Source organism: Odocoileus virginianus, chromosome 17 (genome assembly GCF_023699985.2).
Source record: "Odocoileus virginianus isolate 20LAN1187 ecotype Illinois chromosome 17, Ovbor_1.2, whole genome shotgun sequence".
Classification (NCBI taxonomy): Eukaryota; Metazoa; Chordata; class Mammalia; order Artiodactyla; family Cervidae; genus Odocoileus; species Odocoileus virginianus.
Genome location: NC_069690.1, coordinates 38,362,125 through 38,481,834, shown reverse-complemented (window position 1 = coordinate 38,481,834; position 119,710 = coordinate 38,362,125). Strand labels below are relative to the sequence as shown.

The 119,710-nt window shown below is 39.8% G+C and overlaps 2 protein-coding genes and 1 pseudogene across 10 annotated transcripts; 2 read left to right on the top strand and 1 right to left on the bottom strand.

The window, feature by feature from the left end:
• Positions 1-7,297: 7,297 nt before the first annotated feature.
• ZPBP2 (zona pellucida binding protein 2) lies at positions 7,298-16,604 on the bottom strand. 5 transcript variants are annotated; one of them, XM_020890061.2, is made up of 8 exons: positions 16,353-16,604; positions 16,154-16,219; positions 14,875-15,000; positions 14,067-14,228; positions 12,064-12,282; positions 11,455-11,537; positions 10,030-10,210; positions 7,298-9,328 (listed from the first exon to the last, which is right to left on the bottom strand). In XM_020890061.2, exons 1-8 carry the CDS (start codon positions 16,399-16,401, stop codon positions 9,234-9,236), a joined length of 981 nt encoding a protein of 326 aa, XP_020745720.2. In that variant the 5' UTR covers positions 16,402-16,604; the 3' UTR covers positions 7,298-9,233. The 5 variants fall into 5 exon arrangements, 4 of the variants coding, with proteins under 4 accessions (XP_020745720.2, XP_070335513.1, XP_020745721.2 ...); XM_070479412.1 differs by having other exon boundaries at positions 10,103-10,210; XM_020890062.2 differs by having other exon boundaries at positions 16,462-16,603.
• Positions 16,605-20,161: 3,557 nt separating this feature from the next.
• On the top strand, positions 20,162-110,597 carry IKZF3 (IKAROS family zinc finger 3). 5 transcript variants are annotated; one of them, XM_020898190.2, is made up of 8 exons: positions 20,162-20,382; positions 41,828-41,881; positions 43,879-43,980; positions 81,859-82,119; positions 83,029-83,196; positions 85,213-85,329; positions 94,819-94,935; positions 104,333-110,597. In XM_020898190.2, the coding sequence occupies exons 1-8, from the start codon at positions 20,376-20,378 to the stop codon at positions 105,034-105,036; spliced, it is 1,530 nt and encodes a 509-aa protein (XP_020753849.1). In that variant the 5' UTR covers positions 20,162-20,375; the 3' UTR covers positions 105,037-110,597. The 5 variants fall into 5 exon arrangements, with proteins under 5 accessions (XP_020753849.1, XP_070335510.1, XP_020753851.1 ...); XM_070479409.1 differs by having other exon boundaries at positions 20,227-20,382; positions 43,882-43,980; XM_020898192.2 differs by lacking the exons at positions 81,859-82,119; positions 83,029-83,196; positions 85,213-85,329 and having other exon boundaries at positions 20,241-20,382.
• On the top strand, positions 75,775-75,981 carry LOC139039342 (U2 spliceosomal RNA; annotated as a pseudogene).
• Positions 110,598-119,710: the final 9,113 nt, after the last annotated feature.

The following is a 119,710-nucleotide window of genomic DNA, read 5'->3' as shown; positions in this document are numbered from 1 at the left end:
GCTTAACAGTAAGAAATCAATTTATGGAATCATCACATTAAAAGCTTAAGAAGAAAGATGACATAACCACCTCAATAGATACATAAAAAGCACTTGATAAAATTCAATTTTCATTCTTGATAAAAATTCATAAAATGGACCTAGAGATTATCAAAGTGAAGTAAGTCAGGCAAAGACAAATATCATATACTATCACTTATATGTGGATTCTAAAAAAAAATGATACAAATGAAGTAATTTACAAAACAGAAATACACTCACACACATAGGAAATAAATTTATGGTTACCAAAGGAGGAAGGAGTGGGGGAGGATAAATTAGGAGTTTGGGATTAGGAGTAGATACATACTACTACATATAAAACAACAAGGACCTACTATATAGCACAGGGAACTATATTCAATATTTTGTAATAACCTATAATGGGATAGAATCTGTAAAGAGTAGATATATATTTCTGGAATATATATAACTGAATCACTTTCCTGTATATCTGAAACTAATATAATATTGCATATCAACTAGACTTCAATAAAAAGTTGTTTGCTTTAACACCATATACTATCACTTATATGTGGACTCTGAAATATGACACAAGTGAACTTATCTACGAAATATTCATGGACACAGAGGACAGACTTGGCGGTTGCCAAGGGGGAGGAAGGGATAGGAGAGGGATAGATCGGGAGTTTGGGATTAGCAGATGCAAACTGTTATATAGAGAATGGATGAACGACAAGGTCCTACTCTATAGCATAGGGAACTATATTCAATATCCTGTGATAAACCATAATAGGAAAGCATATGAAAAAGGATGTACATATGTGTGTGTGTATATATATACATACGTATATATATAACTGAATCCCTTTGTTGTACAGCAGAAACTAATACAACACTGTAAGTCAACTATACTTGAATAAAATTTTTAAAAAGTTGTTTGTTTTGAAGGAAAGAAGTGCAAAAAAATTCCTACTAGAAAAACAAGAATAAAAGAGATGTCTTTAATCTGATACACATATTATAAAATACCTACAGTTAATATCATATTTAATGGAGTGAAATGTTATAAGTTTTTTCTGTCAATCAGAAGAAGGACAAGGATGCCTACTGCCACTGCCTTTATTGATTTGACATTACATAGATGGTCTAGCAAGTATAGGAAGCCAAAAGAGAAACAAAATATGTAAGGTTACTGTTTTAAAAAGAAAATTGCCAAAAAAGAAAATTGTATTACTTGCAGATGATCTAATTTAAGTCCCAAAGAGTCTGTAGATTATTAAAAGGAGTAAGATAATTTAGTAATTTGCTAAAATATATATATATAAACCAACTGTATTCTTATATAAGCAACAAAAGACATGAAATTTAAAAATACCAATTATAATAGCACCAAAAATGTGAAATACCTAGGAATATATCTAACAAAAAGCCTGAAAGACACATTAAGTTATAAACTCTTATTGAGAGACCTAGGGGACTTAAAGAAGGAATACTATGTTGAAGAGTTAGAAGCCACTATATTGTAAAAATGTGAAATCTTCCCAAATAATTTATGGATTCAATGCAATCTCAACAAAAATCCCAACATTTCTGTGCATATAGCTTAATAAGTTATCCACTTCCACTTATACGGAAGTGCAAAGAGGCAAAAATAGCCATGATACTCTTGAAGAACAAGGTGGAAAAACTTGCTCTACCAGATAAAAACTGTAATATTTTGGTGCAGCATTAGAGCAGGGAGAGACAAATAGAAAAATAGAAGAGACATCTCAGATTCTCATGCATAAACAGACACCTGCTATATGAGAGAAGTATTGCAGAGTACTGGGGAAAGGCTAGATTTTAAGTGGTGTCAGTACAATTGAGTAACCACATAGATAAAAAACTATAAACTATGCCTAGCACACAGCATATATAAAATTAATTCCAGTTAGAATTTAGATCTAAATGTGAATTTAGATAAATAGGTCTAAATAGAATTTAGATCCAAGGCAAGTCCATAACTATATTAACATTAAAAATGCTTGTTCATGGGAATTCCCTGGCAGTCCAATGGTTAGGACTCTGCACTTTGTCAATGGCACAGGTTCAATTCCTGGTCAGGGAATTAAGATCCCACAAGTTGATCTGTGAAGCACAGCACCCCCCCCCCCCAAAAAAAGAAAAATCAAAACCCCAAACAAACAAAACAAAAACATTTGTTTATCAAAGGATATCACAAAGAGGTGAAAAGACAAACTCTAGCATGGAGAAGATATTTAAAACATGTAACTTACAAAATAGTAAGATCCAGTATAAGGAGCATGTACCAATCAATAAAAAAGATGACTCAATACAAAGAGAGTCAAAAGTGTTCTGAAGAATATTTGGAAAAAGAATCCTAATGGCTAACAAGCATGAAATGATGATTAACCTGATTAGTAATCAGGAAACATAAATTAAAACCTCCAGGAGATACTATTACTCAATTACCAGTCTGGAAAAGGATCAAAGGTCTGACAATACCAAATGTTGGTGAGTATCTGAAACAATGAGAACTTCGACACACTACCATTGGGAAGATAAATTAGTACAAACTCTTTGAATAACAGTTCATTACAAATGAAACACTGACATACCCTATAACCCCCAAGTTTGACTGCTAGGTATAAACTCTAGAAAAACTTGTGCACATATGCATCACATGGTATATACTTTAAAGAATTTTACTTAGTAGGATGTTGTAACAGTCAAAACCAGAAACAACTTGAGTGTTCCCCAAGAATAGAATGGATAAACAAACTGTGGTATATTTATATAATGGGTATACTATACAGCAATGAGTATAAATGAACTAATTCTATGTGAGAGTAATCTTCAGAAAGAATCAAGGCACAAAGGAGTATATACATTATGATTCCATTATGTTCAAACACAGAGAAACTTTACAGTTTAGGGATCCAACTTAGGTGGTAAAACTCTAAGAAAAGGCAGGAAATAATTATCATTCATCCTCTTTGGAGGAGGGATGATAAGATCAGGGACAGGCACATGGGAAAGGGGTGGGTTTTGAGGATGGTAGAAATATTTTATTTCTTCACTGGGAGGTGGGTAGTTCAGATGTTTATTTGATAATTATGTTAAACAGTAAATTAGTGTTTAATGCACTTTTCTGTATGCATGTTATATTTCACAGTAACAGTGGTGAAAAAAAAGGAGAATGGTGATGCTTGTTTCATTTTAAGCTTTTTGTGTGTTGAGGCAGTATAATCCTTCCTCTTCCTGTCTTCTGAAATCTTCCCTCAAATCTACCACCTAAACATCCAAAGGACACAACTGCTATCTAAGTCACAACGGCACTTAATTGCAGTGCTTTTTTGTCTCAGACACTGGTCTGTGCCCTCCCTGGTGATAGAGACCAAGACTACTGAACACTGGACCTGTAGTAAATAAAAGCTTATTGATAGAATGTATGCAAATTACCAGTCAATGCTAAAGGAAATCAACCCTGAATATTCATTGGAAGGACTGACGCTGAAGCTGAAGCTTCAAAACTTTGGCCCCCTGATGCAAAAAGCTGACTCATTGGAAAAGACCCTGATGCTGGGAAAGATTGAAGGCAGGAGAAGGGGACGACAGAGGATGAGATGGTTGGATGGCATCACCGACTCTATGGACATGAGTTCGAGCAAACTCCGGGAGATGGTGAAGGACACGGAAGCCTGGCGTGTTGCAGTGCGTGGTGTCACAAAGAATCGGACACAACTGAGTGACTGAAGAACAATAATGCAAATTATGGTGAAAGCTCTAGATTCCTAGCTGTGTGGAATTACTTCATTGTTTATCACAGGCCCACAAAGGAGTGACGGAGCAACAACCACCACCACAAAGCTAATACAGAGCCTTAAAACTGTTGGTGTTTTATGGTCTACATAGCTGTTTCATATAAAGTTATATTTTAAGAGAGGCTGAATCTGGTATTAATTTCCCCACAGCAGGGATGAGAAAATGGTCTTTGCCAAGATACAAAATGATGAGTCAGGACTAGAATCAAAAAGCCAGGGTCTTTCCATTGTAACCTGTAGACATCTTTCTCACTTGCTTTCTGTCACTCAAGGGAGACATAATTTGCAAGATGCTTTGGAGATTGGATATTAGACTTCATCATCTGGGCCATAGGAAAGAAGAGGGAGGCAAACACATATACCTCCACCCTCAGTTTCGTCTTTCCTCTGCATTTACAAATTTGGTTGACTTTCTTCTGCTTGAGTCACATTCCAAATAACTCCCACAGAAATGAGGTAGGGTCGAGGTGCCGAAATTAGAGCTCTCCAGTCCAAGTTTTATGCTTAAAGCACAAAACTTTTTTTTCTTTTTGCTTCCCAATTTCCTTACCGTCTTTGTTTTCCAAATACCCTCACTGTGGTCTATTTGTTTCCAGATTCTGATACTAGGTATCAATGTGTTACCCTGGGATGACCCAAAGTGATAGTACTGTATCTGTTTATCCTTCACGGATCTTCAACTCACATATCTAGCAGTCTTCAAAACAAACACTGCCACTTGGCAACCATACTTTGGCACCAATCATGTTTCTGCAACCTTAGGGTCCTTCAGACCTACATAATTCATTACTGTGCAAGAGCAAGTTATATTACTTTGTGATAGTTAAAATCTCTGGCCCAGTAGGAATTACAAAAATTCTTTCTTTGGCTACTTAATTTTCAATTCTGAGGAATGGGTTATTAGTGAAATAATAAGCCTGCTGTGATAGAAAATAACTTCCACTCTAGGCCACTGACACCTGCACAAACCTGGTAGTGATATGTTTTTCCCCATTACTGTAACTTAAAAATTAATGTTTCTTGAGATCAGGTTTTGCTTTTGACTATTAACATTATTTCTACTCATAGAGGTAATCATACTAATCTGTCAGTTTATCTATGTTCTTCCTTTTGAGGGGATGAAGAAGCTTCTGAAACTGAAGGAGGAAATCAAGAAGTGCCTCAGAAACATTTATCAGATGCATGAACTATGGGGTAAGGGAAGCCTGCTAACGGTGAACACAGTTAAGAAGCAAATACAGCAGCAACCTGAAGAGGACAGGGGCACTGGAGGATGTAAAACATAATATAAAAGAGAAAACTGCTTTCTGGCTTAGGGAAAAAAAAGAAATTCACAAACGCAAGAGCAGTGGCTACACACTGCAGGATTTTCTAAGGAGAGGGAAGGAAAAGCCAAGCTGAGCTGCCATCAAACAGCAGGAGGTTGTTCCCTTGACAGGGCCCTGCAGCATGTGCATGTCTCCCCTGGCCGCAGCCTGCAGTGCATGGGGCCAGCAGCTTCACCAGCAGCCCTTCTTCCTTGTGTGGTTTTGCAGCAGAGTCTTTAGGGTTCTCTACATCTTATTATCCAATTCCTTATTATTCTAATCCCGTTATGGTTAACAATTCTTTATATTAAAATTTCCCTGTTCAAAATGCTTTATGTTTTCTGTCTGTTTGGACCCGACTGGCACACATACTTACAATGTTAACACTAACAAAAAATAACCCTAATACTAAAACACAGATAATGATATCATAAGGAAGGAAAACTGCAGACTAATATGTCTCATAAAATAAATGCAAATTTCCTCAACAGAATATTAGCAAATCAAATTCAACAATGTATAAGATAACTGTACATTATGACTAAAAATTGATGCTTTTGAACTGTGGTGTTGGAGAAGACTCTTTGAGAGTCCTTGGACTGAAGGAGATTAAACCAGTCAATCCTAAAGGAAACCAGTCCTGAATATTCACTGAAAGGACTGATGTTGAAGCTGAAAGCCCAATACTTTGGCCACGTGATGCAAAGAACTGACTCACTGGAAAACATCCTGATGCTGGGAAAGATTGAAGGCAGGAGGAGAAGGGGATGACAGAGGATGAGATGGTTGGATGGCATCACCGGCTCCATGGACATGAGTTTGAGTAAACTCCGGGAGTTGGTGATGGATAGGGAGGCCTGGCATTCTGCAATCCATGGGGTCACAGAGAGTCGGACACGACTGAACACTGAACTAAAGTGATGGCTAAAAACAATTTATTCTGAATATAGAAGAATAGTTCCAACATTTGAAAATCAATTTATCTATCACAACAACAGACTAAAGATGAAAATATCATATGATCGTATCAATCAAATAGAGGAATAGAGAACTTCCTCAACAAACATATATTAAAAAAAAACTATACCTAACATCACATGTAATAGTGAGAAACTAGATGCTTTCTCTCTAAGATTAGAAACAAGACAAGGATGTGCCCACTCACTGTTACTATTCAATGTCATACTGGAAGTGCTAGCTATTACAGTAAGACTAGATCAGGAAATAATAGATATACAGATTGGAAGGAAGAAATAAAACTCTTTTGTTTGCAGATGACATGGTTGTCTAAGTAGAAAATCTCAAAGAATCTACAAAAAAACCTCCTGGAATTAATAGCATTAGAGAAAGATCACAGGATGTAAGGTTAATATACAAAAGTTAATTGCCTTCCTAAATAACCAGCAATTAAACACTTGGAATTTGAAATTAAAAATACAAGACCATAGATTTCCCTTGTCCAGTGGTTAAGAAGCCACCTGCCCAGGCAGGGGACAGGGGTTCAACCCCTGGTCCAAGAAGATCCTACAAGCCACAGAGCAACTACACCTGTGTGCCACAACTACTGAGCCTGTGTGCCTGGAGCCTATGCTTTGGGAATGAGAAGCCCAAGCATCACAACTGGCGAGCAGCCCCCACTTACTGCAACTAGAGAAAACCTGTGTGAAGCAATGAAGATCCAGCACAGTCAAATAATAAATTTTTTTAAAAGTTTATATAAAAAGGCAAAAGACCCAGGATAACTAACACCATACTGAAGAAGAACTAAGTCAGGGGACTGATACCAACCAAATGTAAGCCTTACTATACAGTAATCAAGGTAGTACCATACTGAGGAAAGATTACGTGAATTAATAAATAGGGAACCCAGACATAGACCCACACAAATGTAGTCAACTGACCTTTGGCAAAGGAGCAAAGGCAGTTCAATGGAGGAAGGACAGTCTTTTCAACAAATGGTGCTGGAACCATCCATAGGCAAAAAAAAAAAAAAAAAAAAAATCATCTAAACATACAACTTACATTTTTCACAAAAACTAATTCATCTTAGACTAAATGTAAATCATGAAACTAAATAACTTCTTGAATACAACAGGAGCAAACTACATGACTTTGGGCCTGGTGATGAGTTTGTAGACATAAAAAGCGTGATCCATGGAAAAGTACTGGTAAACTATAATTTTATTTATCTTTGGCTACACTGGGTCTTCCTTGTTGCCCAGGCTTTCTTCTAGTTGTGGCGAGCGGGGGCTGCTCTCCGGTTGCAGTGTGTAGGCTTCTCACTGCAGCAGCTTCTCCTGTTGCTGAACGTGGGCTCCAGGGCGCACAGGCTTCTGTGGGTGCAGCGCGAGGGCTCAGCAGTTGCAGGTCCCTGGCTCTGGAGCACAGGCTCAGTAGTTGGGGTGCATGCACTTAGTTGCTCCACAGCATGTAGGATCTTCCCAGACTAGGGGCTGAACCAGTGTCTCCTGCATTGGCAGGGGGATTCTTTACCAGTGAGCTACTAGGGAAGCCCAAAATTGGTAAACTGGATTTTACTAAACTTAAAAACTTCTGCTCAGCGAAAGACATTGTGAGAAGAGACAAACCACAAAATTGGAGAAAATATTTGCAAAACACATATCTGATAAGAATTTGTATCTAAAATATACAAAGAACTCTTGGAACTCAACAATATGAGTGAAAAATTCAATAAAAACAAGGAGAAAGATCTAAATGACAGATACACAGATGGCAAATAAACACATGAAATAATGCACAGACATTATGGGATTTAAAATTAAAACAGTAACGAACTATCACTACATACCTAATAGAATAGCCCAAAAAAAAAAAAAAAACTTAAAATACCAAAAGCTGGTGAAGATGAGGAACAAGAAACACATCCATTGTGGTAGGAATGTAAAATGGTAAACCAATTTGGAACACAGGTTGGAAATTTCTTACAAAACTAGACATTATCTTACCACACAACCCAGAAATCATGCTCCTAGGTATTTACGCCATTGATTTGAAAACTCATGTCCATACAAAAACCTGTACACAAATATTTATAGCAATTTTATTCATAATCATCAAAAACTGGGAGCAATCAAGATGTCCTTTATACACCCATGATATGGAATATTAGTCAGCAATAAAAAAATGCTCTATCAAAGCCATACAGTGACATGGAGGAATCTTAAATGAATATTGGTAAGTGAAAGAAGCCAGTCTGGAAAGTCTACATACTGTATGGTTCCAAGTTTAATCCACTTTGGGAAAGGCAAAACTGTAGAGACAGTAACAAGATTAGTGGTTGTCAAGGACTGTGGGGTAAGAGAGAGAGAAGAACAGATTAAACACAGGGCATTTTAAGGGTGGTGAAACTATTCTGTATGAACTGTAGGGGTGGACACATCAATATGCACTTGTCAAAACCCACAGAACCGTACGACATGCAGAATGAACCTTAATATAAACTATTAACTGTAGTTAATAATAATGTATCAACATTGGTCCATTAATGATAACAAATGTATCACGCTAATGCAAGATGATACTAATAGGGGAAACTTGGGAGGGGTGAGGGTGTGGGCTGAAGCGGGTATATGGAACTCTGTAATAGCTGCTCAATTTTTCTGCAACCCTAAAACTATACTAAAAAATAAAGCCTGTTATTCTAAAATAAATAGACTAAAAGCAAAGAGACTAAAAGAAACAACTTTTTTGGTTCTAATTATAAAGGTAATGTATTATGATAGATCATATGAGTGATATCAAACAAATTAATATATGGAAAGTATAAAATTTTATTATATTATACTTGCCTACTCTTCTTGACCTTAACATAGTTTTAAGTACAAAGAAACAAGATTGTTTGTAAGCAACAAAACATATTTCATTAAAAATCATCCACTGAGATTAAATGCCTTCTTAGAAATACCATGTTGACTATCTTTTTATGGTTTTTAAAATGTATGTTTTCCAATGTTTAGGTCTTACTGATCTTCCTTAATAAAAATATCTATGACACTTTGGGATGTGAACAAATCATCTTATGTCCTCCACCTCCACAAGCAAGTAATGATGCTTTCACCCCTAGTCTTCATGTTGAAATTTACTGGCATGATTTAGCTCCGTAGATTTGGACGGAAATGCAGGTCTGACATGTAACATCAACATCAGGACTAAAAGTCCCAGGACTACAAACCACTGCAGAGGAAAATACAATGGAGTAGATTATTATAATTTCAGTTAAAGGTATTTTATACCAATAATACAAATTGCCATCAATGTCACACCACTGACATTCTATATCTATGTTCTACTACCAGTAATGTGCAACCAATTATACTGTGGAAGATTATTTATGAGTTTTTTTTTTCTTGGCTCCGCTGAGCAGGTTGCAGGATCTTAGTTCCCCAGCCACGGATTAAACCTGGAGCCATGGCAGTCAAAGTGGAGTCCTAACCACTGGACTGCCAGGGAACTCCCCATTTATGAGTTTGAAATATTGTTATCTGATGACCTTAGATAGTACTGTAAAAGAAAGCTACTTTTTCCTTTAATAGCATCTTCCAGTAACTTCTGCATTGCTCCATTTATGAGTTCCTATTTCTTGTTTTCTAGTTCCTATTTCTAATTTCTAGGCAGGACCATTTTGTTTCCTTTCATAGTATAGTATCTCAAGTCAGAACACTATAGAGATATTTTGTAATACAAAAGATTATACTAGGTAGAATTAATATACATGAAGATAACTATGTTTAGAAATTTGAGCTTCGAATTTTTACTTCCCTTTAACTAAATACATTTCTTTGGTAAGAAAATCACTATAAATATTCAATTCAATTATGCTAAGAGAACTCTGACTAGATAACCTAAATAACTAGATACATGTATTTTATAATTACCACAACAGGTAGCGCAATTGCTGTGTAGACCTTCATTTTTTCCAAAGCCTGGACGACAGCTATCCATACGTACTATTTGAAAACTGTGATCCACAAAATGCATGGCTGGTAGAGTTTTATTTAGATCATGGTTGAAAATATATGCTTGGCTCCGGAAAAATTCTTCTATTCGATCTCTTGCCTAAGATTTTAAAACACCAGAGAGAAGTATAATTACTAAACTGTGAACCAAATTTCTTCTCCTATATCAGAGGCAATGAAATGTAACAAGCATGGCCCTGCTTTACACAACAGATGAATTCCTGAAAAGTTGCATGTTAATACCAAAATTAGTTTAGCCTGAACTTATCAATTATTGTCAATTTTTAGGTACAACAGTTAAGAATTAAAATGAGGTTAAAAAGCACTTGTTTTGAATTATTTGCAGCATGTCTATTCCATATGTAGATAACTGGGAGTTGATTGTTTCTAACTCTAAGGAGCCAAGCAAGATGGAAACCAAAACTTTAATTAGCATTACAGACTAATGGTGTAAATTTTATTTTTTGAGCACAGGGCTTAAATAGTAACTAATAATAACCCATAAACCATGCACAATGTTAAGGGTATGGACTTAGGGACTAGAGGAGGAGAATGAAGGTATTTTTTTAGACTATGCCCTGAGCCTCAAATAAGGCAGAGGAGAGAGCAACTATTATGATCAGTAAAGACACAGTTTTGGAAAAACCAATGTTTTAACCTAGAATGACATGATTATAAGGCTGTTCATTATTTATTAGTTTTTATAAGGCTGTTTTCATTTTTTAAAATGAATGAATTTATTTTTGGCTGTGCTGGGTCCTCATTGCTGGGCAGTCTTTTCTCCAGCTGCAGAGAGTGGAGGCTCCTCTCTAGTTGCAGGGCATGGGTTTCTCATTGTGGTGGCTTGTCTTGTTGCGGTGCTTGGGCTCGAGGGCGCACGGGCTCCAGTAGTTGCAGCAAGTGAGCTAAGTAGTTGCGGCTCCTAAGCTCTAGAGCACAGGCTCAGCAACTGTGGTGCAGAGGCCTAGTTGCTCCACAGCATGTGGGGGTCTTCCTGGATCAAGGATCAAACCTCTGTCTCCACTATTGGCAGGTGAATTCTTTACCAGTGAGCCACCAGGGAAGCCCTGTAAGGCTGTTTTTCAAGCTGCTGCTTGGTTACATTTGGAGAACAAAGACCAGTGATCCGTCCTTCTTCTATCACAGGAAAAATACATAATATTAACCCAGGGAGTTATATAATATTCCAAACATACTATTCCAAGACAAAACATTTTAAAATAGCTAAGACTTTCACAATCTCAGTTTATAAAACTGAAACCAATATCAGTAATATTTCATGCTTACATTTTAAACAGCTTTGTTTACTATTCAAATACATTCCCCCTACACTGAAATTCTCACCTGGAGGATATTATGATTAGTGGTATCTTCACAGTCAATAGACTCATTGCATGTACCTTTCCACCCTGGTGCAAAAGGATTAACTGGAGGGGAGGAAAAATGACATCTTCACAAAACGATTCCAAAAAGTTCCAAACATTCCAATAAAGTTCCAAATGCTGAATTCAGTATACATGTGTGCAGGTGTTTAATTTATGTAATCCTAGAAAGGTGCGCAATTTGAATAATTTATACATTATGATTTCACTCCATCTGGGGGCTAATGGAGGTAACTACAAGGCTTTAAAATGAATAGAAATAAATTTGGTTTGGTTTCCCCCTTTTGTTAAGTTCTCAAAAATACAATTTAAAATTCTATAGGAAGTTATAACTTAAATATTAGCTGCATAGTTAAAGGCCATATTTATAAAATGCTATTGACTTCTCAAAAATAGGCAAGGCAAATAATTAATGTGTCAATTTTTAAAACCACAGTCAGGCTAAGAACAACAACATATTTTAGTCCCTAACAAGCATTTAACGCCTACTACTTATTTCTCATGTTAATATGGCAATTAATTCTGTAATAAGATTAAACTCATAAATTTAAAGAATATTAAAAATTTTTACCTTGAAAGGCTATAAATAGCTCATGAATGAGGCCATGTTTTGGAACTTTAACAAAATGGCATTTATATGATGGTTCTATTATATGGCATGACAAATCAAAGATTAAATTATCCAAGATTTTCTTCAGGACTCGAAAAAGCAGATCGTTGTATTTTCCTACACAAGATTTTGTGGTAAAACGTACAGCCATCTGATATGAATAGTCAGGTTCCCGATAGGCTTTAAAAAAAAAGATGAGAATAAAACAATTGTGCCTAGCATCATTTCCAAATAACACGTAATATTAAATACCATCAATCTTGCAATCCACCACAGAAACTTAATTTATCTAATAAAATGTTTTAAGAGCTTCTCAGGTGGCACAGTGCAGGAGTGGCCAATGTGGGAGACACAAGAAGACGCAGGTCTGATCCCTGGGTAAGGAAGATTCCCCTGGAGAAGGAAATGGCAACCCACTCCAGTATTCTTGCCTAGAGAATCCCATGGACAGAGGAGCCTGGTGGGCTACAGTCAATGGGATGTCCAAGGGTCAGACATGACTGAACAACTGAGCACAAAATGTTTTAACAATTTGTCCTCATGAAAAGATGTAAAACTAATGACTTTAATGAAAAAGGTTATTTTGTCTGATACATTATCTACTCAGTACAAGAGAAGAGATAGGTTTTGTGGGTGCCCTATATATGTAATTTAAAGTATCAAGAAAAAAATAAGATTCTGGTGGGGAGAGTCTTAGTTTATAGAAGTATCACGGGTGTTAGCACAGTACAGTGAAAAGGATCATTAATTTGCTTTTATGGAATTAAACATCAATTTTTAAATTACCTAGCAAAACTGTGATAATGCAGATTGTGCCTGCATATCTATACAGTGAGAAGTGGGAGGCTGAAAGAGGATTATTTAGGACACACTATTTTGATGCCAATTTGAGGTTCCTTGGTCACATTTCAATTCAGTTCAGTCGCTCAGTTGTGTCCGACTCTTTGCGATCCCATGAACTGCAGCACACCAGGCCTCCCTATCCATCACCAACTCCCAGAGTTCACCCAAACCCACGTCCACTGAGTCGGTGATGCCATCCAACCATCTCATCCTCTGTTGTCCCCTTCTCCTACTGCCCTCAATCTTTCCCAGCATCAGGGTCTTTTCAAATGAGTCAGCTCTTTGCAGCAGGTGGCCAAAATATTGGTGTTTCAGCTTCAATATCAGTCCTTCCAATCAGGAGATCAGGACCCAGGACTGATCTCCTTTTAGGATGGACTGGTTGGATCTCCTTGCAGTCTAAGGGACTCTCAAGAGTCTTCTCCAACACCACAGTTCAAAAGCATCAATTCTTCCATGCTCAGCCTTCTTTATAGTCCAACTCTCACATCCATACATGACCACTGGAAAAACCATAGCCTTGACTAGATGGACCTTTGTTGGCAAAGTAATGTCTCTACTTTTTAATATGCTGCTTAGGTTGGTCATAACTTTCCAAGGAGTAAGCGTCTTTTAATCTCATGGCTGCAATCACCATCTGCAGTCATTTTGGAGCCCCAAAAATAAAGTCAGTCACTGTTTCCACTGTCTCCCCATCTATTTGCCATGAAGTGATGGGACTGTATGCCATGATCTTAGTTTTTTGAATGTTGAGTTTTAAGCCAACTTTTTCACTCTCCTCTTTCATCAAGAGGCTCTTTAGTTCTTCACTTTCTGCCATAAGGGTGGTGTCATCTGCACATCTGAAGTCATTGATATTTCTCCCGGAAATCTTGATTCCCGCCTGTGCTTCCTCCAGCCCAGCGTTTCTCATGATGTACTCTGCATATAAGTTAAATGAGCAGGGTGACAATATACAGCCTTGACATACTCCTTTTCCTATTTGGAACCAGCCACATTTAAAATACTCTACAAGCCATACCAATTATATATAACAGATTCATTTACACTAAATGAAGAAATCATATACTTAATTCTTATCCAAACAAAATGTATAAGTGAAAATGTGCCTATATTCTTACCAAAAATCATAAAGTCATATCTCTGCTTTACTACCTTTTCTTCTTGGGTTTCTGCTTTGATAGTCTTATAAGAAAAACTGCATGTATAAAGTCCAGACAAAGGCTCCAGAAAGTCTTTCACTGTCAGCTTTCCTGTATTAGTTATATTTATTCTATTACTTCCTAAACAGAAAGAGTAAATGAGTTGGTTATTTAACATGTAACAATTCAAACACTATTTAGTAAACTTGGGGTTACAAATACATACAAAAATTTATAAATTAATAGACAATTTTAACTTCAAGAATTCAACAAAGTCTTAATTCTGCTGTATTAGTCAATGGAAAACCACATAAGTATACTTTTGAAATATATTTTGGTTTTCTTTAATTCAATTCTTGGCATCTAATTTCAATTGATTTATACCAGTAATTCAGTAAATGAGATTATAGTACCTTATAGTACAATGCAATTTCTTCACATAAGACAGAAATTAATAATCCTTACATTCTAAGACACCCTTCTAATGTCATGAAAAATTACAAATTAGTTACCTCATTTCCTATCACAGATAATGCAAAGATAAATTTTAGGTTTTATAAAAACTTCTGAACTAATAAGGCTTTGGGAGGAAAGGTACAAAAATTATTGCTTCAGTTTTTTGCATAAGAAGAAAATAAGGTACAGACTAGGTTATGATTGTCTAAATACTGAGTAAGTGAAACTGCAGTTAAAAGTAAATTACAACTTTTTCATTCTCATAAATAATAGTGCTTTTCTAAAAGTTTGCATCATTTAAAAAAGAAGATATTAAAATCAAATAACTTACCTGTTAATGGCTTTTCATTAGGCCCAACCCATAAGTAGGTGGGGTCCACCGTTTCTTTTTCAGCGAGTTTAAAGTCCATACAGACAAGGACTGGGCTGTTGTGATGTAATTTTACATACACTTTCACTATGACAAAATAAAACAGTATATAACTACATTTTATAGCAAAATTTAACACACTTTCTACCATTGTGTCCCAAAGTTACTTTGATTAGTTCTCTTTGTATTTAACGGTTTTAAAAATCAGCATATCATTATAACATTTGTAAAACTAAAGTCCTTTTTACTTCTCATAGACTTTTAAAACTCTAGACTAGCCGAGAGTCATTATTTTTTTTCTGTGATAGTATAGTATTTATAATAATGTACATAATACACATTTTAGTGTACAGATTCAGAACTAGAATAAAAAAAATTGAAGCGATGGTAGAATCAATTTAAAGATCAGAAAAGGATCTGTTTGCTTGCAAAACTATTTTAAAGATGATCATTATCATCCCCCAGGCAAATGTGATATTTAGCTGTAAGTGTCCTCTGTTAGGAACAATAATTCAGTCTATGTGGGACACATAAGGAAGATTTTCTGCAATTCCTAGTCTATTTCGGATTTGATGGAAGCAGCAACAATGTGCTTGGAACAATACTGTCCCACAAGATACTAATTTTAAAGCCTGCTGAACACCAGGCTCTGAACCTATAAAGAAGATACTGTACCACAATTCGGTGGTGGCACGCAGGGGGAGGGGCTCCAAAAACGGAGCGATTCCAAATCTAACCAACGCTACGAACCGGCCCAAAGTCATCTAAAGTTAGCCGTATGACTAATTTTCCTTGGGGAGTGTGTGAAAGTTTTATCCAGGGACAAATGACATTTGAGCTGAGCCGGAAATGATGTGTAGGGGTTCTAGTTAATGAAGGGATAAGGACATTCCAAACAGAGGGACTTCCAGGCCGGGAAATCACTCCTCTGAGCTGGCCTCGCAGGTTGCAAAGCAGCAGGGACATCCTGAAGAGAGGTGGTATCAGAAAAAGACCTATAAATTGAATCTTAGCTCCTCACGAGCCGTGCTTCTTTAGGCAAGATTCTTCTTTACGCAACTGAGGCGCAGTGGCGTCGCTCTAAGGATGAAACGATGCAACAACCTCCAGGAAGTGCAGAGCACACAGTTGACGTTCTATAAACTTTTGCTCCATTTCCCTGTTCGGGAAAAAACCTCAGCAGAGACACGGGGCCCCCGGCTCTTCGGATGGACTCTGCGGGTGAAGAGATCCTCATTACCTGGGTGTCCCGGCTTGCCATAAATGAAGCCTTTCTCAGTGCGTTCGGAATTACGCTGCCATCCAACTGCGGAGGGAAAAAAAACCACTGACCAAATGGAAGAGGAGCCGGAGCTCAGACTGGGGCGGGGCGGGGCAAAGCGAGGAGGCTGGACCGGGAAGCTGCGGGAAGCCTAGGGGCCGGGCGGGAGGAGCCCCACCTCCTGTGAGGTACCAGAGCACCGCGGAGAGTAGGACCCACGCTCGCATCACGGCTCAGGGGCTAGCGTCGCGGGAGGGTTAGGCGTCGAAGGGCGGGCTCCTTCCTACCTCAGCCCCAGCGCCACGCCTCCCCATCTCTCCTCCACCGAGCGGAGCAAACCGCCAGGGTCCGCTCCCCTACCGTGCGTAGCTACAAAGGGAGAGGACGCGCAGGAGAGCGCGAGCGTGCTCCGCGGCCTGTCGCGCGTGGGTGGGGCTGGGGGCGGGGCGTGTGCAGAGGGCCGGGCCCTGGCAGGTGCACGGGAGGCGAGCGCCCCGCCCCTCGCGCGCACGCGGTCGCCGTCATGTGGATGCTTCCGGTGCTTCGCGCCTCGAGTCTGGCGCCATTTTCTCGCGCTCTTGTCCGCTTAGTTCTCTGGGCAGTCGGTGAGAGAAGAAAAGCCTTGGCGTTTTAGTCATTTCCTTAGTCTAGGAGCTGAAGAGATCGACGAGAGGAACACGGTGGGCACAATGGGATAGGGCGGATAGGGGATGAGATTACATTAGGATCTGAGGAAAGAGAAGCTTCCACTTCACAGGAAGCAGAGAGCCCTGCGTGTGAATTCCCTATGCCTTTCTTATGAATTGTCTGGAACTGTGTGCACAATCTTTATCAAATTCTTAACTTCCAGTTTTCACCCAACTGTGTTCTAATCCACAGAACGAAGAACCTGAAGAACTAGTGCACCAACGAGGTGTCTCTAGGCCTTTTGTTTAACCTTCATTTTCAACTTCCAGTATCATACGATGTTGAGAGACTCCACTTGCAAATGTATCCAGGGTTGTGAAGTAAGCCTGCTTTAACACGGGCCCAGTTGAAAGGCAAGATCTCCAAATGCTTTTTTTGCAGGGTGGATGCTCAGTCAAGATCAGCGAGCTCCAAAAGAGACCAGGCTAGTGTCTTTCATGGTTCCTTCTTGGCTACTCATTTAGTGGCCTGGAAAGCCCTGTGTATTGTCTGTTTCTTAGCAGCGGGACACCCTCAGTCGTGGTTTTGAGTAGGCTGGTGGGTAGAGAGCCCAAGGTTCAGACAGGGTGCAGAATGATTATTTGGGGGTGAGATCAAGAGTTTTCGGTTTTATTTCCTTTGAGCCGAGTCAGTACTTGGACTATCTCATATGGTCCAGGAGCAGCCTTTGTCAGTGATTTCAGTTTTAGTCACTGTTAATTTTACCTACATAGCATAAGCCATGAAATGTGATTTAGTGAGTCAGATCCACCCTTGTCAGTTACCAAGTCTAGATTCATGGTTTAGTCTCAACTGTTACCTTCTGAAAGTAATGATAATGAAGACAAATTTAGGCATTATCTCTGATTCCCTGGAAGTTTATCATTAAATCCACAGTGTTTTATTAGCTTCCCAGTTACAAGTAATTGATCCTTGTAAACCCTTTGATCAACTTTGAATAGTATAAGAAGAGACTTAACCAAATGAGTAGTGATTTGTTCAAAGAATCCATCTACCCTTTAAAAAAAAACAATTTTAGAATAGTTTTAGATTTACAAAAAAATTGTGAAGATAGTACCAAGTTCTCGTGTATTTCTTATTTCCTGACAATTAACACCTTACATTTGTTATGGTATCTTTCTCACAAGTAATGACCAATATTGATACCTTATTAAATAAAGTTCATACTTGATTCAGATTTCCTTTGTTTTTACCTAATGGCGTTTTTCTGCTCCAGGATCCCAATCAGGATCCCTTGTTATATTTAGTCATCAAGTCTCCTTAGTGGTGACAGTTTCTCAGACATTTCTTGGTTTTGATGACCTTGACAGTTAATGAGTTTTGAGATGACATTGACTTGATCTGAATTGGTCAGGCCCTTTGCAGAATGCCTCTAGGTTAGACTGGAGCTTAACCAGTCTAAGTTAACCCTCTAGGTTAGGGTTTATGGATGGAAGGCTATGGAGGTGAAGTACCATATTCAAGTATATATCACTGGCACATACTGTCACATGCCTTATATCATTGTTTTTGTTAACTTGATCATCTGCCTGAGGTAGTATTTGTCTGGTTTCTGTGATATAAATACCTTTTGATACTGTAATCTTTGGAAGGATGTCACTATGTGAATCCCACTCATTTTTTAAAAAAAACTTTTTTGGGGGGTGGGGTCCTTTGTGTGGCTTGTGGGATCTCAGTTCCCTGACCAGGGATTGAACCTAGGCATGGCAGTGAAAGCCCAGAATCCTAATCACTAGGCCACTAGAAACACGCAGAAGTGAATTGCACTTAAGGAGTGGGGATTTATGCTCTACCTCCTTGAGGGTGAAATAGCTGCATGAATTATTTTACCCACTTACTTTTGATCTATCCCATTAAGTATCACGTTTTTGAGTCTGAAATACTCAATACTGAGCTAATTATTCACAGAGTAGTAACACATTCCATTGATAAGTATAAAGAACATTGTAATGGAAGCTAAACACCTTCTAAAACTTTTAATAACCAAATAACTATTCATCCTTACACCATCCCTGTGAAATTTTACAGTTCCTCTTCTGCTACTTTTGATGTGCTATTTTTGCCTTTAGAAACTAACAAACAACAAATTTCCCCTTTCGATACTAAAATTAGACCTAGTGTTTAGAGTATTTCTCCGAAATTGTTATTATCCTGTAGAACTCCAACCCATACAAGTTATAGAGATGCTGTCATGGTGCCATAATGGTAAAACAAAACCATTACAAGTTATTAACTCATTTAAAAATTATATACCTATATCTATATATATATATATATATCTCCTATACCAAGGCATATTTAAAATAAACTAAAATTCATAAAATTACAATATGTATTCTTTAACTTGATAAGAGCGGGTTTACTCTGGTATGGCCTTCTGATGCATGAACTCCCAACGTTAAGTCTCAAATATACTTGTATATACCAACAACATACGTCTCTCACAAAGGCAAAAATGGTCTTTTTGAGAATCATTTACATATTTAACATACTGGGTAACTTTAAGAGGATTCACCTGAACAATGTCCCTTCAACCTCAGTGTGAAGAAAAATTCTGTTTTGTAAAAATTATGTGTTCACTTCCCCTTCCCTCTCCCTATAGTCAAATGTGTGCTTGATCTCTATAACGTGGGAAGGATGTTGGGAAAAGATGTTCACTCTGTGTACAACTAACATCTTTGAGTCAATTTTACTGTCTTAGTGTATCTTCCCCTTCCCACCCCAATCTCTTAGCACTAATACATTATATATGTATTTTTGTAAGCTGTCTCAGATCCTGTTTGGAAGAAGGTAAGGTAGTAGAAAATAAACACACATAAATACAGTGTGTAGTGTTCTGTGAATGGTGGCAAATCAAGCAGTTTCCAAAAGGGAAAATAAAGTGAGAATATTGCTTCCAGTTGAAAAAGTTGAGTTGATTAAAGTGCCAACACTCTTTAGAACTGTCTTAGAACTTCCTGAAAACTTGGATCAGGGACTTTTATTAAGTGAAATGAAAAGTTGAAGAAAAACATATTTAATGGAGTGCTCATTGATGGCATTCATGGCTATCATCCCTGAATCTAGACCAGAAGTTGCAGATTTTGCTCAAGACAAACCTCCTTTGAACTTAGACTTGCAAGAAAGCAATCCAGATCCTCCTTCCCACCATGTGATATTACTGTCTTATCCACTATCCTTCTAAAATAGACATTTGGAGACAATTTACTGTCTTGCCATTTCCTTCCTATTGGGGTTCTCGGCTTTGACATTCAAAAGGCTGCTGGAGGCGCGGTAGATACCTCGGCGGTGAGCGTCCTTTAAAGCCGCCGCCAGCCAGCGCCGCTGTAACCCCGCGCACCGTCCGGTCGCTGGCTCCTGCCCCTTTCTATCTGCGCCGACGCGGCGGCCGGATCCCGGGGACTCCCCGCGCTGGGAATCTCCCGCCAGCTGCGCGCTGCGTCCCGGCGACGGCAGGAGCACGTGGAGCGGCTGGTTATCCAGAGCAGCAGCTCCAGCCCAGCCCGGCGGCGAGATGGAAGGTGAGCCTCCAGCCTGCTTCTTTTCTAAGGGGTCTTTGAAATATGCTCAACCGGTGCACGCAGCAGAGAGAGTTCCTTCTGAATCTCGGTTTTGCTTCTATTTATTTCTTTTGTCAAAAGTAAATAGGCATTTCAGAGGGCAAAGCGTGTCGGTTTTCATACATCTCTCATTTGCTACCTTACCCCCCACCCCCAACCTAACTTTGGACAGCGATAATTTCTCTGCACTTTTACCTTTTAGGGGTTGTCAGGGGTCAACTCTGATTCTGCAGAGGAGGAGTACTTATGGGGTGTCCCTGAAATGGCAGCAAACCTAAGGTGGAATAACTAATCCTTTTGCATGATTTTTTCGTCCATGGCTTCAATGTCCATTGGAATTGGGCTAACCTGAGTGATTTCTTTAGGATGAAAGGTGACTTTTCCCCCCGCCAAGGGTAAATGCTGTCATGTGGCAAGGTAAATTTTTAAGTAATGGCATTTGTGCTTCCCTTGGTACTCAGTGTTCTAATAACTTATTTACTCAAAGCAAAAAATCAGGCTTACATGAAGAGTTTCATTTGAATTAATTTTGAAAGTCATTAAACTATCCTCACTTCCCCCCAAATTTTCAGTATTATTGGGATATATATACTTCCTTGGGATAACTAAAATTTCATATTATTTTAAACTTTTCAACAGTCTTTTCAACAAGTGTTTTTAAAACCTTGAAAATGGCAGGTGCATCTCAAGTTGGAGGAGGTGGTGATAGAAAATCAGAATTTGTGAGAAATGTATTAATTCTATTAGTAAATGAGATACTGACACCTGATTGAAATGTTAATTTGATAAATAATTATCAATAGCCTGGATATTTTCTTCATAATGATTGAAGGCTCTCTTACTGCCAGTATACTTTGATTTTTGGCAGCTTTAGGTCTAGGGTCTATGAAGTTATTAAAACTTGATTGAATATGTCAGGAAACAAAATAAATTTTGTTTCGTGTATAATTGAGCACAGTACTGTGGTTGTAAATCTTTAATTTGCACATGAGTATGTTTATAATTTTAAACTGACTTGGCGCTTATACGTGTTTTTTTTTTCTCTAGGTAGAGCGCCAAATGATAAGTCAGTGCACAGTACATATTTAGTATTCTGTTAAAAAAAAATTAATGATCATTATTGAAAAATATTTCAAGGGTTTTCTCTTATGAAAAACTTTTTGCTTTAAATTTATAAAAATAATCAAGGTTTAAAAGTCAATCTAAAAATTTACACTTTGAATATTTGAAAAATGGTTTATGATGTGTAATTTTTATCATGCAAAGATTTCATTGGCCAAGAACAGGAAAAAATTAGGTTGTTGTACACTAGAAAAAATAATTAAAAAACACTCAGTCTTTAATTATTTCAAATGAATTCCTGAATTTATTTTTGTGAAGTGATAGATCAATACTACAACACTATTTTTTCCTAGTCTTAATCGTTGCTTTCTTAAGAATAACATATGAATTAGTGTAAGACAGTGGAAACTGTGATGTTTCTCTATAAATGCTAATACTCCTGAATTCATTTATTTAATGTGAAATAAAGAAATTATTAACTAAGTAGCGTAATTTAGGATATTAAAGCCCTAACAGTGACTTTTTGATAAGCTGAATAAAAAGGGAATGAAAACCTGTGTAGAATTTTATTTGGAATGTACAGACTATAAATGGAAAGAGAATACAGAATTGAATCACTAGGTGAGTTTAGACGAGTAGATTATATTCATAATCCATGGAGATGGATGTTATATGGTATGCTTAATGCAAAGATTTCACACTTAAATAAAAAACTAAGATTAACAGAAAGGTTAGTGATGTGAATTTGGCTATTCTAACATCACGTCCCTGAGAATCAGAGTATTTGGTGTAGTAAAATATCTGGTTTATTATAGCCACTCAAGATTGGCTAATCTGGCCCATGTGTTTGATATTTAAATAAAGTACTTTTATATTATTTTGGTATTTTGGTCCCAGTTTAAAATTTGACCTATAGTGTATACTCTCATGTCTTGGCACTGCAAGCAAGTAGAGTACTTGATGAAGTGCTTTTATTTTCTGCCTAATTTGGGGGTCAAATTAATATGCTATGGTTTATTGTGAAATGCGAAACTATATGGTCAATATTTCTTCAACATATAAAATCTTTTTAAAAAGTTATTCATTTTTTCATTGATTACCAGACATTTATTGAGAATTTCTGTGTGTGAAGATGTCAGATGAAATAAGCTTTTGAAATAGAAAGTTTGTCATATAAAATGAAGAGTTAACGCATGTAATAAATCAAGAACTAAAATTGTTTTCTTTTCTCCCAGTTTGTGATCCTGAATATTTTCTACACAGAGATTCTTTATGTTACTGAATTTTGTTATTTGTGCTGTAATAATACCCCTTCTGTCTGATGGTTGAGAAATGGGTGGTTCACAAATATGAATTTTACAAGTATTGGCATATTTCTTATTTACTATAAAACTTTTGGGATTTCCATGGTGGTCTGGTGGCTAAGAATCCCCCTTCCAATGCTGGCAATACAGGTTCGATCCCAGGTCTGGGAATGAAGATCCCACATACCATGAGAAAAGCCCATGTGCCACAACTGAGACCCAGTGCAGCTAAATAAATAAATATTTTAAAAAACCTTTTTTATGTCAACATTATTGGGTAGAAATCTTTCTAAGAATATTTGTTACACAGTATTTGTTACACAGACCCCTTATAAGTGAGGTCCACAAGAGAAAACTTTATCTTAGGGACCCAGGCTCAGTATTGTGACCATCAGATAATGTATTGTTCTGTAGTGTATTCTCATGGGGTTTTGAACTGTGCAGAGCTGAATGCCCTTACACTAAATATTCCCAGGTTATTGTGTAATTTTTGTCTCCTTCTTGATGTCAGCTTCCCACCACATGGCTTTTGTGGTAGCCATTTTTTTTCGTTTCTAGCTCCCTTTCTCTGTTCTGGATGGATGGTATTTACATAGATACAGCCTCCAGATGGTGGTTTACTAGCCTTCCATTATGAACATGTGAAGGTTGAACTGATAAAATATAAAGGAACAAAAGCCACAGGAAGGTCATGGGGTCCTGGTAGAACATAATTTTAGAAAATTTCTGGTTGTGTTTCCTACAATCTCATATGCTGTTTCACACTTCCATGTCTTTGCTGAAATTTTCATCCCATTCTTTACCTTGTTATGCCTACTCATCTTTTCATGCCTTGTCACCATGAGGACCTCCTTCTCATGACTCTCCCTGGTGCTTTCTGGTGGTCATTCTATCCAGCCCCTCACCTCCATCCAGCTGGGCTAAGGCCTTTCCTTACTATGCGTACTTCTCCCAATTATATTGAAACTATTTACCGATTTAAGTGTTTATTCCCCCACTGGTCTTTAAGCTTCTGAAGGCAGAAACTATGTCTTATTTTTGTATACTCAGTGCAAAGAACAGTTCCTGGTTCATAAAAGATCCTCAGAGTTTGTTGCACTCAAGTTTCAAAATGGTGCCTAAAAGGGACTTCGCTGGTGGTGGTCCAGTGGTTAAGACTTTGCCTTCCAGTGCAGGGGTGCAGGTTTGATCGCTGGTCAGGGAGCTAAGATCCCATATGCCTCACAGTCAAAAAACCAAAACATGAAACAGAAGCATTATTGTAACAAATCTAATAAAGAATTTAAGAAAATGGTCCACATAAAGAAACTTTGAAAAAATAGTGCTGAAAAGTCATTTTCATTAACTTTATTATGATGCCTTTTATTAATTACTCTTTGTGAGTAAGGGATTGGTGCTAGCAAATTCCTTGTTAGAACTCAGAAAAATTTTAAAGTATTTAAAGTGGTATAACAGAAAGGAAAACTTAAAAAACATAATTGTTATTGGTTTTTTGACTAGCATATTACTTAATGCTAAACCTTACCTTTTAACTTTACATGAGCAGATTTTAGGATCACTATTAGTCCATTAAAATATGGATCAAATATGAGGGGAAATTTACTTTCTCAGTCAGTAAGATACATGGATGGTACCATAAAATTATCATACATTTTCCTGGTGATACCTTAATATGGTGTCATAAGTTTGTCATCAGTGTATACATTTACACTTATGACTAAAAGATTATCAGTAGGTCTTTTATCAGATAACCAGTATGAATTGGCTCCTAAGTCAAGCTGTAGTTCTAGACAATGTGTGAGAAAGGAGTGATTAACACAGAAGCTGCCTATAGTAAGTACCCAATAAATGCTTTTTGAATGTGTTAAACATTCATTGGTTATTGTGGAAAAATATTCTAACCATCACAAGAACATCGAGTAGGCTGCTGTTAAGCCTTTTGAAAATACAACTCTCCCATTAACTGGCACATTCATAATAATTAGAAATCATAAGGATGACCCTAAGGCCTTCTGAATCACTTTTTAAAAAAAGAGGAAATAATGAAACAATGATTATATTTCTATTATAGGGGGATTATTTGAAAAGTGGCATATATATATAACTGTTAATTATTATTGCTGTAAAATCTGTCAAAATAATCCCTAATGATCCTGAATGAGATAATTTTTTCAGCCTTAATTGAAATCTGCTTTTGCATCCAGAATTAAATTTCTTAGAGTACAAAGTGATGTAGAGTAAATCAATATAATTTGGAGTCGATACTGTATTATATTGGACTTGTAGCCCATCTAGAAGACAGAAAAAACTAAATGTTTAATAATAGATATGAAAAAAATAATATAAAACAGAATAAAAGCATTTATGAAGCAGTGCTTTTTATGCATCAAAAATTCAAAAGCAGCTTACCTCCTGACTTATTAATCAATGGAATTGGCAACATATCACAAATTGTATTTATTAGCAACTGTTCTTAGAGATAACATTTTTGGTACATCAGGTTATTTGTGGATTTATAAAGAAAACTTTTTTAAATAAGAGAAATGGAAAACATTTCAATAGTATCACTGATGAAGCAGTGCAAAACTGTTTTTTACTCTTAACTCTTAAAGGTTATTTAATTAGATTTCTTGCATATTTTGGTCATTAGTACACCTGTTGCCCCGTCTAAACTGTCAGATTCCAAAGTGTAGGGATCTTTTTTATCACCAGTGATAACTAGTACCCAGCCTAGTCCCTAGCGCATAGTAGGACTGCAGTCATATTTATTAAATAAATCAACTAATAAACTGCGTGTGTTTGGTCATTTGACTATTTGTTCAACTTTTATGGTAAGGATAGTAAAGAAAATAGTGACATGAAAGCTAGTTAATTTTGCTGGTTAATTTGTCAGAGGTGCTATTAAAGGTTTGACAGAAGAGCTTCGAATGTTGGCTGAATTTAACAGGATGAATACTATTTTTTTTTCTAATCCAATACTGGCTTAACTTTGGGCAAAATAACGTAGTGAAATCTAATCCTTGGCTTTGCTACATTTTTTGCAGTGTTTCAGCAAGCCACAATAAACTAATTCTTCACAACAAATGTTTTGCTTTTTAAATTTGAGAATACCATATTTTACTTCATTTGATTTCTCTAATGTTTGCAAAGTATTATTTGCAAAGTATTATCAGTTTGAGAGACTGTTAACATAGCAGAATATTTAGAACATCAGAACAATTTTATATGAGCAAATATGCACAGGAAAAAAATTCCAGTGCACAACCACAATCTTACTTGTGTCACATAAATTTTTAATATTTTCAAAGAGCTGGTTAAAAAGTTTTATTTTGAGGTCAGAATATAAATTTTACAGGGATAATCTTCAATGCATTAATATTTGGTAAATGATACACATGAAAGTCAAATCGAGCCTCTGATATATATATTTGTGCTACTGTCTACACTGTGCACAAGTGTATAACAAATGATCTTCAATTGCAGAGATAAAGGCAGATGATGGCAAAAATGATTAGTTGTTAAATATTACAAAAACCATTTTTTTCAGAGCGGAGCTATTACATTTTACATCAGCTATGATATAACTCCACATTCATAAAAAAGTTGATTATTGAGCATGCTCGTTTTTTATCCACAGAATATTTTTTTCCTCTGCATATGTGCTCATGTAAAGTTATTTAGGTAATATAGGGACCACTGCTAGATCTACTTAGCTATTGACCCTGTCCCTCTGCCACAGATCAGCACCTGGAAGTCTTTTAGGAAGCTGTTCCTTATTCTAGGTTGGAATCTCTTGCTTTTCTGAAACTTAGTAATATTTTATGTCATCTAATGACTGCTAGAACCTAACTATATTTTATGCATAAAGTATTCTTGCATGGTTTTAATGCAATCTAAATTGTTTAAGAATGAAACTACTGTCTACTGGGTTGGCCAAAAAGTTAGTTTGGGTTCCTTTTGACCAATCCAATAAATTAAAGGAAGATCATTCTTTCTTTAGTTTGGAGCCAAGACTTTTGCCATTATTGATGCAAGCTATATCTTGCATATTTTGTCTCTTGCATTCATGATGATTCTATAAACACATCTGACTACCTTCTTATTATGTATTCTATAATAATTTACTAGTACATTTACATATTAAAACAAATTATCTTATTTATTTCACATTTATGTTACAGTTAGGTTTTTATTTTTATAAAACTTCGATGTGTGGATAGGTTATATTTAATTTATGATGGTGTGGGTGTGTTAGTCGTTCAGTTGTGTCTGACTCTTTGTTACCCCATGGACTGTAGCCTGCCAGGCTGCTGTGTCCATGGAATTCTCTAGGCGAGAATACTGGAGTGGGTTGTCATTCCCTTCTCCAGGGGATCTTCCCAACCCAGGGGTGGACCTGGGGTAAAGAGGTGTTATAAAATACTTTTTCTAAAAGAGGGGGTCACTTGGTCTTGATAAGGTTGAGAACTCCTCTAAGTTTATAATACTGCAAGAGACCAGCAAGTCTGAATAAGATGATGTGTACAAAAATCACCTTGCATTCTACTAGAAGTAAAGTTAGGATGCAGCAAATGTTCAGTTTAATTCATAATTCATTTACAAAGATCCTTTAGACACCTGTTAATCTTATGGTGTGTGGACCAGTAGCCCTGGCAACATCTGGGACATGTTACAGATGCAGAATCTCTGGCCAGACATGGTGAATCAAAATCTGCATTTTAATGAGATTCCTAGGTCATTCTTGTGCAGACTAAAATCTGATAAACATGGCCCACAGTTTGAAAAGTATTAGTGAAACATCACTTTCATAGCACATACTGGGTTAATAGTAGATCATCTTTATATCTTCCAGTTCAGTTCAGTTCGGTTCAGTCACTCAGTCGTGTCCGACTCTTTGCGACCCCATGAACTGTAGCACACCAAGTCTCCCTGTCCATCACCAACTCCTGGAGTTTACCCAAACTCATGTCCATTGAGTCGGTGATACCATCTAACCATCTCATCCTCTGTCATTCCCTTCTCCTCCTGCCCTCAATCTTTCCCAACATCAGGGTCTTATTCAAATGAGTCAGCTCTTTGCATTAGGTAGCCAAAGTATTGGAGTTTCAGCTTCAACATCAGTCCTTCCAATGAACACCCAGGACCGATCTCCTTTAGGATGGACTGGTTGGATCTCCTAGCTGTCCAAGGGACTCTCAAGAGTCTTCTCCAACACCACAGTTCAAAAGCATCAATTCTTTGGCGCTCAGCTTTCTTTATAGTCCAACTCTCACATCCGTACATGACCACTGGAAAAACCATAGCCTTGACTAGACAGACCTTTGTTGGCAAAGTAATGTTTCTGCTTTTTAATATGCTGTTTAGGTTGGTCATAACTTTCCTTCCAAGGAGTAAGCGTCTTTTAATTTCATGGCTGCAGTCACCATCTGCAGTGATTTTGGAGCCCAAAAAATAAAGTCAGCCACTGTTTCCACTGTTTCCCCATCTAATTGCCATGAAGTGATGGGACCGGATGCCATGATCTTAGTTTTCTGAATATTGAGCTTTAAGCCAACTTTTTCACTCTCCTCTTTCACTTTATCAAGAGTCTCTTTAGTTCTTCTTCACTTTCTGCCATAAGGGTGGTGTCATCTGCATATCTGAAGTCTTTGATATTTCTCCTGGCAATCTTGATTCCAGCTTGTGCTTCCTCCAGCCCAGCATTTCTCATGATGTACTCTGCATATAAGTTAAATAAGCAGGGTGACAATATACAGCTTTGACGTACTCCTTTTCCTATTTGGAACCAGTCTGTTGTTCCATGTCCAGTTCTAACTGTTGCTTCCTGACCTGCATACAGGTTTCTCAAGAGGCAGGTAAGGTGGTCAGGTATTCCCATTGTTTTAGAATGTATTTTTATTGTTTATTTGCTGGTTTTAAAAGATAGCTGAGCAATGAAAGTTTTTATAACATTTGATTTTGACTTACATTGTAATATAACATTTATATTAATAGCGATATAATTCAAAAGTCAGAAATCTTTATTCATTCATTCTTCATTCAAAAACTATTCACTGACTGTTATGTGTCTTGTATGCAAAATATTGGCAATACAATGGTGAAGAAGACAACAGTGCTTTTGCCTGCTTGGAATTTACAGTCAGATGAAGAAGGTTGGCTCCCAAACAAATAAATACCCAATGAAAAGATTTGAATTATTTGAAGTGTTATACAAGAACAGTGCTAAAAGGAAGAATAATGGTCAGGGCAGGGTTGGTGCACCCCTCCTCTGAATAAAAAGTCTGGCTAGAGATAGAAATTTGGTCGTCCTCAGCACGTTGATGATCTTTAGCGCCATGGGAATGATTGGGGCCACCTATTGTGAAAAGAGGGCTCGGGATCAAGCCCTGAGAAGCATCCTATTTAGGTGGTCATGCAGAGGGGGAGGGGCTGACATCAGAGAAACAGCATGGCGAGACAAGTAGAAAAACCAACCGAGTGTGGTGTAACGGAATTCAGAGGAGAGCGTGAACAGCTATGTTCACTGTTGCTGGAAAATCAAGTAAAGTGGGGCCAAATATTGTGGGCTGGTTTTGGGCAACGTAGAACTTGCTAGTGACCTTAACAGAAGTGGTTTTTGTGGAGTTGTGGGGATGGAAACCAGACTGAGATGGTTAAAGCAGGAATGGGACTAGAAGTAGAATCACTGGGTACAGGTCATAGTCTCCAGAAGTTTAGCTGGGAAGTGAAGCAGAGAAATAATTGGGGCTATTGCTGGAGAGAAGCATAGATATGGAACAAGAGATTTTGTTTGCTTGTTTTTGTTTTCCAAAGATGAATGACACAAATAATCTGTAGCCTAAGCTTAGTGAAAAAAGAAAAAAATCAAAGATCAAAATTGAAACAAATCTTGAAATCTCAATCCTCAGGAAAATTTGATTGGAGAATTAACTATCACTGAAAATATCTTCATATTTAGGTGGTACATAACATGTAAATAAATTTCCTCACCATAAGAATTTTTACATGGTGCCCATTCAGAGGATAGTTGGTATAGATACAGTCCATAAAGACTATAGAAAACTCATGAAAATCTCCCCAAATTCAAATGTTTTTTAAAAGAGAAGGTACTGCTATAATTGCATTTTTAAGGTTTGGGCTCTTTTTTTGCTGAACTGTGTGGCTTGCGGGATCTTAGTTCTCTGACCAGGGATTGAACCCAGAATCTCAACAGTGACAGTGCCAAATCCTAACCACTGGACATCCAGGAACTCCTTTGGTATTTTAGATATTTGAAAATGATTGTGTTCAATAGATATATTTTTAATTAAGGAATAATTTATACAATGAGGTATATGTTTCTTACATATACAGGTTGATTGATTTTTATCTATATGCATTCCTTCAAAGTCAAGATAGGAAACATTTTATACCAGAAACATAGCATTTAAATCAATTATACTTTGGTAAAATAAAATTTAGAAAAAGATACAGGACATTTGCATCACTCCAGAAGATTCCCTTTGTGCGCATTTACAAAACCTCCCTTTACACCAAGTAAAAAGGGTTTCTCAGGTGGCACTAGTGGTAAAGAACCCTCCTGCCAATGCAGGAGACATAAGTGAGGTGGGTTTAATCTCTGGGTCAGAAAGGAGGGCATGGCAACCCAGTTCAGTATTCTTGCCTGGAGATTCTCCATGGACAGAGGAGCCTGATGGGCTACAGTGCACAGGATTGCAACAAGTCGGACATGACTGAAGGGACTGAGCATGCACACCAAGTAAAGCACTGTTTTGACTTCTGTAACCATAGATCAGTTTTCCTGTTCTTGAATTCTGCATAAATCATACAGTAGGTACTTTTTGGGTATCTGGTTTCTTTTACTCAACATACCTTTGAGATTCATCCATATTGTTACATTTATTAATAGTTCATTCTTTTCTATTACTGAGTGGTATGAATATACAACTTGTTGATGCACATTTGATTTGTTTCCATTGTTTATCTATATGGTGAATATTCTTGTACATGTCTTTTGGTGGACATATACATTCATTTCTCTTGGATATATATCTAGGACTAGCATTTCTAGGTCATAGTGTGGGTGTGTTCTTAGTTCTGATGCATACTGCCAAACAGTTTCTGAAGTGGTTGGACTTGTTACCCTCTCACTGGTCATCCCCAGTTGTTCCACATCTTGTCAACACTTGCTGTTGTCAGTCTTTTAAATTTTAGCTCTTCTGTTGGGTGTGTAGTGGTGTTTCATTGTGGGTTTAATTTGTATTTTCCTGATGAATAATGATGTTGAGTACCTTTTTGTATGTTTATTGGCTATTTGCATATTCTTTTTCTTGAAGTGCTATAAGTCTTCTGTACATTTTTAAAAAATTGGATTGTTTATATTTTTCTTATTGATTTTGTAGGCATTTAAAATTTAGAAGCATGAACTTCATCAGATGTGTATTGCAAATATTTTCTCTGGGTCTGTAACTTGCTTATTTATTTTCTTCATCTATTTGGTAAACAGAATTCTTAATTTTAATGAAGACTAAATTATCATTTTTTTTTCCTTTTGGGATTAATGGAACCTTATGTCCTGCTTAAGAAGTCTTTGCCTATCCAAGGCCATGAAAATATTCTCCTATAGTTTTCTCTAGAAATTTGTTTTTTTTAACTTTCACATTTAAGTCTGTCACCCATCTTCAATTGATATTCTGTTTTTAACTTCAGTTATTTTATAGCCAACTAGGCATTTTACAGTTACAAAATGAAAATCTTACTTGCAGTATGTTGGATTCAATCATTTTAGCACAGACAATTTTTAAAAGTATCAATGACATGAAATGCTCATTCCTCCTTTTCTCTCTGCATGTTTGTTGGCACCTGATATCCATGGTAAAATATATTTTTCTACAGCTTTAGAGTAACTGACCTTTCAAGGAAAATAACACTAGATATTGAATTTGCTGTTTAGGACCTGTGCCCTGCAGTCTATAATTTCTTCACATTTAATCTAGGGAAAATGGAATATTTTGTTTTAAAAAAAGAGGGTAACATGGGCTGTATTGATCTGATGTTCTTAGAGAAATATTCTTGATGTCTCTTAACCTTTACCTTGGTCCAGAGAGGAAGGAAAGGTAGGATTTCATGGCTGGAGAGACTATTCTCATTTTAAGGTATGCCCCCCCACTTTTAATATCTTCCTTTCCTCTCACTTGAGGTATTTGAAATTAATTGGGTCTAAAATGTCTTCTAGTTCTGACCTTCTTCCAATATTTATAATCTATATAAGAAAGCACCTTAAAGCATTATTTAAATTCTTTGAAACAAAGGTTGAAACTCAAGAGAGGAATCCTGCTTCTCTTCATAATGTGCCACTCACATAGTACCTTTGGACAATTACATGACTTTATATTTTTTGTCATTCTTTTGTCTTAAATTTTGTTCGTAAAATGGGAAGAATAATAAATGCCATTGCACCTGTTTATTTTCCAGAGATGCTGTCAGATAATATGAAGTCTCATTTGCACTCCTTGGCTTAGTGCTTGATGCCACATTTTTGGAGGACCATAGGCAAGCAAAACCAGGTTCAGAAGAAAGCTCTCACCATGGTTAGGGAACTGAGTGGTAGCATTTGTATAATAATTTATTCTGGATGTTCCCAGAAAGCTGAACTAGGACCTGAAATGGACAGTTCAGGAAATTTTGAGTTCCACTGTATTTAAGGAGGAACTTTTTAAACCATTAGAATTTTCCTGAAAAGGAAAAGTATAACTTCTGTATTCTTGGAAGTGTCTAAGCAGAGATTTCATAATCCAAATAGTTGGATATTGGAGAAAATTTAAATATCAAGTGGCAGGGAAAGAAGAGAGATAAGGTAGGTAAGATATCTACTTCAATTCCAACATTTCTAATTTCATTTTTTAAGGATCATTTTGTAGTCCGTGACTCAGTTTTCAAAGCTTTTTGTTAAAAAGTAAAAGTGGACATTTTAAATTTAAGAAAGAGGTATGGGGATAGAGAAATCAGTTTATTGTTATGAAGGTAAAGGGAAATGCTGACACTCAGAGACAACTTTCTGGCTGCTGTCAGGCAACAGTGCTGAGGACAGCTGGCAGACTCAGTGCGGGGCTCTTTCTGAGACTGACGTTTTGCTGTCGTTTAACTTCTACGCTATGCTGGAAAGACAGACCAGCAAGTGGAAATCTGACCTCTGAAATTAAGAATAGAATTATATTAGCTGGTATTCTTTTTTTTTTAACTTTTATTTTGTACTGGAGCATAGCCAGTTAACCGTGTTGTGATAGTTTCAAGAGAACATTGGAGGCACTCAGCCATACATATAAATGATCCATTCTCCCGCAAAGTCCCCTCCCAACCAGGTTGCCACATAACATTGAGCAGAGTTCCATGTTTATTAGTGGATATCCTTTACTGAATGATAATTACTTAAAGTAACAAACTGAAAACAAGTTTATAATCATTCAAATTAAAAATATGGTTACATGTTTTGTTGCTAATGTAAATATTTGAGTTTGTTCATAAATAACATATTATTCATGTGTGAATTTTGATGAAATCTCAATTAACCAGATCCTTACCATTTTCAACTTTAAATTTTATTTGTAATCTACCCCTTTTCATTTTGTAGCACAAAAAATGCTAGAATCTCAGAGAAAAAATCTTGGTGTATTTAATAAAAATTCTAACTCATGAAATTTTTTAAACAGCATCTTTGTCAAAGAGAGAATCTGAAGGAGTAAAAACAAATTTGAAATTGTCATCTCTTAGCAAGCATATGATGAGGCTTGTTTTCACTTCTGGTAGAAAACAGTTTGAGATTGCTAATAAAGCTTTGAATTTGTAGAGTGCTTGGAAAACTGCAAAAGAAATAACCTTTAACAGCCCAATATATTTGTGAACTATATCAGTTACAGAAGCTATGTATCTTTTATAAGATTTATTGTTTATGTTGTCTTTGTCTGGTTTTGCTATCAGGGTGATGATGGTGGCCTTACAGAATGAGTTTGGAAGTGTTCCTTTCTCTGCAATTTTTAAAAAGAGTTTTAGAAGGATAGGCATTAGCTCTTCTCTAAATGTTTGATAGAATTCTCCTGTGAAGCCATCTGGTCCTGGGCTTTTGTTTTTTGGGAGATTTTTGATCACACCTTCAATTTCAGTGCTTGTAATTGGGTTGTTCATAATTTCTATTTATTCTTGGTCCAGTCTTGGAAGATTGAACTTTTCTAAGAATCTGTCCATAAGATTTATTGTTTAAGAGGTAAAATGTCATTGGAAAACATAGTACAACACCAGTGTCAACAGAAAACAGTAATTATTTAATTAAACAAAAAATATATCAGGAGATTATTTAGTTATGGCAAGAGCAGGAGGGAAATTGATATCAAAGAGTGTTAAGTAAGGATGGTAATTTTGGCTTCTAAATGAGGTAAGGAAAATGATTTTATCTAATGATACAAAAATTCTAATGTACATGCTGAGTTTATTTTGTATGCACATATATAAGTACTTTATATTTGGTTGCACTGGGTCTCTGTTGCTTTTGCTCAGCTAATCTCTACTTATGGTGAGTGGGGGACTACTCTTGGTTGTGGTGTGTGGGCTTCTCATTGTGGTGGCTTCTCTTGTTGCGGAGCACAAGCTCAGTAGTGGCTCATGGGCCCTAGGGTGTGGGTTCAGTAGTTGTGCCACATGGACTTAGTTGCTCCACATCATGTGGAATCTTCCCAGACCAGGAATTAAACCTGTGTCCCCTGAATTGACAGGCAGATTGTTTTTCCACTGTGCCACCTGGGAAGCCCCATATAGGTACATTTAGAAATATTTTATCTGGATGTTTGGCATCATGTGGGTTTTCTTTTTTAGCCCTTTGAAGAGTCACGTTAATTTTTTAATCAGTGAAGTTTATAAAGTTCTTTGTATGAAGGTGCTGTCTATATCCTTTAGCTTTTTGATTACTGAATTAATAGAAAGTGCTTTCCCCTGAAATTCCAGTTGCAGGAGTTTAGAAAACATTGATAGAATATGATCATTGTTAAGCTGTTTCCTAGTATAATTTCTTTAGAATTTTCATTGATTTAATTTTTACACATGGTTTCTTTCCTGACCCAAAGTTTTAATGTTTGCTTTAAATAAACAACTTTGCAGTGACTGGTATCCCAAGCAGCAATGAGATATTCTAAAATCGAGAGCTGTGCTCTTCAGTAGAACTTTTTACGGGGATGGAAATATTCTTTGTCTGTGTTCTCCAATATGAAAGACCCTTAGTTACATGTTCTGTTGAGTACTTGAAATGTAGTTGGGTATCTGAGAAACTAAATTTTTAACTTTAATTAACTTAAATTTAAACTAAAATTGGCACGTGTAGCTAGTGGCTATTGTATTGGACAGTGCAGTATTAGTGTTAGTATTAATAGTAGATTTGACCAGGTCTTGGCAAACTTTTTCTAGAAGGTTACCAGATAGTGAATGTTTTTGGCTTTGCAAGTCATAGAGTCTCTGTTGCAAGTTCTCAACTCTACTCTTGGAATACAGGAGCAGCCATAGGCAACATGGATCTGGCTGTGCTCCAATAAAACTTTATTTATGAGCACTGATGTTAGAATTCTACACAACTTTCAAGTTGCATGAAATGCATCTTTCTGATTTTTTTCAACCATTAAAAAATGTAAAACTCATTCTTAGTTCACAAGTCATACAAAAACAGGTGATAAGCTGTAGTTTGTAGAACCTTGACCGAGAGTATTTATAAGTAGCAAAGATAGAGATGTAAAAGTTCATGTATTAATTTAACAAATATTTATTGAGAGGCTGTCACAATGGGTCCTATTTTGAGAGCGGAAAATATAGCAAAAAGCAATAAAAATTACAGTCAACATCCATGTTTTCATTAAGTTTACGTTCTGGTGGGGTGGGGAGGAGACATTTTAAAAGTGAACAAATAGGGACTTCCCTGGTGGTGCAGTAGCTAAGACTCAGTGGTCCCAACGCAGGGGGCCTGGGTTCAATCCCTGGTCAGGGAACTAGATCCTACCTGCCACAACTGAGAGTTCACATGTCATAACTAAAGATCCTGCATGCTGCAATGAAGATCAAAGGTTCTGCATGTCACAGCTAAGAGCTGACACAGCCAAATGAATAAATACTTAAAAAAAAATGAATAAATATACATCAGGTGGTGAAAATGAAGAAATTGTATGAAGAAAATTTTGTAAAGTGAGAGAAAAAAGTGACAATGAAGGGTGACATCTTATTATAGAGTAGTTAGGTAAAGCTGGTTTGATAAGGTGACTTTTGAGCACACACCTGAATGAAGAAAGGAGGTAGGGCAGGTAGCTATCTGAGAGAAGAGCATTTTGGTCAGAGGGAAGAGTAAAAGCAAAAGTCCTGAGGCAGGAACATGCTTTACCCAACTCAAATGATAGGAGAGATGTAGAAAATTGACAGGAATTATATTTCAACAGAATTAATCCACTTTGGAATTCTTCCATCATTTGCACCATATATATTAATATCAGTAAAGGGAATTCATATTTTTGTCAAAAGAAGTATAGGGACCTTTCCTTCTTAGCTTTCTAGAGCACTTTTTTTTTTTGAAAAATAGTTTAAAACTATGTTGACTGCCAACATATTAAAAATACCCAAGTGGACCCCACCATGGAAATTTTTGGAAGTCTTTTTTGGACTGAAGTATGAAGGAATTACAAAATTATCCATTAAAAACTGTAAAACTTTTGCTGCACTTATAAATATTTAATAGGTTTCTGGTCTTCAGATGGGAATTCCTTTATTATCTATTCACTACTAGACTTCACATTTTTATAAAGATGTTTACATTCAAGAAGAGAAAATGCACTTCAGTCTGCTTTATTCCTGTATTTTAAGTATTTTTTAGCACCTAAGAAGAACATCCATGTAGCCTGATTTTAGATGGTTTTCTTTTTTCTTTTTGGCTGTGCCACAGCATCTGGGATCTTAGTTCCCTGACCAAGGATTGAACCTGTGTCCCCAGCAGTGGAAACATGAGTCTTAACCACTGGACTTCCAGGGAAGTCTTAGATGGTTTAAATATTTTGAAAACTCAGATAGTCAAATCTCCTTTTTCTCTTGGAAACTGTACTCAGTTCCTTCTGGTGTCATTTACACCACACAAAGGCTGCTTGAAAAAGTATTGAGAGCTATTTAAATGTCACTGTCAGAGAGTTTAAAAGGCTCAGGGGACTAGGACCTTTTTTCTTTAGGTCACCAAATCAAAAGCCATCTTGCTCTGTAATAACTAAAAGGTGTTTTCACATGAAGATTGTTCGTGTGAAACGTTTGAGCTACTTTTCTTTCTTTTTTTTTTGTTCAGAATCCCTTTAGTGTGCAGTTAAAAGTTTCACAGTTAGCTGAAAAAAGGAAAAAAAAAAGCTTTAAAAAAACTCCCACTATCAAACTTACAGAAAAGTTGCAATACAGTACAAAAAACTATTTTTTTTTTCCGGAAATTTTGAGATTAAGTTGCTGACATAAAGCCCTATCCACCCTTGACTACTTTAGTGTGTGTTCTACCTTCTCCTACATAACCAGGAAATAACTATCAAAATCAGGAAATTAACACTGATACATTACTACAATTTAATCCTCAGACCCCACTCAGATTTCTCCAGTAGCTTCTATAATGCCCTTTACCTCAGGAGAATTCGGCTCAGAATCACATATGCATTTAGTTGTCACGTCTCTTCCCTGTCCTTCAGTCTGGAGTAGTTCCTCAGTTGGTCATGACTTTGACACTTTTGAGAATTACAAGCCAGTAATTTTGTAAATTGTCCCTCAGTTAGAGTTAGTTTTCTCATGGTTAGATTTAGATTGTGCATGTCTGGCAGGTATATCACAGAGGTGAAGCTGTGTTCTTTTCATTATCAGTAGACACACAATTTTCATTTGTCCCATTACCAATAATGATTACTCAGTACAGTGGTGTCTACAAGGTTCTTCACTATATAGTTTCTCTTTTCATCTTTGTAATAATATTTTGAGAAGAAGCATTTTGAAACTATGTAAATTTTCCATTTGTTACTGGACTTTAAATTTATCAACTACTTATTAATGTCAATATGGACACATGAATTTATGTTTTTTAATAGGTTATAATCCAATACTATCATTGTAATTTTGATGCTCCCTTGTCTCAGATTTGGCAAGTGGGAACCCCTTCAAAATAATTTCCATATCCTTTTAATGTATGCTCTTGTTTCTGTGAGCACTTCCTTGCTTTCTGACACAACAAAATGTTTCAGTCTCATTTGTACTTTCCCTCCCCCAGTGCTGGAGTCAGCCATTTCTCCAAGGAATATGGTTTCTATGAGTTGAGAATGATACTTCGAAGTTAATATCCGTATCTTGAAAGCTGTTGTGGTGTCTCTGCTCCCAGGGGCTCTCAGTGGACAGAGCTAGAGACCATGTGTGTTATACCATACATATACACACATTTCCATCTATATTTTGTATCAATTTATATATAGTAGAAGCCATGTGTTCCTGCCAGTACTTCCATTTCCAATATAGGACCACAGGTTTCCATGTTTATAACTCTCTTCTCTGACAGAGAAAAACCTGGGTCTCATGGTCCTCATTATATTTTTCTGACTTGATCAATCCTTCTTTGTATAAACAGTCATTCACTGCCACTGCCATTTCCTCTTCAGTGAAGATTCTTACCTTGCCCCATTTGGTTTCTGACATCCTGTACTGCAGGCACTGATCTACGTGGATACGCTTTTCAACTATTGCAGTCTGACGGGCTTCCCAGATAGCTCAACTGGTAAAAAATCTACCTGCAATGCAGGAAACCTGGTTCGATTCCTGGGTCAGAAAGATCCCCTGACAAAGGGATAGGCTAACCATTCCAGTATTCTGGGGCTTCCCTGGTGGCTCAGACGGTAAAGAATCTGCCTGCAATGCAGGAGACCTGGGTTGGAAAGATCCCCTGGAGGAGGGCATGGCAATCCACTCCAGTATTCTTGCCTGGAGAATCCCCATGGGCAGAAGAGCCTGGTGGGCTGCAGTCTGTGGGGTCGCAGAGTCAGACACAACTGAGCAACTAAGCAGAGCTGCCCTTAATGTGTGGATGCCCTCTTCATCCCAGTCAAGTTCTGACACTTTGCCTTGGGTACCTCCAGAGAAACTCCTCACTCCATTTGGGCTCTTTGGCGCCCCCACTGTCCCTATGTGGGTGCCTTGCTCACCCTGTCTACTCCCTGAAATGAGGGCACCCCCAGGCATAGATGGCCTCTTCTCTATGCTCAGGCTCTGACTCCTCGTGCTAGGTCATCCCTTACTTGGATACTTTCTTCATCACTCCAGCCCAGGTAATTCTCCTGCCCTTCTCATCCTGCTTAGGCTCTAACTTGCCAATCTGTCTGCTCTTCATGTAGAATCCCTCCTCATCTCACGCTAAATGTGCACCCCACACAGGCGCACTTTTCATACTGGTTGGTCTCCAACAGCCTACCCTGGCCTGTCCCTATTCCTTGTATGGACGTTTCTTTCACCCATCTTGGGTTTTAACACTACATGTTAGGCTGCCCCTTTGCTTATTTTACAAAAGGCTTCCCTGGTGGCTCAGTTGGTAAAGAATCTGTCTGCAGTGCAAGAGACCTGGGTTCAATCCCTGGCTAGGAAGATCCCCTCAAGTAGGAAAGAAACCCACTCCAGTATTCTTGCCTGAAGAATTCCATGGACACAGGAGCCTAGTGAGCTACAGTCCATGGGGTTGTAAAGAGTCGGCCATGACTGACTGACTGACTAATGCTTGCTTATTTTAAAAGTATTTGTATTCTTCCTGCACTTAGGCTTTGCTGCTAACATCTAATGGGTGGTGTGTTAAACTTTTAATATTAGGATAGAATGTAAGTGCAGTGACTGTATTTTTCAAAACAAAAATTGAAATACGTGTGAAATATAGATTATTTGAAATCAGTGGTATCTGGAGCAGTTATGGGTATGTGATCCCAAATGACCATTGAAATAAAGAACAAATGGAGAATTCTAGTAGTAGAGGAGGTTGGTCCTGTTGAACCAACCTTCCAGCAGATAACAGTTATAGTTCTGGACAAAATATGAAAAATCTATTACCTGCAGGCATTGGAAAATAATCAAAACCAACCTGTCTTTAAGGTTGTTTCGCTTAAAGGCAGGTCCCAGTTTTAGCATCTGGGTGACCAAAACTTGAATTATAATCCACAGTTTTACTGGTTTAAAAAACATAGCAATCACAAGCAATCATAGGAAACAAACGGGGAAATCCTGGAGTGGAGAGGGTAGAGAGGGCCTTTTGTGTATAAATGCTCTAGCTGGACCAAATCTTTAGCTAATCCTTGAACTATACTTGTATGGGTCACACCCTTCGCGGTCCATCTGAGGTGAAAGTAACTGAACGGAGATTTACGCTTCTGCAAGAGTGACCAACTTGTGCCAGTTTTCCTGAGGCTGTGAAAGTTCTGTAGTCTTGGAAAACCTTCAATCCCTGGTATACTGGGACAACTGATTACCCTAGATGCTTCCCCCCACAAATGAAACAGAATATGAGTTTAACTACATGCTTTAAAAAGTAAAATAAAGAAAATCTCCTATATCCTTCAAAGGAACATAACAGACTCCAGAAATTCTGTAACATATCTTTATAATTTTCAGGGTACAATCCAGAATTCTTAGGTTATTTGAATAAGCAGGAAAATGTGACCCATACTCAAGAGAAAAGGAAGTCATAGGTGACTAACCCCAAAATGATATAGATATTAGAATTGGAGGACAAGGTTCTTAAACAAGTGTGGTAATTATACTCAGATGTAAAGGAAAATGTGCTTGTAATGAATTAACAAATAGGAAATCTAGCAGAGAGACTCTGTGTAGTGTGCTCAGTCACACAATCGTGTCCGACTTTTTGCGACCCCATGGACTGTAGCCCACAAGGCTTCTCTGTCCATGGGATTCTCCAGGCAAGACTACTGGAGTGGGTTGCCATTTCCTACTCGATTAGAGAGAGACTATAAAAAAGATCAAAGTAGAATTCTAGAACTAAAAATGACAGTATCTGAAACATAAAACTCACTGGATAGGCTTGATAGCACATTAAGATGACAGAAGAAAGGATAATGAAGATTCATTGAAATGAAGGAAGATTCATGAAAGTATTCAATGTGAGCAACAGAGAAAAGAACTTTAAGGGGAAAAGAACAGGCCCTCAAGAAAATGTAGGAATATGAAAAAATCTAACATGCATGTAGATGAAGTCCTTGAATAAAAAGGGGAAAAGAATGGAGGAAAAAAAGAATTTGAAGAAATAATAGCTGAAAAATTATCAGGTTTGGTGAAAAACACAATCTTACAGATAAGGAGTTCAGTGGACCGATGTGAGATAAATGCAGATAAAATCACACCTAGGCATATAGCAGTTAAACTGCTAAAAACTAAGGAGAAAATCTTCAAAGCATTCGTAGAAAAAGAATATAGAAAGGAAAATAATGATAGAAAATTTTCTTCTCGTCAAAAACAATAGAGGATAAGAAGATAGTGGAATGCCATCTTTAAAGTGACAGAAGAAAACTGTCAACCCATAATTCTATGTCAAGTAAAAATATCTTTTAAAATTTAAGGCAAAATAAAGATATTTCCAAATAAATGGAAAGTTGAGAAAAGTAGTCATTCATACAGTTGCATTAGTAGATATGCTGAAGAAAGATCTTTAGACTGAAGCGAGACAATACCAGATAGGAACTCAGGTCTTTATGACAAAATAAAAAGAACCAGAATAAATGCAGAATAGTAATTTTTTCCTCTTAATCTCTTTAAAATATAATTTCTGCATGGATTCTTTTATTCTCCTTGAGACACTTTTTAGGAAGGATGTAGAGAATAGTCCTGCTCTGAAGAGGAAATCAGCAACTAAGTCTTCCAATAAGGATAAGGATAAGTCTTATCCTTATTAAATTTAGAATGCTCAAATCTGAAAAAAAAAATTTACTCTAAAAAGCTAATATTTATAATCCTTTTCGTTTCAGACATAAAACCAAATGTGGAACTGAAGAGCACTCAAGAGCCGTCTGTGCCCACAGGTAACAACATCAGGTCTTTCCTCTCTAAAAATATACCTTTACTGAATAGTTCAAATGAAGAGGAGTATTCTGACTGCAATAAAAATGCTATGGAAATGTGTTGTGGAAAAAATGAAGTTGTGTCTTCCTGATAAAAAAAATAATGCAGCTGTTTAGATCATATAAGTTATTTGACATCACAGTGCCAAACCACCCCATCCAATGTTTTTTTATTTTTTATTTTTTCACTGTTTTTTTTACTTTTCTTTAAAAATTTTTTCAGCTGACTCATTTGAATTAAGACAGCTTTTGTTGAACAATATCACAGCTTATAAAACTTGTGCTTTTCACTCAGGAACAGTGGTCAGCAAACTTTTTTTGTAAAGAGCCGGAGAATAAATATTTATTTGTGGGCCGTATATGGTCTCTGTTGTATATTCTTTATATTTTTTACAATCTTTAAAACTGTAAAACCATTCTTACCTCCTGGGTCTATATATTGATAAAAACAGGGCATGGCTAGATTTGGCCTTAGGCCATGGTTTGCTGACCCTTGCTCCATAATAAACTATAAAAACTTAAAATAATCTATTTCCTAAAAATAAATTCTGTGTTTTCTCTAATGATATACTCACTTTGTTTGAATCAAAGCTTTTGCTATATTACAAAATTTATCACACAGGTGTCTTTATTTTACTCTAAGTTTGTAACCTTATGTTTTAATTGAACATGTACCTCATATCAGTTGTTCAGACGTGCACTGTATATCTATCATTTCAGTCCTGAGAAAAGAAAACTATTGTTTAGAGCAGTGTCTTAGTGTCTAAGAGTATATGATATGCAGAAATGAGAAACTTGACCTGAATCCATGGCGACTACATTTTCAGGACCTCTTAGTCATGTATCTTATGTGATATGTTTCCATTTTACTCCTGTATTCCAGTAAAATGTCCTGTCCCACATGTTCAGTCATGCTTGCAGCAGAAAGGAAGCCACTGCAGTTTCCATCTCCTCTCCTATCTCAACCCCTCCTTAGTGCTGCAGGATTCAGTGTTTTTGACTATTTGTTGCATGTAGTAGGTCCTCAGCAAATTTTTTTTGAATATTGGGAAGGAGTTGGATGGCAAGTGGGTCTTTTCTGTTCATTTCTTTTGTTATCATTTTTTTATTAAACTACCGTGCTTATATGTGAAAAAATTCCAGCTATGTTATGCCTTATTCCTTACTTCTGTTATTATCGATATTTATTGTAAAAAATTGTGTTTTTGTTAAACTTAATTATTAGCAAGTTTGTTGTTAATTTAACCATGCTTTTATCATATCTACTGCCTTTTACTTAGGAACTCCCATAGCACTTTGTATTTCCCTTAATCTCTTGTCCAAGTCTACATTTTAGACTTATCTCTTGTCTGAATCTTGCATTGTATTTGTGGGTTTGTTTTATCTACATCTGTAAATTTTCAGCTCTTTGAATACAGGAATTATGACCTATTCATATCTGTAGCCTTGTCAACATTTAGTAAATGTTTGAAGAAATAAAAGAATTTGGGGGCCAATATGCTTTCCACAAAATCATATTTATAATGTGAACAGAAAGGGAAAATACAATTTGGTATACAGAAGCTTATAGGCTTCCTCTCAGGAAAGCATCTTTCCCACATTGAGTTTTGCCAGTAGTCTCAGGCTCAATATTTCTCATCACTATATGTTAATATTCTTAGTCTTAACATCTTACTCAATATCCTGAAATACACCAAAGAAGAGAGAATTTCTATCCAGAAGGAACCTGAGTGGAATTTAAAGTGAAAGAACTATTCAAGAAAATGATGTCTAATTGAAAGGCAAATAAACCTTGGGCATATTTCTAAAATTTCATATATATCTTGCTTGGGTATATGTGAAAGGATATTGTTTATCACTTAGGGATTGGATGAAGCTGAAATGGGAGGCTTACTTAATACAGGTTTATAAAAATCCTTATAAGTTACTTCATAGTTAAAATTCTTTTTATCTCCTAGAAGGTTCAGAGCTTTTGAATGACTACGATTTAACCAAAGCTCATGAAACAGAAAATGTGGATGGTACAGAAGGCCCAGCCAATGAGGATGAAGACATAGGAGGTGAGCCATAGTGTACAGACCAGAACTAAAGAGATGGTTGAGGCTCAGTATGGAGAAGAAATCAAGAAAACTTATATATGTGGATTGAATTGGGAGGAATTCAGTTTTATTCACTTTACAAATATTTGCATTTAATAATTTGCTGTAGGATATCAGCAGATTTTGAGAAGTTAAGGTGTTTATTCAGTGTTCAAGCTATAGTAACTTCATTTTTAAATTTTTAAAAATTACTTTTATTGGGGTATAACAGCAAAAGAGACACAGATGTAAAGAACAGACTTTTGGACTCTGTGGGAGCAGGCGAGGGTGGGATGATTTGAGAGAATAGCATTGAAAAATGTATATTATGTGTGAAATAGATAACCAGATTCGATGCATGAGACAGGGTGCTCAGGGCTGGTGCACTGGGATGACCCTGAGGGATGGGATGGGGAGGGAGGCAGGAGGGAGGGTCAGGATGGGGAACACATGTACACCCATGGCTGACTCATGTGAATGTATGGCAAAACCCACCACAATATTGTAAAGTAATTAGCCTCCAATTAAAATAAATTAAAAAAAAGAAAAAAAACTACTTTTATTGGGGTATAGTTAATTTACAATGTTGTGTTAGTTTCTGCTGTACAGCAAAGTGAATCAGTTAAATATAAATATATATCTGCTCTTTTAGATTCTTTTCCCATATAAGTCATTGCAGAGTATTTAGTAGAGCTCCCTGTGCTAACAGTAGGTTCTTATTAGTTATCTATTTTATATATAGTAGTGTGCATATGTAAATCTCAATCTCCCAATTTATCCCTCCCCTCCTTCCCCCTCAGTAACCATAAGTTTGTTTTCTATGTTTGTGACTCTATTTCTGATTTGTAAATAAATTCATTTGTAACATTTTTAAGATTCCACATGTAAGTGATATCATATGATATTTGTCTTTCTATCTGACTTATTTCACTCAGTATGACAATCTCCAGGTCCATCCATGTTGTTGCAAATGACATTATATCATTCCTTTTCATGGCTGAGTAATATTCCATTGTATATATGCACCATATCTTCTTTATTCATTCATCTGTGATGGTCATTTAGCTTGCTTCCATGTCCTGACTATTGTAAATAGTGCTGCAATGAACTTTGGGTTTCGTATATCTTTACAGTTTATGGTTTTCTCTGAGTATATGCCCGGGAATGAGATTGCTATATCATATGGTAGCTATATTTTTTGTTTTTTTTGAGGAACTTCCTTACTCTTTTCCATAGTGACTGTACCAATTTATATTCCCACCAATAGTGTAAGAGGTATCCCTTTTTTCCACACCCTCTCTAGCATTTATTGTTTGTAGGTTTTTTGATAATGGCCATTATGACCAGTGTGAGGTGGTACCTTATTGTAGTTTTGATTTGCATTTCTCTAATAATCAGTGATGTTGAGCATCTCTTCATGTGCTTTTTTGGTCATCTATATGTCTTCTTTGGAGAAATGTCTACTTAGATCTTTAGCCCTTATTTTGATTGAATTAATTGCTTTTTTGATATTGAGCTGCATGAGCTTTTTGTATATATTGGAGATTAATCTCTTGTTGGTCACTTTGCAAATACTTTTCCCATTCTGTTGGTTGTCTTTTCATATTTCATTTTTTAAAATAACATGTTTATTTTACTCTTTTCTGTTATTAAAGTAATACATGTTCATGATAGAAAGTTTGTCTAGAATGTTTTCCACTAGTTCTCTAGATACCAACTAGTCATCCAACAATTCAATTCAATTCTTATGCTAATTTATAGAATTATCACAGAACTCATAGAACTCAGTCCCACAAGACTGCCCTCACTCAGACTTCAGTTGAAAGTTCTAGGTCCCCAGGTTACCTGCCCTTCTGTCCAACTTGACTACAAATTTAGGATTTCCCACACCACCCTCCCTTCAGGTTTGATCCTTTGCTAGAATGACTCACAGAACTTAGGAAAACACTTTACATACTATTACTGGTTTATCATAAAGAACACAACTCAGGAATAGCCAAATGGAAGAGGTACATAGGGCAAGCTATGGGGAGGGGAGTGCAAAGCTTCCATGCCCTCTCTAGGCAAACCACCCTCTCAACAGCTTGATGTCATCACCAGACACTCTCTGAATCTTACAGTTCAAAAGCATTATAGAGCTCAATCTCCAGTTCCCTTCCTGGAGGTTGGTGGGTGACGTTGAAAGTTCCAGTCCTCTAATCACTTGGTGTTTCTGGTGACCAACCCATCCTTAGGCTATTTAGGGGCTGCAACCTAAGTTACTTCAGTAGCATAAACTCAGGTGTTATTGAAAGGGGCTTGTTATGAATAACAAAAGACATTCTTATCACTCAGGGAATTCCAAGGGTTTTAGGAACTTCAAATAGATGGGAAACAATGGAAACAGTGAGAGAATTTATTTGGGGGGGCTCCAAAATCACTGCAGATGGTGACTGCAGCCATGAAATTAAAAGACGCTTGCTCCTTGAAAGAAAAGTTATGACCAACCTAGACTGCCTACTAAAAAACAGAGACGTTACTTTGCCAACAAAGGTCCATCTAGTCAAAGCTATGGTTTTCCAATAGTCATGTACAGATGTGATAGTTGGACTATAAAGAAAGCTGAGCACGGAAGAATTGATGCTTTTGAACTGTGGTAATGGAGAAGGCTCTTGAGAGTCCCTTGGACAGCTAGGAGATCCAACCAACCCATCCTAAAGAAAATCAGTCCTGAATATTTATTAGAAGGACTGATGCTGAAGCTGAAATTCCAATACTTTGGCCACCTGATGGGAAGAATTGACTCATTTGAAAAGACCCTGATGCTGGGAAAGATTGAAGGCAGGAGGAGAAGGGGATGACAGAGAATGAGATGGTTGGATAGCATCACCGACTCAATGGACATGAGTTTGAGTAAACTCTGGGAGTTGGTGATGGACAGGGAGGCCTGGTGTGCCGCAGTCCAGGGGTCCCAAAGAGACAGACACGACTGAGTGACTTAACTCAACTGAACTAGGAACTTCATATCAGGAACCTGGGACAAAGACCAAATGTATATTTTGTCACCCTCACTAATCTCTTATAGCAAAAGCATCATATAAGTCGAAAGATACTGGTACATCACTAGAGTCACATTCAGTCATTAATTAGTCTAGTCCATCATCATATCGTATGAAAATGTCTTCAAGGGTGAGACCACTCAGATTTGTGTGCTTCCATTTGGTCTTGTCAAGTCCCAAAGGCACAAGTAGTCTCAGCAATACATGGTTTCATCTTTTCAAGCATCTGGTGTAATTGAAATTAGCTAAAGTGAAAGTTGCTCAGTTGAATCCGACTCTTTGTGACCCCATGGTCTATAGCCTCCCAGGCTCCTCTCTCCATGGAATTCTCCAGGCTAGAATACTGGAGTGAGTTACCTTCTCCAGGGGATCTTCCCAACCCAGGTATTGAAACCAGCTCTCCCGCATTGCAGGCGGATTCTTTACCTTCTGAGCCATCAGGGAAGCCCACAATTGAGCTAAAAGATAGTAGTATTCCCTTGCTCTGAGCCTCTGTTGAGATTGTAATATGATATTAGATTTCCTTCGTTTGCATAGCCCATTGATTCATTCTTTTACCCTGAACTACTGTTCTTCCTTCTCTCCATTTATTTATACCTAAACTTTTCCACATTTGGAAGGAACTTTAGATTTAGCAACTGTGCTGTTCTAGATTTCAGGCAACATACTAGTGTAGTAAGTGCCTCCCCTTCAGTTCATTTCTATTCATATAGGGTAGAATTACTTAGCTGCATGACTACTGGGCTATTTTTTTTTTCTTTACCACCAGGCAATAGCTACTTTCAAGTGTTAACCTTGATTTTGTCAAATAGAATGAAGGCACTACCTGCCCTGCCAGGCCTTTAGGAATTCTGACATAAAGGTGTAAAACTATAGTTACAATTTCTTGCCTAGAAATCATCCCTGTTTCTGGCACTTGTAGTCGTATCCCTGGTCCTGTGACCACAGGGCATCAGACTGGAAAGAGAAAGTTGAGGTATATGGAGAAGAAAACAAAAAGTATATTTATCATGCCAAGGTCCTCTCTCCTTGGAAAGAATCATATAGTCAGACCATCATCTTTCTCTCATGAAAAAAATTGTATAGTCATACCAGCAGCCTCTCACCACCCTCTCTTCCCCTGAAAAACAGAGGAATCCATCTAGTGGGAACAATGCTGCCTTAGATCCTATTATGTTGAGTGGTTTTTTTTAATGTTTTAATTTATTAAAATTTTTTTTTGTTGTGGTAAAAGTTGCATAATGTAAAACATACTACTTTAACCATATTTAATTATACAGTTTAGTAGCACCAAGTGCATTCACATTGTTGTGCAACTCTCACCATCATCCACCTCCTGAATTTTTTACCTTCCTAAATTGAGACTCTGTCCCCATTAAATACTAACTCCCCGTTCCCCCTCCCCACCCTCTACCCCCCAGCCCCTTCTGTCTCCCAGAGTACTATCTGACTCCATGAATTTGACTATTCTAAGTGTCTTGTGTAGATAGAATCAAATAGTATTTGTCTGCACCTGATGTATATTGGAATGCATTTTAAGGTCAACTTAAAACTTAGTATATATCCTACAAACAGATTGTACCTTCTTTTTTTTTTTTAACTCTTGAAAACACGTTAACCAACCCTTCATGCCTCCATCTCCTCCTGTTTTAAACAAGGAATATTTCAAATGCTTGTTCCAATTTTCTATGAAACTTATTCTGAGAAGAATCTCTCTGACTACTCATTATTTGGCATTATGAGCTGTAAAGTGTGTTCCTTTCTCTGATAAAATGTGATTTGATGATCCAAATGGGTTCAATATCTTCTATTCCGATTCTTTTATAGTACTTGGACTCTTGCATCTACCACCAGGTAAGCATAACTCAGTAGTGAGTCAATGTCTATTCTGTCAAAACCCATCTGTAGCCCTGCTGGGTCTACTGACAGTGGTTCAGTGTAATCCACTTGCCAGCTATGCGTGGGGTCTTCCCCCTGAGGAATCCCCCCATAGCCATCTGCAGCCTCTGTTTCTCTTGTTGGCATACTGAACCGTTCTTGTTGGCATTTTGAGCCTCAAAAAGTGCAAAAGCAATATGTCCTGATTCAGCCCTCTGCACTACTTTGGTCCCCAAATGTCTATTCACTTCATGGACCCAGGTTGCCATCTCAAGCTAATATACCACAGTACCCATGGATGACCGATCATCATCTAGTCTGGAAGGAGGTTCTTCTGTTGAACATCAACCTGTCCTACTTTAATGTACTCTCCAGTTTCCATAGTGATTTCTGCAGGGTTCTACTCCATGTGGGTATCCCTTTAATAGGCTAGATTTCTATTGCCTTCTGCCTATCAATATGGCCAGGTCATTGACCGTCTTTCATGAGTCAGGTAAAAACCAAAACATAGAGGCTTTCATTATTGTTCAATTCTTCCATCACTGCTAGGAAAGCAGCATGTAATTCATCCCACCAAACTGATTTGTTTTCAATCTTCTGATTGAAGAAGGTCTTTCAAATAGGATATTGGCTATTTACCTTGGACTGCCATCCATACATCAAGCAGACCTTTGCTGGTCAGTCAAGAGCTGTTTGGGCTTCCCAAATGGTGCTAGTGGTAAAGAATCTTATGATACAGGAGCCGTAAGAGACTTGGGTTCAATCCCTGGGTCTGGAACATCTCCTGGAGTAGGTATTGGCAGCCCACTCCAGTATTCTTGCCTGGAAAATTCCTTGAACAGAAGAGACTGGCGGGGGCTGCAAAGAGTGACACAACTGAATGACTGAACATAAGAACTGTTTATGGAGGAAAGAGACTCACAGACACAGAGAACAAATTAATGGTTGCTGGGGTTGGGGCAGGGAGAGGATGCTGGGAAGGGATAGTTTGGGATGGACCTGTATACTCTGCTATATTTGAAGTGGATAACCAACAGGGACCTACTGTATAGTGCATGGAACTCTGCTCAATGTTATGTGGCAGGTTGGATGGGAGGGGAATTTGGGGGAGAATGGATACATGTATATGTATGACTGAGTCCCTTTGCTGTCCACCTGTAACTATCACAACATTGTTAATTGGCTATACCCCAATACGAAATAAAAAGCTTTAAAAAAAAGAGCAGTTTATAGGGCACTGTCCAAGCGATGATAGAATCTGGCAGCTCCTTACACAGTTCCAAAGTCAGTCCTAGTAGAAAAGAGGCTCCCTGCTTGTATCTCCAGCTTGCATTCTCTTGTAGCATAATCCTGTGTAAGCCATTTCCATTTTCTTATGGAACTCTTCTGGACATTGCCCTCTTCATTAGAGCATTTTTCTGACACCATCTAAGATACCATGGGTATTTCAGATATTGAGATTATTGTTTGTCCTGCAGTCATTGGGGCAGTTTCAATTAATGTCTGATATAAGCCTAATACTTGCCCCTCAAGTAGAAATTCTCTATTCCATCATCGCCATAGTTGTCCCTAGGAAGCACTCCCAGATTTTTGCCATAAGCCCTAATCTGTGCTCCACATAGAACTATTGCATAGAATTTGTCCATGCCAGTGCTCCAGCTTCTCTTCTACCCTGTGTGGACTTGGGCAATCTTATTCATCCTCATTAACATTACTTGAAGGATAGATTTTCATGCCTCCTGTTCTACAAAAGAGTTCCCTGGTCAGACACAGCAACCATTCCCATAATACATTCAGGTAAAAGAGATGCAATCACTTAGGACATACCAGTTTTCCTCCAAACTTTCACCTTAATACATCAACCCTTATATTCTTTTTTAAAAAAAAAAATTGAAGTATAGTTGATATACAATGTTCTGTTAGTTTCTGGTATACAGCAAAGTGATTCAGGTGTACATGTTGTTCAGTCGCCCAGTCATGTCTGACTCTGCAACTCCGTAGACCGCAGCACGTTAGGCCTCTCTGTCCCTCGCCATCTCTCGAAGTTTGCCGAAGTTCATGTGCATTGCATTGGTGATGCCATCCAGCCATCTCATCCTCTGACGCCCTCTTCTACTTCTGCCCTGAATCTTTCCCAGCATCAGGGACTTTTCCAATGAGTCCGCTGTAAATCACATCAGATGACCAAAATACTGCAGTTTGAGCTTCAGCATCAGTCCTTCCAATAAGTATTCAGGGTTGATTTCCCTTAAGATTGACTAGTTTGATCTTGCTGTCCATGGGACTCTCAGAAGTCTTCTCCAGCACCACGCTTCGAAGGCATCAATTCTTTGGTACTCTACCTTCTTTACGGTCCAGGTCTCACAACCATATGTGACCACTGGGAAGACCATAGCCTTGACAGTATGGACCTTTGTTAGCAGAGTAATGACTGTCTAGGTTTGTCATAGCTTTCCTGTCAAGAGGCTAATGTCTTCTGATTTCATGACTGCAGTCACCATCCACAGTGATTTTAGAGCCTAAGAAGAGGACATTTGTCACTGCTTCCATCTTTCCCCCCTCTATTTGCATGAAGAAATGGGGCTGGATACCATGATCTTAGTTTTTTTAATATTTAGGTTTAAGCTGGCTCTTTCACACTCCTCCTTCACCCTCATCAAGAGGCTCTTCACTTTCTGCCATTAGAGTGGTATCATCTGCATATCTGAGATTGTTGATGTTGCTCCCACCCATCTTGATTCCAGCTTTTAACTCATCTCGCCCAGTATTTCTCATGCTGTGCTCAGCATTTAGATTAAACAAACAGGGTAACAGCAGACAGCCCTGTTGAACTCCTTTCTCAATCTTGAACCAGTCAGTTGTTCCATACAGCGTTCTAACTGTTGCTTCTTGACCCATATGCAGGTTTCTCAGGAGACAGATAAGATGGTCTGGTATTCTGGTATTCAGTTTTGCATATATATATATGTGTGTGTGTGTGTGTATATATATATATATGTATATATATGTATGTATGTATATATATATACATGCTATTTTTCATGTTCTTTTCCATTATGATTTATACAAGATATTGAATATAGTTCTCTATGACTTTGTTGTTTATCTATTTTATATATAGTAGTTTGTATCTGCTAATCCCAAATTCCTAATTTATTTCTCCCTCAGCTCTCTTCCCCTTTGGTAACCTATAAGTTTGTTTTCTAAGTCTATGAGTCTGTTTCCATTTCATAAATAAGTTCATTTGTGTCACATGTTAGATTCCACATATAAGTGATATCATATGATATTTGTCTTCTCCTGTCTGACTTACTTCACTTAGTATGGCAATCTCTAGGTCCATCCATGTTACCTCAAATGGCATTATTTCATTCTGTTTTATGTCTGAGGCTGGTGACTCAGTGGTAAAGAATCTACCTGCCCTTGCAGGAGACGTGGGTTCAATTCCTGGGTGGGGAAGATTCCCTGGAGAAGGAAATGGCGACCCACTACAGTGTTCTTGCCTGGGAAATCCCAGGGACAGAGGAGTCTGGCAGGCTACAGTCCATAAGATTGTAAAAGAGTTGGACACGGCTTAGCAACTACACAATAATAACAAATGTCCTCTTGTATATATATATATATATATATATATATATATATACACCACATTTTCTTTATACATTCATCAATTGATGGATATTTAGGTTGCTTCAGTATCTTGGCTGTTGTAGATAGTGCTGCAGTGAACACTGGAGTGCACGTATCTTTTTGAACTGTAGTTTTGTCTGGATATATGCCCAGGAGTGGGATTGCTGGATCATATGACAGCTCTATTTTTAGTTTTTTGAGGAACCTCCTTACTGTTTTCCATAGTAACTGCACCAATTTACATTCCCACCAACAGTGTTGGAGGGTTCTCTTTTCTCCACACCCTCCCCAGCATTTATTATTTGTAGACTTTTTCATTAAGGCCATTCTGATCAGTGTGAGGTGGAACCTCATTGTAGTTTTGATTTGCATTTCTCTAATAATTAGCGATTTTGAACATCTTATCATGTGCCTGTTGGCCTATTGGCATGTATGTTTTCTTTGGAGAAATGTCTATTTAGGTCTTCATCCCAATTTTTAAAATTACAACTCTAAGTTAGCCTCTTCCACAGGGGTTAATTTTACAATATTAGGTAAGGGAGATGTTTCCCAATCACACATAATATCCATTCTTATAAACCATTCAGGTAAAGGAGGCACAATTTCTCCAAATAAAACCTGTTTAAAACATCCCAATTTTCATACAAACCACCACCTTAATCCTATCAACCCTTACATTTCTATATTCTCTCATTCTAATTGAAACCCTCTTTAGGGCTCCACTAACAAGTTCAGGTACCATATTGCTTGAGGTACCCATGTCATGGAGTTCCAGAAACTTTTCTTCTCCCCTCTCCTGACTGGCAGAAGACTTTGGGTCCCTAAGTGACAGGTTGAGCTGGGGACCCTGGCTCTTTTGTTATGACAGAGATTAATCTGCCTGACTGTTGCCCTAGATGATTTCAGATCAGATTTCTCACTGCAATCTTTACCTTCTGGTTTTTACACTGAAGTGAATAGAGTAAACTTTGTTGCCATTTAGTCATTGAGTCATGTCTGACTCTTTGGGGTCCCTTTAAAGTAGGGGAACTAGCAGGGGGTCCCTTTGGTCCACCCAGCCTTCCATAAGACTGACTTTCTAGGGATAACCAGCCCTTGTTGTCGTTCAGTCGCTAAGTCGTGTCCGACTCTTTGCGACCCCATGGACTGCAGCACATCAGGCTTCCCCATCCTTCACTATCTCCGAGTTGCTCAAATTCAAGTCCATTGAGTCAGTGATGCTATCTAATCATCTCATCCTCTGCTGCCCCCTTCTCCTCCTGCCCTCAATCTTTCCCAGCATCAGGGTCTTTTCCAGTGAGTCAGCTCTTCCCATCAGGTGGCCAAGTATTGGAGCTTCAGTTTCAGCATCAGTCCTTCCAATGAATATTCAGGGCTGATTTCCTTTAGGACTGACTTGCAGTCCAAGGGACTCTCATGAGTCTTCTCCAGCACCACAATTTGAAAGCATCAATTCTTCAGCGTTCAGCCTTCTTTATGGTTCATCTCTCACTTCCGTACGTGATTACTAGAAAAACCATGGCTTTGACTATATGGATCTTTGTCAGCAAAGAGATGTCTCTTCTTTCTAGTATGCTGTCTAGGTTTGTTATAGCTTTCCTTCCAAGGAGCAAGCGTCTTTTAATTTCATGGCTGCAATCACCATCTACAATGATTTTGGAGCCCAGGAAAATAAAATCTGTCACTGCTTCCACTATTTCCCCTTCTATTTGCCATGAAGTGATGGGACAAGATGCCTTCATCCTAGTTTTTTGAATGTTGAGTTTTAAGCCAACTTTTTCCACTCTCCTCTTTGACCCTCATTGAGAGGCTCTCTAGTTCCTCTTCACTTTCGGCCATTGGAGTGGTATCATCTACATATCTGAGGTTGTTGATAATTCTCTCAGCAGTCTTGATTCCAACTTGTGCTTCATCCAGCCTGGCATTTTGCATTATGTACTCTGCATATAAGTTAAATAAGCAAGGTGACAATATACAGCCTTGTCATACTCCTTTCCCAGTTTTGAACCAGTCAGTTCTTCCATGTCTGATTCTGACTATTGCTTCTTTTTTTTTTCATTTATTTTTATTAGTTGGAGGCTAATTACTTTACAATATTGTAGTGGGTTTTGTCATACATTGACATGAATCAGCCATGGATTTACTTGTATTCCCCATCCCGATCCCCCCTCCCACCTCCCTGACTATTGCTTCTTGACTCACATACAGGTTTCTTAGGAGACAGGTGAGGTGGTCTGGTATTCCCATCTCTTTAAGAATTTTCCACAGTTTGTTGTGGTCCACACTGTCAGAGGCTTTAGTGTAGACAATGAAGCAAAAGTAGATGTTTTCTGTAATTCTCTTGCTTTTTCTATGATCCAACAGACGTTGGCAATTTGATCTCTGGTTCCTCTGCCTTTTCTAAATCTAGCTTGTACATCTGGAATTTCTTGGTTCATGAAGCCTAGCTTGAAGGATTTTGAGAATAACCTTGCTAGCATATGAAATGAGTGCAACTGTATGGTAGTTTGAACACTTTTTATCATTGCTCTTCTCTGGGACTGGAATAAAAATTGACCTTTCCCAGTCCTGTGGCCACTGCTGAGTCTTCCAAATTTGCTGACATATTGAGTGCAGCGCTTGAAGAGCATCGTCTTTTAGGATTTGGAATAGCTCAGCTGGAGTTCTTAGGGCCCACTTGACTGCACACTGCAGAATATCTGGGTCTTGGTGAGTGATCACACCATTGTGGTTATCCAAGTCGTTAAGACATTTTTTGTATAACTTTTCTGTGTATTCTTGCCATCTCTTCTTAATCTCTTCTGTTTCTGTTAGAGATAGCAAAGGACTTGGCCAGAAGCATGCTTTTCATATACAAGCCAACCAAATCCTGAGTCTGTACCCCCCAACTACTATCTCCTTATCTAAATCTCATGAACTCAACTAATATTTCCCTTGCCTGGAATCAATCCAGGGCCAAGTACCAGATAACTAGAGACCACTTGTCACAAAGCTTGCTGTAAGTATTCAAACCAACCAGTCCTTAACTGTTTATCCTGCCTGCCTTGCCTTTTCTCAGAAAGTCCAATGAAGGCTCTTAGCCTAAGATTTTCCTTGCTCTTTTCTGTATTCTGACTGGCACTGGCACTTTCCCCTGTGGCCCTGTTTGTTATGTGGTGACCCCTTCTATGGCTCATGTGAGTGTAATAAACTTCTTCTTTCCAGGCCTCATTCTCATCTCCTTCTGTGGCTGCAGTAACTTTACCATGCTATATACAACATGTGCATGCTTATGAGGTAGGAGATAGATGGGGTCCAGGTTAGACATTTACAACTGGCCTCCTGTTTGCATTTCATGGGGCAGGAAGAAGTGGGCTTCAGGCTGGATACTTACAATTAGCCTCCTGCTTGCATTTCCTAAGACAAAAGATGGGTGGGCTCTAGTTAAGGCATTGACAGTCAGCCTCCTGCTTGCCCTCCAAAATGCAAGTAACAGAAGAAACAGGGTAAATAGCCAGTCTTTGTCTCTTGTAAAAACCTTAAGATAATAGTCATGGCAAGGACAAAGAGGGGCAAAACCCCGTTTGGGTGAAAGAGTAAGGTATCTCAGCACACACACCACCACCACCGCCCCCCGCCCCCCCGCCCTGTCCCCACACTTTGGTACAACGGAGACACTACACATGCGCAGAAAGGCTCCTTGGGGTCAAAAATCAGGGGTTAATGCCAGGCCATAATGAGTCTTGCTTTTCCAAGAAGCCTTCACTTCCAGATTCATCTTGGCTAAGGGTGCTTGCACACCTCAGGGGAGAGTCCTAAGACAAATTAACTCGTGGGCTGGTGGGAGGGGACAAAAAAAGATGATTGGCTTAAGGGAAGACAAAAACCTGAAAAACTGCCCCCTTATAAAGAATTTAAACTTCCCAAAGGTGCAGTTCTCTCTGTGAGTTCACCTGTGTGCTTTTCTGCATGTACTTTCCTTTTTAATAAACTTATTGCTTTACTCTTCACCTTCTACCTCCTCACCTGAATTTGTTCTTGACTAGGCAGACAAAGACTAGGGATTCAGATCCTAAGTGCTGACACCTGTGGTCCAGTGGTTAGGACTCCCAGTCTGGGAAACAGACCTTGCTTCTAGCTGCTGCTTACTGCTACTTGCTGCAAGCTGCCACTTACTGCTGTATATGTTTGAAATCAATCAGAACACCCACTTAATCCACAGCATTTACTATGACCTGGGTAATAGGCATATTCAGTGAGTGACTGTCTTGGTTGTCATAAAGTCAGTCTCATCTGGCTTACATATGAAACATACCAGCTGCTTCATCTGGGTTGTTCTACTTGGCACTTGCAGAGGGAATTGGATGGTCCTCTTTCTCAGGGTAAGCAGACCTTATGGTGACTTTTATCCAGTCCACCAGGCTGACCATTTCCTCATGGAAAACATGCTGTGTGTCTGGGTCTTGTGTAACCATCTGCAGTTGTTTCATAGTGAGTGGTGGGTCCTTTATCAACCCAGACATGCTCTTCCACTCTGTAGCATTCAGAACTAAAGACAGTGCCCCTAAATTAGTCACTCTCGCAATCTGTTTTACTAAAAGTTCTCCAGGAAGCTGATGGTACTGATTCACAAAATAAGACAACTTCACATTCTACCCCCTGGTTTCAGTAGTTTCTTGGTTTTGCCTTCCTACCACATGAAGTACCTTCTTAGAGGTACTCTCTGCCATTTCTGCATAGTTTTTCTTTTTAGGGGAAACTTTGAGCCTCGTATCTGAAGCAGAAGCCATCTGAAATCTGAGCTTGGTCCATCATCAAGGTCTGACCCAGAACTCTCTTCATTTCAGCTCTTGCTGATAACAGTGACCAAGAATTATGCATTTCACTTTTTTCTTACCAGTTTGCATTTCTGCACATATCCAATGAATCAGCTTCCCAAGAGTTGGATCCATCTCTGAATACTCTGGGTAATTTTACTTTATAGTAACTGATCCTAGTGTAACTGCTGCTCTGTAACATGGGTGACCATGTGGCCAAGAATCAGAGTTTCTTCATTCCCCTCTTTTTCTTCCCAAACCATATGTTCTATGAGCAAGGACTGTTCTAGCAAATCCCACTCCTGACACCTATTCTGGGATGTTTTCCAACACCAACAACTGATTCTCCAGTCATCAATTCAATTCTGATACTAACTTCTGGAGTTAGCACAGAACTCACAGGTTAAGGGCTCAGTCCCACAAGACTACCCTCACTTCAAACACCAGTTGAAAGTACCAGGTCCCCAGATTACCTACACTTTTGTCCAATTTGACTACAAATTTAGGATTTCCCACAACTTCCCCGCACTCCCAGGTTTGATAATTTGCTGGAATGACTCAGAACTTAGGAAAACACTTTACATATTATTACTGGTTTATCATAAAGGACACAACTCAGGAACAGTCAAATGGAAGAGGTGCATAGGGAAAGCTATGGGATGGGGGGTGGGGTGGGGTACAAAGCTTTCATGCCCTCCCTGGGCATACCACCTTCTCAGCAGTTTGATGTCCTCACCAGATGCTCTCTGAATCTTACAGTTCAAAAGTGTTTATAGAGCTCAATCTCCAGTTCCCTTCCTGGAGGTTGGTTGGTGGCACTGAAAATTCCAGTCCTCTAATCACTTGGTGTTTCTGGTGACCAACCCATCCTGAGGCTGTCTAGGGGCTGCACCCCAAGTTACCTCAGTAGCACAAGTTCAGGTATGATTGAAAGGAGCTTGTTATGAATAGCAAAAGACACTCCTATCACTCAGGAAATTTCAAGGGTTTTAGGAACTCTGTGTAAGGAGTTGGGGACAAAGGCTAAATGTATTTTTGTGTTTTACCACAGTTTGGAAAGATCATAGAAAAAAGAAAAATCGACTTCTGATCTACCACTCAAATATAGTCTCTATTAGCATATGAAATACTTCCAGACTGGTTTTTTTTTGTTTTGTTTGTTTTTTCAGACTGTTTTTGTGACTTTGAGCACTATATTTATGTTAGCATTGCAAGCATTTTGTATTAATATTTATGTTGATAAATATTATCAGTACTGCTTTGTGAATATCACTCAGATCTCATCTTAATGACATTTCTTCAGAGAGACTTTCCTTGACAACCCAGTTATTTTAACACAGTAGCCTATTTTAATTCTCTGCATGGCACTTTGCAATGGATAATTTTGGAGTTTTATTTGTTTATTGTGTCTCTTTTTCCACCCTTCATGAGCCAGGATCTTGAGTTTTCTTTTTTGCTCTAGGTATTTGCAGTACCTAGAATAGTACTTGGCAGTAGATATGCAGTAAATATTTGTTCAGTTAAAAAATACACACATGCACACACACACACTTTTTCCTTAAAGGAAGAAAAGAAAAAGACAATAATTGTTTCTCTGAATCTTCTTTTGTCTTAGATTCTTAAGGCCCAAGAAATGAAGGTCTATATCTAAAACTTCTGAGATTCAAATCACAGCTTCAACTAACATTCCAGCTCTGCCTAGCTATACATTAATTTGTACCAGTTCTTAACCACAGAGACTGAAAATTGCTGCCTGGCACAGGATGTGGTCATTTGTGCTGAGGAAAGGCATATGGTGTTCTACCAACTTTGTGCAACTTTCTGAAGGTGACAGCCATGGAGTCACATTCAGAACGAGGCAAATGATAACCATGTCATTGGCTTGCATTTTTCCAAGTTAGGGTTTCTGAGGTCTGGTGGATAACACCATGAAGTTTAGGATTGAAATGGTGGTCCCCATACTACTTTCAGCCTGGGAATTTACAATTTATGTTAGAATTTGCTCTGGGTTCAGAAGTAGCCTTTGAGTTTTGTGTTTTCAGATAGTTGGGGGGAAAAGATTAAATATTGAAATGTAAAGAAGAAACCAAATAACTCTGTTCAACTATAGGAATTTAAAACAAATATTATAAAAAGCCATGTGGTGTAGCACTCCTTGAGGAGTCCATGCAACAATATTATGACCCTGATCGAGAAGTGCTTCTGAGGATCATCTCCAACTGCTGTCATCTCCAGCTACATGTCAGTGGATTACTGGAATATCTGTCTATTTTTTTCACTTGTTAGGGGTCTGGGAGTGTCATGTAGTTCTTGGTAGAGACTAGAAGATATTATCAATCATTCTAAATAATTTGGGGAAGAGAAGAAACAATTCTTTCTGTTAAGTCCAATTTAGAAGTAAATAGGCTACCTTTAGCATTGAAAGATTAATTCATCATTTCATGATTAAGCTGGCTACTGTACTGTAATGTAACATAATGCTGGCACTTGGTTGGGGTCATATACCTTGGGAAAGATTGTTACCAGGTGTCTGCTTTTTATAAAGATACCATATGATCAGTATATACAAATTATACGTGCTAAAATATGAAATAACAGAATTGAAAAGTAGCATTGCCTGAGAAAAGATATGTAGTAATGAATCTTAATATATAAATATATTAAGGCTCTTCTGCCATATTTAGCATGGGTTGAATACGCCCTCCTCCAGGGAATCTTCCCCATCCAGGGATTGAACCCAGGTGTCCCATATTGCGGCAGATTCTTTACCGTCTGAGCAACCAGGGAAGCCCCATATATATCATCGAGAAACATTAATACTAGAGGTAGGATTATACTTTTAAAGGGAATTAGGAGGACCTCCCTGGTGGTCCAGTAGTTAAGACTTCACACTTCCACTGCAGGGAGCATGGGTTCAATCAAGGAACTAAGATCCCACATGCCAAAAACAACGGTAATTAGAGAAATTTAGCTGTAATGTAATAATGATTATTTTTAAAGTATGCTTTAGAGGATCTTAGTTTATTTAAGTTTGTGGAAGTGTATTTTAATGTCCTCCAAAAAGTTTTAGACACTAAGACCAGACCAATCTTGGAATGTTTTAAATTCAGAATAATTGTAATCATGTTTGATGTACATATTTAAATGTGTCATGTGCCTCTTTCTAATTTTCCAACTCTTAGAAAACTATTTTATAGAAAAATTAGAAGCACTTACTTTATTTTTCTCTTGTGGAAATACCGACTAAATTTTTAGAGGGAAAAGGCTTTACCTAACTAGTATTGTTGTTTGAGAAACAAAATAAAATATTTGGGGAGAAAAACTTTTAAAAGGTGTAAACATTTAACTTATGTTTACTTGTTTCCCATACTTGTCTCCCTAGCGCAGGAGTTGGCAAGTTTTTTTCTGTAAAGGGCCAGGTAGTAAATATCCTACACTTCGTGGGCAACACAATTTCTGTTGCAGCTTCTCAACTCTGCTGTTGTAATGTAAAGCAACTGTAGCAGGTGCAGAAATGAAGGTGCATGGCCTTCAAGAACTTTACTTATAAAGTCAGGCGCTGAGTGGGTCAGATTTGGTCTGCAAGCCATAGTTTGCTGACTCTTGGCCTAGTATATGCATGTATTGTGTGATAGCTTAAGAAAGCTATTGTTCTTGAAAGGAACAGGGTTCATGTAGCCAAAAGGGTTCATGTATCAAAAAGGCATCAGTGGGGGTCTAACAGGATTATTTTTTAAATTTGAAAAATACACATCACTAACAGCTCTGTTCATCACACACGTGTACTGTGGGTATAGCTTAATGCAACTACAGTTTATATAAGCCAACTGGTCACAAATAAAACCATTTGTGGATTCAGTGTTGTGTCTACCACTCAGTTGGTTCCTCCTTTCTTCCTGAAAATGTAAATCTAGTAGACTGAAGCACTAGAGATATTTAAATCAATTCAAGTTTATTTCCTCCTTGAGGCCTTCTTATACTGTGCCAACCCCCACCTCCTCAAGTATGGTCTTAGAGCTGATGTTTGGGTGTGTGTTTAATTACTATTTATTTAAGCCTTATTGTACTCTATATGGATTTGTTTGTACATGACAAATTTTCACCCCATTACATTATAAACTTTTTGAGGGAAAAAAAAACCCTCATGGCCCACATTTACATCTTTTCAAAATGCTCATCTAGGAAGTGATATAATCCATCTGGATTTTTGAAGAGGTTGAGAGTTCTTTTTCCAGCCTAGTCATTGACTCCTGTGAACAATTATTTCTCTTCTTAGTAGTGACCAACTGCAGCTGTTGTCAGACTGATTTTTTTTAACTTTTTATTTTATTTTAGGGTCTAGCTGATTAACAAACAATGTTGTGACAGTGACTTCAGGTGAACAGTGAGGGGACTCAGCCATACACATACATGTATCCATTCTCCGCTGAACTCCCCTATGTCGAACTGGTCTTGAGCAGTAAGAAATAACCAAGGGTTCCCCAGGTCTTTATTTTTGTTTAGCATCGGATGAGTGCTGGGAGTATCATAGGCACTTCACTGAATACAGAGGATGTTGGGACTTTCCTATTGGATCAAAATTGTCATTGAGATATTGTAATGTCAAAAGTAGAAATTAAAGCAATCATAAGATATCACAAGAGAAAATATTCTTATTGTTTGTATCTGGCCTGTGTTCACAGAAGAATACAATACAATAAAGCCTCTGGAGATCAGGGTTAGAGGTAAAATGTGTTTTAACGGTGGTGTACCTAGGCTATAACTAGGTAGAGATGACACACCAGATGGTGGGATGTCATCCTAGCAGGGCCCTGTGAAAAAGAAATACAGTTAAAGGCAGAATGTCTGACATAGAACCTCACAGCTTTTTGTTTCAGTCCTTCTTCCTCTGAAATTGAATCCCTATCCCTTGCCATTTCCCACTTAGAATAGGGAAGGAAAAATTCCATCATCTGTATGTTTCTTGAGTTTTTGAATATGCTGATGGCATTGTTTTTCTTCTTTGAATAATTAGGGAATATAAATTTGGCTACCAATACCCTGCATTTAATATACTACTGGCCTTCATTTTTCAGCATTCCCCTAACAACCGCCATCTCTTTCTACTTACACTAGCAGTTTGTTCTTGAGCTGATACTGGGCAAAAAGTACATAATATATCTCAATATCCATCAGCTTTGGTTGTTTACTCTGCTTAAGTGGCACGTTTACCCTTCATATTAGTTTCCTAGGGCTTCTATAACAAATTACCACAAACCGGGTGGCTTAAACAGTAGAAATTTATTCTCTAATAGTTCTGGAAGCTAGACATTCCAAATGAAAGTGTCAGCACCACCATGGTCCCTCTAAAAGGCTCTAGAAAAGAATCCTTCCTTGCCTCTTTCTAGCTTCTGGTGACTTCCAGCAGTCCTGGGTGTTCCTTGGCTTGTACTAGCACAGCTCCAATTTAATCATCACAGGGCCTTCTCTGGGTGTATTGGTATGTGTCTTCTCCTCTTCTTAGAAGAACACTAGTCATTGGGTTAAAGGCCCAGCCAGTGTGACCTCCTCTTAACTAATTGCACCTATAATAACCCAATTTCCAGATAAAGTCACATTCTGAAATTTCTGACAGACATGAACTTTGGGGGTACACTCTTCATCTTCAGCATCTTTAGGACCGAATATTGGATATACCTGGTTCTCGTTGTGAAATAGACTTCTTTTTAATTAATTACACAGTGGTGATCAAGTAGTGTATTCATTTAATTATTCCGTTATGTAAGAGTGAGGATCGTGACTGATTCCATGAGAAAACTTGAATCTGATCATTTTTCGAAAGGCCTTAAATTTTCTCTATGGTGATGCTATGCTTAGGTCAAAGATAAGAACTTTAGTTAGAAAGTTTGCTGGAAACAAATCATTCTCCTCCCCTTAGGAGCTAGAGCTCCTGTCCTCAGTAGTTTTCCATGTCAGAGTCTCAATATCTTTTGAGGTGTACAACTTTTTTGCACTCATGAGAAATACAAAGTATTTTGATGCTTCTGAAAGGGGAAAAAAAAAAAACAAGCCACATTTGTGGTTTATGGATGCTAATTACTGCTACATTTAGATGTGTGAAGGAGGGGTCTATGGCTGGAGGGAGCTGGGAGAGACCGAGTCAGCCTCGCCTAGGCGCTCACTGAGGTTCCAGCGGTACTGCTCAGCACACGCAAGTACATGCTTCAAAAGGAAGTGCCGTTTTTTATCAAAATATTACATCTCTCAAGCCCAGATCAAGACCTGTCGCTCATGGGATGCAGGGGTTATCTTACAAAATCAGCAGTGCTTTGCTGCAGAAGTTCACTCACAGGGGATTTCTGTAAGTGCTCACAATGGGCAGAGAGGCTTCACGGCTCGTACTGTGTCAAACGGGTAAGTTCTGTTGGTGATAAAACCCAGACACCCCTCCCTGACATTTTTTCAAACAAAAAACACCCCAGGATTCTTTTTTTTTTTTCTCACCAACCTCTGTGGCACAGTGAACTAAAAGGAAATTATAGGAAGATATTTGTCATTCACAGAAACGTACAGTTGTAATAATGGACAGAAAAATAGGTCTGCCCACTGTCCTCAGTGGGTTCTCCAAGACTCTTTCCCCTTCCTTTGACTTTCCTTTAACTGTGGAACAATAATACTGGTGCCTCCTTGGAGTGGAGACAAGAGGAGTGAAATGAAATGTAGATTCCAGTCCAGTTGGTTAGCAGTATGCATGAAACACCCGTTTGTGCCCAGTAACTTGCCCAGCATCTGCTCTTGCGAAGGGAGTTCAGCTGCTCAAACTGAGTTTGGCACCAGGCGTGGTGACCGGGCCATTCTGTGCCCTGGTACCATGTGGTAACCACATGAATGCACCCCGCTGAGGGGTAAGAGGAGTCCCAGTGATGTGCCAGAGGCAGTTCATAACCGCTTGTTAAGTTTTCAGTGAGCCGCTGACTTCATGTTGATAGCTTGAAATAGGCTATGATATTTATACCACTGACATCAGCAAATGCTGTGAAGAAGCTCTGTTCCCCCTCTGAGTGGGTTTTTAAGCATTTCTCAGCACGCCACTGGACTGAGGACCGAATGAAATCCTGTGTTGGCTCACTAGGTTATCATTTTCATAACTTGTCAAAGGGGCTTTTTTTTTTTTGTAATTTGCACAAAGGCGAATAGTATCGGAGAAGAGTATGTGAAATATCTCCACAGCATAGTAGGCAGGATCCAGAAATTTTGTCTTTAAGATATGGGGGTCACATTTTTACAGAGTTAATGAAATATAGGAGGTTTTTGGTAGGTACTATTAATATTACAAAAAGCACAAAGCAACAACAGTGAAGTTTAGACTGGACATTACTGGCCATATGTTAAACTTTAAAAGTCTCAAATAATCATGAAGCAGTTACTTCCTACCTAATCTCATAGCATAAGAATTTTAGCTTGCTCCTGTCAGAGAAAGGAAGAGTGGACAACTGCAGGCAATCACCAGTCCTGTTACATTCAAGTTGATGCATTGTGGTGGGATCTTATTGTACTTCGTTGACCTCAAAGAGTTGATGACATGGCAAGGACAGTCTTTTTAGTCTCTTTCTCCTTTTATGCCAAGTGATCAATATTTATTGACAGTACATGGTCAATATTTATCCGTTTTTCTTTTTGCCTTTCCATCCAACTGTTCATTTATGCATTCATCGTCTGCACTGTCCCCAGTGCTCACTAAATAATTGTCAATTGATTAAGTGAAGAAGAGCATGTGAGTACATTTTGGCCTTGAGGTCTTTTTTAGCAGTGTTCCCCAAACCAGGATATGGGGAGACATTCCAAGGGTTACATGGATGTGGGTAATTTTAAGAGAATCAGTTTCTATGTCTTCATCTTCATCATGTTCTCTTTCCTGAAACTGATCTCCCCTACTAGTCTGCTGTCACTGAGGTTCTTCTTTCCCACCTCCCCTTTCACAGTGATCCTTCTTCACTTTATAGGAGAAAGGCACATCTCTCACCCATCCCAAATCTTAATTCTCTGCCCTAAAGTGTAAATATTTCCAGGAAGGGGGGAAGATGAGGTGGGATGGATTGGGAGATTGGGATTGACATATATACATTACTATGGATAAAATAGATAACTAATGAAAACAGACTGTATAGCTGAGGGAGCTATACTCAGTGACCTAAACAGGAAGAAAATCCAAGGAAGAGGGGATATATGTATACATGTGATCGATCCACTTTGCTGTATGGCAGATACTAACATGACATCGTTAAGCAGCTATACTCCAATAAAAAATATATATGTATGTATGTGTGTATATATATATATGTTTCCAAGATACCAAACAGGGGTCAAGAGATAATTCCTCTACTCAAACTTTCATAAACGCATGCCTCCTTCATCCAGTTTGTTTAGAGATGCATTCCCAACTTTTTACTTTTTGTGTTTAATAATTATTGATCAAGATTTATAGCATACCTATATTGTTTTCACTAACTTTATGCTAATAATTTTAATGATAACTCAGTCTCAAAGAAATTTTATTAGCACATAGCACTTCATGGTAATAAAAATATTTTATTTTTGTATATAGTTGTTTTTTTCTTTTCTTTTTATATATTTTTTAATAGAGACATATGATAGAATGAGCAATAGAAGACTCAAGCATAAAAGAATAGCATAAAGATAAAATTCTGTGGGAAAAGGAAAATGGAAATAGAAGTTCAAGGAGAAATTTTCTGATTTTTTAAAGATTATTTATGTATTTTTAAGTTTATAAGGGAGTAAATCAAATCACTAATATTTATATTCCATATGCACTCATTTGAAAGGGTGCAGTGAGTTTTAACCATTATTATTTACAATAAACAAAACTGTGTTTTTGCTCTAAAAACTTTTAAATTATGATAAGTTATAGATGTCAACTTAATATCCACTTAATGTCTACTATATACCAGGGGTAAATATAATTTTTCAAAATTCTTTGAGACTATGCAAGCAAAAAATTTGAAGGCCAACTGCTATCATGTAAAATATATACAATGTAATATAAGGAGCCATCAATTTAAGACTGGACCTGATTAGAAGCCTAATATAGAATTGATACCTCAAGGTTTGAAAACCTCTTCAAAACTATGTGAAATTTTGTTTATCGATATGTGTACATTTTTCTATGTACAGTATAGTTCTCACAGGTAGATCCACAACCTAGAAAAGATGAAAAATCCCTGACCAACATGTGTAAGGTCTTAAGGCTTCTTAACTTTGCTGTTTTTGTAATAGTTTATATGTAATGCTCTCTATGCTTTCAACATAAACAATTTTGGTTCATTCCTGTGTGTGTATAAAATGATACTGATATATACTAATTATGAAAATCATGAAATAGGCACAATCCTCTTTCTTTCTTCATCACCAATTTGAACCCTAGGGCAACCTTTTGATTATATTCCTTGCTATTTCAAAAGCCATTCCTTTTTTTTTTTTAAGTTTTAATAGAGAATGTTGGAAATGGTTCATCCACAAAAAATGCCGAGTGGCAACTTGGAAAACAGGTTTTTAGAAGAATAGACATCATCTGCCCCGGACAATTCTGTTATGTGGTTTCTCCTAGCACTTAATATTCAGCAGTCTAGCAGTAGGCTGACATAGTATTCAGGCTTAGAGTTAGGGAAATTACATTTGGAAGTGACTGACAACACAGTAGTTTTAAAGCTTTGAATTTTCAAGTGTCACACACAGAGCAGATGAATGAAGATGTCAGAGCCAGGCCTAAAGGAGGACCTTGATAATCCAGCCCTTGGTGTATAACCTTCAAACACCAATAAACAAGATTATCTGGATTTAACATGTGACCTTTCTCATTCTGACTGGTAGGTCCAGATGTTTTCTCATTCAGCTGCCTGGTTGAAATCTGCCTTTTAACCGACTGCAGTTGGATCTAGATTTGAGGTTGCAGAAATGACAGTCTTGAAAACTGTATTCTGCAGTGAATGATGCTGTCGAAACATTACATGTGGAACTCCACAGTTTAATAATTAAAAATAATTTGTGGCCTTACCCTTAATAGATTTCTTAATTATGTCAACTGAGTAAGTAAAAACATGATGGAGGTAGATGTTTCACTATCTAGTCAGTCTGGTGGCATTAAAAATGTTGACAAGTTTTGTTAGGACCAGGCTTTTCTGCACCTGCGTCTGCAGAAGCAGAAATCCCAGTCATGCCTTTGTTACTCCTCAAGGAAGTTCATAGCAACCCTGGAAAATATAGAAAAGGCTCTTTATTAGCATCTCTTAAGTCAGCCTCGGCTTCTGGCCATAATGCTCATCCACTTTAATGTACCTTTATTATCTTTCTTCATTGCTTGCAGTCCAGAATTATTTCTGACATTTTTATATGAACTCTTACTCACCATGAACTTGATTTTCCAGTTCTAGTCCTTCAGGTTGTACTAGTTTTCTCTCTCAAGACTATATAGAAAAGATAATTCTTTATTTTCTTCTTTTCTAATGGGAGAACTAAACTCTCACATTACTGAGTGAATCCTCAGAGAGCTTCCCCATTTGCTTTATACCACTGCTAACTTGTAGGTCTGGGATAGCCTTCATTAATCAAGTAATAGTCATAGCCTAGTAAAGCATACTCAACCATTAACAGAATAGAAAGTGAGACATAAAACCACATAAAAAGACATAAAAACACAAAATGTGACAAAGAACTAATACAGTTAGAAAGTCTGGATTTTTATGGATTTTAGTACAATTTAGAAAGCAGAAATCAATAGTTACTAAGGTATTCTCTGAAGTAGTAGATTATAAAATAATTAAGTACTGTAGAAATGTCCTATGAGGCCAATTCTTACAGTTGCTTGTTTTAGCCTCTTTCCTACTGCCAATTAGCAGATACATCTTGTGTTTTTTAAACACAGAATTTATTAAATTCTTTGCAAAGGGCATGAAATTAGTTGCTCAAGAATAAAAGGAGTTAATGATAGTCTTATGAGGATTTCTCATATGAGCTTAATCATAGCTCAAAAGCTACACTTGTCACGATGTTTCTTATAATTCTTGGTAAATGAACTGCTAAACTCGCCTCTCTTGAGAGAGTATTTATCAGTGTTGTTAGCTATTAGTTGTTGATTTTGTAAAAAATTCTTATAGTTTTCTTAAAAAAAAAATCTATAGTGTGGTTATAATTTCCATACCTTTAAGTGTCCAATTCAGTGATTTTTAGTAAATTTACAGAGTTGGGCAACCATGTTTTAGAACATTTCTGTCACCCTAAGAAAATTCCTTGTACCTGTTGGCAGTCAATTCCCATTCTTACTCCCAGCCCTGCTGCTGCTGCTGCTAAGTCATTTCAGTCGTGTTCGACTCTGTGTGATCCCATAGACGGCAGCCCACCAGGCTCCCCCGTCCCTGGGATTCTCCAGGCAAGAACACTGGAGTGGGTTGCCATTTCCTTCTCCAATGTGTGAAAGTGAAAAGTGAAAGTGAAGTCACTCAGTCATGTCCGACTCTTAGCAACCCCATGGACCGCAGCCTACCAGGCTCCTCCATCCATGGGATTTTCCAGGCAAGAGTACTGGAGTGGGGTGCAACTGCCTGCTCCAACTCCCAGCTCTAGGCAACCGCTAGTTTGATTTTTGTCTCTATAGACTTAGCATTTCTAGACATCTCATATAAAAGGAATAATACAATATGTACTCTTCTGCTCTGCTTGTACTTAACATAATGTTTTTAAGTTTATGTATGTTGTTGCATGTACCATTACTTTTTTGTTTATTTCTGAATAGTATTCTATTGTATTGATAAAGTACATTTTGTTTATTAGTTCACCATTTGATGGATATTCTGATTGTTTCCATTTTTGTTTTGGTTTTTATGAATAATCTTGCTATTAACATTTGTGTGCAAGTCTTTGTGTAGACATAGGTTTTCATTTCTTTTGGGTAGATACCTAAGAGTGGGGTTGCTGGATTGTATGGTAAATTTATGTTTAATTTTATAAGAAACAGTCTATATTAGTTATTGGTTGCAATATAACAAATTATCCCAAACCTTGAAAGCTTAAAAGTACAAATTTATTATCTCAGGAACAGAGGCACAGCTTATCTTGTTCCTCTGCTTCATAATCTCTCATAGGCAGCAATTAAAGTGTTGACCTGGACTACAGCCTCATCTGAAGGCTTGAGTAAGGAAGGATCAACTTCCAGATTCACTCGTGTGCTTGTCAGAATTCAGTTCCTTGAAGGTTTTTGGACCAAGGGCCTCCTTTTCTCACTGTCGTTTGGCCAAAAACTACCCTCAGTTCCTTGCCACGTGAGCTGTCTGGCTTACTTCATTAGAGAAGCTCGTGAGAAGCACCAGAGAGAGAAATAGAGAGTAAGAAAATGAGAACAAGATGGAAGTCATATTCTTTTATTGTATAATAAAGGAAGTGGGGGGCTTCCCTGGTGGTCCACTAGTTAAGACTGCCTTCCAATGCAGGGGGTGCAGGTCCTGACCTGATCCCTGGTCAGGAAGTTAAGATCCCACCTGGCTTGCAGCCAAAAAACTAAAACATAAAACATAAGGCATATTGTAAATTCAGTAAAGACTTTAAAAAATGGTCCACATCAAAAAAATCCAAAAAAAAACCCCAGAAGTGATTTCCCATCACTTTTGCCATGTTTTATTAATTAGAAGCACGTCACCTATATCCAACCCACGTGCAAGGGAAGATTACACAAAATATGCATACTAGCAGTCAGAGATTATTGGGAGCAGTTTCAGAAGGTTGCCTATTATACTGACAAACGTTTTTTTCTCCCCAAATGACTGTACCATTTTTCATTTCCACCAACAGTGTACTAGGTAGGGTTCCATTTTAGCCATGTGTTCACCAACACGCATTATTATCTGTCTTTTTGATGCTAGCCATTCTTGTGAATATGAAGAGGTATCTTATTGTGGTTTTCATTTACATTTCCCTAATAACTAATGATGTTGAACATCTTTTCATTTGCCTATTGTTCATTTGTGTAATTTCTTTGGTGAAATGTCAATTCAGATCTTTTCCGCATTTTCAAATTGGGTTATTTGTCTCACTATTGAGTCGTAAGATATTTTCATTTATGAATCATGCTTTTGGTATCAAATATAAGAAATCGATTCCAAGGTCACAAAGATATTATATGTCAGCTAATATGCTAGGCCTTTATATACATTATTTTGCCTAATTTAATTACCGTAACTATCTTTTTAGGTGTAGATGTTATCTTCATTGCACAAATAAGAAAATTCACAGAAGTCAAGTGACTTGCTGAGATCACACGGCTAGTTAGTACAACTTGAACCTAGATTCTGTGTTACTCTGAAGTTCATGCTCTTTCATCAGAACTTTGAAAAAAAAAGACATTCAAATCTGTTTTCAGTGGGCAAAAGGAGAGTGAAATATGATATTGTCCTTGCTTTATGATTATTAGTACCCATTCTGGTGCTATTTGAATACTGTTATTAGAAACCGCTATTTGTGATCATTGGAAGTTGCCTTTTGAAATAGAAAGGGGCTTGTACTCCAGTTTGTTGGCTGGATTCCGTCCTGGTTTTATTATGCCAGGCAATATTTCCTTCACAGTTTCTGGTGGAGCTAGGGTGCATTTTTTGCTTGCAGTCTTGAAGTGTGTCACTGGGCAGCTGTTAAGCAGTTGTACTTTACCCTCAGGGACTAACATGTTCCAGTGACAAAATAGCTTATTCCCTTATGTGCTGTTAATGTACATTCACCCAGGACAAGTCAGTACTGCGTTCCTTCCAGTGTTTCTTAGTGCTCTAATTCCATTCTTTGGAAAACAGAGATAGGGGAATGGACGAAGCAGAGAGGAAGAAAAGTCCAAATAATGTGTAGCAGGTGGTAAATTTTATATTAATTTGTATATATTTTGTTTTAATTTAATGTTTAAAAAAGCAAGAATCATCTCATTCTTAATCCTTACATTCATTTTTCTCTCTTTCAAGAATACTCTATACCTTTGTGTTTGGTTGGTATACCTTAAGTTAGAAATACAATTTATTGTTTTCCTCTGCCATGGCCTAAGATACTAGCCTTAAGCAAAATCACAATCTGTGCAGTATTTTGGAAACATCTCCAGCCTTAATTTTGTACTCTAAGCAAAGAACAAATAATTTTTGCTCCTTCCTTCCTTCTTGCCTTCTTTCTTTCCTTCCTTCTGTTCATTTGGTAAGCGGTTGCGAAACTTTGTACCCAGCAGAGTGCTAAATGTTGAGGGTGTAGACATTGACATCAAGGAGCCACTACACAGAGAAGAAAATGGGAACTAACATAGGGGAGCAGATGTGGGAAGGAAGTACAGAAGAGAGAAACAATGCGCTAGACTGAGTGTGAAACAAGCATAAGAAATCCAGGAGGTGACTGGAAGTATCTGTTGGGCTCAGCAGGCAGGATTGGCTGAAAATATAGATTTGGGAGTCATTAGCAAAAAACGTTGGATCAGGAGAATATGTGAAGTGAAAAAACTGAAAAGTTCAAGAAACAGACCCCTGGAGATTGTTCACACCTAGGAGACGAGAAAGACAAGTAAACATGGAAAATAAACGAGGTAGAAATAGAAGAAGGAATGAATAGAGTTCAGGGAAGAGGTTCAAGGAGCTGGGACTGATCAGTGGCAGCCTGCTCCAAAGCGGCAGAATAGGAGGGCCTGAAGCCAGACCACACTTGGCAAAGAAATCAACTAGAAAACTTATTATCACTGTGGGGCTTGGGGTTTTTCCTAATGTATCATGAGGAGAAACTCTTCATAGCACAGCTCATTTTCAGACTGTTGTAGACAAGCTAGGGGGTGGTACAGCAGAGGGACTGACTTCTCCCTTTTCATGTTGTATGTAGTCGTTCAGTCGTGTCCCACTCTTTGCAACACTGTGAACCATAGCCCGCCAGGCTCCTCTGTGGGATTCTCCAAGCAAAAATACTGGAGCGAGTTGCCATTTCCTTCTCCAGGGGATCTTCCTGACCCAGGGATGGAACCTCCTTCTCTTATGACTTCTTCCTTGGCTGGCCTTTTTATTATCATTAAATTGGTTCAGGCTGCCCAAGGAGTTCCTTCATTCATTCATTTTTTCATTCAATAAGTGAGCCCTCTGAAAGGTTCTAGGGACACAAATATTACTGAAACCTGGCTTCTGCCTTGATGATATTTCTAATCTGTATAGGAAATAAGCAATAAATAAACATGTTAACTGTTGTACAGTTAACACACACATGTACTATGTATAACAAGAACTACTTATGCTCGGAATATATTTAGAAGACATTTTCATTCCTTCTTTTACCCATGATCCTGAGTTTAGTGTTATGACAGTTAGGATGTTTTAAACCAATTTAATTGTATTTGGACAACAATTTTTTAATTTTTCTAAGAATTATGTTTCTTTTTAATATTTATTTATTTATTTGGCTCAGTAGTTGCAGCACACAGGCTTAGTAGCCCTGAGGCATATCTTAGTTCCCCAACCAGGGATCAAACCTGTGTCCCTTACATTGGAAGGTAGATTCTTAACCACTGGACCCCCAGGGAAGTCCCTAAGAATTATGTCTTAATATACTTCAAATTTTTAGGATTGCGCTCTGTTCAATTTTTTAAAAGATAGAAAGATAAAGTGAATATTCTATACACCAGAAAATTGTGAATGAAAAGAAATCTTTTTCTTCTGGATTTATAAATGAAATATCTACCAAGTCCATACTTCAGTCTATCTCTAGTATGTTTAGACAACATCTAAAACCTTAACCTCTTTAAATATATATTTTTTCAATCATTATTTTTCAATGGATAGCAGTTCTTTCTCAGAAATATAAATATAAAATAATAAACACATAGATTAATCAATAGAGAAAGTTCATAGCTATAATGGACAGACATGAAAAAATGTACTTGTATACTTTTTTTATAGTTTAGAAGGAACTTCCACACATCATGTTTTTCAGTCCTTACAACAATTCAAGGTAAAGAGTTCACTTGAAAAAAAAAAAAAAAAGAATTCACCTGGCCTGATGGTAGCTGAAGAACTTAGCCCAACTGATCAGCTGTAAAACACCTATTTTAAAATTAGGAAAAAATTGGTAAATGTGAATCAGGCTAATAAGAGATAAAATATTGATATCAATAGTGTTGGGATAAGAGGTAGCAGTTTGGATGATATCTACTGCTGATGTGTAGTGTATTCTTATTAAAAGTAATAAATCTCCTCTTGTTCTAATGGAGAAGCAAGAGTTGCACTGAAATTATTAAGCAAAATTATTTTTACTATTATGGCAATGAATGAGTTATTTGATAGATAATAAGACAACGATTAATGTCTCTGGTAAAATCAAGGGTAGTTCCTTTGCAGCTGAAACTTTCTTCATGTTTTCATGCTAATGCTCTTGAATTTAAAGTGACATGATTTACTAATTACCAGTTTAGATTCTTTAAGGGCAAATTTAAAGTCTGATAAGAATATGTTTTAATGAGAACTTAAATATTATCCAAACTGCTACCTCTTATCTCATCACTATTGATATCAATATTTTATCTCTTCTTAGTCCAATTCATATTTACCAATTTTTTCCTAGTTTTAAAATAGGTGTTTTAAAGTCACAAGATGCCTATCATTTTAAATTTTAAAGGAAGAGAAAAATAAAAACATAGTGGATACTATTTATCAATGACCAAAAGTTTTATTTTCATTGAAATTTTATTTTACTGGTTAGAAAATACTAAAACTTCATATTCTGTATTTCTCAAAATATCATTGGTTTTTCTCCCTCCTCACTTTACACATAAAAATGTAAATTAGAAAATGAAAATGACCCATAATTTCAGTGTTCTTGTTTGTACTACAAAGAAGCCATTGTGGGAAAGGACTACAGACATTAATTTTATAAGGAAAACTGTTCTAGTTAATCTATTTTTGCTATATTGGGTGATAGCAACAAATTCTATAGACTAAATACCTACAGTACATGTATCTCCCATTTTGCTCTTTAGTGCTTCAAGCTTCTAAATCCTATTAACAGCTGTCAAAACCTGGTAAACTATTTAGATGCTTTCACAATTTGTTTAATTGGATAGTTAGAAAATGGCATGCTAGAAAAGCCCACCCCCCTTTTCTTTTAGCCTGGCTGAACATCTGTAGCATTAGGGCCTCATTATCTCTGAATTGGCATAGCAAATCAGTGGCATCATTAAAATGCCACATTAAGATGATTAAGCTTCTTTGTTATCCAGTTGACTTTTGCATGTGCCGAGGATTTCATGGTTATGACCCCCAATCCTTGTAAAACACTTAAACAACATCCCGTTTTGTGTCTTCCCTGTCTAAAGCCGCTATCTGGTTTTGTCCCTTCTCACAACATCTCTAGCAAACTAGAAGCTATTATTTCAAACTTTGTTCTTTGAGTTGGATTCTGAGATCTCATGGTTCAGAGTGGAAATTCAGAACCTGCTTTTTACACTGGGAAGTTCATACTAAAAACATGCTATCCAAGACATCCAAGTTGCCTCTTCTGTTTGCCATCTTTGATAGGTTCTTCTCTCCAACTGAGCATTGTATGTGCCTGTAAAAACAAACTGAGGCACAGTTGGCTGAGACTGCTATTGCCCCTGAAGGATTTAGATGCTGGATCCTTTCCAAGACCCATTGTTTTTGCAGTGTCTCAGGTGAAACCAAAAATGTCTACTCTGGAGTGCAAGCCTTTCATGTGATAACCATCACCCCAGGAAATGAAACCATGTGCATCAGCCCCAGTGAGCCAAGCCTTTGTTCTCCTCAGCCTACAAAATTCTCTCTGGGGTGTGTGTGTGTGTTAGTGTGTGTCATCTTCCTAAGTGGCCTCCAGAACGTAGACAAAGATGGGAGCAATTGTACCCCAGAGTAGCTCCTTTAGAAAGAAGTGCAACCTAATCTAATTTTCTATGGGTTAGATTCAATTTAGACATCTTTTTTCCCCCCCTCTGGGAATGTTTAGCAATTACCTTTATCAGCAATTTGTGGTTTGGTATGTTCTTTTCTCCACAAGCTCAATTATAAAAAATTTACTCAGGAGCCTTTAACATTTTTTATTATGAAGTATATGATACATACAAAAAGGCAAATATGATTACATGTATAAAGAATAATAACAAGCATCCATGGACCCACCACTTGCCTTAAGAAATAAAATATTGCTAGTGCCTATGAAGATTCCTGATAGTCTTTTAAGTGGCGATCAAAGTCATGTGTCTAAGAAACCTGATACATATAATAAGAGACTAGAATTTACAAAACCGAAATGGCAGATTATTCATATTACGAAAGGTCTGTTCACTGTACAAAAGACTTCGGGATACTGTGGGGCTATTCCTCAAGTATATTCAAGTATTTCTTGCCAGATCTTTAAGATTTTCTGCCTTTATTAACAGTTCAATCGCTTCTCGGCCTTTTGGCTAAGATCAAGTGTAGTAACAGTTCAGTGTTGCCAGTCACTGACAATTGAAAAATCAAGGAAAAATGAACATCTCTGAATGTATAATGTAAATCTGTGGAACAGTATTATTGGTTTTATGTGTAGTGCTATATGAAAACAGAAACAGGAGAATTTTTTGCTACTTTTAAGTATTAAGGAAAACTTCATGGAAGAAATGGCATTTAAACAGCATCTGCAGGTTTGAATAGAATGTTGATGTGGGGAAGGGCATTTTAGGTAAAGAAAAGACTGGAGAAGAGGCTTGGAAAGCTGCATTTAGTACTGTGCTTCTCAAACTTTGATGTGTATAAGAATCCTTGAGGATTTGTTGAAATGCACAATTGGATCCAGTAGGTCTAGGGTGAGGCCTAAGAGTCTGCATTCCTAATAAGCTCCTGGGAGGCATGCTGGAACTGCGGATCCAAGGACCTCACTTTGAATGGGCAAGATTCTAGTCTAGAGAGAAGGGTGATTCAGGGAATCTAGTGAGATATGAGATGGTCAGGTCAGCTCAGGGCAGGTTCTGGACAGGCCCCTGAATGTCTCACTGAGGAGTTTGGATTCTGTAAACAAAATGAAATCCTTGAAAGTTTCTGAACAAGGGTTTTGGTACTACAGGCTGATTAATTCGATAACAGGATATAGTCTAAAAGAGAGGTCATATCCACTATAGACCAGTTAGGAGGCTAACATAGTAGTAGATCCATGTACTAAGTATTTACTGTGTATGTACTTTACGCTCTGTCATATTCTAGAGCAGCAGTTCTCAAACTCCATTGTGCATAAGTTTGCCTGGAAAGCATTTTTTTTTTCCCCCGTTTATTTTTATTAGTTGGAGGCTAATTACATCATTACAGTAGTTTTTGTCATACATTGAAATGAATTAGCCATGGATTTACATGTATTCCCCATCCCAGTCCCCCCTCCCACCTCCCTCTCCACCCGATCCCTCTGGGTCTTCCCAGTGCACCAGGCCCGAGCACTTTTCTCATGCATCCAACCTGAGCTGGTGATCTGTTTCACCCTAGATAATATACATGTTTCAATGCTGTTCTCTTGAAACATCCCACCCTCGCCTTCTCCCAGAGTCCACAAGTCTGTTCTATTCATCTGAGTCTCTTTTTCTGTTTTGGAAAGCATATTTTTAATGCATGTTTCCAGTCCTCACACCCTGAAAATTTGGGACCCCTAAAATTTGTATTTTAAAACCCACAACCTTCAAGCAGTGTCATAGGGAATACTGAGTTTAAAAAACAAAACAAAAAAACCCAAACCTGTGTAACTTCTGACCTCAGAAAGCTTATATGTACATATGGGAGGTGAAGTGACTTTATAAGTAACTCAGAGAAAGAAGGAACGGATTATTTTGCAGCTGGGGGAATAGGAAAGGCATAATAGAGGAAAATGGCAAATTAATTTAGCCTTAAAAGATGTGTTGGATTTGGACCTTTGGCAGTGTTGGAGAAAGATCTTTTTGGCAGTGGAAATAATAAAAGGAAGAATACTCAGAAGTTGTTTAGTTTCATTAAGATACCTGAATATTCCATATCAACATTACAAAGATAGTTGGGGCCACACATTGAAAGGTCTTATAAATTCTTTGTTTCTGAGTTTGCATTTCATGTTGTTGGCAGCAGAGACTATTGGAGAATTTGGACAGGCTCATGATGTGACCAGAGCTATCGTTTACATGAACCATCTGGTGGCAGAGCATAGGATGTGCTGGAAAGGAGAAAGAAGGCAGAGAGAACCATGTGAAGGCTACCACAATAGATCGTAAGGAGAGCAATCAGAGTTTGAGATTTGGGATAATGAGCATGCAAAATAGTGGCGAAGAGAAGCAGATTGGAGAGAGGGTGCAGAAATAGAACCAGTGAGTGATTAAATGTGGGGATGCAAAAGAGAGGGAGGAAAGATAACTGTAAAGATTCTAACCTGAGTAACTGTGAAGATACCTAGGAGGCCTTTGGGAACAGAGGACAGAAGAAGGGGAGAGAAATTATACCTTGAGATATATATATTTGGAGTGCTAGTTGAAGCCTTAAAAGTGGATAAAATTGCCATAGGGAAGGAGGTCTAGCAGGGAAGAAGAAAGAAGGATACAGACAGTATTTAGGAGGCAGAACGGGGAAAGGAGCTAGAAGGAAGTAATCAGAAGGTGGGCTTCCCTCACAGCTCAGTTGGTAAAGAATCCACCTGCAATGCAGGAGACCCCGGTTCAGTTCCTGGGTTGGGAAGATCAGCTGGAGAAGGGACAGGCTACTCACTCCAGTGTTCTTGGGCTTCCTTTATGGCTCAGCTGGTAAAGAATCTGCCCGCTATACGGGAGACCTGGGTTCAATCCCTGGGTTGGGGAGATCTCCTGGAGAAGAGAAAGTCTACCCACTCCAGTATTTTGGCCTGGAGTATTCTGGCCATACGGAATCTGGCCTGTATGGTCCATGTGATCACAAAGAGTCAGACACGACTGAGCGACTTTCACATCCACTCACAGAAGGTGAGGAAAGAAGTTTCAGTTTCACTGAAGAAGTAGGAATACAGAAGAAGAAGGAATGGTGGTCAGCAGTATCAAGGGCTGCAGAGAAGTTGGGGAGAATGGCACACAAAAAAAACCACTGGATTTAAGAATCATGAGTTTATTGGAGATCTTTAGGGGAGCAGATTCAGTGAATTAAGAAGACAGAATCCAGATTACAGGCAATTTTATATCAGTTTTGAGATTGTAGAGACATAAGCACAGGTTACTTTTGTATTAAATCTATCTAGAAAGGGAATGTTGAGAGAGTTTAAGTGTGATGGAATGAGAGGCTAAACTAAATTTCGAAGAGAATAGAAAAGAGGAGTTGGCGTCTAGAGATCTCAAGAACATAGAATCTATAGGTCTTGGAGACTGACTTGATGTGGAGATTGGATGGAAAAGTCGTCTGATTTCAAGATTTGGAGAATGGAAGAAGGAAGATGCCATGTGTGACTCTGAGACGTCATAGGGACTACACTGGTGATCCAGTGGTTAAGACTCCGAGCTCCCAATAAATGCAGGATGCCCAGGTTCGATCCCTGGTCGGGGAACTAAGATCCTGAATGCTGCAGGTACAGATGGGAAAAAAAGACATCAAACATTAGAAGCAGTTTGGGGTTCAAAGTGGTAAGTTCGATTTTAGTGTGTGCATGTGTTAAGTCACTTCATTTGTGTTTGACTCCTTGTGACCCTATGAACTGGGGCCTACCAGGCTTATTTGTCCATGGGATTCTCCAGGCAAGAATACTGGAGTGGGTTGCCATGCCCTCCTCCAGGGCATCTTCCCAATCCAGGGATCAAACCTGCATCTCTTACGTCTCCTGCGTTGGCAGGTGGGTTATTTACCACTAGATATATTTATTAATGTTTTCAAGGGACACTAAGTAGAATGTCCCTTCCACTCGCTTTCCTCTGCTCCTACAAATTTTCCTCCCAAGGAATGGAATGAATCTCTTAGTCCTTAGAGCAGACCAGTTTCTCTTCTGGTAGTTTTGGTGGACTATATTTGGAGACTAGGTGCTAAGCCCAACAATCTCTCAGGAATCCCTTTTGTGTCTTATATACTAATGTATTCTAGTATTCAGCTTTGTTTATCTTCACACGGTAAACCATAATGAATTGTTGATCCTCAGTAACCATGCAGAGAGGCCATTCAGATCTTTTATCTAAAACTGGTAAGACCACAAGAGCAAATCAGGAACTCTCTTGGTCCAGTAAGTCCAAGGGACTTCCTCAATTTCCTGTTCATGTGCTTGGATTTGTTCCCTTAGAGCCCTGAGTCTCAAATACTGTCTTCCTTGTTCTACAGCTAAGTCCTCAAGAACAAAAGCCAAGGATTTGTTTTGAGCTAGGTCGGTGTAGTGCTGAGTTCTAGGTCAAGCCCATTAAAGCCAAAATCCTGAGAAAAGGAGCAACCTTCTTATGTCTTGTGTTTTCAGAAAGACTCAAAACATTGATCTTACCAGATTTTAATTATCATGGACCACAGAACAGCCTGAGTCTGTTCATATTAACATTTTATAACCCAGATGAAAAGGATCCACTTCTGCTGGCCTTTTCTATGTGCTGTTTTTGGTTTTCAGTAGCTGAAGTTTTCCGTTGAGGTTGTTTTAAACGCCTACATGCAAACTGAAGAGCACTCAAGCTTTGGTGGGATATCACCCGCAGCTGGAGTGATGGAGGAAAGAGGAGGGTACAAGCTTCAGGTGCATCCTTCTCTTTAAAAAAAAGAATTTAAAAAGCAAAAACCACTTAAGGAAACAAATTCCATCTGAAAACAGGCAAGATGTGTCCAAGGAAGGGGATGAATCTCTCTCCATGTAGGAAATAGATATCAATTCATATACAATCCAGATGCATAGGATGGGCCACTTTGAAACACACTGGATGTTTCCTGCAGCCCTCCATCTCTTCTAATCAAAGAGTAAAAGGTTATGAACCATGAACCGTGGTGAGAAGCAGGGGAACACTACTGCAGCAATGGCTCCTCTGTTGGTGGTTAGGCCCTGTCTTGCTCTATTAAGCAAACACAGTTAATATAGATGAAAGGTAACCTTGATAGAAGTGAAAATTGAAACTTGAGTAGAAGGTAGCAAGCCAGGCACAGCTGCAGTTATACTTCCTCCTATGTGGCAACAGGAGCTGCACTTACTGGTGTTGTTTGGAAGGGATGTCATTTTTTTTAATATCTTTTCTTCAAAGTGTTTTGGTCTTTAACATCTACACCACTAACAAGGGAGTGTGGAATATGATATAAGGAGCAAATTAGACTCTTATGTGTCAGAGTGCAAGGGCAAATCCAAGTTCATTGTTCTAATTCCAGTTCATCTGCTATTAACTGGCTGTGTAACTGTGGGCTAGTCCCCAAAACATCTCTGTTCCTGGATTTCCTCATCTGAAGAACAAGGGTTGGATCAGATGATCTCTAAATTCTCTTCCAGCCCTGAAATCCCATTGACTTACGATTCCCATGGAGTATTACAATTTCCAGTTTTTAAGAATGAATTTTTTTAAAAGTGAGCATTTATGCAGCATGTTTTATATATGAAAAATCCCTTATAAATATTTATTTTTATTACATCAGGCAAATATTTTAGGTTTTCTTAGTACCAGTACATAAATTTTTGCATTCTTCATTTCTTATGTTCTTCAGCTTAAGAGTGTTGCAACTCTTATTGAAATAGTACCTGATCAGCCAACTTACTTGGGCCAGCCACACCCCTCCTATCCAGTGCTTTATTCTAGGGCTTCGAGTTTAGCCCTCCCTAACTTGGGTATTGGTTATTGGTGCTGTTCCCCTTGCTTAGGTTGAGCTTCATTTACCTGTGTCAATGAAAGTGACTCCTTAGAAGCTATGTTAAAGGATTACTTCTCCTTTTATCTTTCTCAACAGTATTTCACTAGTACTGCCAGCTTCCTCTACGTTCAGCGTTGCCTCTTTATCAGTTCCAAGAGAGAGAGAGATAAGACTCATTTTAGCAGTTTGTATACAAGGAAGGGGAAGAGGCAAAGCATGGCTTAAAATCAGGAAAAAAAAAACTTGTTAATTATTCAACTCTCAGTCTTAGTGGCTTAAATTAGATGCAATTGAAGAATTAAATTAGTATTTTCTTCTTGAAACCAAAGAACACATCACCTTGCAGCCACCAAAAAAGGTAATAAATCTGAGAACCTTTCTTTTCCCCCGGTACTGGAGAAAAATTGCTCAAAATGTTTTTTTCATAGTTGCTCTGAGAAATCATAGCTAAAATCTGTTAACTCTAATTTTCTGAATGGCCTAAAATGCTGTCATCTATTTTGTATGTGTTTGTGTGTATGTACACGTGTGTCTTGTGTTTTCCCCTGACCGTGGCTCTGAATTCAAATAATCAGTGATCATCCTAATGCCGTTTTCTTGTTTTGTAGATGTACAATATTTTTAGCTTCATTTGGTATTTAATTGTCAGTTGTGGGTCTCTGTTCTTTCAGCTGCTTTGATAGCTGCAAAAACAATCATTGTTCATTTCTTGCATTTTCCTCCCTGCAGATGATTCAATGAAAGTGAAAGATGAATACAGTGAAAGGGATGAGAATGTTTTAAAGCCAGAGCCCATGGGAAATGCAGAAGAGCCTGAAATTCCTTACAGCTATTCAAGAGAATATAATGAATATGAAAACATTAAGTTGGAGAGACACGTTGTCTCATATGATAGTAGCAGGCCAGCCAGTGGCAAGATGAACTGTGATGTGTGTGGATTATCCTGCATTAGCTTCAATGTCTTAATGGTTCATAAGCGGAGCCATACTGGTAAATAGTCTGTTCTACCCATTGTTCTGAAAACTGTCCTAATTCAGCCACATAAGAAAAGAAGTGGTGTAATTTAGAACTTAACTTTTGATTACTTTTCATTGATTTTTTATATGATTCTGATGTCTCTTTCCCTCTCTGCATTTCCATTTACCTAGTGATTTTTATTTCTGCTTCACCATGCATTTGACAAGCATATCACAAATGCTATGAATAAGACTGTAGAGATCAGGGCGTTCTAGGTCAGCCAAATAGTTTTCTTCAGTAACAAGTGGGAGTTAAATTGTGTGATATGCTTTTTAAGCATCTTGCATATATTTTGCATAACTTTTAAAACAGCAGATCTCCTTATTGTATTGGGTTCAAATTTGGTAGATGAAAGGATTCAATTTTTATTAACAGTTTAAAAAATTTATTTTCAGACAACAAAAAGGCAGTCTATAGAGATGCATGCAAACTTAACACTCCCGCCAAGCCCAATAGATTTCATCTAACATAGGATATGGAGACTTTAAAAAGCATTTCTTCAATTAAAAAAAAAAGCATTTCTGGCTCTCTATACCTTATTAGGACTTCAGTCTGTGACTCTTTTTATAGATTGAGATTATTTAAAAGGAATGCTAAGTAATGCAAAAACTTAAGTCTAGAAAGCACTTCTAAAGCTATTCATTTTTTTTGCTCTGATCCAAGGCAAGGTGATACCTAGCCTTGCCAGATGAATGTTTTTTCTCTTCTAGAAGGAAGATTCCTTAAGTCAGTCCTAGGCTTCCCTTGAAATACAGCTTCCATCTGATCCCAAAATGAACAGAAACTATCTTAAACATGAGCTTTTGCCATAGGCATCGAATCTGTGCATATGCTTCGCCAATTGCCGGGTGACCAGAAATCTCCTTTTTGTCCTTTTTAAAGGTGAACGCCCATTCCAGTGTAATCAGTGTGGGGCATCTTTTACTCAGAAAGGTAACCTCCTCCGCCACATTAAACTGCACACAGGGGAAAAACCTTTTAAGTGTCACCTCTGCAACTACGCATGCCAGAGAAGAGATGCACTCACAGGTCATCTTAGGACACATTCTGGTAAGTGAGAGCAATGAGCATTCCATATCTAGTAAATATGTGTTTCTCCGTGCCCATTGAGGAAACTAGAAAGAGTTAAGTATGGAGGCTTTAATCTGTCACTCCGGTTCTGAAGGGTTACAACAGCAGAGACCTCTAGGGCTAATTACACTTCCATTAAGACATTAATTGCTCTCCGTCTGGCTCAATGGGGATGATCATCTCCTTACCATCTTTGCACCCCTAGAGAACAGAGTCAGACAGGAGAAGCCTGCACTGTAAAAATGCTTTTTTAATTTTTGCAAAAACATTATAGCCTTCAGTATTTTTATGGCAAACTTTATTAAAAGATTATTTTTCTAAAAATATACACACACACTATTCATTCAAAAGTCTGGATAAAGTAAATGATGTACAGTTTGTAAATTGTATAAAACTGTAAACTGGGTATGAATCTCTGTTGAGGGTAAATTTTGGCTAATCTGGGCTTATTTGGGGAGTTTGGGCCATTCTGGCCTAGATTTTCTTTTTTTTTTTTTTCATAGATATAATTAAAAATATAACATTATATTAGTTTTAGGTATATATGAGCTAAATTTCTTAAACCTAACTTTCTTCTTGATCACCCAATTTATTTTTAATCTCTAAAAGATGAGCCACAATAAGAATTCATAAAAAGCTATGTTCTCTCTTGATGTTTTCACTCCTTATTTTAACCACATTAAACTAACATTTAGAATTTCCCTCCTAGAAAAATAAAACTGGGTTTATTTTCAAATTTGGGACCTCATGTTCTTGATGTTATCTGACAAAATTTTAATTGAAGGGAAAAAAAAGGGCTTGTTTTTATGTTAATCCACATTCTGCTTTGACTAAAACCCAGCCCTAAACCCGCAACTGGTCACAATTCAGAGACTAAGGATTAAACAAATCAGCCCCAAGAAAACCCACTGTGAGAGATGGTAAAGGGTAAAAGAAGGGTTTCTTTTACAGCTCATTGTTCAAAGTAATGAGTTAAGGCTGAGTTTGGTCCCAAAAATTAGAGTAGTTCTTTTCTATTGCTTTTTCCAGGTAAGATCCAACAATGGCAGTTATTTTTAAGATTCTAGAGGACCTCACTTTATGTAGAAACTTAACATTCCTGGCCCCAGAAAACCTGCATTTATTTTAATTTGTGATTCCATAAGGATCTTTTAGTGCTTTAAGCCCAAAGGCTCTATTTTAAACAGAGCAAGAGGACTTGAAAATAAAAAAAAAAATCTCAGTCCCTAAAATTCTGAAAAATTTCTGGTGTACATTTTATTGACAAGTCAGAAAGGTGAGCCCTGCACACAGAGTTGAAGTTATTATTTATAACAGTAAGGCATTTGGAGGAGTTAGAAGATTAAAGGTGGCCTGTACTATGTGGATGAACTTTTGAGGAAATTTTTGCTTTGTCTTATAAATTAAGATGAAGTCATTTTTTAAAATTCCTTCTTATTTCTATTATTCAAAACGATCCTCAGTTGGTTAGGTCAGTTTTTATTAATTGAGCCCAGACTTTGCTATAGCCACAAGCTACATTTATTGAAATAGGTCAGTGCTCTAAAAAGACTTTTAGTGGCTAATACCCACAAACTGCAGCATTCTTTACTTACAGCCAGCTTGATGTCACAGAATACAGGATCTCTTCCTACTTCATTCTTAAACCACACGAATCTCCTTGAAAAATAAAATGTTCCTTTTTGTGTTTTTTTCCTGAAGAAGCAAGATTGGATTTGGAGCCAAAACACTGTGCTCCAGGATAGTCATTAAGTCTAAATCCTTTCATTTGTGGAAGGAACCTATCCTTTCAAAGAGTACATGACAATCAATCATAGGCTATAACCTTGTTTCAGTTTACTGAATTTAAAAGTAATGTAGATGCACAAGTATCCAAGTTCTCTGACTTCTCTCAGCAGTCTCCTTCCTAGGGGACAGTTTTCACAAGGGCCCCAATACACCGTTTGTTCTATAACCCTTGAGGGTCACTGAGTGCCCCTTGTGCTCTCCTTATAGTTGAGAAACCTTATAAATGTGAGTTTTGCGGAAGGAGTTACAAGCAGAGAAGTTCCCTTGAGGAGCACAAGGAGCGCTGCCGTACATTTCTTCAGAGCACTGACCTGGGTGAGACTGGTGAGTTCATGCAACACCTGTTCTGGACATATTTAGTGAGCACCTGCTGTTCTAGGTGTTAGGTTGCAATAGTAAACAAAATACAAAAAAACCTGCCCATGTGGAGTTTATATTCTCATTGGGAAAAACAGACTAGAAACAAAATGAAAAATTAACATACAGTTTTGTTTGATGTTTTGTAAGGTGGTAATTGCTATTGAGAAAAATAAAGCAGGTACTGGGGGCTGAAGGTGAGTTAGGAGAACCATCAGCCAGCTGACCTTTTAACAGACTTAAAAGCATGAGGAGAGAGCCCTGCAGATCACTAGGAAAAAGCAAGTGCAAAGGCCCTGGGGCTTGAATTCAAAGAAGTGTAAGTAATCCTGTGTGGCTGGAAAAAAGTGAATAATGGGACGTGAGGCCAGAGAGGAAATAGGAAACCAGATCTTACCAGGCCTTGTAGGCCATTGTAAAGATGTTGGCTTTTACTCTAAGTGAAATTAAAAATCTTCAGAAGGTTTTGAACAGAGAGGTGACATGATTGGACTTCTCATTTGAAAAAAAATCACTCTACTTGCTACTGAGAATAGGTTGTATTGGGAGCAAGATTAGAAACTGGGGAGTGCAGTTAGGAGGCCATTGCAATAATTCAAGCAAAAGAAAATTGTCTTGGCAATTGTAGAGGTGGTGCAAAGTGTTCTAACTCTATATAGTATAAAGATAGAACCAGCAAGATTTCTTAACAGATTGATGTACAATGTGATGAAGAATGCAGTTGCCATTAACTGAAATGGCAAAGATTGAAGGTAGAAGCAGCTTGAGGGGTGGCTAGGGCAGAGTTCATTAAAACCACAAGGATTTTCTTTGCACAGGGCCCCCAAATCATGTACTTGTCCACTCATATGATTTATTGTGATGTTTATAGTTGGCTCTGGGAATTTCATATTTTATTCCATGTTTTGAATTACATGCCTGGTGGCAATTGGTTGAAACACCAGATGTCTTTCCGTGTATCAGTTGTGGTTTTATTTCCTTTCATTCTTGAGTTGAAACGACCTGAAACCTTTTTGTGTAACATCCCTGCAGTTGTCCTTTGACCCATATAATTGGCCATCAGCCTGGTTGGGCTTCCTCACTGATAGTTCAGTTGGTAAAGAATCTGCCCACAATGCAGAAGACCCCGGTTCAATTCCTGAGTCAGAAAGATCCCTCGGAGAAGGGATAGGCTACCCCCTCAAGTATTCTTAGGCTTTCCTAGTGGTTCAGATGGTAAATAATCTGTCTGCAATGTGGGAGACCTGGGTTCGATCCCTGGGTTGGGAAGATCCCCTGGAGGAGGGCATGGCAACCCACTCCAGTATTCTGGCCTGGAGATTTCCATGGACTGTATAGTCCGTAGGGTTGCTGGACATGACTGAGGGACTTTAACTTCACTGGTTCTGCAGCTTGGATTGCCTGCTATTTTTATTTGGTTACTTGAACCAGTTGCTTATTTAGAGTAGGTATAAATCTTCATGGGATCTGGTGCTTGATGGTAGTAGTTGCAATTGAATAGTTTGAAAATTCTAAAACAGAAAGATTACAAAAATGTGACAGAAATAATGTGAAACTCAGGAAAAATGGAGTGGAAATCTTGAGTAGTTTAACTGTACCCGTTTTGAGTGAAAGGAAACTTTTGTTTTAGATAAAGCCTATTTTATGGTGTTAGGAGCTGGCCAACTGAATTCCATTGGTGTGCACTGCTTCTGCTTTTTATCCTGATGGCATGCTTAGTTTTATCAAGGAGTTGTATTTCCTTCTTACCTCTAAAAAGAAATGTTTACTCTTAAAAACCTAAAACTTAGGTTTTGACATCTTTAAGCAACATGCTTAAGCTTAGTCAGCTGGGCATCTTTACTTGAAGTTCCATATTTCAGACAATAGACAAAACTCTTACTGTGAGAAATTCTCAAGTTATGAAACTCTTATATTCCAAGTAGAATCATTAATATTTAAAGCAAGACAAATTAAATAGAGCATCTGATCCCACCTCTTCATTTTAGAGTTGAGAATACTGAAACTTATAAAAAATTCGATGACTTGCTTAAAAATCAATAGAACTTTTGTTGTTTTCATGATTAGCTATTTTTTAATTTTCAAAGACATATTGGGACATAATTCATATGCCATTAAATTCACACTTCTAAAGTGTACAGTTCAGTGGTTTTTAATGTATTCAAAAAGTTATACAACCATCACCACTCTAATTTCATAACATTTTTGTCACTTCGAAAGAAACCCTGTACCCCTTATCAGTCACTCCTGTTCCCTCCTTTTCAGCCCCCATCAACCATTAATTTACTTTCTGTCTCTAAGAATTTGCCTATTCTGAACTTGTCACATGAATAGAATCATAAACTGTGTAGCCTTTTATATCTGCCTTCTTTCACTCAGCATAATGTTTTCAGGGTTCATCCATGTGGTAGCACTTCATTCCTTTTTATAGCTGAATAATATTCTATTATATGGATTCACTGCATTTTATCCATTCATTTATTAGTTAATGGGCATTTAGTTTTTTTCTACTTTTGGAAAAATGACTTTATTAGTTATGTGTTTTTGAAGGTTATATATTATTTAGTTAGCAAAAGTAGAATAACACACATACTAATTAATAGACACTTTCGTATGTATATATGTCTTGATTGTCCTGGAAGTAGGGGAAAACATGAGTAAAATATCCACTATGAAAAATAAGTTCAAAATTAGTGATTTTGAAGAAAGATTACCACCTTACTTCCTACCCCCATGACCTTTTTAGGAATTTCAACTTAGAAAAGTGGCGATAGAGGGGCTTCCCTGGTGGTTCAGTGGTAAAGAATCTGACTGCCAATGCAGGAGACACGGGTTCGAACCCTGATCTGGGAAGTTCCCACATGCCTCAGAGCAACTAACCCCCTGCACCACAACTACTGAGCCTGTGCTCTAGAGCATGGGAGCCGCAACTACTGAGCCCATAAGCCCCAGACGCTAAAGCCCGCACATCCTAGAGCCTGTACTCAAGAGAAGTCACTGCAATGAGAAGCCCACACACCACAACTAAGGAGTAGTCCCTGCTTGCCATAACTAGAGAAAAGCCCAAGCAGTAGTGAAGACCTAACATAGCCAAACATAAATAAATTAAATTAAATTTTAAAAAAGAAAAGTGTTCAAAGAATTTTTTTTGTTATCTTCAGTGGTATAAAGTGATTCAGGAAATACTGAAATACAGAGGTTGAGTTAATTTGCATTTCATAGGTTGGTTTGATGAATGTATGCAAAACACTTAAAGTCTCAGCAAAAAAATAAAAGGCTAACTAAGTCAGCAAGTTTTGATTTTAAAAAAAACAAATATATTGTTATGGTGGTTTCAGGTTAGAAAATGTATAAAGTCACAGCTTAATCAAGAATGGTTAAACACTGCATGTCATGTTTATCTTTGATATTTCAAATAGTTCTCATGATTTTTCCTAAAATCCAAAATATAAAGAATCTTTGATTGAACACAAGCCAATCCTTTGATTATTGTCAGAGCTCCCTACGTGGTTTCTATTGTTTCCTTCTTAGAATTGGGAGTCCAGGTCTGGACATAGTGTTCAATTTTGAACCTGACCAATATAGTGTCACCAGTGGTACCTCTTACTCCTTTATCTCTAGGTTTTTTTCCTTTTTCTCTTTTTTTTTGGTTGCACTGAGTTTTCATTGCCACACTTGGGCTTTCTCTAGTTGCAGTGAGCTGGGGCTACTCTTCGTTGCAATGCACAGGCTTCTCATTGTGGTGGCTTCTCTTGTTGTGGAGCACAGGCTCTAGGATGCGCAGGCTTCAGTAGTTACAGCTCACGGGCTCAGTAGTTATGGCTCGTGGGTCTAGAGCACTGGCTCAGCAGTTGTGGTGCACAGTCTTCAGTTGCTCCACAGCATGTGGAATCTTCCCCGACCAGAGATCGAACCTGTGTCCCCTGCATTGCCAGGTGGATTCTCACCCCCTGTAGCACTGAGGAAATCCCATCACTGGCTTTTAAAGGGATGATGCTCTTCTGTGGATGTGGCACTTATTCATCAAGTGGTGTTGTTCAGTCGCTCAGTCATGTTCAACTCTTTGTGACCCTGTGGACTGCAGCACATCAGGCCTCCTTGTCCCTCACCATCTCCTGGAGTTCTCCCAAGTTCTTGTCCATTGAATTGGTGATGCCATCCAACTATTCATCAAGTGCTTCTTGTAAGTTGAAATGTAGCCTACTGTGAGAGCTGAGCCTTGGGACAAACCTGCCCCAGTCAGGAATCAGGCCTTTATGGAAGCAGGACAAATGAAAAGACCTTGGACTGGAGACCAGTCTGCAAAAGAAGATCTTGTTGGACAATAAGACTCCTGCCTTTGCTGATCATTTTCTTTTGTTCTGATAGCATTTGTTGCATTCTCATGGGCCAGGCTCTGTGTCAGAGCTATTTGTAAAGATGAGTGGAGGTTAAGCCCCTACCCTCAAAGAACTCAGTCCAACAAGGGATTGAGCACTGGATCTATTAATATAATATAAAGGTCTAAAAAAATAAAATAAAATAAAGGTCTAACAGAGACACATGTAATAGTGTTACTTCAGCTCAAGTTTCTATACCAAACATCATCAAGATACTCCCAATTCTGCTGTCTTAATGGAGTATATATGAAAAGAAGAATGAATATAGACAACCACAGATTTCATTTTCTCATTAGCTTGATCCTTATTCCAGAAAGGGACTAACAGCTGGTATAGAGATTCATTTAGCCTCATTTCACACAAATTATGAATACTTGGAGTGGGACATATTTTTGTATGACAATGAGTTCTAGCAATAACAAGATTTTTAAAGTAATTGAATAATTATATTTATTTATGAATCTAGAAGTCAAAACCTTTTATCTTCATCCTTATTGCTGTGGTTGAGATAATACAAGCATGAAAATTTCAGAAAAAATCCGTGCTTTTACCAAATAGCAGTCCAAAGAAAAAGCTGAAAATGTTTTAAATGTCTATTTTCCCAACAGATTATTCTTTTTAGAAAGTCAATACTAACTCACAAGTAGTATTCATTGTACATGCTCAAAAAGGCAACGGTTTTATGCAACTTTTTTGTTAGAACCTGGCTTGGTCTTTGATAGCAATCTCTTGTTAGACAATTCTTATTGCATAATATCACCCCTTTGTTCTACTCTCCATCAGCTACTGGCTGACCACACTATAGAAGAGACAGGAAGCAATGCCTCTTATTTGAGCTCCATTTAACACTTCAAGATCTAATGAAGGATTTTGAACAAAAACACAACAAATTATATAGTTAAATCTACAATCACTTTGAAATAGAAATGACATCATGCAACCAGTTAACTAAAAACCAGACGAACTATTAACACTTGTACAGAGATTAAAGACAGTAACTTATTCTATAATTTTGATTTCTTATGAGTTTTATTATTTATTTTTCCAACATGTCATTAAAATCATTTTGCTAATGAAAATGGTTATCTCCCCTGTTAGTCCTCTCAAGGTTGCTGGAACCAAGTCAAAGTAACAAGTAGCAAGTAACATGAAGGGGAACTGACCCAGAATTAGTCCTACTCCTACTATGCTCACTGATGAACCAAGTGTGCAAATTGTTCCTTGCCACCATCCCATATTCCCCACACCCACCCCTTGCAACATTAAACTGCCAAACACCACCCAGGAACGGATTTCCTATTTCGTCATTTAAACCCATTATCTTGTTCCCTTACTATCTTGCCAAACTGGTTTCCCTCTACTTAAATTCTGAGACATGATGTGGCAAGATAACAAGTCTAGACTGTTTGTATAAATAGACAGTTGGGTCTTAAAGTTGAAGCAGAGGACCAAACGCCAAGTCCTTTTTTTTTTCCCTTTTCAGTCTGCTGCTTAGACTCCTTGTAATCCCAAAGAGATTGTCTTGACTCCAAAGCAGTTCTTTGTGTTTTACAGGGTGCATCATTTAGTACAGCAGTCGTCCAATAACTGCAAGGCAGTAGACTGAAAGTTTGGGGTAAGAAAATGAGAGTATACCATAATCAATTGAAACTGTAGCCTTTGCCTAACTTGCCAGTTGGAAAACACAGTTAATTTAGTTAAGATTACCTTAATCTCTAGAGTATGTGCACATATACACTGAGGCTTGGCATCATGAAGCTGATATTTTGAGTGAATGGCCCTGCAGGAGGGTGTTGGTAGATGGCAGCCCTGTGGATTAGGAGTTTCAGGGACTTCCCTGGTGGTCCAGGGGTTAAGAATCTGCCTTCTAATGCAGGGGTGGGGGTTCAGTCCCTGGTCGAGGAGCTAAGATCCCGCAGGCCTCTCGGAATGGCAAAAGAAAAGATTAGTAGTTTCAGAGGACTCCTTTCAATCAAATCAGAGTTGTGGAGTATGGGAGAGTCTCCCCGTTTGCCTCAAATTATCTGTGTGTCCATAAACACTCCAGAATTTTATCTTTTTAAATGTCAGGCATTTGGTCATTGATTTCCAGAGTATGATTTACCTAGAAATGACTGTCAAGACAAGCTTGGTGAGTAACCAGGGATAAAAGATGATGTTATCTCTAAAGGTTGCCATTTAGTGACATGCCCCAATTACATTATTCAGGTCATTGTATACCCGCCTTTGCATCCTCCCAGATGTAGAGTATATAGAATATGTGTCCTTAGAAAGATGCTTGTGGTGATTGATGGTGACTGTGGACTCCTGAGAGCCAAACGGGAAAACCAAACTGACATCATAATGCTTGCAGGAAGTCCTGGGACTGACAGATCTCTGGGTGATAATGGGGCCGTGAGAGGAGTGACTGAAAGACTGAAAAAGAGTAGTGGTAAGACAGGGAGAAAGTTTAAAATTCCCAAAGTACTGTTTTTCATTCTTATTTTACTATGAATCTTTCTGATAATAAATATGGGGGGCAGGAGTGGGGTGGGGGAGGACCTTATCTAGATTTAATCCCCTCAAGCTTGCTGGAACCAAGTCAAAGCACAAAGTGAGCTGCCTCTTCGACACTCCTAAGAAAAGCCTCCTTATAACAGCCTCAGGAGCTTACTTCAAATCCCAGGCCTTTGTCTTTCATCTCTCTGCTCTTGGGGCTCTGGGTAGTGCCACATCTGGTGGTGGTTTGTGTGAAAGGAAATAATATGTATAATAGTTTCCTGTTTGGTCATTTAAACCTATCCTTGTGCTGGACAGAATTTGACCCACTTCGCTCAACAGCAGCGTCCTGTCACTAAAGTACCTGTTATTTACAGCAATCTGTCAGCTGAAGTCACAGTGCTTTACCACTAGCCCCAAAGCTGCCCATCCCCCTTATTTGGATCCTTCTTATCTTCATTTATACAAACAGTGTTATTATAGCTTAAACTGGAGGCTGAGATTTATTTCTTTAGAGCACAGAATTATTTTTGATAAGAAACAAAGTCTAGTAAATATGGTCATTGTCATCAATCTCTTATTCATTTTTGGAGCCAGATTTCATTTTATTCTTGAACTTTATTCTTGAATTGAATTTTATAATTTATTGTGTAATGACTGGCAAGGAGTTTTTAAAAAGCAAAACCAAAAAGGTGCCAATAATAAACTGAAAACTATTTAATACTTTGAATTCTTTTTTTCTGATTTGGCTCTGATCTCTCACCCTGGCTATCTTGACAGTCTTGCCTTTGAGGTCTTTCTTTGTATTTCATTTGCTGCAGAGATGGCTAGTTTTCTTCTCTCTGGGCCTGTCCATTTGTGGTTCTGAATGTCCCAGAGACCACGAAACTTGGAACATTATTTCTGTATATAGTTGTCATTGTTCAGTCGCTCAGTCATGTCCGACTCTTTGTGACCCCAGCACACCAGACTTCCCTGTCCTTCACCATCTCCCTAGAATCTCTTCATACAGTAAACTCTTTTAACTGCACAATGAGTACTGACAATTCCTAAATCTGTTTATATATTTGGGGGGGTGGGAAATTCCACTGTGCACTCATCACTTGCTTTTTACTCTAGTCCCATAAACTGATTTCAGTTTCTTCTTCCTTAGAGACATTGGGAATGTATGGATACTTCATTTAGTTTGGACCTCCGGAAATGCTTATGATAAAACAGAGAGAAATGTTTGTAGCATCACAACGTGTTTGCTTAGGGCAGGGGTGTGCATAACTATGACCCTCAGGCCAAATGCAGTCCGCAACCTACTTGTGCACATTAGGACTAAACATTTGTAAAGTGTAAGGGAGAACCAAAGAGTATGGAACAGAGACTATATGTGTCCCACAAAGTTTAAAATACTCTCTGACCCTTTATAAAGAAAAAGTTTACTGACCCCTACCTTGGACCAGCATCATATGTTAAAATTTAAAGCCTTGTATTTAGAGCAGCTGGTGTCTCTTTGAACTTCAGATGTAAACTCTTATTGGGTACTGCGTGCTATACCAGACTAAATTATACTACATTTATTCCAGTTTGATTCTGTGTCGGCACTATTTATATATTATTTCAGTGCTTCTCAATTCTTGCTGCATCTTAAAATCATCTGGAAAGCTTTAAAAATACTGTTGCCTAGGCCCCTACACCAGAGATCCTGATTTAACTGATCTGAAAGGGGACCTGGGCATAAGTGTGTCTTATATGCTTTTCAGGTGATTCTAATATTCAGGCAGGTCTGAGAACTACAGACCTATACCACTTGAAGGTCTTTTTGTGGATTGACAATCAGACCATATTGTTAGGCAGTTTTTATTCACATTTTTCATTAGAAATATTATAAAGATCCATTATACAAATTGCTCTATAATTTCAAGACAGAAGTGTTGCTTAGGGAAATTTTAACTGAGACAATTTTGAAATGTGAAGAGCATAAGAAACAGACAATGCCGAGACCAGAAAAATAGAATTTAAAAGATAGGAACTGAAAGGAGCATGCTGGAAAAAAAAGAAAAAGAAAAAGAAAAAAACCACTCAGAATTTCAATACACAAATCACTGAGTAGATTTCTTGCTGTCTGGGTAAGTGTATCTATTTTCAAAAGTGCTATTAACATAAACAGAGCAGTAAATCTGGGGCACCATCCTTTTTTTTTTTTTTTTCAAAGTTGTTAAGAAGAATTATATCAGTCTGCAGGTGTCACACGCAGTTACTCAGAATCAGAAAGAAGGCTGATCGGGGGTTAGAAGATCTCCATCTATCTATCTTTTTGCAACCAACCACGTCCAGGCTGTTTATTTAATACTTCCTCTTGCTAATGAAGGTACTGGTTGGGGATGGGTCGGGCTTTCCCATGTCAGCATAAGACTGCAAGATTTGAATGTGCCCTGGTGTTGGCTTCACTGACCACAGCAGGTACCCCAAGCAAGAATCTGAGCAGCAATAACAGGTAACAGCAGAGTTTGCATCAGACCTCTGACAGTTTTCCTTCCAGTGTATTTCTTTTTCTCTCCATTTATCATCGTGTTCTTTTCCCTCTTCTTTTTTCATTTTTCCAAACCAGCAAGTGTGGAGGCAAGACACATCAAAGCAGAGATGGGAAGTGAAAGAGCTCTCGTTCTGGACAGATTAGCAAGCAATGTGGCAAAGCGAAAAAGCTCAATGCCTCAGAAATTCATTGGTAAGAATACAACCCTTTTTCCTGCTGTTGTTAGCAGATAGCTTGAATGAGATAACATAAGATGCTTACTACCCAGGCCTTTCCTACTTTAATCTCTGTTAATCGATTTTTCCATTTACAAGTTTTATTCTTTGGGATTCACTTTGATAACTAGAGCAAATAAAATAAAATATTTTTAACTAAAAAAATATTAACTACTAAAGAGAGGAGTATTTGGTATCCAGTATCTTAAATGAAGTTGGTGTTAGAAATGCTGTTCCTTCCTCTTTATTTTGAATGACATATGTTGCATGAGAGAGTTTGTGCAATTTACACCAGTAAGATGTTCAAGATAGCATTTTTGTAATCTTTTGTAATTATATTTTACAAGTTGGTTCCCTTATCATGCTCAAACTTTTTTCAGGCTCTAAAATGTATTGTTATATTTTCTTGAATTTGATTGAGAATTGGTTTTAAAAGAATGTGGTTGAGAATGCATAGATTTAAATAACAAGGTTTGATTTAGTCACTTGTCTTACTGGAGTTAATTTTTATACCATTGGTTTTCACATTGTCAAAAAACACAGCAAGAATGAGATGGCTAAGAAATAATTATGTCCGTTAAAGTGTTAGGACTGCCAAATGGCAGAAATATTTTGTTGAACTCTCCCAGATGTTTACATAAATGTGACTATGATATTTAAAATAGATTTGTATTTGTGGAGTAGGCAGCTGAATTGAATGTATCAGTTTTGCTATAATTGAAAGTCAGTGATATTGAACAAAAATAGTTATCACACAAAAATAGACCTTCCTCAACACCAATAATATTTTAGAACCCTGTCAGTCTGTTTTTCCAAAGCTGTTGCTACTATTGATTTTTTACTTCAGTTCTTTTGTGTTTATTCTTTTCAATAGCTTTTACAGATATCAAACACCTGCCTGGTTTTTTAATCTGATTAAATTTTATTCTGGTCTAGATAATTTCTAAATTCTGGTATAATTAGTTTTTTAATTTTATGTGAATTATAGAGATATATTGAAGGAACCAATATATTTCAGAGCTACCCAGTTTGGTGTTTATGCTTATTTATTTTATGTTGATTGGCTGAGAAGTTTTTGTATCCTTTTAGTTATTGTAAGAATAAATCGTGTCAGACTAAAGTTGGTGCATTTCAGTTTAGAGAGACTCTTTCCTCATTACCATCTTCCCTCTCCTGGAGGGAAGTGTCAGAGGACATACAGTGACTTCCATATGGAGTTTAGGCACAGTGGACAAATCATGACACCATGACATTATATTAAAATATTGCTCATACATCTTTTGAGCTGTACTTGTGTAAAGAGGTTCTGGCTGGAGTACAAAAGGAAGCTTGAATTATTCTTCTGTGCCATGAGTATAATGTAATTTGGGGGATGTTTTGACTGTAGAAATGGCTGCAGCTGATGTAGATGAAGGAACGTGGGGAGAAATGGGCAAGAAAAAAATGTAAAGTGACTTAATTTCAATCCACTTATGGTCAATGCATGTTGGTTTAAGAGAATTAAAATATGAGAGACGGTACTTAGTTCATATAATTTCCTTAAACCTGTCCTTGAACTAAAGCCCTACTTAATAAGTTGTTTTGGTATTTTCATGGGTTTAAAAACACATGTTTCATATGTGCAAGTCCATGCCATTTTACTTATTGCATCAGCGATCCGTTCCATTTGTTTAACACCAGAGGGTTTTCACTCTTCCATTTCCAGACTCAGGAGAAATGCTGATCTGGTAGGTACTGATTTCTCTCATATTCTGAACCATCATGTTCTGTCTGTGCTGGCATCAGGAAACCAGTCGAGTTAGCTCTTGATTTGAGCTGAGGCAGCAACTTCAGGACTTCGGGGCCCTGAATAGCTGGGGGAATTTTTTTTTTTTTAATTGTGATAATATGCAGTAGGAAGAGCACTGGATTAGGAGCCAGAAGACCAGGTTCTGATTCCAGTTAAGTCATTTCTTAACTTGTGTGTGTTTAGACAAATCACATAACCTTTCTGGGCCTCTGTTTCCTCATCTGTGAAATGAATAGACTGAACAGGTGATGAAGTGATGGAGAAGGTCCCTCCCAGCTCCATCATTCTGTAAGTCTGTAAGACGAGGTATAAAAGCCAGCAATTATGAGCACTACTTTAAGTCAATATGTGTAACTTCAGATCACTTTTTTCTCAAGATTGTATAGATATGATATGTTATTATATATTTGTTGTATGTTATAAACCATATCATATAATTTAGGGTTTTTTTTTTAGAAAGATGTCATTTAACGTGAGTATCTATAAAACAGCTACATTAGTTCAACATTTATGTATTTTACTTAGTATATTACTACTGATTCATCCACTCTTTTTCTCCATTCATTTATCATGCAAATGTCTATAGAGCTCCCGCCATGTGTGTGATAGTCTGGTTCCTGGGCACTGTTCTCATCTTCTAGCATTAGCTTATACCCTGAACCTTAAGAGATTTTTTTAAAAAATAAAACTCTCTGAATCACTTAACTTAATCAACCTTTTTGATAGAAAAGAGTAATTTCAAAGGAGAACTAAAGGAACATTATGACACCATGCAGTGTTCAGGATGTAGTAATATAAGACATGTGGAGCTAATATCTTCCCTCCCTCTTTTCTCTCTATTTGCTCTCCAAGGCACCATTTTCTGAAAGGATTCAGCTGCCAGGCAAATGGCAATGGGTAAAATGTGAAGGAAGAATGAGTCACTCCCTTTAATCCTGGCTGATGGTTGCACAGCTTCCAGACCAGCCTTGGCTTCCCTGACCTCTTGAACTGTGAGGGTAAAGGTGAAGATTATACCATCAGGTCAGCCTGTTACTTTTCTAACAGGCTTGAGATAATTACCTGTAGAAAGCATTTTCACCCATTAGAGATGAACTGAGGAAGCAGACAGATTGTATTGTCTAAATGCATTTAGAAACACAAAAACATGCCTCTGTTGAAGAGTAAGAGTAAAATTAAATCACCCAAGGAGGAGAAAAATGAAATCACCTTTTTTTAATTCTCCAAGAAATGTTGTATCACTTTCTATAAAATGGGAAATAAATTGACACACATTCATTAGAAATCAGCATCTGTACGTCATCAAAATAATTCTTCTTAGTTATTCTTCCCAAAGGACAAGAAGACCTTGCTTTTAGCACCTAACCCCCTTAGGAACTGTCTTTTCTCTGAATCTTATTCTCCGGTTACAGACTTGCTTGACTATACTTCTAACTAGGCCATCTTCAAATACTTGGCTCAAAATAGAGGCCAGATTTCTCTCCTGGAGGGAGGAGGAAAATGACTACATTTCTGCATATTTCTTTTTCTGATTTTCATTCTTTCTCCAAAAACAGATGTGTTATTCAGACCAAAGTGGTTACCATAGCATCTCCCTATTTTTTTTTTAATTTCATGTATTATTTTATTAAAGGAAGTTTTCACGTTGAAAAGAACATGAGAAAAGATCTCACTCACGCCCGGTAAACATGTCATGAGGTTTTGACACTTCAGCAAACACTGTCGGTTCTCCCTGTGAAGGAACTAATGAGAAATTGTCTGCTTTGGTTAACAGGGTGACAGGAAGCAGTTTTAGTGCCTATTTCTAAAAGCAAAAAGTATGTCCTCCCGTCCCTTCCCAAAGGGCCGAAATCCCTAATCCTATAAGCATCCAAAGTCATAGCCTTTTTGAGCTTGAAGGAATATTAGGAACCAGTAGGTGAAGTTTGTCCATTAAGGGAGGAAGAGGGATGGGAAAGATAGAGAGACGCAGCTAGTAGGTGACAGAGCAGGGCCAGAGCCTGGGTCTATAATATGCTGCAGTGCAAGACCTTCCTTCCGCAGAAAGTCACCCGGAGCCGTACATGTCATGTGCGCTACACAGGGGCTTTGAAAAGGGGAGGATCTAGTCACTGAAAGCTGGTGGAAGAAAAATTCTTGAAGAAGGCCAGTCATTCTCTCTTAAGGGTGTGTTTTCTTGAGAAAAGAGCTGTGGTGACTCCATCAGGGCAGATGACAACCAAATAGCACTTCACGGTGACTCACAGGGGACAAAGGCTTCTGCAGCACCCGAATGTGGTCTCCAGCTCCGTTTTCCTCACCGCCACCCCCACAACTCTCTCTTTTCTCTCTCCTCCTTCCTGCTTCTTGTTCTGTGGCTTCCTACCCTCTGTTCTCCTCCTGGAAGAGGTGTTAGCCACTTCAGTCTCACTTAGAGTGAGATCAGAGCCATCACCATCATCAGATATTCCATTTACCCTACTTACCTGCCCTTTTCTAGGGGGAGGATATGTGCTTGGAGTAAGAGTAAGCGATGATACACGTGGGAAATGGTATGAAGGTATCAGCAGATACAATTAAGTGATTTGAAGAAGCTTAAAGACTTAATGAAAACTCTGGTGTTTCACATTACCCTGTTGTGATGACTATCACATCGGAATTGTTATTTTTCTAATGTCAAAATCATTTCTCCTCCTCGTCAAAAAAAAAAAATCTTTCAATGGCTTCTCATCAGAATAAAATCTAAACCACCCAGGCGTTCTGAGCCTTTCACAATCTGTCTCTAAGTTGTCTTTTCTAAATGTATCATTTCAGCCAACTAATCTTTTAATTCAGCCATAATGAACTACTCCCACTTCTATGTTATCATTCTCGCTGTCTGGAATGCCCTCCCTCCCATCTGCCCTAAACCTCCACGTGGTCTACATTCCCATACTGTCCTGAGTCCTCTCTCTGTCCTCCCCCTGCAATCCAGGCGGGTTCAACAGTCTGCTTTTCGTGATATGTGTAACTGTCTCCGCCACCATCACTTCCACCACCTCAGATTTCAAGCAGATTTTAGAGGAAGAATAAATTAGTATTTGTCCCATGTTATCTGGCATATTTGAGGTGTGGTGTGTATTTTCCTGTCTCTGCTATCTTGGCTACTCTATACTTTGTCCCATCACGTAGTATTAAGTACACTAATATGTAAGGAAATTGTGCACATGCTACATCTCCTGTTGGATTGCAATTAAGTTTGTATTCTTCAAAGCACCTATCATGGTATGAAGCTAACAACAACAACAATAATAGATCTACCACTTATTGAGTGCTCACATGTGCCAGGACTCTGTTAAGCACTTATGGACATCATGACAGCTCTATGCATCTAGATCTTTATTGAATGCATGGTCGTGGTCCATATAGAACAAAGCATAGTTGCTTTTCTGTGCTTACGGAAACCATCCCAGCAGAGAATCCAGAGTCATTGCTGGTGGTGGGATTGAGACACGGGTGAGGTAGCAGCCAGGAAACAGTTAATGCTCAAACACTTACTGAAGTACATGGGCCCATGGATCACATCTCCATTTACCAGCTGAGCAGCCTGTGCGAATTAGTCAACTTGTTTCTGCCTTAAGTCCTTCATCTGACTAAGAGATGATAATTTATCTTAGGTTAAATGAGACAATATACTAAGTACCTAGGATGGCACTGGGTATATAGTAGGGCTCAATAAATAGTAGTTATTCTTCTTAGTGTTTACACATAAGGCCCAGTGCTTGGTACTGTGAAGTAGAGAAGTAACCAGGTTAGAGGGGTGGATCTTGTCCCTGGATGCCCAAGGCAGAAGTCTGAATCCACATGCCCAGCTAAGGTTCCTTTTAGCTCTAGGCTAGGATGTACTTTCAGGTTGGCACTTAGCAGCCAAAGACCATATGCCCTCACCACATTGCCACAACTCAGGATGGGCAGATGCTCAGTTCAGGGTTACCAAAAGACTAGGCAATAGGGATTGACACCTTTAAAAGGAATCACAGGTAGGGAACAGCCCAATGAGACAGCCTGGGTTTCTAAACTTAGGACTTGTTGTTGCTATTTGTATTCTCATTGGAAGAAAACCTCCACTCCAGCCCGAAGCTGCTCTTATTAATCACGCAGAGGTGTGGTTTGATTTTGACTAGAAGCTGGACTGGAGGCTCTGAGCAGGTTTGGGAGCAGTTACACTCTTGTGGTTTGACTAACCTTTTTTATGAGTGTGTTACTAAAGAAACGTGAGCTGCTGGCTTTTCAATTACTGTAGCTTACCCCTCCTGAGTTTCATACACATTGAGTCATCGTGTCTACAGGTGACTGATAATCATCTGCACTACTCAAGTTACCGTAACTCGGAGATGAGGGGATCTGATGAGGGCAGGTTGCGTGCACGTGAAGATCTGAGGCTCTCCCATCTTCTTAAAAATGAACAATGGTCTGCGTTAACCACAGAACTCAGTCGCATATTTCCACATCCAGAGTTGATTTTCCTCTTGCTGTTTTGCCTCTTACAACCTTAGCACTCAGCTGTTTTTTGACATGTGCTGCAGGTGGTAGAGACTGTGAAATCGTTGGCCTAAGTAGGCGCAAACAAACTCTTGGGAGAAAGGATAAAAGCAGAGGTTGGGATGTGTCTGCCCCACCTCAGAAAGTTTCTGGAGCCTCTCTGATAGGCGAAAAGATAAAAAGACTTCCAGAGATTCCTAGTATTTGGAGGAACTGAGTAGAGTTAGCTCCACTGGAAAATCATCAGTAACCTTGAAAAGGCCAGGAAACCAAAGTTCATCATTTCTGTGTCACTTTCAGGGGAATGAATATTTGCGACTTAAGCCAGCTTTCAAGTATTCCAGTCTCATTCTTCCAAACTGCTCTGATCAGAGACACAGCCAGTCTGGCCCTTGAAAGAATTATTGATTACTTTGGCAAAGGTCTTTGTTTCTGTTCCTTTTTATTGAGTAGTTAAGGCACGGTGATTTTCTTGGCATATTTTTTCTCTCAGGTATTTGTCTGGAAGCTGTCAAGTCGGCCTTAAGGTAGTGGGGATGCAGGACAAATCCGTCTGATTAGGTCTTTTAGCAAGTCTTTCTGTCTCCAACTTCTCAATGTTCTGGTCCACCTTACACATTGCTGTTACTTTAATATCCTTAAAATAACATTCTGACCGCAAGCCTGTCTTGCTCCAGAACATTAGAGGTTTGCCATTGTCCAGATCTAAGCCCTACTGTTTGTTGATTGTTCAGAGTAGGCATCATTTGCTCCCACCATGTGTTACCTTTTTTCAACATTCCCCGAAATGTTGTAGGCAAAAGGCTAGGAGGCTCACAGGGCATTTGAAAACCTTGATCTATGTGGCCAGAAAAATATTTTTTTTTAGTTCTCTTTGAATCTTCCTGATTATACCAAGGAGAAAGATTTAGACTTTATTAGATATTAGTTGTCTTCAACACTAATCGCACACTCGGTAAACTCTATTTTTAGCAAAGAAAGAGGGGATCTTTGTCTACAGGTACTTAGAGTATCTGATCAAACTTTAATAAACTGCTGTGTTTCGTTGTCTTTATTTTTCATAGTTAACCTTCTATTTGTGGCAAGTGACTCTGGTTTTCCATTTATGTTGGTGATATAAAGTTTCCTTAAAAAAACAAATTTCTTTTAGCAAAAAAAGAAAGAAAACGCAAGCCAATTCAAACCAAATAAAAAACCCTAATGTCTCCTGAGTGCTCTCGGTGTGCCTGGTACTCTTCCAAGCTCTTACTAGTTCAGGTAGATACAGTCATCACCCCATGTTACACGAGGACATGGAGCCACAGACAGGTCAAGGAACTTACCCCGCTCACACCTTTAGTAGTGGTGAGGCAGCAGCAAATCCTTACCGTCTGGCTCCAGAGCTCTTGCTCTCCACCACTGCACTGCCCTGGGGCGTTGCTCCTGCACGGTGCGGAGGAATAAGTGAAATCTGAGAAATCCTTCGTGCCCTACGTCCTGATACTGTATCCTGACTCTCTCATTCCTCTTGGATGGTCCCTCGTGTCTGTCTTGATTCATGCTCATGTCTCAATTAGGATGTCTCTTCTGCCTCTCTGAAAATCTAAATCCAACCAGTTCATCCAGACCCTTCTCAAACTTTAGATTTTCTAAGAATACTTTCCCTTCCGAAAGTACTCCTGATGTTTTTGTATTCCCTTAACATTTAAATAGATAGTTTGTGCCAGACTGCCCTGCCCTTGCCTTATAATCATTTTTACAGAAGACATGTTCCCCCATCCCCGCTTAAATGCCTCAGACATGGCATTTAGAATAAAAGCTTCTGTAGAGCAAGGCAGCCCTTTCTAAACTTTTAGCGTTTATTTTTCTCCAGTCCCAGCTCTCCAACTCTTGCTTCTCTCTCCCTAGGTTGGCGAGTCCTCAAGAACAGAAGCCGGCTCTTTCAGTCCCTTTTGTCTTTTTGTGTTTTTTCCTGCCTAAAGCCTTTACTGTGTGGCAGTGACAAGTTTTGGAATCATAACATGCTTCGGAAATGTTAGGGAAGAGAGGTTATCGTTTAACAAATCTCTCAGCATCCAGTGTCTACAGAATGAAAAAGCATCAGGAGTAACCTTGGCCTCACTTCCAGCCCTTGACATGTCTTCCCCACTTTCTTGTGCCTCCACCAGCCACTCACCATTGAGCTCACCTGCCATCACTGCAGACCCAACTTCTGCCTTCCCCATGGCTAAAGAGCCTGTTTTCAAACCAGAACACCCACACACCCTGAAGGTGGCTAAACTCTGTTTTCAAAATTTCTCAGCAGTTTGACATGAGAAGTAGGAGAGGGTGACCACAAATAAATTTTTCAGTTAAGTGTGAGATAAGTCCTGATGATCACATATGTATCAATGACACATCTTTTCAAACAAAAGAAGAATAACACACTTTATGAGGACAAACATCATGATCTTTCATCAAGAGAGCCTTTCTAAAACCCCCTGCCTTTGAAGTGCTTTTATTTAAATCTCAGTCAATCTAATGACCGATGTGTTTCGGGAGTGGTAAGTTGGAGTTTTGGGGGCTATTTTTTCTGCCTCTGCAGCTATTTAAAAAACTGCCGAGGTCAGAGCATCCCCACTTTTTGCAGCACATCCGGTCCCCTGGCTCCCTAGTATCACAAGCAGAAAAGAACAAGCAAACTAAGAGTTCAGGAATGGACTGCATCTTGAGAGTTCATGAATAGTAGAGATGCAGAAGCCCCCACGCTCCTGACACTGGCAACTCCCCCCCCCTCCTAAGCCCCCTGCTGATGTTCTCTTGCTTCTTTTCTCCAGGGTTCCCCTCTGACATGAGCAGTGAAAACAACTCACATTGTAGCCTCAACTTAGTGACATCTCTGACTCCCTCTTGCCTGCTGGTTTCAGTTATTTTGACTGTCCAAACATGTGCTGTCAACCACTGTCCCTTGAGACTTCAGCACCGTGCAGGACCATTTCGCCTGGGCTGAGTGTTCTTAAGCAGGCAACTTGTCCTTCCTCATTTCTCAAGGGCTCCAGAAAATCATTTTAAAAACTCTGTGCCTTTGTATTGTTCCTTTTGTCACCGTTTCTTTCCCTTGTTGTAGGTGAGAAGCGCCACTGCTTTGATGTCAGCTATAATCCTAGCTACATGTACGAGAAGGAGAGCGAGATGATCCAGACCCGAATGATGGACCAGGCCATCAATAACGCCATCAGCTATCTCGGGGCCGAAGCCCTGCGCCCCTTGGTCCAGACGCCACCTGCTCCCACCTCAGAAATGGTCCCGGTTATCAGCAGCATGTACCCCATAGCCCTCACCCGCGCCGAGATGCCAAATGGTGCCCCCCAGGAGCTGGAAAAGAAGAATATCCACCTGCCAGAGAAGAGTCTGCCTTCTGAAAGAGGTCTGTCCCCCACCAACAGTGGCCACGACTCCACGGACACTGACAGCAACCACGAGGAACGCCAGAATCACATCTACCAGCAAAATCCCATGGTCCCTCCTCGCGTCCGCAATGGGATGCCGCTTCTGAAGGAGGGCCCCCGCTCTTATGAACTCCTCAAGCCCCCACCCATCTGCCCAAGAGACTCCATCAAAGTGATCAACAAAGAAGGAGAGGTGACGGATGTGTACCGGTGTGACCACTGCCGAGTCCTCTTCCTGGATTACGTTATGTTCACTATTCACATGGGTTGCCATGGCTTTCGTGACCCTTTTGAGTGTAACATGTGTGGATATCGAAGCCATGATCGTTATGAGTTCTCGTCTCATATAGCCAGGGGAGAACACAGAGCCATGCTGAAATGAACATCCAGGCCCAGAGATAATTGTCACCTGATCATTCCATATCATTTTTAAAAACTGATAATGCCACTTGCCAAATCACTCTCAAACTCAGTTCCAAACCCCTTTCTACACCATTTTAGTGTCCAAAGGATCACATTCACGTGGGCAGCAGAGAAATGCTGTCCCCATTCAGAAATCGTTTGCAGATATATCATGTTACTACTTTTGTGAAACCTGTATTTTCCCATCAGGGAAATTTAAAAGCCAATGAAATATTTGGTCATTATTTTTTGTAGCAATAGAGAGGCATTCTTTGGAGTCTATTGCCAATCAGAAGAGTCCCCTGGTTTTGCTGTGTGAAACATTGTTTTCTAAATACATCGGCCATATGTGGAAAAGCCTCATAGTCCTATGCTCAGGTCCACAGAAAGAACTGTTGACCAGCTAACCTTGCTGGGAAACCTTGCCCATCTGCACTTCACCCAGGTTTGAAAGTTTAGAATATGAACTCTCCATCCCAAATTAGAGTCTAACAGTAAGGAAAAGAACAGCCATAAAATAAGTTACCAAAAACCAAAGCCCCTACTCTCCAAGCATCAGAGCCACCTCTTATCACACAAGCGAAAAAAACCCAAGTTATCCGATGATACTTCCGCTTCTACTTTTATCCTCCCATCTCCCATTAAAGCTGCTTTGGGTTAAACCAGGCACAGAAGAAACTCTGTATCAGAAGAACCAGTGGTTTAAACCTAGACTGTCGTTGGAACTCCAGGAGGTTGTTTGTTTGGATGATGGCATCCTTTTCCTATGATGGAGATTGGCAGGCATGGTTCTGAGCGGGGAGTGATTCAGCATCATCACCAGGGATGGAGGGAGGGAGGAACAAGCAAGCCACCAGAAGTTTTTCATCTCCTTTTGTGGAGTATTGGTGTACAAACCCAAAGCAAACTTGCCAATGACTTGACAAAAAATCCCAAAAACCAAAGAATCCAAAGTGTATGACTTAGTCTCCCCCAGCCCACAGGAAGGAATCAAGGCTAGATACCATGATCAGAGCTGAGCTTCCGAATGGGTGAGGAGAGAGGACCTCTGTGGGCAGGTTCTCCTTCATCAGGCAGGTTGGGGGTTCCACCACCCCCCGCCCCACATTTTAAATGGAGCTGTTGTATTCCACAGTTTCCTGACAATTTGCTCTTGGTTCTGCAGATGTGTTGGACATCTTTCTCATTAATTATGGGAGACATGCTGTCAAGGAAAAGTGCTGTGATAATTGTAAAATTAGCACTGGAATAGGGGTCACACAATCTGTTAGCTGAATTCCATGTTTGCCACTAATTAGTGGAATGACTTTGGGCAAATCACTTAACTCTTAAAACTAAGTTTCCTCAACCACAGAATTAGGGGTTGGATTGGATTTTGATGTTCTCTTAAGGTCTTTTCCAGTTTTAAATTTATGTGATTGTGTAGTAACCACAATTATTTTTTTTTAACCTCTTAATGTATGGGTATTAAGCAGAAGAGTGTGTGTATATGAATATATGTTTCACATTTCTTTGGTGTGAAAATGGTAGTATTGTTAAGTTTTTCCTTTAACCACTGAGTTGTGAGTGTGAAGGGAGAACAAAAAACAGGAAGGTATCTTGATCTTGCCCCCGAGTGTGCACACAAACTGGCACCTGCAGCTGCTTACAGAGCCTTATTTTTTCTCTCCTTTGAAAGTAACTGTGTTAGGAAAAATAAATGCTGCTTCCAGGGACCACTTCCTGGAGCCTATTTACAAATTAAGAGTCAGTTGTGTGAACATTTCTAGCAGAGGCAAGAATGCCCAATTCCTGGTAGAATAGCGTTTTATGTATCTGCCTTGATATTTCGAAAGGGCTTTATGCATTAGGCTCAAACTCAACACGTCTGTGTGCTGCCAGTAATTTAAATGTTCCACCTCAGACTGCACAAATGGCTTATCCTTCTTTGTAGCATGGCGTCTGTCTCAGGAAAAAAAGATTTTGTGAAATTCCATGGCAACAGTCCCAACATGTTTGAGATTTCAGCTAGAAGACTAGAAGGATTTCGGTGTGTGGGATTCTGAACATCACTGTGTGTCTGTAATCCTAGACCCCAAGCCACACCAGGTTGTTTACACCCATTGTGAAAGAGGAGCTGCTTGTTATATTTTTGAAATATCACACATCCTGTTGACTCTTTAGGGGACAAAAGGAAGAGAATTCGGAAGCAAGGATTAGCAGAAGAGAAAGCTAGGGAAAGCGAGTATTTCCACCAGCTTAGGGGGAGAGTCTTTAGAGAAAACATCATCTTCTGCACTTTAAGATAGTGAAACTAAAGCCCTTCCCACCAAGATGGGGACTCTGTAGCTATGACCCTGGTTTTCTCTGTGATTTCTGAATTTTCTGAATGATTTCCATTGTTCTGAGGTCAGTTTTGTGAGTGAGGTGACCCCTCACACAGGCTGCACATTCACTGTTGCATTCTGAGCCTCGGATTGGGACATGTCAAGTCCCGAGAAAATGTGTATGTGGAAACTCCACATTCTTCTATCTTGAAATTGAACAGGGTGGAATGTAGCAGTTGCCACAATACAGGTAAACACTTACTTCTGCAGGCACTCCTTATGCTACTTAACCCTCTCCCTTGCTTGGGGTGGGGAAGGAGGTGAAGAACCTTAGCAAGATGCCTAGAGAGGAGGGCAGGTTAAGATTTACATCTGACCCTGCTTTACAGTGAGGTGTTCGGCAGCTTCTGACAGCACAGTCCTCTTCTCAGCCAGAGTCCCTGTGACTGTGAGCTGTGTAGGTTTTCTTTCTCCTTCACTTTCCCCAATCCTCTTATTAGCCAGGCCCCTACCACACACCCAGGAGGCCGAAATCTGAGGAACAGCCAAACCAGTGAAAAATTCCCCTACAGCCAAGGTGGTAAAGGAGTGGAAAAGGAAGAGAGCTGTTCTCCAAACGTTTTTTCTTGTTATTTGAAGTGTTGCCTGTGTTCCCTCCTTCAGTTCCCTGGCAGAAGTGTCTTCCCCATTATACTGCACACCACCACCAGAAGAAAATATTAATAAATCCACAAGTCTTTAGATTCCTTAAATCATTCTTCCAAGAAGATATTAACCTTGACACAGATAAGCTAGCTAATGTTATGCTTTGTTATCCATTCTAAGCTGTTCCTGACTCAGCTTCCAACTTTATCAGTGACAAAATGTCTCACCGTTTAAAGGCAAAGCTTATTTAACATTTTACCAGACCCAGAAGTAAAATGACCTCAGATTTCTTTTGCAAAGAGAGATGTTTAAAAACACATTTTATTCAGTTGAAACACCGTGTTAGTAACAAACCTAGCTTCTGCATAATGCTTTTTCCAAGGAGCTTCTGTATCACTTGTTTTATTCCCCTCCTCTGCTTTTTTCCCCCAGCTAAATGTGAGGTTTAGAATGTTTTTAGGGGAAAAAAGCAATACTTCTGATATATATCCCAGGACAGGCAGTAAGACTGCAGTGTAAATGTTAAATGTTTAGTGTTTGAAGTTGTAACTTTAAAGTGTACCCCACTATGAGTAGGTACGTTGGTCTCTAGTGGAGATTTGGAAACTCTATAATACTCAAGATTTGAGTCCTCAGAGTGTCCGGGCTCTTTGACAAACAGAGTTAAAAGTTTGAGTTAAAGAAGAGAAAAGAAAGGGGAGTGATGAAAAGTTTGCCCTAGAAAATGGACTCAGGCTGTGCAGAAGATAAGAAATAGGCAGTGATCCTCCTCATCTTTTAAAGAATCAGGAGCTATTTTTGTGCTCAGAAAGTACAGTTCAGAGACTCTCTATAGGCAGAGTTCAGAAAAGCAGAATGATTGGGGATTTAAGTGCCTATGAAAAGGACAATTTTGACCTAAAACCAAAAACTAAACCAAAACCTGGGCCATCCCAGGGAAAGGACTCGTCTCTAAGCCTAACTGACTGAAAAGGTCTGAGAATGATCCGTGAACCCAGGGTCGGAGACTGTGGACTTGGAAGAGCCTAGAAGAGTGGTCTAGACTTTGGACTTGTGTAGCTCCTAGCGCAAGACTGTACCTTTGTTGACCCAAGCTGTATATAGCCTGTCCCACACCGTGTCATCAACATGAGAAACAGGTCTTTGCACTTTGAAGAAGCTGGATGCAAGTTTCCTCTGAATATTACAATCGTGAACTGTCATATGCTGATATTGAATTGCTATTTGAAACTGGAATGTTAATGTTTTGATTTTTAAAAATGTAAGGACATAACAATATCTACCTCCCAAGGATGTTGTGAGGTTTTATGTAATTTTGTCTATTAGGTAACATTACTTTGTTTTTGGGGGGGAAGCGGGTGGATTATGTTGGGTGGCTGTAGATTTTCCACATATTTCTGTATCTGGATTTAAAGACATGGAAAATATTCAAAAATCATACTAAGACCATGATAGAAATTCACATGCCAATAGAGGCAACTTACCCCGAACGCACAGTTTGCTTCATGTTGTTTTAATGCCTAAGAGTAAAGAATATGCTGAACCTTAGAACCAATGGGCATGAACCACATGGTACAGAAGCTTCATGACTTTGCAGTCAGATTAAGTAAACCAGCTTTGCTCGCTCACCATCTTATGAGCCCTCCACCATTAATTCTCCCAGCGATTTAGTTCCCTCAAGTGGTCCTCACCATCCATCCATCCATCAATCTCACTTTAGAAAGCCCAAGAGCAGTTCCATGATGTCACCCACCTTCTCCCAAGCCCAAGTCACACATCTGTGGGGCCTACTTCATTTTCTGTATGTGGGGGCAGCTTTGCTTCTTCCTCTCCTAAGAAGGCTGAGAATAGACCTTTTGACATGTTAGGAAAATGGGGCAGCCTTAAAAATGACTGATCCCATTGCCAGTGACTCATTTACACAAGGACTTTTCCAGGTTAGCAGACAAGGCCCTTTTCAGTGGGCCTGCTTCTGTGGGTTCACAGAAACCAAATTACTGTGGGTTGCAAAGAATTAGCAGGTCATTTGAAAAGCAGACATCCCTTTACCCAGACTGTGGTTTTGCATGCTCAAGTTCTCAGTCTGTAAGCTTTGGTGAGGGATCATTTTGGCTACTGGAAAAACCGTAGCTTATTTTTAATTTCTGGCTGCCAAAGCCACCACACGTGTGGTCTGTGGATGACCCTAGTCTGCAGAATGACGGGGTGGGGGAGTGAGAAGGGAACGTGGTTTGGGGCTCAGGGTGGCCTTCCCACCAGGAGTGAGGGAAGGAGAGCTTGCCGAGTGGTTTTGACACAGCCTGTGCTCGTAGCACTCTTGTCTGAGTTTCTCAGAAATGCCCTCCCTGCCCAGCAGTGACCTTCCCTCTTGACCTGGAGTCTGACCCTTTGGAGCACTGTAGCACCCTACTCCTCTGTAAAGACTGTACAGGTTCAGCTTCTGAAATGTAGCAATGCTCACCTTGCCAGAACCCTAATGAGTGCATTCCCGCATTGAAAACAACCCTGCTGATAGTTTTCAAAGTTTCTTTATGATGTTTGATTTTTACATTGAAAAATGAAATAAAAAATACTGGTGTGTTTAAAATTAGTCATGGTGCATGCCTGTCATTTGTCGTTGCTGTTGTCAGAAAATGGAATTCCTTCTGCCCCTAGGAATATTTTCTTAACTTAGCCCCTCTGGCTCTTTCTTAAAGTTCAGATACTTAGATAAGCAGAATTATCATTGAACTAAAACATCTTGCCTGATGTCTTGCTGAACCTGCTGCTGGTGTCCTGCTGCTGGCCCCGAGTGCCCATGGTGGGACTCTGGGTCCACTGGCCCTTAGTTCACTGAGGAGACCTGAGGAGGTCGCGGGCCTGGACATGGCAAGCACACTGGGCATGGTGTCTCCCGGTCCCAAGACACCACCCCACCCTCCCTTCCCAGCAGGGATCCTTCCTAAAGGATAGGCAACTCCTGATTTTTTCAGCTCTGGGGTCTCAGAAACATCCACGCTGGGAAACTCAACTTGCAGTTGAACTCAGCCACCACATTGAAATGTAGTCTGTAGATACTTGGAGGCCCAAGCTGGGTGCCGGTGGAGGTAACTCTGAGGAGAATGGTGCCAGGATCATGTGGCTCTCTTCCTGTCTTGATATCTTCTATTCTGTCTCAGAAAAGGTCAGAGGAGTCTGAGAGCTGGTCTGGGCTTCTGCTCAGTCTCACCCAGAGCACCTTGCCCTTCCTCTGGGGAAGAGGTGGGAGGAAGACACTGCTGAAGTTCAAGACTAGCTGACGGGCCGGGTTCGCAGCAGCTTTCATGGTTCCATGTTCAGCACCATCTCCCTCCCTTCAGCACCACCAGCCGGTCCTGAGGCTCTCCAGCTGGTGTTCCAGTCTCAACACTAAGGCCAGGGAGGGAAGAATGGCTTTGCAGCCTGCCCGTGTTTGGAAGCATTGAATACATTAAAAAAAAAATGGCCGCTCAGTAGCCTTGGAGAGGATGGCCTTCCCCATCCTCACTCCCTTCCCAAAGCCAAAGCAGCTCAGAGAGAAAAGAGGGAGGCAGGGAGACTCCCCGTTGGCTGAGGAGCCAGCTCAGCAGCTGACTGGTGCTGGGGTTGGGGCTGAATGGACTTTCTTCCAGCCTGAGGATAGCTTCCTTCACTAACTCTCAGGAGCTGAGTAGATGCCGTAGAGGCGGCGGGGTGGGCCTGGCCTTGGAGGCCACCCCGCACCTGCACCCTCCCCCTCCCCCACCTCTCCACACAACCAGGCCATTCACCCTGGCGGCTGGCTGCTGCGGTGCAAACCTCCACCTGCAGGCAACTGCCACCCCAGGGCAGGCAGAGGGCCAAGGACCTAGCTTCCTGGTCTCCCTCCCACACCCTGGAATCCAGAGTCTGAGGAAGCGCTGGGGGCGAAGGGTGAGAGTCCTGGGAAGGCCAGGCCGGCTGAGGGCTGGCAGAGGAGCTCCCGCGGCAGGACACACAAGGTCAGGCTGCAGCGCATTCCCAGTCAGACAGTTGTTTGCATAAAAGCCAAAAGCCGCTGCACCTGGGGTGGGGAGGCCCTCTGGGGAGGTACTCCCTGGCTTGGGGGAGAGGGGGAAGGAAGGTGTCATGGAAAGTCCCTGAAGGACACGGGGTGTTGAATTTGCTGCGGTTTTGTTTTTAACTCTGTCTTGACCTGTGAAGTAGGCAGCTGCCTCCCTTCCCCCCAAATAACAGACCTTCCCCCAGAATAACCGAACATACCCAAGGAAAGAGCCTGCAGTGGAAAGAATGGGGTTAGAGGGCCTGCGGGTGATGTCAAGCATCCCCCTTCCCCAGGACTGAGGGGGCAGGGAGCCCCAGAGCAGCCCTTTCCCATCACCTCACCTTTCCCCTCAACCCCCCAGCGCACCCCCACCCCCGGGCCCAGAAGGGCTGCCTAGTCAAATAAACCACAGCCCTGGGGGCGGCTGGTGGATGGGAACTGGGGGGGGGGGGGGGGGGGCAGATGCCGCCTCCTCCCCCAGGCTCACCCTTCCAGGGGTTCCATCCCCATGCCACCCCCACTGGAATCACATCCTCAGCACCGCCACCTCCCTCTCCTCACAAACTGTGTGGGCGCCCGCGATGGGGTGAAGCAGGAGAAAGCAGGCCGAGTCATTGACTGAACCCAGCAGAGCCCTGAAGTCTCCAAAAAACGAACGCAGGCCTCATGGGCTCCCAGCTGAGTGTCTGGACTCCTGGGTTCCAACCTCAGCCCTGCCGCTCTCTGCGTCACCCTGGGCACTTCGGTTTCTCCCTCTGCGCCTAGATTTCACCCCCACCCTACCCCGCCCGGGAGTCAGGGGTTTCTGAAGTTCTTTCCAACAGACTCAGCCTGGCCTCAACCCCACGGCTTTAGCCAGGGCTTTCCCATTGTCCAGAAACGAGAATAGGAGAGAAAGAGGGTTTTGTCGGCTCTTCTGTCTCCCCCAAACTCAGGCACTGGGAGGGAGGCTGGGCGCTGGAGACAGGAGGCTGGAGGCCTAAGATTTCCCCAAGTGGTCACAGGAACCCGTTCTATAAAATGCCAACCCTGGCCCACAAGCCGGGGGCGGTGCGGGGACAGGGCAGTGGCATGGTGGGAGGCTCGGAATGTGAGCAGTGAGGTTGGGTCTGAATCTCGGCCCTCCCCGCGCCGTCCTCTCTCAGGACCTCCTCTTAAATCTTCGTGAACCCAGACATCAGATTCCCTGGATGGGGTTTCCTGGGAGAGGGCAGCGTAAGGCCGGGGTGGGGGCAGGGGGAATGGGTGCGGAGCGAGGTGGGAGCCGAGGGGGGGTGTGAGGGGAGGGGCAACTGCACTTCTGAGAAACAGCTCGGCGTCTCAGCAGCCCGCAGCCTAACCCCCTGCCTGCGGCTTCACAGCTCGCTCCTCCTGCCGCCCACGCCGCTCGGGGCCTCTCCGGGGGTCGGCAGCCCCCGCGGAGGCGGCGGCTGCTGGGGAGGAGCCGTAGCTCCGGGGACAGCGGAGTGGAACCCGCGGGGCGGGGTGGAAAATGGAGGAAGGCGTGGGTCGCGTGACACCCCAGAAGTAAAAACCCATCCTTTACTCGGGGTCCTGAGCGCTGGACCTCGGCAAGCCGTGTGTCCCCCGCCTCCTCCCCCAGCCCAGGTACTCTCCCATCACATCCTGAGCAGGATCCAGAAGTGAAACTGCTCCGGGTCACAGCCCAGCGCCGCCGCTGCGCCCCGCCCCGCCCTTCCGGGCACTGCAGCCTTGCAGGATCTCCCAGCGCTCGGGCGACTGCTGGGGAGGAAACTGGGGGAGGGGAAAGGGAAGTGCCCCGCGGGGCAGTCTGCAAAGCGAGGCCTTCTCTCCTGGGGGTGCCCGCTTGTAACCACGAGTGGGAACCTCGAGAGCCGCGGACCTTAACTGCAGCCGAGGGACAGGCGCCTGCACTTCCCACCACCGCCACTGGGTGTCACTGCAGCCGCGCCGCTGAGCCTGCTTGGAGCCGTCGGGAGGACCAGGCGCGGGTCCCAAGGAGCCGGAAGACCCGAGCCTGTCGCGCCCGCGGGGTCCTGCCTGGCCTTCGCCCCCTAGAGGCCCAGTGGTGCTTGGATGCGGTGTTCAGACCTCCCTCCACCCCCCGATCTTTTAAAGGCCTTCACCCAGCCCACCGATTCTCCATGAAGAACAAACTAATAATCCCCTTTCTCCGCGACCGATAGCTTCATTGCTGGGGCGCCGCGCGAGCCTCCTGCTGCTGGCTGGGGATCGAAGGCGCATCTTCGATGGCTTCGGCGGGGCCCGGTGAGCTGAAAGTCAGCCCTCCCCAATCCAGCGCGCCCCCTGGCAAGGCGGGCCGGCCTTTCCGCCACAGAGGCGGAGGTGGCTCTCTGAAGACGCCCGCAGTTCCGCGAGGGTTCGGCCCGGCGGGCGCCAGAGATCTAGAGGAGGCAGAGGAGGGGGGAGAAGGAAGGGCGGGCGGTGGGTGCAGATCACGTGCTGCGGAGCCACAGCTACTGCCGGTTGGGTCCCCGGATGACTCCTACTCACCCAGCCGCCCCTTCCCACCCTCAGCTCATCCCTTGGATGTTTGGGACAGATCAGCTTGGGAGAAGGTAACCAAAAGGTGGGAACCTGTATGGGACTGATCTGATCGGTTTAAGAGGGCTGTGGGTGGGCCAAGGCTGGGAGGAGATACCCTGGAATCTTTTGGAAAACTGAGATAGGAATGCCCAGTTCTACTCTGCTGTGGATCTAACTCAGGGCACCAGTTGGGCACTAGATGCAGAGGAACACGTCCATTGGCTGCAGGTTTGTGGGGTGCAGGTGGCCCATTCTGTCCCTGCCTACAGCTTGCCCTCAAACTCCGAGGTCACAGGGCCCAGCTCCACTACGGGGACTCTAGAGGGATCCACAGGGTGGCCCTAAAGGAGTAGCATTGACCTCCAACTTTCCCTCAGTCTCCCCCAAACCACCTCAGGATAAACCCAATCCAAGTAAAAACAAACTGATTACCATGAAAACACAGTTTTCGATAAACGGCCCTCCAGGTGCCCAGCAAAGAAAAACTGGCCCCTTCAGTGGGACAGACCTGGGCTTCTAAGAGGACACTAGAGGCCATCACAGCTCAACCCATATGCAGTTGAATTTCAGGCCTCATTAGGGCCTGGTACAGCACAACACTTCTCAGCCCAAGTGGTACCCCTACTTCCCAACACCCCTTCCTGTATAAAGATCATGGGGGACCCCTGGGGGCCAGCCTTAGCCCCCAGGATCACCCACTCCCCTGAGGCCCTAGATTCCTGTCTGCAACACCCAACTTCCCCAAGATCCCCCTCCTCCTTCTCCTTCCTCCTCCCCCAACTCCCCACCCCAGCTGGAAGCTCTGTGGGAAGAGACTACTGCACACCTCATACCCCAGCCCCAAAGCTGAGGTTCTGCCACTGACCCCTCATCCCACCCCTCAGCCCACCCTGCTGCTGGGCAAGTTGGACCAACCCCTGACCTCTCTGGGTCCTCTTTTCTGCCTGCCAGACCAGATCAATGGTTCGGTCTTGAAAACTCTTTTTCTAAATACACCATGATGCCAAACTCCCATAGAGAAAGACAGTGCTCCCCCCAAAGCTCCCCAGCCTGCCCCAAACCCCTACTGGAACACTTGGACTCCCAGAAACTGTTAGAAAAGTGCTCGTGTAGCTGGTTCAGAAAAAAGGAGCCTTCCCAGTGGCCTTGGACGGCCCTGCCTCTCTCTTTTCCTCCCTCCCTCCCTCCTCAATGTGCCTGGCACTGGAGCAAGAGGACGGAGCCAGGCAGGGCCACTGAGCCGAAGCTGACCCCCCAGGCCTGCACCAGGAGGTCCCCCACCCAGGCACTTGGAGGCTGCCTACATCTCATTGACCAGGGTGTCTGGGGAGCAGGGAGAGAATGAACTGGCCAGACCTTTGTCTGTCTGGACGACCCTCCCAGGACATCCTAAGAGAGGTGGGCTCCCTTAGAATCCTGCGCATCTGTTCCCAGAGGCCAGAAAGTTGGCCCCAGCCCTCCCTGACCTCAGTATGTGGGCAGGCAGGGAGGCCCACCCTGTGGCCACACCCTCCCACAGGTCCAGGTGTGCCCAGGACAGCTCTGGACCTTGGTGCCCGGCTCACAGCAGCCACACCAGCCCCAGGAGCTGGTGTCTGTGATGTGTCCATGATGTGCAGCAGGCCTCTCAGGGCCAACCCCCTGCATAGGCCCCACATCACCCGCGTCCTCTTCAAGCAGGGGGAAATATGGGGAATTTCCTTTCCTGTCCCAGAGCCCTTTTCTGATTTCTGAAATGTTCTTTAATAATACGTTTTTAAAGATAATCAAACCCAATAACTTAATATTGAAAAGACATTATCTGAGGCACTAGCCTGTACTTCCTCTACCTCCTTCCACTAGCCCAGATTTCCTTACAACCACAGGCCTCCGCTATCCGGCACGGCAGCTCCCTTCTTCTGTCTGGCCTCTGCGGGTCATGCTGCATCCTCAGAGCTGGGGAATCTTGCCCCGAGTCCCTCTGTGAGCTGAGGGACCCTCGTTCCCCCACACTCTCAACTGCTGCCTCTCCTCCAAGAGGCCAGCAATCTCAGCCAGTCACCAAGGACGTTCAGCTGCTGATTTCCAGTATCCAGCTCAAGGCTGAGCCAGCTGCTGCCTCTAAAGGCCCGCAGCAGCCCAGGTCCGTCAGAGTGGCCAGTACTGAGAAAAATAGGGACAGAGAACAAACGACAAGACAGGGAAGGACTGTGTTCACCACTCGTGAGATGGGCTGAGCCTGACCTCCGTCCCTAATTGTATCTATGACCTCGGGGGTGGTGATTCTCCTTGAACCTCAGTTTCCCATTTGTAAAATGGGAATGATATCTATCTCACATATTCCAGTTAGCTGATTGACGTAGAAGGGCTTGGTCTCCCGTCCTGTGCCTCAGGCTATGAGAGGTCACTGTGTCCTATCTTTATGCAGCCTAAATACCTGGACATGCTTAAGAGGTGACTCAGGGACTTCTCCATCGATCCAGGGGTTAAGAATCCCCCTTGCCATGGAGGGGACACAGGTTTGATCCCTGGTCAGGGAACTAAGATCCCACGTGTTGTGAAGCAACTAAGCCTTCACCCCACAGCTAGAAAGTCCATGCACAAGGAAAGAGCTTGTGTGCTGCAACTAAGACCCAACCCAGCCAAATAAACAAATTTTTTTTAAAAAGTGACTCATTCTAACCCTTTTACTCTCACCACAGCCTGGACCCCTCACACCCATACTTTGGAAGTTGGTCCTGGGCATCCATGGCCAGCACATAAGCCAGTACCAGCCAGCTCGAGCCCAAGGACTAGCCACTGATGAGATAGTTCTGGGAACCATGGCAGGTGGTAGGTTGCACTGGTCCCTGCCTCCTCAAATCTTGCTAAAAAGAAAGAAAATCTTCACCCCTCTCATTCCTGGACTGCAGTACTTTCTTGAGAGTAAATCCCCAGCAGGTTTCAGGCTGAGCATGGATGAAGCCTGTCTGCCCATCTCTGTCCGAAAGGCCTGACTCTCCAGCCTCTCCTATCCTCAGGATTAGAGGAGGTTGGGGTGCTATGGTCACAAGTGGCCGCTGGGCCTGCCAAGCCCGGCCTGATGGCTGGCTGTGGTGGCTGGTCCTTCTCAAAGTCACCCTAGGACAACACCACCTACCCGCAGGAGGGCTGCAGAGAAGGGAGGGGCTCTCCAGGGGAGGATCCCCTACCGGCGGTTTAGGAATTCCACCTGGAAGTCAGGCAGTCTCGGGGGAGCAGAACAGCCAGGACCTGGCTCTCCCACTGTGATTTGGGGCCATTCTGAGAAGTCAGTTTCCTCACCTGCAAAATGGGATCCCACATCGTGCCCAACCAATCGCAAAGGCAAAGCTTATACAAAATTAAGGAAGAATGAATCACATGTACTGATTCATTCATGTACCGAATCGCATATATGTTCAGTCGTGTCTGACTCTTTGCAACCCCATGGACTGTAGCCTACCAGTCTCCTCTGTCCATGGGATTTTCCAGGCAAGAGTACTGGAGTGGGTTGCCATTTCCTCCTCTAGGGGTTCTTCCCGACCCAGGGATCAAACCCGGGTCTCCCATATTGCAGGCAGACTCTTTACCCTCTAAGCCACCAGGGAAGCGACCCCATGGACTATACAGTCCGTGGAATTCTCCAGGCCAGGATACTGGAGTGGGTAGCCTTTCCCTTCTCCAGGGGATCTTTCCAACCCAGGGATCAAACCCAGGTCTCCCACATTGCAGGCGGATTCTTTACCAGCTAAGCCACAAGGGAAGCCCAAGAATACCGGAGTGGGTAGCCTATCCCTTCTCCAGCGGATCTGCCCAACCCAGAAATTGAACCAGGGTCTCCTGCATTGCAGGTGGATTCTTTACCAACTGAGAGCTATGAGGGAAGCTCATCAGCATGTACCAATTACCCAGCTTCAAACAGTGTCAACACATGGTCATGACTAAGTTCACACTCTCCCCTAACCTCTAGGTTATTTTAAACACAAAGTTGAGAAGAGGAGTTAGGCCAAGGGGTCCCTTCCAGGTCTGCTGCTGCCAGTGCCAACCCACATCTCCACAGGAGACCCTCCAACACTAACTAGTAGAATGCACTTGGTTAGAATCCGAAGCTATAATGTGAGGAGCTCAAAGACCCTAGGAGGAGATTCAAATGCTGGTGCTGCTGCTAAGTCGCTTCAGTTGTGTCCGACTCTGTGCGACCCCATAGACGGCAGTCCACCAGGCTCCCCCGTCCCTGAGATTTCTCCAGGCAAGAATACTGGAGTGGGTTGCCATTTCCTTCTCCAATGCATGAAAGTCAAAAGTGAAAGTGAAGTCGCTCAGTCATGTCTGATTCTTCGAGACCCGATGGACTGCAGCCTACCAGGCTCCTCGGTCCATGGGATTTTCCAGGCAAGAGTACTGGAGTGGGCTGCCATTGCCTTCTCCAAGATTCAAATGAAGGAGCATCAAAGACCTTTAGTGAAAAGCCTCAGCTGCACTTCTAAACAGCACGAGCACCAACTGCCAGCCATGGTAAATGAGGCTGTTTTGGGTTTTCCAGTCTTTTCCGGTGGCCCAGTCAAGATCATGTAAAGCAGAACTATCCAGTGAAGCCAGAAAATCATGAGAAGTAATTTTTTAAGCCCCCCCCCCCCAAACAAAGCTGAGGACCTCCTTGGTGGTCCAAGGTTTCATTCATGTCAATGTAGGCAAAAACCACTACAATATTGTAATTAGCCTCCAACTAATAAAAATAAGTGAAAAAAAAATTTTTTTTAATTAAAAAAGAAAAAAGAATCTGCCTGCCAATGCAGGAGACTCGAGTTGGACCCCTGGTTCAGAAAGATCCCACATGCCGTGGGGTAACTGAGCCTGGGCACCACAACTACGGAAGCCCACGAACCCTAGAGCCTGTGCTCTGCAACCAGAGAAGCCCCCCGCACCACAGCCAGAGTAGCCCCCACTCACTGCAACTAGAGAACCCCTTGCACAGCAGTGAAGACCCAGTGCAGCCAAAACTAAAAATAAACAACACATTTTTTAAACTCTAAAAAAAAAGCTGAGACATCATTTCACTCATAAGTACCTCAGAATGAATCTCTTAAACGTAGACTTAAAAAAACCCATAACCACAATACCACTATCACTCTTTAAAAAGTTAACCATAATTCCTTAATATTATCAAATAGCTC

What these genes read in the sequence shown, in the direction of transcription:
- ZPBP2 (XM_020890061.2), bottom strand. Translation starts at nt 16,401, where the DNA reads ATGCGAGCGTGGGTCCTACTCTCCGCGGTGCTCTGGTACCTCACAGGA. An exon ending in TGGCAAGCCGGGACACCCAG is followed by an intron (nt 15,001 to 16,153) that starts GTAATGAGGATC and finishes ATTTTGTCATAG; the next exon opens with TGAAAGTGTATGTAAAATTA. An exon ending in CTAATCATAATATCCTCCAG is followed by an intron (nt 10,211 to 11,454) that starts GTGAGAATTTCA and finishes TTAAAATCTTAG; the next exon opens with GCAAGAGATCGAATAGAAGA.
- IKZF3 (XM_020898190.2), top strand. An exon ending in TCATAAGCGGAGCCATACTG is followed by an intron (nt 82,120 to 83,028) that starts GTAAATAGTCTG and finishes TCCTTTTTAAAG; the next exon opens with GTGAACGCCCATTCCAGTGT. An exon ending in CACTGACCTGGGTGAGACTG is followed by an intron (nt 85,330 to 94,818) that starts GTGAGTTCATGC and finishes TTTCCAAACCAG; the next exon opens with CAAGTGTGGAGGCAAGACAC.